General features: G+C 48.8%; 1 protein-coding gene and 1 non-coding gene across 2 annotated transcripts; one reads left to right on the forward strand and one right to left on the reverse strand.

Moving 5' to 3' along the window:
• Positions 1-4,010: 4,010 nt before the first annotated feature.
• On the reverse strand, positions 4,011-90,575 carry BMP7 (bone morphogenetic protein 7). Its single transcript, XM_003419910.3, has 7 exons — positions 90,158-90,575; positions 57,932-58,124; positions 26,571-26,719; positions 14,925-15,122; positions 7,752-7,828; positions 6,085-6,195; positions 4,011-4,160 (listed from the first exon to the last, which is right to left on the reverse strand). Exons 1-7 carry the CDS (start codon positions 90,573-90,575, stop codon positions 4,011-4,013), a joined length of 1,296 nt encoding a protein of 431 aa, XP_003419958.1.
• LOC111747634 (U6 spliceosomal RNA) lies at positions 14,285-14,391 on the forward strand. Its single transcript, XR_002783619.1, has one exon. It is a non-coding gene; the product is annotated as a U6 spliceosomal RNA (small nuclear RNA).
• Positions 90,576-144,179: the final 53,604 nt, after the last annotated feature.

A 144,179-nucleotide genomic window follows, 5' to 3' on the forward strand; every position in this document is an offset into this window, starting at 1 on the left:
TCCCTTTTAACAATGTACGGACACAGTGAAATTAGTCAGATGCAAAAGGACAAATATTGTGTAAGACCACTATTATAAGATCTTGAGAAATAGTTTAAACTGAGAAGAACACATTCTTTTGTGGTTACGAGAGGGGGGAGGGAGGGAGGGTGGGAAAGGGTTATTTACTGATTGGATAGTAGATAAGAACTACTTTAGGTGAAGGGAAGGACAACACTCAATACAGGGGAGGTCAGCACAACTGGACTGGACCAAAAGCAAAGAAGTTTCCTGAATAAACTGAATGCTTCGAAGGTCAGTGGAGCAGGGGCAGGGGTTTGGGGACTATGGCTTCAGGGGTCATCTAAGTCAATTGGCAAAATAAAATCTATTAAGAAAACATTCTGCATCGCACTTTGAAGTGTGGCGTCTGCGGTCTTCAATGCTAGCAAGTAGCCATCTAAGATGCATCAATGAGTCCCAACCCACCTGAACCAAAGGAGAATGAAGAACACCAAGGTCACAAGGTAATTATGAGCCCAAGAGACAGAAAGGGCTACATGAACTAGAGACTACATCATCCTGAGACCAGAAGAACTAGATGGTGGCCAGCTATAACCGATGACTGCCCTGACAGGGAACACAACAGAGAACCCCTGAGGGAGCAGGAGAGCAGTGGGATGCAGACCCCAAATTCTCATAAGAAGACCAGACTTAATGGCCTAAGACTAGAAGAATCCCAGCAGTCATGGTCCCCAAACCTTCTGTTGGCCCAGGACAGGAACCATTCCTGAAGCCAACTCATCAGACATGGATTGGACTGGACAATAGGTTGGGGAGAGATGCTGATGAGTGAGCTACTTGTATCAGGTGGACACTTGAGACTATGTTGGCATCTCCTGTCTGGAGGGGAGATGGGAGGGTAGAGGGGGTTAGAAACTGGCAAAACCGTCATGAAAGGAGAGACGAGAAGGAGGGAGTGGGCTGACTCATTAGGGGGAGAGTAAGTGGGAGTATGTAGTAAGGTGTATATAAGTTTATATGTGAGACGCTGACTTGATTTGTAAACTTTCACTTAAAGCACAATAAAAATTATTAAAAAAAAATGTACAGACACTATGCAAGGTGAATAAGACATAGCCTCTGCATCTGGCCCTCCAGTTTGAGGCTCTGGTCTTAGGCCTGGAAAAAAAAAAAAAATCTTGAATCAGGATGATGGCAGAAGGGTTTGGAAATTGCAGGGGCTGGAATTCGTTAGGAGTGGCAGCTTCATGGGTTGCGGGGGGACGGGGGGCACACACCGGCAGCCTGTCCAAGTCCTGGGCTGGGATTTTAACAACATCCATCAGGTGGCCTGAATGCACAATTCAAAGCGCACAGGGAGCCACATGCCCTCCCCAGCAAGTACTGCTCCAAGCACAGAGCCCAGGTGCCTCTTCCCGGGCCTGCGGTAGCCATCCCCGGTCAAGAGAATCCCAATCCTCATCTGTACTGGGCAATGTTGGCTCTGTGGCTCGGGCTGCTTCACAGTTTTGGGTGTGTATCTCCCCCCTCCTTTCTTTCTTTTCCTCTATTTTATTGGGATGACTAAATCTTTCAAGTATGTTAGCAGTAAACACTGCTAATTTACCCCCTGCCTCTTTGAAACAGCTGTTGACAGCTGCACCATGATTCTACCAAGGACCTTTGCAGAGCCTCTCAAATCCACGTCGGGTGCGTGGGTCACTTCCTAGCTGGAGCTCCACACAGCTGCAGTGAATATCGACAAGCGCCCATTTCTCTCCAGGGCCCAAGGATAAACAGCGTGTTAATAATGGCGGAGGCCAAGGCAGAATTCTTAGCAGGCAGAGAGAACTCCAACTTCTAGGAGGTGAAAGAAGACAATAACATACACAGAGACACAGGCCCAAGAACCAAATGTCTTCTTTTATTGCAAAGTCAAAACCTTTTTTTATTTTCTGTATTTAAACACAATTTTCGCTAATGACTGCCCTACGTAACAGCCATGGGCACATTGGTCTGGTCATTAATAAATAGTCTTAAATAAGAAAACAAACAGGTTGAAGGAAAGAGATCTTGTCATCCTGAACAAACACTAACAGGAGGATTTCAAAAAGACCTTCAGATGGAAATAAATACCTTTTTTTTTTTTGGTTTTGCAATAACTATTTACATGTCTCAATGTACAAAGGAAGCTTTGTACCCCATGGCTGGTCGAGGTGCAAATGGGGCGAGCTAGCACCCAGCAAGAGTCCCACAAAAAAGCCTCAATGCTGCCGAAAAACGAAACAAAACGCAGTGAAGAAAACCACTTCTCCCCATTGATGAGGCAGTGCACGACGGCTGCAGCCCAAGTTATGGCAGAAGAAAAAGGAAAAGAAAATATAAACAGGGCCCAGTTTTTCCAGGAATCAGCTTCATCACAAGAGAAATGGTTTCCAATAGACCAGATTCCATGTAGCCAAAGGTCTTGCCTGGGTAACCCTGCTTCTTTCAGATGCAGGAAAGGTTCCCAGAAACCAGGGTCCTCTCAGCTCCAAGCCAGCCGGGGTTGAGAGCCCAAGGCTTTGTGTGTGCAGCTAGAGAGGGGTGCGCACTATTCATGGCACCTGCCAGCCAAGGCAGGGGACGCTTAAGTCAAATGCTGTCAGAAATGGGTGCTTGGCTAGGATGGCACCCTCCAAACATCTTCTAGAACCTTCCATATGAGAGTTGCACACCCCGCACCTGGCAGACTTCCCACCACACCCCCTCTCCCTTCCTTCAAGGAAAAGGTCGCAGAGCTCTCTAACAGGGGTCTACAAGGGAGGAGAAGGGGCCATGAAGGCCCTCTCCAGAACCCGGACCTCAGAGCACGGAGGGGTCCCACTTGGGGGATGAACAGTGCACCTCCCCACCCAACCCTTTGGAGAATTAGGTTTCTGTAGTGCTTCTTAAAATAGGGCCCGTGCTGGCCAGAGTGCAGTACTGAGTCTCAGGTTCAGCCTCTCTGCTTCCTCCCCTGCTCTGCAATTCACATTGATTTCCTAGGCGGGGACAGTTGGAAAACCAATTCTCAGATGTCTGTCGGAGTTCCGCATGCCTGTTTTGATTTCTGCCACCACAAACCCCGCTGAACAATGGAACATACTTTCGAGGTCAACACACGCCCTCCTCCAGACAGAACTTGCTCCCTTTCCCCTTCCGGCCAATCTTCGAGTTGGGCAGTTGTGGGTAAACAGCGGGCCTCTGCAAGACTCAGAAAGAAACTGGAACGGAACGGAGGGGCCTCCCCTCTCCACACCGGCCAGGGCTTCTGTTTATGAAATTAGAGTAAACGAAGAAATGGGGATAAATTGTTTAGGAAAATCTCTTTGTAACATCCTAACCATTTTCATTCATTCGTTTTATTGCGACATTTATTACAGGAACTTCCGCGTCCATTTTCCTTTAGCACAAAAGAACGTGCCACCCCTTGGACCGCTCCCCAGTCCTCCCTCTGCTTGGCGGCCTGGCTCGGGGCGTCCTAATTATCTCTGAAGCGCGCCCATGCACAGCCAAGGCCTCCCAGCCAATGACCGCCTCAGCCGGTGACCGCCTCAGCCAATGACCGCCTCAGCCGGTGACCGCCTGAGCCAATGACCGCCTCAGCCAGTGACCGCCTCAGCCAGTGACCGCCTGAGCCAATGACTGCCTGAGCCAGTGACCTCCTCAGCCAATGACCGCCTGAGCCAGCGACCGCCTCAGCCAATGACTGCCTCAGCCAGTGACCGCCTCAGCCAATGACCGGCCACAATGTTCCTTGCTATGTACTCATTCCTTCCCGGATTTTGCCTGCAGCCGCTCGGAGCTTGTCCATAGGTTGCTCAAAAGCCACTTGCCTTTCAAATTCCCAAACACTCCTAACACCTTTGGGGTTGGGGGAGGGGAAGGGGCGGTCTCGGAAAAAGGTGGTTGGTCCGTTGGCTCCCTGCCAAGGCGGGCGGGTGGGTGGGTGACCAGGGATCCATTGGGAAGAACATGGCCCCAGAGGGTCCAGCTCCTGGAACAGGCTAGTGACAGCCACAGGCCCGGACCACCATGTTTCTGTACTTCTTCAGGATAACATTAGAGCTGTCGTCGAAGTAGAGGACCGAGATGGCGTTGAGCTGGGTCGGGGCGCAGCAGGGCTTGGGCACCGTTTCGGGGTTGATGAAGTGGACCTGGAACACACCAAACGTTGGCAGTGGTGAGAGGCGGGTGAGGCAGGTTTCCCCAGCCTCCATATTCCTATACAGAACGTACACTGCTCGGACAAAGGGATCCTAACCCATTACGGTCAAGTCAATCCTGACTCATAGCGACTCTATAGAACAGAATAAAACTGTCCCATAAGGTTTCCAAGGAGCTGCTGACCTTTTGCTTAGCAGCCAAGCTCTTAACCACTGTGCCACCAGGGCTCCAAAGTGATCCTAGGTGATGTTCACTGAGCACTCCCTGTTCTCAGCGGGTTCTGGGATTATCACTACTTTACAGATGAGGAAACTAGAACAGAGTGCACAGAGCAGATGGTTCCTTCAGTGGCCACAACAATGGCTGCACACATGCCAACGATAGTGAAGAAGGCCCTGGATGGGGCAGTATTGTGTTCTGTTGTACATGGGGTCACCACGAGTCGGGGCTGACACGACAGCAACCGGCAACAACACATCTAGTAAGTAGCCAGATCAGACACTTGGGGCTTCATCATTCTGTGTTGTGGGGCTATCCTGTGCATCGTAGAACGTTCGGCAGCATCCCTGTACCCACTAGATGCCAGGCGCACCCCTCAGCTGAGACAGGTGGAAACAAGTTAAATAAAATATTTTATTTTATGCAATATACCCACAATAATATTAGTTCAACATACAGTGTTATTTGTTAGGTGCCGACTCATAGCAACCCCCTGTGACAGAGTAGAACTGCCCTAGAGGGTTTCCTAGGCTAAAATCTTTTACAGAAGCAGATCTCCAGGTCTTTCTCCCAAGGAGGGGTCGGTTGGGTTCGAACTGCCAACCTTTCAGTTAGCTGCTCAGCATCACCAGGGCTCCTGGTATAAACATTATTATCAATGTTTTATAATAACGATATAAAAGTTATTTATGATATACTGTGCTTTTTTGGTGCTAAGTGTCTTCGTAAACCAGTGTGTATTTTACACTCACAGGACATCTCGATTCCAAGTGACCACGAGAGCCCTGTGTGGTTCGTGGCTGCATTAACTGAATTATTATTTCATAACTGAACTGTGGAGGTGCAGACTCCACCGCCTCTTGAGTAAGAAAATAAGCAGAGTTCTGGCGATGACTTGGTGTTGCTACTCAGTGAGTGACACTCGAGGCCATGCCTGCCACAGGATATGTCAAAGCAGATCTGAGTTGTTCCCCGAGGTGGCCCCAGCTCCCGGCACAGGGTCTCCACACAGGAGACACTCAGTAAACAACACTGAACAACTGCACCACAACAGTTCAAGGCTAGGAGGCAGAGACACGAGCTTGCAAAAGTCCCAGCAACTCTGGCAAGTCCTCAAGCCCACTAGGTCCAGGGAAAGCCCAGAGGAAGCAGAGGGACGAGGGGAGGCCTCTGGACACATCTGTCTAAACACGTAGCTGCCTGATGCTGATGCCAAGAACAAGGATCCCAAAAAAGCCAGGGCGACTTCTCCTTAGGCATGGTGTCCACAGCCCATGGAATTGTTTTAGTATCTTTTAAAATCAGAAGGGAACTTGAAGACCAAAGATTATATTTGTCTTTATACTAAATAGTTAGAAAATAGAAGTCCTTGGGTAACACCAATGGTTTACACTGGATTGCTAACTGGAAGGTTGATGGTTCAGACCTACCCAGGGTTCCCTTGGAAGTCAGGCCTGGTGATCTGCTTCTGAAAGATTGCAGCCTTGAAAACCCTATGGAGTGCAGCTGTACTCTGCACACAAGGGGTCACCATGAGTCAGAATTGACTTGAGGGCAACCGACAACAGTTGTACAATATAATTTTTAATGTTTTCTATGGAGGAATGCACCCACAAAGGCAAACGTGCCCTGGGCACATGAAAGTGACATGTTCACCATGGCCCCACGTAGAGGTGGCACTCGGGCAGCACCTACCAGTGTCTGCACGATGGCATGGTTGGTGGCGTTCATGTAGGAGTTCAGAGGAAAGGCACACTCCCCCTCGCAGTAGTAGGCGGCATAGCCTTCGGGAGCGATGATCCAGTCCTGCATAAAGAAAGTGTGGAGGGGCTGAGGGACCCAAGTTCCGGAACCACACAGGACATGTGAGCCACAGGGTGCTGTACACCATACCTGAGACCCCCCACATGTGGTCCAGATGCGGTACTGGGCTCTTGTCCAAGGTCAAAGAAGTGACCCACACATGCCCTCCTGAGCAATCCATTTGAGCCATTAACACATGGGCAGTAGCCCCTCACAGCTCCAGCAGAATGCAAAACGAGCCCAGAATAGAGACTATCTCCTGGGGTGGAAGGTAGTACAGCGAGGTGGGCTTTAGTGTCAGAGTGAAAGGCCTGACAGCTGACTTTAGACGTACCAGGGTATAATGCTTTGGGTAGTTTCTTTACTCAAAGCCTCTGTGCCTCAGTTCACCTTCCTGCAAATGGACTAATAACCCAACACGGCCTGGGGGAGAACTAAACGACAATGTGTGTAGCATGCCCAGCATGGGGCCTGTATGTCTGTGCTCCTCTAATAAAGCACAAGCGTTGCCACATTGGCCTTTGGTCAGATGCTTGTTCTAGCAGTAAGTAGACCCCTCATTGAAACTTCAGTCCATGGAATCTTCCAGCAGAGGCTCTGGAGTTTGGGATTCTGTTCCAGCACCAGACATGAGCACCGCCTGGCTCCTCAGACAGCAGGTGCTGTCCTGAGGATCGCATCACAGGAGGACACCAGGGGACTTTTGCACAAGTGCCGTGAGCATACATTTGAGCACAATCCTCAGGGAAGAGCCAGGGATCTCCCACTGAAATACACGCTCCCTGAGAGAAGAACAACAAAGCCAATCGCCCTGTGATCACATGGCAATGCCCTGTCCAGGGGGACATTTGAGCTCCATGAGGACAGGGACATTGCGATGCTCACTGCTGACCCTCCAGGACCAGAGCAGGGACCAGGATGTAGCAGATGCCAAATAAACAGTTACTGAATGAGTACTGTGTCAGAAGTCATCACAGAGACTTGCTGGATTGCCCAACCTTCACTCCTTCTCCAGGGTTGCTCCCCTGCTCTTTACCCTACTCCATCCAAACAGTTCCATAGGGAGCAGCCATGTCCCTATAACTTGGTCCCACCTCTCTTCACAGTGGATTGGTTCAGGAACAAGCACCTGACCAGGCTTGACCAATCAGCTCCTTCCCTGGGAATTTGAGTCATGGAAGGGGGAAGGGGCAGAGAGGACAGAGAAGGGCAACCCAGCTCTGTACGGAGCTGGACTGTACCTAACCCAGGCTCAGCTGTCTCCCCACCGCCAAGATGAGGGAGGCAGCCCGTCTGCATAAGGGGGATGAGGCTCACACAGAGAATGAGGTTCACAGTCCAGTGGTGTTAGGATTCCCAGTTCTGGTTTGAGTCTCTGGGGTTTCATGAGACATCTCTGTGTCCTTAACCTATGTGCTCCTCCACACATAGGCCCCTTGGTACTGGAGTCTTAGCTGACACAGATGAGAAACATGACATTGTTGCCTTGTGGGGAGTGGGGAGCACACACAGCCCAAACCAGAGGCATCCCCATTGGGAAAGACACCACCGCCCCTTACCTGCCAGCCCAGGTCACGGAAGCTGACGTACAGCTCGTGCTTCTTACAGGCCTGCCTCTGGTCACTGCTGCTGTTTTCTGCAGGGATGAGGATGCGAAGCAGCGGAGAAAGGGAGGAAAGAAAAATAAACACACACACATATGACACTGACCTCATATAAGGCAGCGGTGGTCACGTGATGCACAGAGCTGAAGGGTAGATTTTCAGGTGCTAAAGGTGGTGTGACGGCCTGGGGTCTTATACCTCCCATTTCTACCCTACCAAATGGCTCGAGTAAAGGAGGTGCCAAGGCCCCCATCCCTCTGCCAGAAGGGCATCTGGATCCTTCTGTGGCCAGTGGTTTCTTTCATATACCCAGTAAAAACTAAAATATACATGCATTTTTTAAATGCTGGTATCTGGCCTAGGCTCCATAATGGCACCCCATAATGCTGGCTATAGGACCCCTGTTTGGAGAAATCCAATTCTGAGCCACCTTGCCCTAGGGGCAATTCCCCCCGCCCAGGATGCCCACCTCTCTGGAGGAGGCACGAAAGGCCCAGGAAGCCAGGGCTGAGACCTTAGTCTCCCATCACCACCACCACAAAGAAGAAACTAGGGGGCAGAAGGTCAAATCCCAGTGACTTCCAGAAATACACACTACAGAGGCTTCTTTGAGGAGGAAGATGATGCACTGGGGTTTTCCAGAAGTTTGCATGGTTTGTAGGCATTTGGGTTAGGGAGGAAGCGCTTGTAAACATTGCAGATAGCTCCCTCTCTTTCTCACATACACATGCACGCACACACATGCAAACATCCACACACACACCTGTTGTCACCATGCAATCTGCCCTTCACCTTGCAGCTGCAGGGGCTTGTTTCTTCTTAACCACAACCCGTCTGTCTTCTACCTAGAACTTTCCAGTGGCGAGTTATGATCTGGGAGCAACATCCAACTCCTGCTCTTGGCCTGTAAGGCCCCAGGTGGCCTGGACTTCTGTCCCATTCACTACCAAACTCCACTACATCAGCCACGTTTCTGTGCCACAAATGTGCTCATTCCCACCTTGGGGCCTTGGCACGTGCTGTTTCCTCTACCTGGAATGGTGGTGAGGGCGGGAAGGAGGAAGAAAGGGAAAGAACCAGCTTAAGGAGAAGGAAGGACAGAGCAGCAGAACAGAACAGCATGGAGAGGACACAATGGTAACCGGACAATGGCCTCCAAGGAGTTTTCCAGAGAAGCTCACGTCAGGAATAAAGAGGGTTTGTCACTGGTGGGCTCAATCACGTGCCACTTTTATTTTCATCAGCTTTTCTGAATATTCACAATTTTTATCCATATCTATATAGCACACATGAGGAATGTGCTTCTTAGTTCAATCAAATATACAAGACCAAATGGGCAACTCCTGCCCAAAAGCAAGACGAGAAGGCAGGAAGGGACAGGAAAACTGGACAAATGGACACGGGAAACCCAGGGTGGAAAGGCAGAGAGTGCTGTCACATCGCAGGGAATGCAACTGAAGTCACAAAACATTAAGTATAAATTTTTGAGTGAGAAACTAACTTCAGCTGTAAACTTCCAGCGAAAGCACAATAAAATTATTTAAAAAAACAAAAACAAACGAAACCCTGTGGAGGACAGTTCTACACACATGCAGTCGCCAGCAACTGCTTATAGTTCACGAAAGCAATTTTTTTTTTTAAGATATACAAACTAATGAGAAAATTACATTTACTTAATTTTAACAGAATTGCCTCTGTTTTTACGAGGAACTTGGCACCAAGCAGACAATCATAACTCGCTGTGAAATGGCCTTGGTGACGGCTGAGAGAGGCACAGCCCCCTTCCTGCCACCGTGGGGGCAGGTGGCGTCTGCTTTTGTATGGCCTTCCCTCACTATTGTCTGTGCCTGGACCACTCAACCCATTCACTCACTCACTCATTCACGCAGGCACATTTTCACTGAGTGCCTGAGCTGCCCTAAGCACTGGAGACACAGACGGGACCAGAGCAAAGTTCCTGCCAGTGTGGGGTTATATTCTAGAGAAAAAAAAAAACACCAAACCTATTGCCTTTGAGTTGATTCCAACTCATAGTGACCCTATAGGACAGAGTAGAACTGCCCCATAGAGTTTCCAAGGAGCGCCTAGTGGATTCGAACTGCCAACCTTTTGGTTAGCAGCCATTCCACTTAACCACTACCACCACGGTTTCCATATTCTGGAGACAGGCAGATAATCAACACAAAAACAAGTGATATAAATGACACCCCGTAGAGATAAGTGCTGCAGAGAAAAATAAAGTAGGGAAGGAAGGCAGGCCGGGCGTGCTACCTGGGAGGCTATGTTACGTAGGTTGCTAACAGAAGGTGATCTTATCCACCACCGATCATGGGGAGGGCAAGGGATAGACAGGGCTTCATTTCCTTGTGCACAGAATCAGCACGACTTGGCCTGCCTCTACAGTGGTGAATAACAACGTCTAATAGGAGATGGCCCTGAGGAACTGACATTTGTGTAAAACAAAAAGGAAGCGAGAGGGCAAGCCAGGAGATACCCAGGGGAAGAACAATCCAGGATGGGGACATGGGGGGAATGGAGAGACCAGGAAAATGGGAGGATGTGCCTCACACCTGCTGGAATCATGAGTACACTTTACGGAGGGACAGGGACTAAAGTCTTCGAGGAATAAGGAGCGGTGAGCTCCAGGTCAACGAGGGGGCCGGACGGTTTCAAGGCTGGGGAGGGGTGGTTAGTGAGGATGGAAGGGCAATGGGCTGGAGGCAGCAATGGGGGGGGGTGGTCATGAGGTCCCCTCCCTCCCTTAAGAGCTGGTAGCACACAGGCTGAGAGAGAGAATAGTCACAGGGAAGCAGGGTCCTCTGGAGACTAGGCTGTTGTTAGTGTGTGATGGTCAAAGTCCAGGGAAACATCAGAGAAGATCCTAGGGCTCTGCTCGACCATCCATGCTTCAACCTGGAATGCTGAGTGGAAATCTAACATGGCGCCTGAGACAGAGGCAAGGCCCCAACAAGGCTTCAGGAAGCGCCATCTCCGCACTGCCTTCTTCTCCCACTTCCTGGTGCTGGAGCAGCAGTGGGAGCAAAAAGGAGGAGTGTTCCCCAGCCCAGAGCCGCTGTGTGAAGCCTTGGGGGCACTTAGCTTGGGCCGGGGATGGCGAACGGGTCCGTTGAATGCAAACACTGAGGGCTGCCATCCTGAGCTTCGTGGGCAATCAGTGGGAAGAGAGGCACAGTTGATTTGCAATGTCTGCCACCACCAGAGGAGGCCCAAAGCAATGATACTCGGCTGACTGTGGAAACCCAAGATCCAGAATGCCAAGGCCAAGAGCAGCTTGCCACGCTGGCTGTGGGTGTGGGACAGTGGGCCAGGCCCCGGCCCTGCTATCAGGGACCCCCGCCCCTCCACCACCCCTCCAGTCTCTGCGGACCTCGCCTGCCCTGGAGAACATCGTTGGAGCTCATGTTTAGCGATAGCCTTTTCTTATTAGCAGAAACACGCTTAAAACAAGAGAGAGAGCCTCAGGAAGTGGATCCCACCACCCCCGCCAGCCCCCCACCCGCCCCAGCAGCAGAGGGGGAGCAGGAGGCAGCTCCAGGGGCGACACAGCTGCTTCAACCACCTTCATAGGCTCCACCCTAGCAGCTAACAAGTTACAACTGGTGTTCAGATCCGGGTCCACCCCCTCCGGGTCATCTGGGAAGATGGCTAATTAGCAGGGAGTCGGGTCCAAACAGGGGTGTGGGGAGGAGGAAGTGCAAGGAGGCGAGGGACCCAGTTTCTCAACTCAAAACCACATCGTCTGAAGAGCGTGGAAGGCCCTCGGGGCGCAGAGCCTGCAGAAGGCACGCCAGAGCATGTGGGTGCTGAGCATGCGGCGTGCCAGGGGCTCCACTTGTGTGGCCCAGCAGGATTCCCGGTCCATCTCCTAGGAGGGTCCATGCACACACATGGACACACTGAAACACACGAACTGATAGACACAACACACACAGACAGACACATAACAACACATAGATACACACCAATAGTGGTGAGAGCTCTGAAAATGGGTACACGCACACACACGACTGACAAACACGTGCAGTAGCACACATACCGACAAACACAGACATGCACAGAGATGCAGACACATACTGACAGACACACACACACCCCACTCAGAGATTCTGGTTTACAGAGTCTGGGGTGGGACTAAAAACTCAGTGTTTTTACTAAACATTCAGCTAGGGCTAATAAGACTTAAAAACAAAAAACAAAAAAACACAGGAAGGAGGCAGATTTCAGGTGAGGTAGACCATGGCTGCCATGTGAGGTAGGGAGAGCCCTGTCCTGGAAGTCACGTAAACAGAAGTTTGGTGAAGATGCTGTGGGGGAAATCAGGCATGGATTTTGAGGCTTCAAGGCCTGGTGCCCCTGCCCGCATTACCAGGGTACGCCTGCTTGAGACACAGGGGACTTGGCTGGGACGGAGTTTGCCAGCACTTCCCACCTGGTTGCTGTGCAAAGCCCTCTAGCAAGCCTCCTGGGTCTCCCTCCCCAGGGCCCCATCCTGGCCTGCCCACCACCATTCTACCTTCCCACAGCAGCCACATAACCCAGGATAATCTCTCTATATTAAGGGCAGCTGATTAGCAACCTCAATTCCATCTGCAGCCTTGTTTCCCTTTGCCATGGAAGGTGACAGCTTCACAGGCCCCCAAAGACATCTCAGACGGAGATGTCTTTGGGGGCCATTATTATGCCCACAGCAAAGGTTTCCTGAGGGCTGGGGAAACAGTGCCCCTCAGACACTGGCAGAGCCAGCCAGGCTGATGGGATGATGGAGAGGGGCGGTCAGTTCTTTCAGCCCCTGGATCTGGCCGTTCACCTGCACAGGCCATCAGGAAAACCGCTATTGGTGAAATGGACTGACCAGAAGCCTACTTTCTGGTCTGGGGAAGTTTGAGATGCACCTTCCACTAGCAGTAAGGTGCAGGGGAGCAGAGAAATGGGCTAGTGGTATAAGCAGCCCAGCCCCCAAACCCAAAGACCAAAAACACACCATCGTGGGATCCCAGCAAGGCCAGCAAGTAAGATGCCACCGACATCTGCCTCTCCAGGCAGCCCTGGGAATAGGGAACGCGTCCCAATCCAATGCCCAAGACAAAGCCAGCAGCCCACAGAGGACCTGGCTCAGGCAAGGCCTGGTGAGCTGTCAGAAAACACTCAACAACATTGTTGGGGCCATCAAAGCTCATCTATTTCAGGTAGATATCACCCAGTAACGCCAAACATGGGCAAGTGTCTAGCATGATGATAGCCCAGATTCCCATGGTTCGAATCCCAGAGCGGCTAGTGACTTGCTGTTTCCTCTTGGGCATGTTACTTAACCTCTCTGAGCCCGTTTTCCCCTTTTGTAAAATGGGAGACCACCTGCCTCCAAGCTTCAAGAACTATAGCAGGGCATGCACAAAAGCCCTGTCTGCTCTACGGTGAGAACGTAAACGTTGCAGCTCCCAGAATTTTTCTTTGAGGAATGCGTTAACACCAGTATTTCTACGAATTTTTGAATGGCTCACAATGAAAATGTTACCTTCAGTTTTCATTTCTTCACTTACACTATTGAAACATTTCAAACAATCCTAAAAGTTTCCCAAATAATAGAGCAAAATACCTACCACCTGTATTTTTATTACTTATAATAATGAGACACTGAAATCAAACCTAAAAGTATTCCAAATACTTTGTGTATATATATATATACACACATAAAACCTACTGCCCATATTTAACAAGTATTGAAACTTTGCCACCTGTTTCAAATATTTTTCAGTTTGATAACATTAAAGCTACAGAGCGGCCATCTAAGATACAACTATTAGTCTCTACTCATCCAGAGCAAAAGGAGGAAACCAAAGACTCAAAGAAGAAACTAGTCCACAGAGCAGGGGGTCTATACAGATCATGGCCTCATCTACCCTGAGACGAGAAGAACTAGATGGTGCCCAGTTCCCACTACCAGCCGTTCCGATCAGGGCCACAATAAATGGACCCTGATAGAATGTGAGAAAAATGTGGAAAAGAACCTCAAATTCCTTTCATTAAAAAAGAAAAAAAAGCCAGACTTACTGAACCAGTTAAGACTAGTAGACTCCCCGGGACTATTGACCTGAGATACTCTTTAAATCTTAAAGTTTAAACCTTTCAACTCTGAAACTAAGCCCTGAGATCACCTTGTAGCTAGATAACAGATTGGCTCACAAAATAAAAATTATCACCTGTGAGTACTGTGTTCCTTTTAAAAAAAAAAAAAGGAATCACCTGAGACCAAATGGTCAAGAATTACTTTAAAACAAAGAATGTAAGGGGACAAGGACACTAGATTAATGGAAATGGAACAACCAGATGGAAATAATGAGATGTTCACACATTGCACAGAACGTTACCAATGTCAATGAACAATTTGTGTAGAAATTGTTGAACGGGGACCTAAACTACTGTGTAGGGCTTCACTGAAAACGATAAAATATAATTAAAAAAAAAAATTAGCGCTCACTTTGGCAGCACATATACTAAAATTGGAACAATACAGAGAAGATGAGCACGGCCCCTAAGCAAGGATGACATGCAAATTCGTGAAGCGTTCCATGTTAAATAAATAAATAAATAAATCTCCAGTAAAAGGCCTCCCCGCCCCCCATTATTTCTCCTTCTCTATGGAAGCTGATGTGACATCTTCCCACACAGGTTTTCATAGTTTTTCTGCATATAAGTATAGCCACTGTTTTGTCCACTGAAACATGATTTACGTGATTACTTCACTACTTGCATTTCTAAATTAATTTATTACTTCTACAAAATTAAGAGGAGTCCCTGGGTGGTGCAAACGGCTTACGTGCCCAGCTGCTCGCCGAAAGGCTGGAAGTTTGACTCTACACACAGGTGCTCTCAAAGAAAGCCCTGGCCATCTACTTCAGAAAACCCTGTGTAGCACAGTTCTACTCTGACACACGTGGGCTTGCCATGAGTCAGGCTCAACCTGAAGACAACAGGTCTTCGGTTAGATAATTAAGGTGCCCTGTGTGGGAAGGGACTTTGTCAGTTTTCCTTCTGTTGTATCAGAGCCATTTGGTGAACACACGGATGAATTTTGATGGCCCCCCCGGCTGGCCTCCCGCCCTGGTGTACCTGCCACATTGGCCATCCGCAGGGCCTCCTGATTCTTGGGTGTCTTAGAGCGGTTCTGGCTGCGCTGCTTGCCACCAGCGGAGCGGACGCTGCGAAGGTGGACTTCTGTGGCCTTGAAGAAGGCCACCATGAAGGGCTGCTTGTTCTGGGGCCCATGCCGCCCGATCAGACCCGCCAGCTTGGGGTTGACGCTCTGCCCTTGACGGAAACAGATGACAGGAGAGGGTTAGAGAGGGGTCGTTACAGGCTGCGGACACAGGCTCCCGATCCTTTTCTGCAGTCGTTATTTGCACGCCCAGCGAGTGTTTACTGAGCACTGACTACACCAGGCGCCGTGTGAGCAGCTCGGAGGATACTGGGAAAGAAACCCAGAAAATCCCTGCCCGCATGGCTTCCAGGCCGGTGGGATGGACAGCAGCAGTGGAGCTAAGGTAGAGACAATGAGCAGGGAGTGAAGGTCACAGGTTAGTGGACAGGTTAACTTCTATGCACATTAAATTGGCCAAAGCAGGCCATGTGATCTACCTAATTTAAACAGGGACAGGAAAGTGCAATCATTCTCTGGGCCAGACAGGGTGGAACAGTTGCCAACAGCCTTACTGGCTGCCACAGCCCCTCCGAGAGGGGCCCTTGGAGCAGAGACCTGGATAAGCAGGCGGGAGCCCTGCAGAGATCTGGGGAAAGACATTCCAGGCCTAGGGAACTGTGAAGGCAAATGCCCAGAGGTAGGACCGGTGGGTGTTGAAGAAGCAGACACTGGGGGTAGCTGGGGAGGGTCCCGGGGCCAGGCACCCTCCCTCCACTGTGGAGTAACCAGGGGGAAAGGTGGGAGACTGCACAGCAGGGCCCAGTGACAAAGGATCTGGAAGAAGTTTGGAAAGGAGGAAGTCCTAGACACTGAGGGAAGAGGGTGGAGGAAGCAGTCCTCACGCCCTGACCGCTGCTGATGGGTCAAGTGAGCCTGGGCTGAGAACAGACAGTGCATGGGGCAGTAATGATGTCTGCAGCTCATAGAGATTCCAACAAAAAATAAAGAGACGGGGACAAAGAATGGCTATTTCACTGATGACAACAGGCTCAGAGAGCTGTATAACCAACTGGCCCAGGATACCCAGCTTGTACACCACAGAGCAGAATTTGAACCCAGATCAGGTTGACCAAGAGATGAAGCCCAAGTTAGATGAACAGGGGGCCAGCAAAAGCGCTGGCTTCTGGTGGCCCTAGGCCAATCCCCGTCTGTGATTCACCTTGCCTGGAGTCCTCCAGATGGCCAAATAATCCAACAAACCCCACCAGATCAGCACCAGGGGGTTCACTATGGCTCTTTAACAACTAATGTTTAAAAGAACAAATTTCCCCCATCCGCCGTGATTTTCTTTTAACCTCTTTCAACGTTTGGTTTTCCTGCATTCTTGAGCAGGGTTTCCTCGAGTTCACCCATTTATAACTTGAACAATTCTATAAAAGGAACCATTAAAGCTGAGCCCCTAGGAATTACGTCCCCCACCTCCACCCCCAGGAAAAGGATTTTAGGGCAAAACAAAAGTGCCTCACCAGAAAACCTGATGCTATTCCAGATACATTAACCCAAGAGCTGAGACCAGTCTTGCCACACCTCCACGCGAGGGTGTGTGGCTGGCTCTTACAGCTGTCACAACAGGCGGACCCAGGGACCTCAGCTTCTGCTGAGCTGGGGCCCAGACAGACAGGAAAGAATATGGTCTCAAGAGGATCCAGACCCACTTCTGCCACTGACCATCAGCCTGTGTGGCCCAAGGGCGGTGAAGTTGCATGGGGAGCCCCAAGCTCCTCCTCTGTAAAGCAGGGATGAGGCCTATCGGGTCATCCAGGGTCCCTTTTCTTGGTACTCACCCAATTTTCATTTTGGCAGTTGTGCCTTCCGCTGACTACCCCCTGGCCACAGGGGTGGGCTTGTAGTTCAACAAACCAAACCAGTAGCCGGCAAGTCAATTCTGGCTCATGGCAACCCCATGTGTTCAAGTAGAACTGCTCCATAGGGCGTTCAAAGACGTGACCTTTCAGAAGTATGTCGCCAGGTCTTTCTTCTGAGGTGCCTCTGGGTGGGTTTGAGCACACAGTCTTTCAGCTAGTGGTCAAGCACTTAAACATTCATGCCACCCAAGGACTTCTGTGGTCCAATATATGGTAACTAAGGAGCCCTAAGGATGCAACAGCTAAGCACCCAGCTGCTAACAGAAAGGTTGGAGGTTCAAACTGACCCAGCGGCTCCAAGGAGAAAGACTTAATAATCTGTTCCAGTAAAGATTATAGCCTAAAAAACCCTGTAGGGCAGTCCTACTCTGTCACATGGGGTCTGCTTGGACAAAAGGAAGGAGCTGCAGTGACCAGAGGGGGAGCTTGTTTTCAAGTGAGGCTGAGCAGAAGGCAGAGCAGAGATAAGCAGTTAGACTGGGCTCTTTGGTGACCTCACTGAGCTACTGGATCAAACCAACCCTGAAGCCTGATTTCTTGCCATCTTGATAACATAGTCTCAGCTGTTGTCTTGGGGCTGTTCTTGCCCCTTTCTTGTGGATAGGGAACTGAGCTGTAAAGAATCTTGGGCTTGTCACAGAGCAGGCACCAGAGAGTAGGTGGGAATTACTCCTTTTATCACCAAGTTTGAGGAAAGATTCAAGTTTTCAACTCAATGCCGAGTAACACTACAACAAAAAAGAGGTAGGGAAAACATTTTGGCAATTCCTCAAAAAGTTAAACAGAGTTATCAACAATTCTAGGTAAATGCCACGAAACCAGAAAACATGTAGTCACACACCTGTTTGTCAGGGGGCTGTCCTGCGCACTGCAGGGTGTTTAGCAGCATCCCTGGCCTTGGCCCACCAGATGCTAGTAGCACGCTGCCCTCTACCTCCGGGACTGGGACAACTAAAAATGTCTCCAGACACTGCCACATGTCCCCTGGCGGGGCGGAGCAAGGGGGCAATTCATCCCCTATCAATGACCACGTTATAGACACACTCACTGAAGTAAGTCAAGACAGACTTATAAGTCCCTGTAGGAGAGTTTTAACTGCAAAACTCTGGAGACAATGCAGACAATTAACAAGGTGAGTTAATTAAATTATGGGGTACAGCACAAGTACTGAGGAGCTACTTAAACCTTCATTCGTCTATTGAACAAAAATCATGGAGCGCTGCTCTGTGCCAGAGGGCTGCACCAGAACAAGATAGATATGAAGGGGCAGAGCTGCGAAGGTGTGGGTATAAAGTCCTCTAACAGAACATGACACAACATGAATACACAGGGAGGAAAAGAAATTTAAAGCAGATACCAACGTATAGAAGTACAGGGGTGGGGGAGGGCGGGGAGGCCAGCACAAACAGTTAAACACTCAGCTACTAACCAAAAGGTTGGCAGTTCGAACACATCCAGAGGCACCTTGGAAGAAAGGTCTGGCAATCTACTTCCAAAAGGTTACAGGTGGTGTTATGGATTGAATTGTGTCCCCCAAAAATACGTGTCAACTTGGTTAGGTCATGATTCCCAGTATTGTGTGGCTGTCTTCTATTTTGTGATTGTAATTTTATGTTAAAGAGGATTAGGGTAGAATTGTAACACCCTTACTAAGGTCACATCCCTAATCCAATGTAAAGGCAGTTTCCCCAGGGTGTGGCATGCACTACCTTTTATCTTACAAGAAATAAAAGGAAAAGGAAGCAAGCGGAAAGTTGGGGACCTCATAAAACCCAAAAACCGAACCCACTGCTGTTGAATCGATTCCCACTCATAGCGACCCTATAGGACAGAGTAGAACTGCCCCGTAGAGTTTCCAAGGAGTGCCTGGCGGATTCGAACTGCCGACCTTTTTGGTTAGCAGCCATACCACTTAACCACTACACCGCCAGGGTTTCCGGGGACCTCATAAGAACAAGAAAAAAGCACCCGAAGCAGAGTGCATCCTTTGGACCTGGGGTTTCTGCACGGAGAAGCTCCTAGTCCAGGGGAGGATTGACGAGAAGGACCTTCCTCCAGAGCCGACATAGAGAAAGTGCCTTCCCCTGGAGCTGATGCCCTGAATTTGGACTTGTAGCCTATTAGAATGTGAGAGAATACATTTCTCCATGTTAAAGGCATCTACTCGTGGTATTTCTGTTGCAGCAGTACTAGATGACTAAGATAGGTGGGATCAAATGACCTGGTGCTTCCAAGTCTCAGGGTGTGTGCTGCAGGCAGGTGAAGACAGCATCCCTTACCCAGCCCATCTGCTTCCTTCCTCCAAGTCTGGGGGAAATGGTGGCAGCAGCCATTTTGCCAACAGTCATGGGATGAGGCTCAGAACAATGTCAGCACATTCAAGATGGTGGGGCCGAGGGAAAAGGCCGTGATTACTGTCGACACTCTAACCAGGGGCCAGCAAAGTACAGCCCACAGGCCAAATCTGGCTTGCCACCTGGTTTTGTAAATAAAGTTTTACTGGAACACAGCCATGCATAATTGTTTACATATTGCCTATGGCTATTTTCGTGCTGCAAGAGCAAAGTTGAGTAGTTATGACAGAGACTATGGGACCACATAGTTTAAAGTATTTACTATCTGGAACTTTACAGAAAAAGTTTACTGCACCCTGCTTTAACCAACCCACCATGAGTCAGAGACAACTGGTTAACTATCTCTAACCAGCCCTAGACCTAGTTCTAGACTTGTTAAGAAAACCATTAATGTCCTCATGGGATGACCTTATAGGACAGAATAGAACTGCCCCGTAGGGTTTCCAAGGCTATAATCTTAAGGAAGAAGACTGCCACATCTTTCTCCCTCTAAGAGGCTGTTGGGATGAACCCAGCTGAGAACTTCACCATGATGCTCCCTCCTCATAAGATAAGACAACTTTCTTTTCTACCATTTGCCAAGGAATGCATTGCTAACTGATAGGGTGGGTTCTACCCTGATTCTCAACAAAAATGAGAAACCACCATTGCTGGAGTGTTTGCTCTGCATTACCTCTCACTGGAGACTTTCCAGAAGGAGGTGTAGTCTCAGTATCACATAGGAGAAAAGTGGCAACACAGGAGCAAAGTCATCTACCCGGGCCATACTGTTGGAAGGGGCAGACATGGAACCCACAGACTGCTCCAGCAGACTTGAGTCTGAACAGTTAACACCATTGTCCATAAGTCTAGGGACATCTTAGGGTGAAAAAAAAAAAAAAATTAGGGTGAAGGATCCCACAAATTAAGGAAGGTGAAATCTTTAGTCATGAATATGGAGAAGCTGCAAGCCCTCCAAGGGTAGGAGGGGTTCACAGAGGCACAGAAAGGTAACGCTTTCCCGGGGCGGTGGGGCAGGTGGGCGGAGATGTGGAAGGAGGACCCTGGGAAGGTGAGTGGAGAACCGGGACTGGCCAGTGCACCACACTGCAGCAGGCACAGAGCACAGGAAAAAAAAAAAAAGGAGGGGATGTGACCAGTCAGAGAGGGTGGCATCCTTATTTTCTTCTGGTTGCTCTGTCCTGTGTTCTAGTCTTAGGTTGTCACCTGATGTTACTGATTATCTCACTAGAGGACTCCCTTTAGTATTTCTTGTAATTTTTGTTTGATTTTTAAGAATTCCCTAAACTTCTGTTTATCTGGAAATGCCCTAATTTTGTCATCATATTTAAGAGACACTTTTGCTGGATATATAGTTCTTGGCTGGTAATTTTTTTCCCTCAAGGCTATATATATGTCATCCCATTGCCTTCTTGCCTGCATGGTTTCTGCTGAGTAGTCTGAGCTTAGTCTTATTGACTCTCCTTTGTAGATGACTTTTCGTTTATTCCTAGCCGCTCTTTAAATTCTCTATCTTTGGTTTTGGCAAGTTTGATTATAATATGTCTTGGTGATATTCTTTTAAGATCTACCTTATGTGGAGTTCGATGAGCATCTTGGATAGATACCTTCTCATCTTTCACGATATCAGGGAAGTTTTCTGCCAATGTATCTTCAACAATTCTCTCTTTATTTTCTGTTATCCCTTCCTGTTCTGGTACTTCAATCACTCGTAGGTTATTCCTCTTGATAGAGTCCCACATAATTCTTAGGATTTCTTGATTTTTTATTAAAATTCTTTTATCTGATTTTTTTCCTCAAATACATTGGTGTCAAGACTTTATCTTCACTTTCACTAATTTTGACTTCCATTGCCTCAATTTTGCTCCTACGACTTTCTATTGAGTTGTCTAATTCTGAAATTTTATTGTTAATCTTCTGGATTTCTGTTTGCTGTCTCTCTATGAATTCTTGTAGCCTGTTAAATTTGTCATTATGCTCTTCTATAATCTTCTTAAGTTCCTCTATTGCTTTATCTGTGTGTTCCTTGGCTTGCTCTGCATTTTGCCTGATCTACTTCCTGATCTCTTGAAGAGTTCTGTATATTAATCTCTTGTATTCTACCTCTGGTAATTCCAGGAAGTTATCTTCCTCCAGAAGTTTTCTCAATTCTTTGTTTTGGGAGCTTGCTTAGACAACGTGGTCAGCCTCTTTATGTAATTTGATATTGACTGTTGTCTCTGAGCCATCAGTAAATTATTATATTTATTTTATGTTTGCTCACTGTGTCCTAGCTTCCTCTTTTGGTTTGTTTTGATATGCCCCAATAGGTTGCTTGTGTGAGCTAGTTTGCTTATTGGTGCCTTTGAAGCTTTAACAACCTGTCACCAGGTGGTTAGATCTGTTATTAGGTATGTGAGCCCAGGAGTCCATTTACTTTTCTTGTATGGATTCAACTCAGGTGTCCAGTCATGAAGTGCATGGTGTAGGCTCTCACCTACAGTCCTAGAGGGGCAGGGGCCATTGCTGTAGGCACACGTGTCCAGATGCAGTAGATGGCCACATGCTGAGCTGCCCCTAAGTATCTGGGAGGAAAGCGTGTCCCTGTTCCCTAGAGCGTGTAGGAGGGTGGGTTTTGCAGCCGGAATGGGCACCCAATGCTGTTGGATGTAAGCAATGGGAGGCACCACTTATTGTTGGACCCATGTCATGGGTGGCTAGGTGGTGTGGGTGGAGCCACCAGTCCTCAGGTCCCTGATGAGGACCCTGCTAAATAGGCAGAGCAGTGTCAAATGTCACAAACCTGCCACTCCACGATATAGCTGATACAGTGAAGTTAGGCTTCAGGTATATACCCTGTTGTACTGTGCTAACAAGGGTCTACACTGTTAAAATGGGCCCGCATAGGTCTATGGAGGGGTGAAAGGCATTTGAAGCCCTTGGACCCTTTATGCTTGTGCCTAGGCAAAGAAGCTGTGCCTGCCCAGCTTAGGGGAGCTGGCAGATTATTTCCTCCTGTTTGTTAATTTGTTCCCTCTCCAAGGCCAGGAAAATGGCTCAGGGTGCTTGATGGGTCCTACTTCCAGGCCAGAGGATGTGGCAATTGCTGAAATCAGCCCAGACTGGTATACAGTGGGGAGGGAGCAGCTAAATGGGAGAAAGCTTTTTCCCAAAGGGATGTTTTTTCAATCTGCACAGTAGGTTAGATGCGTGTACTTATCTTTTGCCCACTGAGTGCCACTTTTCACTGGTTCTGGATGCTGGAGTGGACTCTCCGTGGCTCAGTCTCTCCCAATGCAGAAAACGCAGCCTGAGCGCCTCTGCTTGCCTCGGTGCACTCATGCCAGCAGACCTGGCCTGCGGGGTGCCAGTTCCCGCCAGGTCAGGTCTGGCAACTCCTCACCGCTTCTGAACCGTCTCTCCCTCTCCCTGCCACTCGGTCCAATTCCTCAACTTTGCTTTGATGTTCAGGGCTCTTAGATTGTCATATATCATCGATTCACTTGTTTTTTCCGGTCTTTGTTGTAAGAAGGACCACAGGAAGCGTCTGACTACTCTGCCATGTGCCCCGCCTCGCATCCTTATTTTCTTGTGGCTTCTTTGTTTTCCAGCCCTGAGGCCACTGGCTGCCCCTCTGACACCCATGGGATTCAGCTATTGCTCGTTAATTCTGGACAACATATTCATTCTAGACACTTCTCTGGATTCATCAAGGCCCAGGTGTCAAGTGAGAATGCAATTAGCACTATGCTGTCTGTCCAACCCCAACGACCTAGTACCATCCCTGCCACCAATGCCTGCCCAGCCCCGGAAGGACACACCCCAGCCTCTGGGTTGTCAGGGCCTCTTCACTGCTCCCCTAATCGGGCTTGTGAACAGACAAGGAACCATGCACCTTGGAGCCAGCTGTGCTGCAGGGGGGTCTCCCCCAGTCTTGGCCTTGCGGGACTAAGTATCCACAGCCCTGCAGCCAGTGGCCCAGAGGCAGCGTGGGACATCACACTTGTTGGGTATATGCCCTCCAACCCTTTAAATGGCCCTTCTTATTGACTGAATTCTGTCTCCAAAATATGTGTTTTAAGTCCTGGCCCCTATACCTGTGGATGTGATCCTACTTGGGAATAGGGTGTTTTGTCATGGTAACAAGGCCCTGAATCTAGACAGCATCTGGCAGCCTCAAGGCGACACTGCCCATGAGTGGAGAGAGATTCCCAGGTGGGCTGCAGAATATGGGGCCCAAGGAGCCTCAGTTTCCTCAGCATACCATGTGGATCTTGGTGATAGTATCTATCTCACCAGGTAATGTGGGGATTAGGAGACAATGGCAGAAAGCTTCATACCGACCATCTGTTGAGCAATTAAGCTCTTCACCTGCATGAACACACCTAATCCCTCACAAGAAGCCTCAGAGGTGGAAACTATTAACCAGCAGGGGTGGGATTCGAACTTGAGGAGTCCAAGCTCTAACCATTAGACAGCTCTGTCTCAGTAAATGCCAAGCCTCACCCAGAGCCTCAGAGGGAGCAAGAGGTGGAAGCAAAGGGGGAAAAGACCCTGACCTTGTTTTGGGGTAAAAGATACTGGCAGCCCCAGTACTGAGAGGGACTGGCTATGGGGATTGAATGTTACTTAAGAAGAGGGAAAACCAAATCTGGGCCACCTCCAGCCAGCAGGGCAGGCAGAACAGAAAAAGCATGATCGTTGCATTGGGTAGAGTTGGGGAGGCTAACCAATAGCCACAGCCAGGGAAATGGTCACTGGGAAAAGGAGAATGGAACCCACCTTTACCTTGTTTCCTTCTTTACCCCATCCCCAATATGTCCCGCAAGAGGTTTTTAACAGAAAAAGAAGAGAATGATCCCATCACCAAAAAGTTTGCAATGCCTCTAAGCTCTATCTTCCAACAGGAGATTCACTACAGGCACCAGCAAAATCAAGGCTCTGATAAGTCCTGCAGAGAAGAATCCTGTTTAGCTTATTCAGTCTAGCATTTCTCACTTCATTGATCCTGAAACCCTGCCCTTTTCTCTGAGATACCTATTGACACGTATGGAACACAGTTTGAGAAATGCTAACACAGAGCAGGGGTTGGCAAAGGTTTTCTGAAAGGGACAGATAATAAATACTTGAGGTGTTGCAAGCCAAATGGGCGCTGTTACAGCTTCTCATCTCTGCCATTGTATGGCAAAAGCAGCCCTGGACAATATGTACATGCAGGAATGTGGCTGTGTTCCAACAAAACTCTATTTACAGACACTGAAATTTCAATTTCATCTGATTATATATGACATGAAATATTCTTCTTCTTTTGACTTTCTTCAACCACTTAAAAAAAAGTAAAAAAAAAAAAAATTCTTACCTTATAGTCCATACAAAAACAGACAGCAGACTGTATTTGACACCCAGGCCATAGTTTTCTGACCCTTAATATAGCGCAAAGGAAAACTCTAGCACTTTCAAGGGCCCCCTTCAAGCTTGAGGAGCATGGAAAGAGAAATTGTAATGGGGGAAGGGGGGGTCATCAGTGTGAAGGAAGGAAGGGGAGGTGAGGTGAGAGAAGGGGGAGGGTGGGAAGAGGGAGGGAGGGAGGGAGGGAGGGAGGGAGGGAGGGAGGGAGGAAGGAAGGAAGGAAGGAAGGAGGGAGGGAGGGGAAGGGAGGGGAGGGGAGGGGAGGGGAGGGGAGGGGAGGGGAGGGGAGGGGAGGGGAGGGGAGGGGAGGGGAGGGGAGGGGAGGGGAGAAGGGAAGTAGGAAGTGAGGAAGGGAGGGAGGGAGGAAGGGAAGGAGGAAGGGAGGGAGGGAGACGGGCCAGGAAATTAGGAGATGGGAGTGTGGTCCTAAAGTCTGTGGCCCCTGCCCACATGGTGGGCTGTCTTAGGTGAGAAATTTTGGTTTTCTTAAACTCAGGCATAGGGCGTGTTCTGGATGGTCTGGGCACCCTCCTTTCCAGATCAGACCTTCCACAGGCCTTTGAAATAAAGGCGAAGAACATCGTAGATACTATGCTAACACTTGTGGACATAAAGAAGGAAGCAGAATCTACATGTAATTGTTTAAATTACATACAGACCCTCGACAAGATGGATTGACACAGTGGCCGCAACAATGGGCTCAGACAAAGCAATGACTGTGAAGACGGCACAGGACCAGGCAGAATTTTGCTCTGTTTTCACTATGAGTCGGATTTGACTCAAAGGCACCTAACAACAGTCGCCTCTTCGGTGGAACTCAGCAGCTGGGGAAAGGAGGTAGGGGGGAAGTTATCCATAGTTACATATTTGTGTAGCTTTGATTGAGCCATGGTACGTATTACCTAAAACCAAAAAAACCAAACCCAGTGCCGTCGAGTCAATTCCGACTCATAGCAACCCTATAGGACAGAGTAGAACTACCCCATAGAGTTTCCAAGGAGCGCCTGGCGGATTCGAACTGCCGACCCTATGGTTAGCAGCCGTAGCACTTAACCACTAAGCCACCAGCGTTTCCAAGTATTACCTAGTCAAAATAAATGAATACATTTTTTTTTTCCTTAAAAATGGTTGATGGAAGAAGCCATACACCCAGAAAAAAACCCAACTTAATTAGAAATATATTTGGGGGGAAGGAGAAATTGACTTGGCCAGGCTCACTCCCAGCTCCCCCGCGCTCTGTGGGCGTCCTTCCTCCTTGCCCTTCTCATAGGAGGTGAATGACGTCATTTCCTAGAATGTGTGATGGGGGTGGGACGAGCTAAAGGGGAGGGACTTACAACAAGTCTCCAAGTATTTGGGATGTGGCAGAGTCGTGTTCATGGTCTCCTGGGAGAACCACCAGTGCTGTGGTTCTCAACCAGGAGCAAATTTGTCCCTCAGGGGACATCTGGCAATGTCTGGATACTTGTGGCTGTCACAACTGAGAGATGCTACTGGCATCTAGTGGGTAGAGGCCAGTGATGCTGCACAACATCCTACAGTGCACAGGACACAAGGTTAATGCTGCGGAGGAGAAGGCAACCCTTCTCGGACTGCTGGGTACACAGGTGTCACCCAGGCCTCTGGCTAAGGTGCAGGTTCTGATGCAGCAGGACTGGGGTGAGCTGATATTCTGTATTTCCAACAAGAGTGACACCACCCCTGCTGGTGGGGGAACCATAGTGAGTTAAAAGAGTCTCACTCAGACCTGCTGGGACCAAGCATGCATCTCTTCATGCAAGAGGAGAAAGAGAGGGCAGCTTTGGATTTGGGTTGACAGTGCAGACTAGGGAAGTGCGGGGCAGGCTGCGATGGCAGGAAACTAGCCTGAGCTGTGGTGAGATGCTCCCCAGGCTCATGAGTTCGGGCTGCTGGGGCAGTGGTGGACTAGGGTGGAGGCCAGGAGACTTACCATCCAGAGTCTCCACTGAGAGCTGCAGGCCCAGGTTGTGCCGCGGGTTGACCACCCAGTGGTTGCTGGTGGCGGTGATGTCAAATACCAGCCAGCCCTCCTCTGAAGCCCAGAGGGTACGGCTGTCCAGGAGGAACAGGTCGGACTCCCTGTGAGAGAAGAGAGACATGGGCTCTGGGTCAGTGGGGTCACAGTCAGCCACTGACAGAGGGGGGCCTTGTGCAGTGAGGGAGGCATGAAGAGGTCCAACCAGTTCCTGCCCGTGGGTTCATCAGACCCAGATCCAGGCATGAAGACCCTTCAGGAGAGAGTCGGAAGGAGAGACATGCGAGAAACAGGACACTGCTGAGAGACAAGTTCACTGCCTTAGTCATCTAGTGCTGCTGTAACCGAAATACAAGTGGATGTCTTTAGCAAAGAGAAATTTATTCTCTCACAGTGTAGGAGGCTAAAAGTCCAAATTCAAGGCATCAGCTCCAGGGGAAGGCTTTCTCAATCTCTGTTGGCTCTGGGGGGAAGGTCCTTGACATCAATCTTCCCTCGGTCTAGGAGCTTCTCAATCACAGGGGCCCTGGGTCCAAAAGACATGCTCTGCTTCTGGTGCTGTTTTTTCTGGTGGTATGAGGTCCCCCTGTCTCTCTGCTCGCTTCTCTCCTTTATACTTCAAAAGAAATTGGCTTAAGTGGTAGATTAATCATGTAGATTGAGTCTACGTAACTGCCAATAATCCTATCTCATTAACATCATAGAGGCAGGATTTACAACACTCAGGAAAATTGCATCAGATGACAAAATGGTGGACAATCACACAATACTGAGACTCATGGCCTAACTAGGCTGACAGATATTTTGGGGGGACACAATTCAATCCATAACACTTGCCCTACAACTTTGCTAGGGGGAATCCCAGTGGGACCATGTAGGGGAAGGCAGGAATGATATAGCCTCTGAGTTGCCGGAATAGTCTCAGGGAACCGAAGTTCAGTTACTGAGTCATTCACCATGTGTGAGGCATTTTAAATGCTTTAAGTTTCAAATATTTTAATGCAACACACATTATGTCATTTAATTCTCACAGCCCTAAGATGTAGGGATATGACTCATCTCCATTTGTTGTTGTTATTGTTAGGTTCCATCGAGTTGGTTCCGACTCATAGTGACCCCATGCACAACACAACGAAACACTGCCCGGTGCTGCACCATACTCTCAATTGTTGCTATACTTGAGTCCATTGTTGCAGCCAGTGTGTCAATCCATCTTGTTGAGAATCTTCCACTTTCTCTCTGATCCTCTATTTTACCGAGCATGATTTCCTTGTCCAGGGACTGATTCCTCCTACAAAGTGTCCAAAGTATGTGGGATGTAGTCTTGCCATCCTTGCTTCTAATTAGCATTCTGGTTGTACTTCCTCCAAGACAAATTTGCTCATTCTTTTGGCTGTCCATGGTATAGTCTACATTTGTTGCCAACACCACAACTCAAAGGCATCAATTCTTTGGTCTTCTTTATTCATTGACCACATTTAGCATGCATATAAGGTGACTGAAAACACCATGGCTTGGGTCAGGCGCACCTTAGCCCCCAAGGTAACATCTTTGCTTTTCAATACTTTAAAGAGTTCTTTTGCAGCTGATTTGCCCAATGCAATGCATCTTTTGATTTTGTGACTGTTGGCTTCCATGGGTGTTGATTGTGGATCCAAGTAGTAAGAAATCCTTGACAACCTCAATCTTTTCTCCATTTAACACATGGGAAACAATGACTTGCCCAAGGTCACCTCACCAAGAAGTGGTCAACCTGGGGTTAGAACAAAAGCAATAGAACACCAGCGTAGATACTCTTCATATCCACAATAGAGGTCTTCATGAGTTCACCAAGCATTAGCAGGTGACTGCTGATACTAACAGAGGCAGCCCTTTAATTCTCTCCTCCTCACCTTTTGCAGTAGTGAAATGGGTAAAACCACAATTGGCCATGTAGGGGATGGGGTAAGGATGGATAGATGAATGGATAGTTGCATGAGTAGGTAGATGGATAGATTTTTATATCCCTACATAGGATTATTTCATGCAAAGTTGTCATAAAATCAACTATGCACTTTTAAATTATAAGAATTTAAAGTTTCAATATTTTAAAACCCCTAATAGTCAACTAAAATATTTGAGCACCTACACTGTGCCAGGTACTGGGGTATATTAGTGAACAACATGGAGCAGCCCCAGTCTCTACAATAACTGGGACTACCTCATTTTCCTTAAGGTAAATTTTCTCTGCTCACAAACCATTCGTTCAGCGCTTACTCAGTGTCCGCCCGTGCTGAAACACCTGACCTGCACCGTTTCATGGAAACCATTGTGTGGACCACAGAACTAAGACTAAGAGGCTGAGTTGCTTGCCTGGGGTTACACCACAAGGACATGGTGGAAGCAGGGTTGGAACTCAGCCAAGTTAGCTTCACGCCTGAACTCACAATACACAAAGACAGTCTTCTAGACATTACCTTTGCTCAGAGCCTTGTTTCAGAGCCTTCAACAAATCAATCCCACAAAACCCTCAGCAGAGGGAGCAGAGCAGTAGATCCCCCTTTAGATAAGGCACACACCTCCTGTGGGCCCCTGTCCCCAACTCTCCCACCAATCCTACAGAAGCCAGCCATCCCATCAATCCTCCCAATTTGGCCCTGAGGATCGCTGAGTTTGTGAGGCCTGCTGACTTGTAATTCTTCTGATGCCATAGTACATGAGTGATGCACCAGGTATGTGAATATGTGCATGGCTCAGAGAAGGCAGGAAATAACATCTGCAAATGGAGCCAATACCTCAAATTTATTGGAACTCAGAAACCCACTAGACATTTGCTGGGAGATTAACAGGTGGCTCAAAGCAGCCAGGCCGGGGTGGCGAGCCAGGTTCAGAAACAGGAGCCCAGGCAGGTGTGAAGGCCAGGGCAGGCTCATCAAGTACAAGCGTAGAAGGAAGGAACTTGAGCTGGGTTTCCATCTTTGCATCTCTCCCTGCAGAGGATCTAATTGGCCCAGTCAAGTCACATGCAAAGTCCTTGGCCATGGAGGCCAGGACACTTCACTTTGATGGGCAGGACCGCTGTCTCAGTTCTCCAGTGCTGCTATAACAGAAATATCACAAGTGATGGTTTTAGCAAACAGAAATTTATTTATTTTCAGAGCACTGGCTGTAACCCGGAGCTGACAGAGAAAGAGAAAGCCTTCCCTGAGAGTAGAGGGATCCTTGTCTCTTCCCCTTTTATTTCCTGGTTCTTTGGAGATCCCCATCTCTGCTCACTAGCTTGGTGGTTTAATCTCTTTTATATCTCAAAGGAGATTGACTCAAGACACACCCTACAGTATCATTGTCTCATCAATGTAACAAAGAAAATCGATTCCCAAATGGGATCATAACCACAGGCATAGAGGTTAGGATTTATGACATATTTTGGGGGGACACAATTAAATCCATAATATTCTACCCTTTGCCCCCCTACCCACCCAAAAAATTCATTTCCATTGCAAATGGGAAAAATTGGAAGGAAAGAAGGTATAACAGGCACCACCAAGCACGTCCAAAACCCAACAGAACTAAGTACATTAGCTCTCAAGGCTTGACAATAATCCTTTCTTCTCTGAGCCCATCTGGGCGACGGCCCCACCCTCCAGACTCTGGGTGTTGGCCACACTCCTTGGATTCTGGGTGGAGACACCTTGGCCCTGGGCTTCTAGGCCCTCTGGGATGGCAACTCAGCTCCCTTGGCTCTAAGCAGGCCTGTTCTCCTAGTCCACCTGAGTGAAAGCTTAGAGGTTCAAGTCCACCCAGAGGTGCCTCAGAAGAAAGGCTTGGTGACCTACTTCTGAAAAATCAGTTACTGAAAACCCTGTGGAGCACAGCTCTGCTCTGACACACACGGGGACGCCATGAGTTGGGACTGACTCGAAGGCAACTGGTTTTTAAATTTGACTTTTGTGTCCAAACTGACTTAAAATACTGAGTCAGGTCTTTGCTGGAGTACTTGCTTCCGTTCCTCCCAGAGCCCTGTTAGAGATGGTTTCATACTGGCTCGGGGTTGAGCATATGGAACATAACTTACAAACACGAATCCCCTGCTGTTTCCATCGCCAACAGACTTGATGCCTTTCCTGGCTTCTGACACTACCAAGGTTGTCAACAAACCAGTTGGCCATTCTCTGCAATGAGCAGACAAACAGAAACACCAATCAGAATAAAATAAGTCTCCTGCTGAAGCAGGCTCCCAAGGTCCCTGCAGGAAACACACCACAGCGTAGGAGTCACAAACTTGGGTGGTGATTTTGCTATAAATTCGTCATTTATAGGAAAATGTGACTAGCTCTCTGGACAGGCCCTCATGAATAGTAAAACAATGAATGGTAACCTAGAGAACAGAACTAGGTCTTTAAACAGCAGACACCTTGCCAAACGATACTAAGCATCCTTTTTTTTTACAAGCCACAGCACTGAGGCCAGATGCTACAGGCCAGCGTTGACTCACGGTGAATCAACGTGAAGGCGTCCACTCCCCTCCCAAGTCCAAGTTTGCAGTTCTGGGCACCCTTGGGAGAGACGGAAACTTTGTTTTGGAGGCACTGGGAGGGGGAAGCACCATTAAGATGCTAAGACACTTTGCTTGAAGACTGCAGGCCTGGGCATGAGGGTGAGCTGCATGAGGACCACAGAGACAGTGGGCATGGCTAGGTACCACCCCTAGCATTTTAAAGAACCCAAAAACCAAACCAAATGCATAGCGGTCAGGGCAATTCCGACTCATAGTGACCCTACAGGACTGAATAAAACTGCCTCATAGGGGTTCCAAGTCTGTAATCTTTATGGAAGCAGACTGCCACATCTTTTTCCTGCGGAGCAGCTGGTGGGTTTGAACCAAAGCCGAGGAGCACTTCACCGCTGTGACAGGGCTCCGATTCTTAAAAGGACAGGTTCTTAAAAGCAGCAGGGGAGCGAATGAGCCATTTTTATTTAAATCGGAGCATCACAGGCCTCTGATGCAGGCCAGGTGAGAGCAGCTGGGGGCAAGGCTCAGGTGAAGGTCCCCCCAGGAATCTAAACGTATGAGTTCCTTACCTTTTCCATAACGGAAAGCCAGGGTTGCCCATGCATCAATTCTGACTCTCCCAGATGGCCCCACGTCATCCTAGGGTTACTGTTTCCACTTTATAGGCGAGGAAAGTGGGGTTCAGAGAGGTCAGACCTTGGAGTGACAGAACCAGGGCACAGGGAGGGAAAGTCTGACTTAAGAACTTGAGCCAGATGTTCACTGCAGCACTATTCAACAATAGCCAAAGATGGAAACAACCTAGTGTCCAAAGAGATGGATGGATGAACAAAATGTGGTCTGTTCATACAATGGAATACTACTCAGCCCTGAAGAGGAAAAGTTCAGACACATGCTATGATATGGATGAATCTTGAAAACATTATATTATGCTGAATGAAATCAGTCAGACACACAAATGAACAAATAATGTATGATCCCACTTACATGAAATTTCTAGAATCAGTAAATGCATAGACAAGAGTTTATCAGTGGTTACCAGGGGCTGGGGGTGGGGTGGGAGTTATTGCTGAAGGGTTGCTGTGTTTCTGAAGCGTTTTCCATTGTACCACCCTAGAACTGGGTTCTCATTCCTATTCAGCCCTCAGTGGGCATGTGGACAAGACTTAAATCTTTGGTCTTCTAAGCTTGGAACGATTTCCAAGGTCCTGATAAGCTCTGGGAAACCCTGGTGGCATAGCGGTTAAGTGCTATGGCTGCTAACCAAAATGTCGGCGGTTTGAATCCACCACATGCTCCTTGGAAACCGTATGGGGCAGTTCTATTCTGTCCTGTAGGGTCGCTATGAGTCGGAATCGATTCGATGGCAATGGGGCTTTTTTGGGGGTTTGGTGCTCTGAAGACCCAAGTGCTGGCAGCCAGCTGACGTGAGACAGACTGGAAGCATCTTCCCCACAGCCATGCAGGGTAGGTGAGACATTTGAAACAGGGCCCTAGAGTGGACGTGGAATGTCCAAGGTAACCAGGGCACGGGGTTTGGTAGCCAAGTGGGAATTGCCTCTCCAGTAGCCCCTACCAGTGTCCCAAGTGCCCTGGATCCAGAGAAATCCTCAGGCTTCCAAGCTGGGCTGTGTTCCCCGGAGCTATTTTGTGCAAACTGCTCATTTGGCCCACCCTACATCCCATGTGGGATCTTACTCCCCCCAGAATGGATCGTGGGCGAAGGCCCTTGAACATCACTGTCTTGAAATAGTCTCTAACTCACCAGAGGGTTAGGAAAAAGGCCTTTCAACCTACCCACGGCTGAGATTTTAAAATACCCATTTTTCCATCACGGTAAAACTTTCCAGTCCCCCTGCCTCTCCCTCCTGATTAGGTTTCAGCTGGGGGGCGTGGTATCCCCTGCCATGCTCTACCCAAGTGGGTAAACAGTAACATTCCCCAGCGCAAGGAGTCAGGGTTACTGGCAGACCTGCCTGTTAGAGAGCACGGCTTTGGGGGAGCCTGCATGTCAGGGAGGGAGAAGCTGACCTGCTGGGTCTTGCTGCTGTTCTTTAATTGGAAGGAACGCCAAGTGTGTAGTCAAAAGATACTTGACTTGAAGCCCAGCTCTGCTGCCATTCAGAGCTCGGAGGAGGGGGCTACACTGTCCTCACTCACAAAACAGGGCTCGAGAGCCAGAGCAACCACCTCGTCAGGATCAATAGAACACGGAAATATGCCCCCGTATGAGTGGGGTTTTATCAGAAGTAGAGCATATTTGTTAAATTGAGATATTCACATACATGTACTTGATTGTAAAAGCCTCAACACCTGTTGCTTGCGTGACCTGTTGCTGACACTCTGGGCTCTATGCATGCAGTCTTTAACACACAGATGGCACAGTGTATTATTTAATACAGACCCTTCCAGCCATAGTCTTTGTGACTCCCACATAATGATTGGGTGGGATTATGCAAATATAATGTCTGAACCCACAAAGGGACTGGACAAAGCTGCTAAGAATGCAAACTAAGGTACATGGAACCCTGCAGGGGTTGAACCCTGCCAATAAGGCGTATAGAACCCTAATGAAGGGACTGGTCAGTTTTACCATCCTGCTAGGCTTAAGAGAGAGCCGATTCTAGAGCAGAAGGGGACCTACTACTACTAAGAAGAACCAGGAGTGGAGGGCATCCTCTGGACCTGAGACGCCTGTGCTGAGACCCTCCTAGACCCCCGAGACGCAGAGAGAGCTGTAACGTAGTAGACATCAAGAAGCAGTAGCACAGAAACCGCATCAGCAGAACCAGGAGACTGGCAGGAGATGACGCAGTGGCCTCCCAGGCACAGAGTGAGAAAGCTGAGCGCCTTCGGGCTGAGACTTCCTGGTGGAGTAGGGTGCCTCCAAGTACTTACTAGAGGAGCTGAAGAGCTCTGTAATACTTGCTAAGGCAGGGAAGGCGAGGAAGGGCCAAGTGTCAGAGAGAGGCCTGACTGCAGGCATGGCTGAGATGCAGCTGTATCCTTAATTGTAATCTTTTACTTCCCTAATAAACCCCATTAACTGTGGGTATTGTCTGTGAGTTTGTATGGCCATTGCAAGGAATTATGAACCCTGATGTCTTAGTCATCTAGTACTGCTATAACAGAAATACCACAAGTAGATGGTTTTAACAAAGACAAGTTTATTGTCTCACAGTCTAGTAAGCTAGAAGTCCAAATACAGGGTACCAGCTCCAGAGGAAGGCTTTCTCTCTCTGTTGGCTCCAGAGGGAGATCCTTGTTATCAATCTTCCCTTGGTCTAGGAGCTTCTCCGTGCAGGAAACCAGGGCCCAAAGGATGCCCTCTGCTCCTGGTGCTGCTTTCTTGCTGGTATGAGGTCCTCAACTTTCTGCTCTGCTTCCCTTTCATCTCTTGTAAGATAAAAGGTGATTCAGGACACACCCCAGGGAAATATCCTTTACACTGGATCAGGGATGTGACCTGCGCAGGGGTGTTGCATCCTACCCTAACCCTCATGCGCATAATCTAACCTTGTCTCAATAACCACAGGCAGAGTTTAGGATTTACAGCACATAGGAAAATTACATCAACCACAAAATGGCAGGCAACCACACAAAACTGGGAATCGTGGCCTAACCAAGTCGAAACATATTTTTGGTAGACACGATTCAATCCATGACACCAGAGGGATATAGCATGTCGTAGGAGGGACGGTTGGTGTCAGCATTGGTAAAAAAAGGTTGGAGGGTGGAGGCATGTCTGACTTCTGCCTCATAGAAATCAGCCTTGGGCTGTTGGTGCTAATAATGATTTTCTCTCCCCCTTGAGGTCAGACGAGGTCCGATGAGGTCAGACAAGGTCAGATGACCCCACCACACCATTTTTAGAGTTCATAAACCTTCCAAAAAATTACTAGCTTAATGGCACCATACTCTGTATTTCAGGCTTATATTGGCCTTATCCATTAAAAAAAAAAAAAAAAGGGTGACTGAGATATAATTCATATACCATACAAGTAGCCCTTTAAAAGTGTACAATTCAAAGGTTTTTAGTAGAATCAGAGTCGTGCAACCATCTCCACCCATCCCAGCCCCTGATAACTACTAGTATACTTTCTGTCTCTATGGATTTGCCTATTCTAGATTTCACATAAACGGAATCATACAGTGTGATCTTTTGTGTCTGGCTTCTTTTACTCAGCATACTGTTGCCCAGGTTTATCCATGTTATAGCATGTATCAGGACATCATTTCCTTCTACAGCAGAATAACATCCCATTGTATGAAGGGTAGCGAGAACGGCTGCACCACTTGAAGAATGTAATCAGTGTTACTGAATTATACATGTACAATTTGCTGAGATGGTATATGTTCTAAGTATATTTTCACCACAATAAAATTAAAAAAAAAAAATGGTACTATATGGATGGACCACATTTTGTACATCCATTCATCATTGATGAGCATTTTGGTTTTTTCCACTTTTGGGCAATTATGAACGATTGTTGCTATGAACTTTTGTTTATGTTTTGTGAACATATAATTTCATTTCTCTTGAGTAGTGGTACTTTTGGGTCAGTAACTATATTTCAGCTTTTGAGAAACTACCAAATTGTTTTCCAAAGCAGGCTGTACCATTTTACCCACCCACCAGTAGTGTATGAGGGTTCCAACTTCCCCACATCTTTGTCAACACTTCCTATGGTCTGTGATTTTGATTATAGCCTTCCTAGCAAGTGTCAGGAGCCCTGGTGGCACAGTGGTTAAACGCTACCACTGCAGACCCAAAGGTAGGCAGTTGGAATCCACCAGCTGCTCCTTGGAAACTCTATGAGGCAGTTCTACTCTGTTCTCTAGGGTTGCTATGAGCGGAATTGACCTCAAGGGGTTTGATTTTTGTTTTGTTTAGTAAGTGTGAAGAGGCATCTCACTGTGGTTTTGATTTGCATTTCTATGACAGCTAATGATGCCCAGTATCCCTTCATGTGCTGACTGGCCATCTGTATATCGTCTTTGGAGAAATGTCTATTCAAATCAGCCTTTTCCATTTTTGGAAAGAACAGCATCTTAGTTTGTGAGTTTATACCTTCCCCACTTCCATCTTCTTGACCAACTTGTGTAAGAAGGAATTATCTGTTGATAATTTGGTAAAAATGCAGTATAAAGTCTTCTGGGGTGGGGTGTCAAAGGCCTTTTATTCCTGTTTCCATTTCTCTTATGAATATCGGGCAACTCAAATTTCTATTTCTTTTTGCATCGATTTTGGCATTTTGCATCTCCCCAGAAATTTACATGGTGCATGTTCTGCTTTATGACACCTTTTCACATAAAACCACACTTCCCCTTTATCAAAAAGTATAGTTACATGATCCTTTGAAGGAGCAGAGTAGCAGGATACAAGATAAACAAACAAAAATCAGTTGGAGTCCTATACACCAATAAAGAGAACTATGGAAAGGAAATCAGGAAAGCAATACCATTCGTAATAGTTCCTTAAAAAATATATACTTAGGAATAAATCTAATCAGGGACGTAAAAGGTCTATACAAAGAAAACTACAAAACACTACTGCAAGAAACCCAGACCTACATAAATGGAAAAACATACCATGCTCATGGATAGGTAGACAATATTGTGGAAATGTTAACTCTAACAAAGCAATCTACAAATACAATGCAATTCTGATCCAAATACCAACAGCATTTTTTTAATGAGATGGAAAAACTAGTCATTAACTTTATATGGAAAGGAAAGAGGCCCTAGATGAGTAAAGAATAATTGAAGAACAACAAAGTAGGAGGCCTTGCACTATCTGACCTCAGAACCTACTATACAGCTGCAGTAGTCAAAATAACCTGATACTGGTCCAATGACAAATGCATAGACCAATGGAACAGAATTAAGAAAGCAGATGTAAATCCATCTACCTACAGTCACCTGATCTTTGACAAAGCCCCAAAGTCCATTAAACGGGGGAAAGACAGTCTTTTTAACAAATGGTACTGGCAAATCTAAATGTCCATCTGTAAAAAAATGAAACAGGACCCATACCTCACACTATACACAAAAATTAATTCAAAATGGATCAAAGACCTAAATATAAAACCAAAAACTATAAAGATAATGGAAGAAAAAACAGGGTCAATGCTAGAGGTCCTAATATACAGCATAAATAGGATATAAACCATAACTGTCAATATACAAACAACAGAAGATAAGCTAAATAACTGGGATTTTCTAAAAATTAAACCCTTATGCTTATCAAAAGACTTCATCAAAAGAGTAAAAAGAGCACCCACAGACTGGGAAAGAAATTTTGGCTATAACGTGTGTTGTTTTACGCCATCTAGTTTGCAGTACTTTGTTACAGCAGCCACATATAACTCATACAGTTGCACTGCTGAAATCCACCCTGGAACACGACTTTGTCCTGACACTGCGATGGGGCCAAAGATACAGTGGCAGCCAGAGAGGTGAACACCCAGGTGGAGCACACAATCCAGGGGCCAGGGGCCCATGACACAGGTGAGGATTATCACAGATTTAGGGGGGGTAAAGGAGAGGAAAGGGTTCGCTGGGTTGAAGAGTGTAATCAACGCCACCGAGTTGTACCTGCAGAAGTTGGTGAACTGGTGTATGTTCTGCTGTGTATATTTTCAATGATAACAGAAAAGAATATATATCTAAAAAATAAAACTACTGTATCTCTTATGCAAATAACGCATGCATTATACCTTTTCTGCCAACTGCGCAACCCCCTTGCACTCTATTTTCCTAAGCACAATATTTACGTGGGCACACAACATAAAAAAAGAGTTCTCCAGGTCAAGCAAGACAAAGGAAAAGGACTGGACTTGGAGATGAGGTGGTCCAGAGAGGCCACACCTCAGGCAGTGTCTCCCGAGGGGGCGGGGGTCAGAGGGTCAGCAGGGCTAATGCACCAAGAGGGCAGGGAAGGGCATTTGCAGCAGTGGGAACGGAATGTGCAAAGCATTACATGCTGCTGAGAGAGACTAGTCAGAAGCGCATAGCGGTGGGCAGTGGCAGGAACCCGCGGGACCTCTAGCCAGAGGAAGGTTTGGGTCCTAAGGGAACAGGGAAGACAGGAGGGCTTCAAGCAGGGGTGGAGGTGAAATGACCAACACTTACCCCTACCCTGACCCTCACTCTGCACCCCTACCAGCTCTCTGCAAAACTGCAGGGCTGGACAGGCCCAAGCCCTGCGTGTTGTGAACTGCTGCTGGGCTGGAAGGCATTCCTGAGAGACAGCCGGGCTTTCGGGAGGTTATGGAGGTGGAGGAGAGCGGGCATGTTGCTGCTCAGGATGACTCAGGCTGAGAAGCCGGCAGCCAGCTGCACCTGGAGGCAGCCCATGTGCACACCGGCCCGAAAGGGGAAGCCCGGGCAGGAGATCAAAGGGGCCCAGGGGAGGCTCCTGAGCCCCAGGCTGGGGCGTAGACCAGGTCCTGGGCTCCCCACCTTGGGCTCAGGGATGCCGGGCAGATTCTCCCCCAGCAGTTCCAGCGTCCAGACCCGGAAGCATGAAGTCAGGGAGGTCTGGGCTGTTTTTAAACACACTTTAAGGCTGTGCATATTCAGGAAGACTAAAATTAAACCATTTGGAAAAAAGGTGGAAAAATACACAAAGAAGCACAATAACTTCCTGCCACAGGCAGGGTTGTGCAGCCAGCCCACGGCTTCCCCACCCCTGCCTGTCTGTTTCTCTCGGAAGGGCCAGCTGACGCCTAGAAAGCCATCCCTGGCACTGACAAGAGGACCCAGACCTTCCGGTCCAGGCCCAGGAGTCCCATGTTACCAACATCATGGGGCAAGTTGGCAGCCATTAGGTCTGGGCCTCAGTTTCCCTGTATGCAAGATGAAGGGTTTGCAGTTTATCGGGGGCTCAGAAACTGCATCCCCATTAATAGGAGATCCAAAAGAAGAAAATAAGAGGGTCAACAAAAAAGGCTCCATAGTGAAATACGGAGTCCCTGGCGAGTACAAATGGTTACATGCTTGGCTGCTAATCAAAACGTTTGAGTCCACCCAGAGGGTTCTTGGCGACCTACTTCTGAAAAAAATCAGCCACTGAAAACCCTACGGAGCACAGTTCCACCCTGATACATACGGGGGTTGCCAAGAGTCAGTCAAGCCCCACGGTGCAGTATTAAGCGAGGGAGTTAAAAGGCTGCGCTGGTCCTAACGGTGGCTGGGGAGCCAGTTCCCTGAAGGAGCCTGGGGGGGTCCTACTTCTACCCCCACCCTCCCCGCAGCAGGCTGCATGGACATTTAACAACTTCAAATCTGAACGGATGCCGCCCTGTCTTAACCTGTTTATGAGGACTTAGGGTAAACGGTGAAAATTCCCTAATCTATTCCATACTAAGGAGTCTGCGTCACTCATCCACCACCCTTCCGTCAGCGTGTTGTACTGTGGTGGCCTGCGTGTCGCTGGGATGCTGGAAGCTACGCCACCAGCTTCAAATACCAGCAGGGGCTGGAGGAGCATTTTGTTCTGTTATACATGGGGTCACCATGAGTCAGAGCTGACTTGACAGCAACTAACAACAACAACAACTATAATTTATGGTCCCAATCTGGAAACTTTTGGGTCAGGAAGGAGGCACAATTAACAATTCCAGATTACTCAGGACCGTCCCGGGCACACTGGGGGCGCTGAGTCACCCTATCATCTCTAGGGCTGCCTGGTCCAGCCCTGCCTGCCCCCGCACACACCTCCCACACAGCCTCCAGTGTGCCAGCACGTCAGCCGGTCACAGCCTCCCGCGCTGCTCCCGCTGCCTGCGATGCCGGTCCCTCTCCTCTCGCCTCCTCCATACCTACCGCTCCCGCTGCCTGCGACGCTGGTCCCTCTCCTCTTGCCTCCGCCACACCTACTGTTCCCCTTTGGCCCCCTGCTCAGCTCCAGGTTTACCGGGGAACTTCTGCGAATGTGCAGCGGGGCAAATCCTTGTCACCCGTGCTCAAAGTCAACATCCTTCCTTTGGCTCCCCCAGGCTGGAGTTTAAACTTGTTCGTGTGGCTCTTTCTGTACTTTCCCCACCAGATAGCCTCTTCCCAAGTGCTCCTGGTCAGCAAGGACCAGACCTACTGTGTAGCACCAACATCTAGCAATCAGCATAGCACGTGTTGTGGCCACTGCTGTTATCTGGCTCGGCCCATAGCTCATGGCGATCCCAGGCACAAGAGAATGAATGCTGCCCATTCTGGCACCGTCCCCCTGATCGGTTGTGGATCGGACCTTGTGATCCATAGGGTTCTCATTGGCTACTTTTCAGAGGTAGATCACCAGGCCTTTCTTCCTAATCTGTCTTAGTCTGAAAGCTCCACTGAAACCTGTTCAGCATCATAGCAACACACAAGCTTGCCGGACAGGTGGGTGGTGTCATAGCACTTAGTAGGCCACAAGTTTATGCTGAATGGGTGTGTTAGAATTCGCCAAGTATTCCTACCAGCCAAGCCTTTTTGTGGTTTCACTTTCTTAGTCTGTATTACTAAAACAGGAATAGTGAGTGTCCTTTCAAAACAAGTACCTGCAGAAATGGATTTGGCCCCCAGTTTCCTGGGGCCCAGCCCACCATGCCATTCCATGCCTCACTAGAAGGGCTCCCCCATCCATCATAGCACACCTGCTCTGGATTGAACTGTGTCCCCCAAAAATGTGTGTCAACTTGGCTATGCAATGATTCCCAGTATTGTATGATTGTCCACCATTTTGTCATCTGATGTGATTTTCCTATGTATTGTAAATCCTACCTCTATGATGTTAATGAGGCAGGACTCAATCTAAAATATTAGGTTGTGTCTTAAGTCAGAATCTTTTGAGACATAAAAGAGAGAAGTGAGCAGAGAGACATGGGGACCTCATACCACCGAGAACCGAGAGTCAGAAGAATAGCGCATCCTTTGGACCCAGGGTCCCTGTGCTGAGAAGCTCCTCGACCAGGAGAAGATTGATGACAAGGACCTTCTCTTCTCCCAGAGCTGACAGAGAGAGAAATCCTTCCCTGGAGCTGGCACCCTGAATTCGGACTTCTAGACTCCTGGACTGTGAGAGAATAAATTTCTCTTTGTTAAAGCTGTCCACTTGTGGTATTTCTGTTAGAGCAGCACTAGATGACCGAGATAGCACCAGACTGTTGGTCACCTGCACTGGTGGAAGGGTGGCCCTCTCCATCCCTGGGCTGCTTCACACACCCAATATCCCACAAGCCCAGGCTGTGTAATTGGGGGTTTGCCAAATTACCCTGAACCGACCCCCAATTGGAAATCACCTGTCTGTTAGGGCTTCCTGCTCACCTCCCTCCATGTTGCCCCCCCCCATCATTTCATCAGGGCCCACTCCTGTCCCCAAAGTGCCAGGAGGACTCAGGAGGCAGAGGACAGAGAGCAGCCACAGGGAAGAAAAAAACCAAACCAGACCCGATGCAGTCGAGTCGATTCCAACTCACAGCGACCCTATAGGACAGAAGAGAACTGCCCCATAGGGTTTCCAAAGAGTAGCTGGTGGATTCAAACTGCTGACCTTTTGGTTAGCAGCCGAAAGTAACTCTCAAATTTACTTTTGGTCCCAAGTCTTGTTGTCCCTTGCTTATGATGCCAGCGTTGGGCCCCAGAACTTCCGGAAGCTGGAGGTCTTATCACTACATTCAATCTCAGCTCGATCCACAAAAGCCCAATAATGAGAGAAGAGCTGCACTATTGATTTCGAGGCTCAAAGACATATTTGGGGTGAACTACAAAGGCTCCACGGAGCTCCCCAGAAGAACTTGGCCTCGAGGGCAGTGTCAGGAGCTTCCGAAATGGCTCCAGGACAATCTTGCGCCAGTGGGCAGGCTGCCTGCATCTGGCCTGGCAAGCAGGTGGGCAGCACGCCATGGGAGACAGGAGACTGGCCTATGAGACCTTCCCCTTTGTCCAGTTTCCTCCAGCCTCCAGCTCCGGACCAAAATAGAAGGAGGCCAGTTCAGCCTCTTTCCCGCTCTCAAGGAATAAACAAACCAACACAAACACAGCATACGTGCTGGGCCATCTTCCCTACCTTTTTTTTTTTTTTCCTTAAGAACCACAGGCTGTTTTAAGCTTCCAAACCCAGAGACAGAAACTTAAGTGACGCAGGCAGACGAGAAAGGAAATGAACTTAACTGTGGAGGATGCAGACAGAAGCAAGCCATGCGGTCACCAAGTTCAAGATTTTCAACAGCAAAGACCAGGTGGGAATACCTACACACAAGGGTGGGAGGGGGCTCTGAGTCTGGATTCCAACTGTGGCTTCCTAAAGCCAAAGACTGGTGTGCAAAGAAGAGGGAAGACAGAGGGTTATGGCTTGCATTCAGCAAGTACTTGTGGAGTGCCAGGAACTGGGCCAGGCGCTTCCAGAGTCTAATGTCTTTAATCCTCCTAACCGATACTCTTATCTTCTACCACAGTTTTGGAACCCCAAAATCCAATCCTGAGCCAAGGATTAGAGGTGGTTTTTAGGTGCCACCGAGTCGGCTCTGAATCATAGTGACCCCATGTACAACAGAAAGAAACACTGCCCTGTCTTTCGCCATCCTCACAATCATTGTTATGCTTGAGCCCATTGTTGCGACCACTGTGTCAATCCATCTCCTTGAGGGTCTTCCTCTCTTTCACTGACCCTGTATTTTACCAAGCATGATGTCCTTCTCCAGGGACTGATCCCTCCTGATTACGTGTCCAGAAGTAGTCTCATCATTTCTGCTTCTAAGGAACATTCTGGTTGTACTTCTTCCAAGACAGGTCTGTTCGCTCTTTTGGCAGTCCATGGTATAGTCAATATTCTTCGCCAGCACCACAATCCAAAGGTGTCACTTCTTCTTTGGTCTTTCTTATTCATTGTCCAGCTTTCGCATGCATACGAGGCAATTGAAAACACCATCTTTGCTTTTTAACAATTTAAAGAGGTCTTTTGCAGCAGATCTGCCTCATGCAACACATCTTTTGATTTCTTTTTTTTTTAAATAAATTTTATTGCGCTTTAAGTGAAAGTTTATAAATCAAGTCAGTCTCTTACACAAAAACCCATATACATCTTGCTACACACTCCCCATTACTCTCCCCCTAATGAGACAGCCCACACTCTCCCTCTACTCTCTCCTTCCGTGTCCATTTCACCAGCTTCTAACCCCCTCCACCCTCTCATCTCCCCTCCAGACAGGAGATGCCAACATAGTCTCAAGTGTCCGCCTCATCCAAGAAGCTTATTCCTCACCAGCATCCCTCTCCAACCCATTGTCCAATCCAATCCCAATCCATGTCTGAAGAGTTGGCTTCGGGAATGCTTCCTGTCCTGGGCCAACAGAAGGTCTGGGGGCCATGACCACCGGGGTCCTTCTAGTCTCGGTCAGACCATTAAGTCTGGTCTTATGAGAATTTGGGGTCTGCATCCCACTGCTCTCCTGCTCCCTCAGGGGTTCTCTGTTATGTTCCCTGTCAGGGCAGTCATCGGTTGTAGCCGGGCACCGTCTAGTTCTTCTGGTCTCAGGATGATGTAGTCTCTGGTTCATGTGGCCTTTCTGTCTCTTGGGCTCATCATTGCCTTGTGTGCTTGGTGTTCTTCATTCTCCTTTGATCCAGGTGGGTTGAGACCAATTGATGCATCTTAGATGGCTGCTTGCTAGCGTTTAAGACCCCAGATGCCACTCTTCAAAGTGGGATGCAGAATGTTTTCTTAATAGATTTTATTATGCCAATTGACTTAGATGTCCCCTGAAACCATGGTCTCCAGCCCCCTGCCCCTGCATGCTGGCCTTCGAAGCATTCAGTTTATTCAGGAAACTTCTTTGCTTTTGGTTTAGTCCAATTGTGCTGACCTCCCCTGTATTGTGTGCTGTCTTTCCCTTCACCTAAAGTTCTTATCTACTATCTAATTACTGAATGCCCCTCTCCCACTCCCCTCCCTCCCTGCTCTTGTAACCACAAAAGAATGTTTTCTTCTCAGTTTAAACTATTTCTCAAGCTCTTTCTTCTGATTTCTTGACTGCTGCTTCCATGGGTGTTGATTGTGTGTCCAAGTAAAATGAAATCCTTGACAACTTCCTTTCTCCATTTATCACGATGTTGCTTATTGGTCGAGCTGTGAGGGTATTCATTTTATGTTCAGGTGTAATCCATACTGAAGACTGTTGTCTTTGATCTTCATCAGTAAATGCTTCAAGTCCTCTTCACTTTCAGCAAGGAAGGTTGTGTCATCTGCATATCACAGGTTGCTAATGGGTCTTCCTCCAATCCTGATGCCCCGTTCTTCTTCATATAGTCCAGCTTCTCAAGATTATTTGCTCAGCATACAGATTGAATACAGCGCTGACACACACTTTCCTGACTTTAAACCATGTAGTATCCCCTTGTTCTGTTCGAACAACCACCTCTTGATCTATGTATATGTTCCTCATGAACACAATTAAGTGTTCGGAAATTCCCGTTCTTCATAACGTTATCCATAATTTGTTATGATCCACACAGTCGAACGCCTTTGCATAGTCAATAAAACACAGGTAAACATCTTTCTGGTATTCTCTGCTTTTAGCCAGGATCTATCTGACATCAGCAATGACATCCCTGGTTCCACGTCCTCTTCTGAATCCAGCTTGGATTTCTGGTAGTTCCGTGTCAATATACTGCTGCAGCCACTTTTGCATGAGCTTCAGCAAAATTTTACTTGCACGTGATATTAATGATATTGCTTGATAATTTACGCATTCAGTTGGATCACCTTTCTTCGAAATGGAGGACAAGTAGTTTATTTGAAAGGAGTCCTGGTGGTGCAATGGTTAAGCACTTGGCTGCTAACCAAAAAGTTGGTGGTTTGAATCTACCCAGTGGCTCCACAGGAGAAAGACCTGGCAATCTGCTCCGGTAAAGATTACATGGGGTCACCATGAGTGGTAATCAACTCCAAGATACCCAACAAGTTTATCTGAAAGGTGATCCCAAGAACCTCCTGTAGGGGGAGGCAGAGTGAGGCAGGGATAGAAAGAAGCCAAACCAGGAAGCAGGACATGGCTGTGGGCACATGGGGCTTGAACTCATTAGGGACCTCTCGGGGGCTCTGTAGGACACGCCTCAGCCTAGTCCTACCTAAGGGGTGAGGAAGCTGGGGTATTTTTCCACCTCAATGGAAGGCTGCCCCAGGAGTGGTGACTCCTCAACGGGCAGGTGCATGGTGAGAGACAGCCTCGTCACTGAAGAGAGATGAGACCCTGTCCATGGTCACATAGTTGGCAGGACTAACACATGGCAGAGTTGTCCATATGGGGAGGGAGGAGAAATGGCTTCCTGGACTCATGGCCCTGACCTCCCCTTCACCAGGTAGCACCAGCTTGACCTGTAGTGGTAGGTGCCCACCAAGAGAAAAGTCTCAAAGACCAGGGATCTCCCTTATCACCCAGGAATCTCTAACTCTGGCCCCTCCTGGAGCTCATGCCGCTGGGGACACCCCTGGGTCCAGCTGGTGTAACTCCTTATGGTAAACGGGTTCCGAGTCGGAAGTCAGGTTCCGTCAGGGAAAGCTTTCAAAGAGAAACTCACCTTATGTCCTCTGACAACGACTGTTTTCCCAGGAGGTTCCTAGTTCTCTGAACATCTCTTGCAAACCTGGCTCCACCCACCTCTGCCCACACTCCCCCACCTTCCACAGCCTGTGGCCCCAACCCCAGAGCAAAAGATAGAGTCCAAATCCTCACCCACAGCACGGAGGGCAAAATACAAGTCTGCCTTGGGGCCCTAAGTCTCATTTTTAGAGTCCTTCACTAGACCCTTTGGACCTTTGGACCAGTCCCTGGAGAAGGACATCATGCTTGGTCAAGTGGAGGGTCTACTGCACCAAGCGTGTTTCAGGGGGATGGATGGCAGGGAGCAATTAGACAGGATGGCCAGGGGGCCGGCAGCTCGTCAGGTCCTTGCACCTGGGCACCCACCACAGCCCCAGGAGGCATCACTCCTGGCATCACCACCCACTTCCCCTGAGAGCACACAGAGTGGATGTACCTGGGGGCCGGCACCTGTCTCCTCCATCCCCACACCCCTCAGTGTCCAGGACAACATCCTACAATGCCACCACAACAAGGAGTTATCCTAAAATGTCAGTAGTGCCAAGGTTGAGACACTCTGGCTTAGGCTGAGACTCAGAGTCCCTTCACCTTAGCCTGCAAAGCTCTGCATGCATGGCCCTCTGCCCACCTGCGCCCTCAGCACCCAGGCTGGCAAATACTGCCTTCACTGATGGTTGGGGGCCACGTGGATGGCGTGGAGGTGTGACTGCTCCAGCCGCTGGACCCCTGACTGGGGATGGTGGGAGTGGGGTGCAGTTCTGTCTCCAGAAGCTCCTGCAGGTGAACTGAGCCAAGGTCACCCTCCAGGGGACTCGCATGGCACCACCCCCTGCCTGAACGTGCGCCCACAGGCCTTTCTGGGGAGCGTTTTCCAATCTTTCACTTGCACATACACATGAACACTACTCTCAGGGTCGGCTTTGCAGGAATCTGAACTGAGACCAACGGCCACCGGGTTTCATCTCGATGGCAACACCACTCAACTAGCAATAGCTGCTCACTTAGTGGAGCTGAACTGAGGGCTCAGCAGGAAGGCATGCCGTGATCCATTAGCCATGCCTGCCTGGGTGTCGTGGATTGAATTATGTTCCCCCCAAAATGTGTGTATTAACTTGGTTAGGCCATGACTCCCAGTACTGTGTGGTTGTTCTCCATTTTGTGACTGTAATTTTATTTTAAAGAGGATTAGGGTGGGATTGTAACACCTTCGCCAGGTCACATCCCTGATACAATATAAAGGGAGTTTCCCTGGGGTGTGGCCTGCACCGCCTTTTATCTCTCAAGAGATAAAAGAAAAGGGAAGTAAGCAGAGATTTGGGACCTCTCACCACCAAGAAGGCATGGCCAGAAGCAGAGCATATCTTTTGGACCTGAGGTTCCTGCCCTGAGATGCTTCCAGTCAAAGGGAAGACTGATGACAAGGACCTTCCTCCAGACCCAACATAGAAAGCCTTCCCCTGGAGCTGACACCCTGAATTTGGTCTTGTATCCTACCAGACAGTGAGAGAATAAATTTCTCTTTGTTAAAGCCATCCACTTGTGATATTTCTGTTATAGCAGCACTAGATGACTAAGACACTGGGTTCCTGCAGGGGACTTGTGTGCTGAAATGCAAGCCACGTGTGGGCTTTCCTGCCTCCAGTCTTAGAGGGGCAAAGCAGAAACGCATGGGAATTGTCAAGGAAGAACAAGAAATGGCACCGAGAGGAATGGCAATAGGTATGACAAGTGTTTGAAAGACACAGCATTTACCGGATGCCTACTTCTCTAACCTGAACTCGAAATTTCGTTAACCATGGTGGACTCCTTGAAAACATCATCCTCCTGGTAAGCCTGTGGTGCACAGCCTTCCAGAGTTAATATCTGAGCAGGCCCTCTCTTCCCAACTACAGATAACCGCTTGTGACCAAACTGGAAAACATTAATTCTTTTCGTCTCCTGCCAAAAAGGCTGGAGCAATTACAGACCCTGATATGAAAGGCAGATGTTAAGACATTCAGAACAGCAGCCTCCAATGGGCAAGCAAGGGTCCATGTTTGAAATGCTTTGGAATTGATCAAGTTGTACAAACAGCCTCCATCACTGAAGCTCATTCTCCCAACATTTGTTTCAATGTAAAGAACCCAGGGCCATGGAACATGGGCTGATGTTTCTCCTATTTGCAAACGAGAACCAATCCACCCTTGAGAACCCCACTGCACACAGCTCTAAATAATATAATTACCATCATCACAGGGAAACTTCCATAGGATCGAAAAGTATTATAATTATGGGCAATTTTCACTTTTTGGAAATTGGGCTCAGATGCTGAAGGGAGATTGCAAACAAGCCATTCTCGGGTTTCAGTCCTGTAAGAGAGAATATGCTAGAAAGTTTGCTGGGAGGGAGCATGAGAGACAAGCATTCCTTGCTCAGCACTCACTCATCCACGTTATCTGCTGCATGTTCACTCGTGCCAGGATCCACACTGGGCACCCGAGACAGCCATAGTCTGTGAAGTTTGGGACACCCAGATCCTAAAGGTGAAGGCCAGGTCATTCTTTCTTCCATTCATGCGACAAATGTTTCATTGGCCGCTTGTATGTGCCACACACTGCTGCTGGCAGAAAGATGCAACAGCGAGCAAGGCAGACAAAGCCTGTCCTCATGGAGCACTGTCCCTGCCTCTGCCACTGGGCAACCATCACAGCCCCACTCAGATATTTGCTAAGAAGCCAGAGAGGCTCAGGAGGGGCGCGCGAAATGCCCAACTTAAGATACTTCCACGTGGTGGAACAAGAAGGCAGACCTCTCATCGCCCTGAACAAAGAGGTGTCCTCAAAAAGGGGAGGCACCTGACAACCTGGGCTCACAGGTGACATTCTGAATTTGTAAGATGTGGCCAAATCAGTTAGGACATAAAAGGAACCTCTTTTTCCCATCTCACAGGGGACTGACCGCCTCATGGAGGACTTGTGCTCAACTTGACCTTCCCAGGCATTACGTGTGAACCCACACGGAGTGGGCAGATGGGGAAGACACTTGGTGTCATTGTGGTCATTCTCCTCTTCATTCCCAACACCCACAAGGTGTCTAGACCCCCGTCCACTCACCTGGGGCCGGGGGGGCCTGCGTTTACCCTCACCAGCATTTCCACACCCCACCAGACACCCTGAGGGCAGAAGTCATCACCCTAGTGAGTGGACAAGGAGCCCGGCTGTGGAGGTGGCAAAAGAACTCAGTCACGGTCACTGAGAGCCTCAAGGGAGCAGGACAGACGCCAGGGCCTCCTCCAAATGAGGAGAGCGCCCTCCAAGTGAGGAGAGCGCCCTCCAAGTGAGGAGAGCACCCTCCAAGTGAGGAAAGCATCCACGGTCAGCACCCAGGCCTCACCAGGACCAATCACAGAATTTATGCATGGCCTGGTTTTGAATCCACCTCTCAGTTACAGAGTACCAGGGTGGCCCACTTAAGCACTTAGCTACTAACACCAAAAGGTTGGTGGTTCGATTCCACCCACAGGCACCTCAGAAGAAAGACCTGGCAATCAGCTTCTAAAAGGTCACAGCCTTGAAAAGCTTATAAAGTACACGTGGGGTCGCCATGAGTCAGAATTGCCTCACGGTTTTTTTTTTTTGTTTTTTTTTTTTCCTGTCAGTTACAGTGTGTGACCTTGGGCAGGTCATTTGACCATCCTACCTCAGTGACCTCAGTACAGACTCTGAGGTGAGGAAAGAGAGGATGCTTGCCGTCTGCCGTGCAGCAGACCTGCTCTGTCACAAACGCTCAGTAAATGCAGTCCATGACAGCTGATGTCTGTATTCTCCCTGCAAAACCAGGCACAAAGACCAAAAAAGCCTCCATGTATCTGGGGTCTTAGAAGCTAGCGTGGCCATTTAAGATGCATCAATTGGTCCCAACCCATCTGGAGCAAAGGAGAATGAAGAACACCAAAGACACAAGGAAAATATGAGCCCAAGAGACAGAAAGGGCCACATAAACCAGACTCCATCAGCCTAAGACCAGAAGAACTAGATGGTGCCTGCTACAACTGATGACTATCCTGACCGGATCCTCCAACAGAGAATCCCTGATGGAGCAGGAGAAAAGTGGGGTGCAGAACTCAAGTTCTAATAAAAAGACCAGACTTAAATGGTCTGACTGAGATTGGAGGGAGCCCAGAAGACACAGCCCCCAGACCCTCTGTTAGCCCAGAACTGAAACCATTCCCAAAGCCAACTCTTCAGACAAAGATTACACTGGACTGTAAGACATAAAATGATACTCGTGAAGAGAATGCTTCTTAGCTCAAGTAAATACACAAGACTAAATGGGCAGCTCTTGCCCAGAGGTAAGATGAGAAGGCGGAAAAGGACAGGGGCTGGTTGAATGGACACGGGAAATCCTGGGTGGAAAGGAGTGTGCTGTCACATTACAGGGAGAGCAACTAGGGTCACATAACAACGTGTGTATAAATTTTTGTATGAGAAGCTGACTTGAGCTCTAAATTTTCATTTAAAGCACAATTAAAAAAAAAAATGAGGCTCCAAAAAAAAAGTTGCCACGGCCCACCAGCTGATCGGGCAACAGGAGGCCAGCAAGGTGCCGAACAAGATGTACTGACCGGGTCCCGCCAACACGGAGTGGGCTGGACGAAGCAGTGCCAGCTCTGCCAGACTGAGATGAGTCCTTTCTGGAGTGATCCTTGCTGACATGGGAGCGGACCCCAAGGGGACCATGAGACAAGTGCCCTGAGCTGGGATTTGGAGTGTATCCAAGAGAAAGAGGCCAAAGGAACAGTGCCAAGGCACCACTGCTGCCGGACGTGCGTCCCTCTGGCATCCCTGGTGGTGCCTTAGCAGCCAGCCATCCCTCCTCACCCTCTGAAAAGGCTAATGGGGGAGCTGAACCAGCAAATCCTGAGAAGGCAGCTCAAATCCACAGCTCACGCCCTGGGGCTGCAGTGTAGTGGGGAGGGGTAGAAGCCAGGGGACATGAAACCAGGCACGTAGGCCTTCAGGAGCAGCAAGAAGCCTCTGGAAGCTTCCAGAAGCCTCCAGAGCCAGAGCCCAAAGGTAATTCCACCCTCAGCCAGCCCCTTCCCGGTGCCACGGAGACTGACAATCAGGACCTGGACTACACTTTGGGCTCAGTCCTGTGGGGAGAGAACAGTCTTTGAGAGGACCAGGCCAAAGGGGACATGGGGGCCTTTAATAGGAGAAATCTCTCCCCTTCTGTCTTTCAGGCATGTAAGACCACTCACAAAAGAGATCTTAGTCACCCCCTCACGACCCTGGCTACACAAGGATTCCCCTGGGGAGCTTTTAAAAATTATGGATGCCCAGGCCCCTCCCACAAAGACTCTGACGTGTCAGGGCTGGGGTGCAGCCAAGGCATCAGGATTTTTAAAAAGATCACAAGTACCCAAGACTATGGCCCTTGGGCACCCTGCGAACTCAGAACTGAAGCTGCTCCCAAAGCCCACCTTTCAGACAAAGATTAGACAGGCCTATAAAACAAACTAACACACATGAGGAACGTGCTTCTTAGTTCAATCAAGTATACGAGACCAAACAGGCAACTCCTGCCCAAAAGCAAGACGAGACAGCAGGAAGGGATAGGAAAACTGGACAAACGGACTTGGGGAGCCCGGTGTGGGAAGGGCAGAGTACTGACACATTTCGGGATTGCAACCAATGTCACAAAACAATCTGTGTATAAATTTTTGAATGAGGAACCAACTTGAGCTGTAATCTTTCACCTAAAGCACAATAAAATTATACATTAAAAAAAAAAAAAACCAGCATAGGAATTAACGTGTGAAGACTTTCAGCTGCTCCATCATTCATGTAACCAGCACTAATAATACTCATTTTGAACCACCACCGCCAAAATAAATATAACGGCTCCTTAAAAAAAAGCTGCAGGTGCAGTCAGAATCGGAACCACAGACTGGACTCTTGATTGGCCAGGTGAGGAAATCAGAAGCGCTGAGAGGCACCCATGCTGTGGCCAAGGATCAAAACGCTGCAGTCTAAGAACTGAGTTCAGTCCCAGCTCTACCGCTTTCTCGCTGTGTGATCTCAGGCAAGTTACTTCCCATCTCTGAGACAGTCTCTACACCTGTAAAATAGGGTGCCAGGCCTCTGAGAAGTGCCCGGCACCCAGGATGCATCAGTAGCAGGTCAAACGATTAGAAGCCTGGACTCCAGGAATGGAAGTTACTCCAGGATGATGCCACGTATCTTTGCCCAACTCGTTCACGTGATTAAAGTCAGTTAACAGCCACCTTGCTGCTATTGTTGTTAGCTGCTGTCAAGTCGGTCCCCGATTCATGGTGACCCCCGTACACGACAGAACAAAACGCTGCCTGGTTCTGCATCATCCTTATGATTGGTTGTGGTTCTCACTGTTAGGATCCACAGGGTTTTCACTGGCTGATTGTCAGAAGTAGATTGCCAGGCCTTTCCTCCTAGTCCATCTTAATCTGTAAGGTCCACTGAAGCCTGTTCCGGGTCACACCAACACACAAATCTCCAATGACACAGGGCAGTGGCTGCACACGAAGTGCACTGGCTGGGAATAGAACCTGGGTCTCCCTTACACCAAACTCTGCAGCCGGGCCCCCAACAGAGGACTTGGGGAGAATCCCGTGATGCTCCACCTGGGGTGGAGGCTAAATGCTGCCTCCCAGGAAAACGCCCTTCCTCCCCAGCACCAGGCACCTTTCAGTCCTTCTCTGTGGATGGAGATTCTCAGGTGCCGCCTGGGAGCTTGTGGGAAATGCAGAAACTCACCCCTCCCCGACTGCTGCATTGGAACCCACCTTTTCACCCGATCCCCAGGTCTGATGGGCACAGATCAGCAGGGAGTGCATGTGGCGGGGTGCTCTGCCAAAGAGGTGAGAACTGCAGAACTGTGCAGAGGTGTGTGTGCTCCTGGAGGTGACCAGGGAGCCCAGAGCCAGGGCCCAGGGCGGGGGTGGGGGGGCAGTTGGCAGGGCACAAGTTTCGTGTGCTCCCACCCTGAGCAGTGCGAGGCCCTGGAAGAACTAAGATGGGGAGCTGAGAGCTGGAAATGCCACCTCTGCTTCATCTGCAGGTGCACCATGGTGGCGGCGAATGCATAAAGAACCCCCTCCTCCTCCGGGACTCAACCTGTGGCTGTATCCTGAGGCCACGCTGGGCTCCCTGTCCTGGCATCCCAAGTCCCTGCAATGGACCGAAGGACCACTTTCAGCTGAACCCTGGCAGTTGGCTGGACCTGCCCCATCTCTTTCTCTGTCGACCCTGTCTGGTCTGACCTCCCAGCTGCAACAAAGACACGGGGAGGGGTTAGAAGGCAGATTTCAGAGGGCCAGAGCTGTGGGGAGCAAGCTTGGGACACGCTGGGGGAGGGGTGAAGGAGGTTGGGGATTGAAATGCCTAGTTGCCGTGTAAACAGGTAAACATTCTCACCCTCTGGAGTATATGGGTGGTGCAAACAGTTAACAGCCTTGGGTGTGTGTCCACCCAGAGGCACTACAGAAGAAAGGCCTGGAGGTCTACTTGCAAAAAACCAGCCATTGAAAACTCTGTAGAGCACAGTTCTACTCTGACAACATGGGGTGACCATAAGTCAGAGTCAACTTGACAGCAGTTTTTTTTTGTTTGTTTTTGCATCGAGAAGGAAGAAGATCCTAATATGTTATTCTGAGCAGGGAAAGCCCAGTGGCTAAGGGCGTGGATTTAAATTCTGGAGCCACAACAAACCAGTGTGGCTTTGGGAAGTGTAACCCCTCTGAGCCCTCAGTTTCCTCACCTATGAAATGGGTATAATAACTGAATCTCCCTCCCGGGGCTGTGTGAGGAAGAAGGAAGCTTAGAACAGAGTCTGGCACATATTCAGGGCTCAATAAAGGCTTACTAATATCAAGGAGCCCTGGCTGTGCAGTGGTTAAAGTAGTCGGCTGCTAAGCAAAAGCTGGATGCGGTCTGAGCCCGCCAGATACTCCGAGAGAGACAGATGTGGCAGTCGGCTTCTGTGAATATTAAAACCAAAACCACACCCATTGCTGTCCAGTCAATTCGGACTCATAGCGACCCTATAGGACAGAGTAGAACTGCCCCGTTGGGTTTCTAAGGAATGCCTGGTGGATTTGAACTGCTCACCTTTTGGTTAGCAGTCACAGCAGCTCTTAACAACCACACCACCAAGGTTTCCTTGGAAATGCTATGGGGCAGTTCTACTCTCTGTCCTGTGGGGTCGCTATGAGCCAGAATCAACTCAACAGCAGTGGTTTTGGTTTGGGGTTAATATCATCATCACCGTCAGAGCAGCGAGTGGAGAGAGCATCTCAGGCCCAGTGAGAACCAGCTCCAGGTCTGGGCTCGGACTGTCTTCCCTTCTGCTTCAGCTGGGCTAAAATCCCAGCAGTGGAAACAAGGGCCTGAGCTCGGACTCTCTGACGCTCTTAAGGCTTCCAAAGGGCTTACCTGTTCAGACAGGGGCCCCCATACCTCTTCAAGCAGAGGGCCACCTACAGATTCACCTCCCCCTGCAGCACAGCCCCCACCCCAGCAGCATGGCCCCCCACCCACAGTGTGGCCTCCCACCCCTGCAGTGCAGCGACCCACTCCCTGAGCAGAAGGAGCAAGAACCAGCAGTCCAGCTGTGCAGAGCAGGAACATCTGGCTCTCGGGCTCCAGGGAAGCCCCAGGGGTGCAGGGATTAGCAGTCTTGGGTCAACCCCAGCATCTCTCCCCTCGTGGGAGTCTCCTTCTGTCAAGTCCTCTTGATCTCCTGGAATCCAGATGAAATTCCAATACTGCGCCTGCTGGAGGCCTTCCACGCGGCCCTCGGGCTCTGCTTGAAGTGGGCCTCAGACAGTGGAATGAGGCAGAAAGATGTGGGGGAGCTGCCCTGGGCGCTGCAGACCAAAGCGGGGTGAGAGGCAGGCGGGGCCGGCAGCCCTGGCACTCAGGGGCCTGTCTGGGAGTGAAGCGCCAAGGAACCAGAGTCTGGTGCTGGTTTTAGAGGCTGGTGCTGGCCTCAGAACCAAGACCGTGACGGAGTAACTTGGAGCCTGGGCCCAGTAGCTGAACTTGCTCTGTCCTGGTTGGCACAAGCTCTGGGTCCAGTTGAGGTGAGACCAATATCAGTTGTTACCCAAGGAGCCGAAGACACCTCACCACCTGTCCCTCTGCTGACCACAGTGACTCATGCCTACTTCCCTCGCCTGCCCTGATCCACCAGGGATGGATCTCAGGCCAAACCGTCTTGGGAGCCCCAGAGACAGCAGACTGACACAGGCAGGAAGGCGAGGAGTTGCTGGGAGCTGGAGGAAACCTAGACAAGAGCCTGAAGCGTGGAGCTGCCTTCATGCCAAGCCAGGATGAAGTGGCTCGGCCCCCCAGTGCATCGGTGCATCAGCCTGCCTTCTGTCTTCCTACGATCCACACTTGTGCACTGACCTGCGACACTTCCCTCGCCCCCCTTTGCTGCTCCTTTCTGTCACTCAAATATATTCAACTCAACAAGGCCATTGATGACCACCCAATCGAAAATGCCGCCACCAATACTCACCTTATCGACCAGTCAGTATCTTAGTGTGTCCATCTGCTCACTTGTTTCCTGTCTGTTTCCCTCAGCCCCCAACAGAAATTCAGACAAGGTCCCTACTCTCCTGGGCCTGGCTTGTCTGATTGCATTGTGTGTTCCAAATCTGAGAATATTAGTGGTCACATAAGGGAGCCGCGAGGCTCCCATGTCGCTGCACAAACAGAGTACCCTAGGGTACCTGGTGATGCACACAGTTTGCACTCAGCCAGTAACCAAAAGGCTGGCAGTTTGAACACACCCAGCAGTTCGGCAGAAGGAACAGGTCTATTGATCTGCTTCCACAAAGATTACAGCCAACTTGAATGGGAACCTAAGCTGCTATGTAAACCTTCATTGAAAACACACAAAAAAAAATTATTAAAAAAAATTACAGCCCAAAAAACCCTAGAGAGCAGTTCTGCTCTGTAACACATGGAGTCACTGTAAGTTGCAAAACACCACCACCAAATGCAGTAGCTGAGCCCAGGAGGGCAGGTCCCAGCCTGTCCTGCCTGCTGCATGGCCCCCTGTGCTCATCCCAAGGCATGGGTGCCCCACTCCTGGCACCAAAGGGTGGAAGCACCCCTGCAGTCAGAGTGGCCCGAGGATGAGAATGGTCGAGACGTGATCACCTGGCACAGGATGCAGGAGCTGAGCTCACAGGCATCCAGAGGACACCACAGATGGAGCTGTGCAGGTGACCCAGGCCAACCATTTCAGTTGGGTTCAGCCAAACCCGCTTCAGGGCAGCTGCATTCCTGAGGCGAAGCCTCTCAATGGGGACTTCAGAGGTAGGTTTGGGGAGCCTGCAGGGAGGCCTAGGTGTGAGCAGGGCACGGGTTTTACACAACTGGACCAAAGCAGCACTAGTGATGCACAGCCCCTGGATAACTGGCTAGCCCCAATTAACCTACCTTCATGAGAAAAACCAAGCCTGCGGTCTCGTTCAAGAGTCCCAGGGCATTTGTCAAAGCGCAGGACAAACACCTATACCTCCTGAGAAGGAACCCATGACTCATCTTGTACTTGGGCTCATGCAGACATGTAATGGAAGCCCGGGAGCATTACCCCAGGGTGAACTGAGCAAGAAGTAACAGCCATCCTTGTCTGTCCCCCAGGGCCCTGTGCAATGTCCCAAAGCCTTGCCAAGTTCTATCTACTCCCTGAGGGTCAGCTGTTGGCTCTGCAGGAGAACAGTATAGTGTGGGCTTTGAAATGCAAATTTAAGCCGTGCTATAGCACTCTCGCCCATCAACTCAACAAAGATCCAGAAAAGTCTGATAACATGTTAGCAGGGTGAGCACATGGCTGGTGGGAGCATAAACCGAAACAAGCTTCAGGGAGAGCAGCCCAGCAAAGTCTACCCAAGTTACAACTGGATGTGTCCCTTGACATCACAGTCATGGTTCAGGATAGAATGAATTCTCACCTTCCATGCAGTAGACCGATATCCGATTCCTGGCCAATGCACCTCATGGGTACCACCACCCATCTGTCTGTGGAGGCTTAGCTGTTGCTATGAGGCAGGTTTCAGCGGAGCTCACAGACTAAGACAGGCTAGGAAGAAAGGACTGGCAATCTACTTCTGAAAAATCAGTCATTGAAAACCCTATGGAACGCAGTTCGACTCTGACACACATGGGGTCTCCGTGAGTCAGAATCAACTTGATGGCAGCTGGTCGATGGCAGCTGGGGGAGACAACAAGTCTAAATTCCCAGCCACTGGGTAACACAGGCTTGGTCATTTTCGCCTTGGGGACATGGAACGCACTTCTGAGACAGGCCATCCCTTTCTCTCAGCCTTCTCACCTCTCACAAGACCTTAAATTAGAGGCTGCCAATAAATGTAAGCATTCGAGAGCTGGACAATGAATAAGGAAAACCAAAGAAAAACTGGATGGCTTTGAATTATGGTGCTGGTGAAGGATACTGAATATACCACAGACCGCCAAAAGAACGAACAAATCTGCCTAGAAAGGACAACCAGAATGCTCCTTAGAAGCCAGGATGGTGAGGCTTCATCTTATGTACTTTGGGCACGTTATCAAGGAGGGATCAGGCCCTGCAGAAGGACATCATGCTTGGTAAAGCAGATGGTAAGATCCTCAATGGGATGGACTGACACAGTGGCTTCAGTGGGATGGTGCAGGACAGGGCAGTGTAGTGTTTTGTGGTGTTGTACACAGAGTCGCTATGAGTAGGAACTGACTTGACGACACCTAACAACTTAACAGGAAATTTAAGTCTTTTTAACACAAGCTTTCAGTTCTTGACCTAGTGATTCTTGGCAGGCTGGGAGTTCTCTGCTTAGTTTTATTTTTTGTTTGTTAGTTTGGGGATGTTTTTCATAACATTTTATTTAAAATGGCCACTTTGACTGGTTGCCTGATACGATGTGCTAGGTATCAGAGTGATGGATGGCAGAGATGCCGACCTGCGAACAATCGCATTCTTGCTCTTCTCGGTCCCATTCTGTCCAAGCCCCAGAGCACTGCCCAGACCCAGACGGTCCACAAGTACCACTCGCTGACGATGACAGTGTTAGGGAACAGCAGTGCAGACAATATACCTTCTTTAAGAAGATATTGGTCACTGCCATGGTCCCTTGCCTGGGTCTGGGCCCCCTCTGGCTGCTGCCCCACTTCTTCCCAGGAACTGAAGGAGGATCAAGCCCACAGAGCACCCACCTGGCCAAGTGCTCCTGCAGCACCTGGTAAACGCTGATCCGGAACGTCTCGTTATCAAAGCGCTCCCGGATGTAGTCCTTGTAGATCCGGAATTCGGCCGCGGTCACGGCTTCTCCGTCTGGGATCTTGGAAAGATCAAATCGGAACTCGCGATGGTGGTAGCGTGGTTGGAAGAACTCCTTGTCATGTTCCACTGGGAGGGGAGAAAACACACGCATATCAGAAGCCCATTGGTAACTGCCTGGCTCAGAAGCCAAGCACCCTGCCAAAACTAGATGGAGCTGGCCCATTTTCATGGATCCCTGGCCATAAGTGCCCATCCACATGGACATGCAAAAGGGATACAAGCACAGACCCCAGCTCATCGTGGACAACATGAGCAATAGCTCTGCTTCCAACCTGCTGGGCAAGGTCAGGAGCTGACCATGGCCACACCACAGGCCCTGGACAGACTCAGGTCCCTAGGAGCTCAGGCCTGGGTTCAAATCCAGCCTCAGGTATGAACTAGCTGTGTGGCCCTGGATGACTCACCAGCTAATCTACCTGGCCTCAATTTCCTCATCTACGAAATGGGATAGTAACCGTCTTTCAGGAGCCCTGATGGCACAGTGGTTAAGAGCTCAGCTGTTAACACAAAGGTTGGCAATTCAAACCTCCCAGCTGTTCCAAGGAAGAAAGATGTGGCAGTCTGCTTCAGTAAAGATTTACAGCCTTGGAAACCCTATGGGTGAGTTCTACTGTTTTATGGGATCCCTATGAGTCAGGATCACTTGAGAGCAAGGGGTATAATCCCCTTTCAGGGGTTGTGGTGGGGGTTGAGTGATCTAATTCACTACTAGGAGTCCCCAGGTGGTGCAAAGGGTGTTGCAAAGTGCTTGGCTGCTAACCATAGGTTGAGGTTCAAGTGCACCCAAAGCACCTCAGAAGAAGGGCTTGGTGATCTAATTCCAAAAAATCAGCCATTGAAAACCCCGTACAGTACAATGCAACCGGAAACACATGGGATTCCCATAAGTCAGGAAAGATCTGATGGCAACTGGCATTTTATTATCAGTGAACATAACCTTACTGCACCCATTATGTGGTAACTTCAGGCCCGTGGGTATCAGCCTTGGCTGTGCCTCTTGAGGATCACTGTGGGGACTTCTTCTTAAAAATACTGATGGCCTGGCCCAGTGGTGGGCTGGGAAATGTTTAATAACCAGCTCTTTGGGGCCTCGTTTGTAGTGTCCCATGGTGTCAGCACTGCCGTCTTGGCAGATGTCAAGCTGCTGAGCATGGAGTCGGGAAGAGAGGCGGTCCACGGTGGGCTCCACCTGAACGCTGTCCTGGCCCTATCCCGAACCAACTGGACCAGTATCTTTGGGGAGGGGCCCAGAAATCTTTACTTTTTAAAGTGCCCCCAGAAGTTTCTGGTGAGCAGCCAGGGTTGACAAGCACAGCCTAAGACTAAAAGCAGAAAAAGGGTGAGTGGTGAAACCTAGAAAGCTTTCGAAAGTGACTTCAAGACAAAATGAGGCAGCTCTTCTGCCTTATCGCAACAGGAACGTTAGGCTAAGGAATTCTGTCCAGTCCACAGAGGATACATCCCAGACAGACATAACCCAGGAGCAGCGTGGCTGGGAGCAGGTCTGTGTCCCGGGGATCACTCACCCTCTGAACAAAAATAGAGTGAGGGTGGGGCTGGGAGCCTTCAAGAGCTCACAGCAAGGGGCATGTAAGGGGCAGGTGTGCTGATGGAACCTCCTTTATCTTTCATCTCAGCTCAGCTCCTGGGAGATACACCCCATCCCTGCTTCCTGTCTGAGGGGGTGGGACAGAGAGATAGGGAGAGATAACGGAACCCGTTTGTCCAGGAGAGATCTGACCAGCATGGTTCAACATGAACAGCTCAGTCTGAGGCTGTGTTAGGGCAGCCAAGGTGCGGCTGCTGGGCAGAAAGTGGCCATGCTATGCTACAGAGGGAAGATGCCCAGACCACCTGGTAGCCCAAACACCTTTCCCAGAGGTGCCCATTTAAAAAAAAAAAAAAAAAAGCCATTTTAAACCTGAACAAGCATTCAAAATAAGGCAAGTGAGAAGGGTGGTCCCTACTAATGAGAAGAGGGACAGATGAAGTCGCTGTGGTCAGGGCACCCTGGCTGGCACAGGAGTGGCCCTGCCTTGGGAAGGACTTGGGGAGATGACCACTGAACTGCAGCTGCTGGAATCCTGAACCACATGTAGAAAGCTGCCAGCAGAAGGGCTCCCCAGACACCACTGTATCCCAGGGTGCCAGCAGAGGGGCTCCCCAGACACCACTGCATCCCAGGGTGCCAGCAGAAGGGCTCCCCAGACACCACTGCATCCCAGGGTGCCAGCAGAGGGGCTCCCCAGACACCACTGCAACCCAGGGTGCCAGCAGAGGGGCTCCCCAGACACCACTGCATCCCAGGGACTTCAGAAGATGCAACATTTGAGTGGGTGTACGTATTTCAGTTATGGTCACTTGACTTGAAAAAAAATTTTTTGCAATAGGCCAAACAATAAAGAAATGGTTGCATAAGCATACCTTAACACAGGAAATGAGTCCCTAGCTGGTATAAACGGTTAAAGGGTTCAGCTGCTAATTGAAAGATTGGCAGTTAAGTCCACCCAGGCACCTAGGACGATCTACTTCCAAAAAAAATCACAGCTCTGCTCTGACACACATGGAGGTGCCATACATTGGAGTCTACTCATCGGCTCCTACAAAGACTACAGCCAAGAATATGTTATAGGGCAGTACTGCTCTGTCACATGGGGTCGCTATTGGTCAGAATCAACTAACAACAACACACTCATTAAAGTCACCCCCAACTGAGAAAGAAAACATGGATATACAATCACAAATAGTTTATTCCAGCAGGTGTATGTGTAGCTTTTTTAAAATGCTTAAGACACAAATGTATCATGATTGTTAAGACAATTAAGATATCACAGTTAAAAAGCTTCTTTTAAGTAAGAAAATAAGGGTTACTTTACAATGACCAATCAAATCTCTTGCCAACTCTGTGGGATGACTCTTCGAATGACTTTCCTTCATTAAATTCATACTTTAACACAATCAGAGGTATAAACCATGGTACTGTTCATTCTGTTCTTCCTGGAAACCCCATCACCACATCCTCTGAAAGTAAGTCTGTGAATTTTCAGAGAAGGAAGTCATCAGTTTCGATGAGCAGTGAATAATTTAAAGTCCAACCCAAAATGCAAAGCCAGTCTGTTCAAGGTTTCTATTTTATGTGGAAGCTACTCCAAGCTGGACAATGAATTGAGGAATACCAAAAAATTGATGCCCTTGAGTTATGGTGTTGGCCAAGAATATTGAACATACCGTGGACTGCCAGAAGAACGAACAAATCTGTCTTGGAAGAAGACCAACAGGCATTTGATGGCCACCTTCCCACATGTCAGCCCTTCCTTCCGCCTATTAATTCTGAACTTCCACGATGCCAAGTTCTCTGGTGGGCCTGGGTAGCCCAGGTTCGGGGTAGAAGTTGTCCTGCTAGGTCACGTATCTACTCAATCATTAAATTCTTATGTATAGAGTATCAACGGTGCCCAGCACTCTGGCAAGCAGTGGGGACAGAGGGAACCAGTCACCATCTCTGCCATCACCGCGGTGACTTCCTGGGAAAGGATGCAGAGGGCAAGCAAAAGAAGTAAACAAACAAAGTTTGCATAATACTAAGGCTAAGAAGGACATAAGGATATTGAATATACTGTGGACTACCAGAAGAATGAACAAACCTGTCTTGGAAAAAGTACAGCCAGATTGCTTCTTGGAAGCAAGGTTGATGAGACTTCTCATGTACTTTGGACGCATTATCAGGAGGGCATCATGCTTGGTAGAGGGTTAGCAAAAAAGAGGAAGACCCTCAAGGAGAGGGATTGATACAGTGGCTGCAACAATGGGCTCAAACGTAGCAATGATTGTGAGGATGGCTCAGTATCGGGCGATGTTGCATGTAGGGTCACTATGAGTCTGAACCAACTTGCTGGCACCTATTAGCCTCAACACCCACAGTGTAGACTCTAAGCTATGTCTTCCAAGGATCTAGGAGATTTTAATCGCCACCACTAAAGCAGAGAGAAAAAAATCCTGGTGGTGCAACTGTTAAGTGAAAAATTGGTGGTTCAAACCTACCCAGGACTCCGAGGGAGAAAAGAACTGAAGATCTGCCCCACAAAGATTACAACCACGAAATCCCTATGCGGCCGTTCTACTCTGTCACATGGGGTCCTCACTGTGAGTCGGAATCGACTAGACCACATCTAACAACAACAACAAAACAGATTTAAAAAGTTCACATGCACTTTTAGGGAGAAAACACTTCTTTACATTTTCTTCTTAAGTTACCACATTTGACTTAAAACCCAGACCCGCGTTTTAAAATAAAATGTTTAGAGTCAATCTCTCTGTGCCCATAAACAAAACTTCATAAGGAAGCCAACCGCCTAAGAAGCCAACGTTTTCTCCCACGGCCTTTCACATTCCAGCACCCCACTGACTAGAAAGGCTCAGAGGCGTCAACAAAGGACTTTAATCTTCCAAAGATTAAAAGGCTAAACAATTAACTATATAAGACCAAACGGTCAACATTTACCCAAAAGCAAAGACATGAAGGCAAGGAGATGAAGGGAAGCTAGATCAATGGAAACAGAACCAACAGAATGGAAAAGATGAGAAAGCTGACACATTGTGAAAATTGTAACCCATGGCACAGAACAATCTGTATAAAACTTGTTAAATGGGAACCTAATTTGCTGTGCACACTTTCACCTAAAGCACAATATTATTTAAAAAAAAAAAAAAAGGGACAAATCCCTGAAACCAAAAGATAAGTCCAAAGAAAATGGATTCTGGGAAAGCACCATCCTGACAGCAATCAGGCCTGTAACTGACCACAAAGCCAGTTGTTGTGCCCTTTTACAAAAGCTTGAAATTAAGAACCCCCAAACTGGCCTTAGAGGGAAATTCTGAGCTGAAGGGGTCAACAAAGGGTTCGAGACAGGTGGGGATAGGAAACTGCCCACCTGGACGTCCCTTCCCTCTCATGACCCTCTGCCATGTTAGGGAAGACCACCAGCATCAAGCCAGGAGTGCCTCCTCTCAGTGTCTGGGGTTGCTCCTCCCAGGTTGAATTACACTGAGCGTTCGGGCATACCCTCCCGGTAGTGGAGTGCTCTGTAAAGGGGGTTATAATAATCCAAACAAACCTGCGACGTGACCTGGAGACTTATAAAGGGAGTTACATGTTTAAAGTGTACCTCTCATGTAAACATGGAGCCCCTGCGTGGTACAAATGGTTAAGGCACTTGGCTGCTAACCAATAGGTTGGAGATTCGAACCCACCCAGAGGCACCTCGAAAGAAAAGACCAGCCAGCCATCTACTTCTGAAAAATCAGCCATTGAAAATCCTGTGGAGCAGAGTTCTACTGTCCCAGTCAAGTCAAAAAGAGAGCGTGCCATCTTGTCTCATGACTGCCTCCTGCCAAGCTGAGGGATCAGGGTGGTGGGGGGACAAGCCCTAAACTGGGCCAAGCATGGGATTTCCTTTATCTTTACTGGAACCTGGTGAGAGAGAGCGCCTGTCTTCTCTGCCTTGATCTAAGGAAGTGGCCCAGCCAGACGCCACTGCAGCACAGAGGAAGCCGGTCTGTTAGAAAGAAGCATCCAGGCAGGGAGGATGGAGACCAGAATTAAGGAAGGGCGCCTGCCAGGCTCTATCCCCTGGTCTGGTGGTCCCCACCCTGTCTCACGTTTAGGGTTTCAGTTCTTCCAATCTATGAGCTATGCCAGGGCCCTTCAAACAAGCCCCCCTTTTCCTTAAGTTCTTTAGAGTCAGCCCACTGCCATTTGCAACCGGAGCAGCTCTGTGCAAAACAAACACCAGCCCAATTATCAACAGGCTCAGGAATGGACGGGAAGGAAACAGGCCCGCATAACAGTGGTCACCACTAGGTGACCACGCGCCTTGAAAGCTGTTTTCTTTAGACTCGGATGATTTCCAAATACAAGTGAGGCCTTCTCGGGCCTGAGCTCTGTAGGAAGGGGGACAACGTGTGTCTCACCCAATGCTGACCCCCCCAGGGCCCAGCACAGTCAGACACATAGTTGGACTCCATAAATCCATTGAAATGAAATCCTGTTCTCATCTTTAAGTCAACGATTTTATTGAATTATAACATATGTGCAGTAAAATACACAGATAAGAAGTGTTCAGGAAGCTTGATTAATTTTCACAGCATGAACACCCCTAAGCAGGGCACCTTCTTTACCAGCACCAATGAAATCCCCAGGGGGCCCTCTCCCAAGCACAGCCCCTCTTCCCAAAGGTAAGCACTATCCTGACACCAAACCCTATGGATTCATGTTGCCTGCTTTGCACTTGACCAATGGAGCCACACAAGTGTGTGCCCTCCCCAGCCTTTGCTTCTGTCACCCAACAGTCACTCAACATTCACCCAAGGGTCACCAGCATTCACCCATGTCCTTGCATGCCATGGTAAGTCATTCATTTCCACTGCTGTATAGGCCCCCATTGTATGAATAGACCACAGTTTGTTTTTTGATGGGCATATGGATAGTTCTAGTTTAGGGCTATTACCAACTGTGCTGCAGTGAACATTCTTGTCCGTGACTTAATGGTGGTCACATTTTACTGAGTCAACACCTTGGGTGGGATTGTCAGGTCAGAAGGTACAAAGATGTTCAGTTTCAGCCTCTCCTGCACAAGAGTTTTCAAAGGCGTTGTACTTTGGTGTACTTAATCTTTAAAATACATACGGTTTATGGATAAAGCTATGCAGGAAAAATGCATACACAAAAGGAAAGACAAGCATGGCCTTGACTCAACATTTGGGGGCTGCATGGGAAATGCAGAACCAAGGCTGCCAGGAATCAGCCAAGTGGGGCGGAGCACGGCCAGAAGACAGGCAGGTAAGGTGACCAGATGGCATCTAGATCCAGATAAAGGAGACAGGGGAGGAGGGCATTCACGGGACCTGGTCATCAGCTGCTCAGAGACTTCAGGACGCAGCTCTGGGGAACAACCACGCAGACACCTAGAACAAAAAAACGCTCTGGTTGTGGATGACACAGACAAATGGAAGGCAGAACTCTCAGCCCAAACAAAGGGGTCTTCATTTCCGCTTAAAGCTGCTCTCCTGGCCAGGCCTGGAAGAGCAGACAAATGGGCAGCAACCAAGCCAATCACCCAGCAGCTCCTTCCAAAACCGCATGGTTTTCAGAAGAAACGCAGGCAACCTGCCAGCCCCCTCTCACTGCCCCAAAGATGCCATTAAGTGATGAGTCGGGTACGTTTCATGGGCAATGAGACTCTTTCTGGGAAAAAACTGAGTCCAGCAGGACTGTTCTGTGCCTTTTTCTGAGTCTGGTTTCCACGACCTTGGACGGGCCCACGGACCTCCTCAGCTCCACTCTGGGGCGTGAAAAGAGTCCTGAGCTCCTTTAATGAGGACGAGACTCGGGAACCCATAGAACAAACCAAGCGCACAGCATAACTAGAAGCTGTCGTTGCTGTCGTGTAGATTCTGACTCCTGGCAACCCCATGCGTGCAGAGTAGAACTGCTCCATACGGTGTGCAAGGCCCTGACCTTTCAGAAGTAGCTTGCCAGGCCTTTATTCTGAGGTGTCTCTGGATGGGTGCAAACCTTTGACCTTTCAGCTAATGGTCAAGTGCATAACCATTTGTACCACCCAGGAGCATGTAACTAGAAGCCAGAGCTGAGTCTCAAGGACCCTTGACTGCTTCAGGCCCATGACCCAGAACCTCTCCCACCCCCAACTTCACATTTAACTCTGACTTCTAACCCAGGCACCTTCTTTTTCTACAGGGATACAGCTCATCCAGAAGGTTCTGGCACACAGGAGAACTCACTGGAGTGGATTGTTACCAAGGCTGCTGCTGGGAAGCGATTTATGGCCCTGCAGCTTCGGGGATGTGAAATTTGATGATGGCTCTGCATTCATTCGAAGATTTACATGGCCAGATTAAGGAGCTTGAAAAAGCCTCCAGAGGCATACAATAAACTGAGATTTCTGGAAAACAGAGCAGCCGCGCGGCACTGCTCTAAGAGGGAAAGGTTCTCTTAAGAATAGGACCACGCTGCGCCTGCTTGCGACATCTACTCACCCTGCTGCACAGCTATTAGAGGGAGGGGACTGCCCTCAGGCCAGAGAAAAAGGACCCAGCATCCATCTAAAAGGACATACCCTGTCATTGCTGCGTCTCCTCATACCCCACTGCGCTCATTCACCAATCATTTCTTGGCTGCCCAGCACGGGACGTGAGAGGCCTCAGCTGTCACACTCGGGGACAGTAGGTGATGGACACTCAGGGGGACTGCAGCTCTGCCACCTACAGAACTCTTAAGCTGGGTAAGAGCCACCATCTCAGACACCCTCCCACTGGCAAAGACGCCATGCCCTGCTAAGAGGCAGGCTTGTTCGTTCATCCATCAAGCCATTTTACAGATGAAGACACTGAAGCTCAGAGAGGTCGAGTCACTTGTCCAAGGCCACACAGCTGGTCTGAATCCCCAAATTCCCGAGCTCTTCACCACTTGACCAAAGAGGAGAGAACCACCACTGGCCTCACAGCTGTGGAGAGGATTAAATAAGGCTGCTTTACAGTATACCCAAGGGTCCCTGGTGGCACAATGGTTAAAGCGCTCAGCTGCTAATTGAAAGGTCGGCAGTTCATATACACCAGCAGCTCCATGGGAGAAAAGACCTAGCAATCCACTCCCATAAAGATTCAGAAAACAAAACAAAACCTGCTGCTGCCAAGTCAATTCTGACTCGTAGCGGCCCTATGGGACAGAGTAGAACTGCCCCATCGGGCTTCCTAGGCTGTAATCCTTATGGGAAGGAGTCCTGGTGGTGCAGTGGCTAAGCGCTCAGCTGGTAACCAAAAGGTTAGCAGTTAGAACCCACCAGCTGCTCTGCAAGGGAAAGATGCAGCAGTCTGCTTCCTAAAGATGCCAGCCTTGGAAACCCTATGGGGCAGCTCTACTCTGTTCTATAGAGTCGCTATGAGTCAAAATCGACTCAGTGGCACACAACAGTATACCCAGCTCTTACCACAAGCTGTGTGCTCACCCAACATTGTTTTCAGCTGTTGTTGAGTCTGCTCTGACTCATGGTGACTCCGTGTACAGCAGAAGGAAATGGTGCCCGGTCCTGCACCACTCTCACGTCACTGGTATGCTGAAGTCCACTGCTGCATCCACCGTGTATGCTGAGTGCCTTCCACCCTAGGGGTCTTGTCTTCCAGCATCGTACTGGACAATATTCTGTTACAACTTATAGGGTCTTCACTGGATGACTTTCTGATGTAAATCACCAGGCCTTTCTTCCTAGTCTATCTTAGCCTAGAAGATCTGCTGACACTCAACATTAACAACCTTAAAAGCCAAGCTGGGGTGGGTCTCTGTGTCCTTGTACAGGGAGGCTGACAGCTTGAAAGTTCTGTCACATTAACCCATCTCCCCTTTACCCCTCCCCAGCCCCCCAAATCGGGGCCAGGGCCCTGCCTGGTGGTGGGTACACAGCGGGGCATTGTCTCCCCATCCCCGAAATACTGCTTCAACTTTCGAACTTTCCACCAAATGCTTTGGCTGCCCGCTGGGCCACCTGGAGTCCCACGCACTGGTGCTCTCGAGAGGGTCTTGGGAGACACTGCCTTCCTTGTTAGATGCAGAGGCTGCGTCCGGAGACGCAGGACACAGGGCTAGGAGGGTGGGAAGTGAGCCGGGAGGGTACGGCGTCTTGCGTGGCTTTTTTTTTTTTTTAGTCATGAGCCATCCAGCCGGCACAGATGTTTGGGGCGGGGGTGGGGCCCAGTGAATTACTGGGCCACAAGATTAAACACTCCAGTGTCAACATGTGTGCAGCATTGCTCGAACAATGTTATCATTGTGAATTGAAGGAACCAATGGGTTTAGGGATGGGGCGGAGAGAGGCAGAGAAAGATGGGTTTAATTATCTCTGGAGCTGAGGCAAGTTGTTTGCTTAAAAAGACCCAGACGCTGGTGACGCTGAAAAGAAAACCAGGCTGTGAGCTCACGACAATCTCTCCACCATAAACCAAGGGGGCCCTCCTGTACCCTGCACCCCAGGGACCTCTAGGACACAACCCCATCCTCGGCTCATTGGAAATGAGGAAAAAGAATGGAAACTAGTTAATATCTTCAGCTAAACCAGTGGTTATCAACTGGGGAGTGATTTTGCCCCCCGGCGAATACTGAGCCGTGTCTGCAGACATTTCTGGTTGTCACTGGGGAGAGGGGCTGCTACTGGAACCTAGTGGGTAGAGGGCAGGGACGCTGCTAAACATTCTACAGCCCCCACAACAGAGAACCTCTGGTCCCACATGTTACTAGGTTAACAAATCCTGAGCTAGACAGAGCTCCAAAGGGTCAGAAAATGTCAGTTTTGCCCCATCTGGGCTCTTGCTGAGTTCCTGGGTGGTACAAATGGTTAACACCTTGGCTGCTAACTGAAAGGCCAGAGATTCAAGTCCACTCAAAGGCACCTCGTAAGAAAGGCCTGGCGATCTACTTCCAAAAACTCAGTCACTGAAAACCCTACGGAACACAGTTCTAGTGTGAAACACATGGGGTCGCCACGAGTTAGAGCTGACTTGATGGCAAATGGTTTGGTTCTGGGCTGTTACAGCTAGTTGGATTTGTCCCCAGGTTCACTGGGGCTCAGGATATAAAAGAAGAATGCATCTAATTGGTGAGAAATCTCCTTTCCCTTCTACTGGTCGTGGAATATAAAGTTGCAGACATTCTCCCAAGTTTGACCTATACGTGTCCAACCTAATACCCCTAAACTGCTAGACTAGCCCTGCACTGTCAATGTCAAATACAGCAGCCGTGAACCAAATTAAGCTCTTGAAACGTGACTAGTGTGGCTGAGGAGATGGATTTGTAATTTTACTTCATTTTAGTTAATTTAAATCTAAACAGTTCCCTGTGGCTCAGCAGCTAAGGAACTGGACAGCACGACTACAAAGCACTTCATCATCGCAGAAGTCTGATGGGATGGCACTGCTCGTCTCACAGCCACAGGACACTAAGTGAAGAGCTCACTGCAAACCAGGGTCTGGGTTCACCTTGTAGAAATACATGAGAACACTGTTCCTCAAAAGGACACCCTGAGTGTAAGGAGACCTGCGCAAGTAAGAATTTCAAGAAGCCCTGGTGACTTAATGGTTAAGGCCTTGGCTGCTAACCAAAAAGTCAGTGGGTTCAGACCCACCCAGCAGCTCCACGGAAGAAAGCCCTGGCAATCTGCTGCTATAAAGATTACAGCCCAGTAAACCCTATGGGGCAGTTCTACCCTGTTCTTTAGGGTCACTAAGTTGGAATCAACTTGACAGCACCCAGCAACAGGGAAAATTTCATTCTGGAGTTGTGGATTTGAGGCCTCACTCTATAAAAGAGGCTGTGGACAGAAGGAGAAACAATGCAGGCTCAGTGGCTCTGATTCTGTCTGTAAACCGGGTGACAATCCCTGATCCAGCCACATGGCCATCTGGGAGTGGACATTTACCACCAAGCACATGGTGAACAGCGGGACACTAGATAATCCACCCCAAGTGCAGGAACTTGGAGGAAGAGGCTTGGCACCCACCCACCCAGCACAGCAGACCCCTCCCCTCGTCTGAGCTGGTCTCAGCTCTGATGCCATGGCTACCCTCCCTGAACACCCGCTTCCCTTTCAGCCCCCTTCCTTTCCCACCTAGGACTTCAATATTGTGATTATTTTATTGACTGGCCTGATGATCTTTATACCAACTGCCCTTTCCTCTAGATTTAACTGCAAAAGAAGAGCTGAGAGAGGGCCTGGAACACAGAGGGTCTGACAGTGGATGCTGAAGCTAGACAGTGAGTCCTTGCTCTACCACTCACTGGTGCGCTTGGGAAGTTAGCCTCATCTATAAAGTGGGGACAGAGGAATACTACTGGCCTCACAGTGCTAACAGTAAATGCACTCAGACTTGGAGGTTCAAGTCTCCCAGAAGTGCCTTGGAAGAAAGGCCTGGCAATCTACTGCTGAAAAACCATCCCCTGAAAACGCCACGGAGCACAGGTCTACTCGGAGACACCTGAGGTCGCCAGGCGTCGGAGCTGACCAGACAGAATCACGGGGGCGCCTGTGGAAACAGAGGTTGCTGGGCCCACCTTCAGGATTTCCAATGCCATAGGTGGACCAGGGGCTGAGAACATGTCTTTCTCACCTGTTCTCAGGTGATGCTGATGCTGCTGGTCCAGGGACCTCACTTTGAGAACCGCTAGCACAGAGAATGTCTGCAGAGCGCTCGGCACACATTAAAGTCTTGAGGGATGCCAGTTCTTGTTATTTTGTTGTTCACCACTGTTCCATCTACCTCGTGGCCTGGTGCTCAAGGATCGTCATGAACAGTCTTTGGAAATGTTCCCCAGGAGCTCCATCAGGAGGATGGAAACCACCCTCTCCAGCTTGCTCAGCTCAAGAAGCAACAGAACTGGGGTTGAGCGTGGGCCACACGCGGTGGCCTGGGTTTGAACGTGGGCTCTGCCACTTGCCAGCAAGGACTCAAGATGAGTTAACCACTTCCTGGTCTGCAAAAAGGGGATAAGAAAAGGACCTCCACCACAGGGCTGCTGTGAAAATTGAGGGGACACATGCTGTAATCACGGGGCATGGCAGGACTGGTGCCCGGCCCTACTCCCAGCCAGACCTAAGCAGGCCCCGGAACAGCCGGTCCTGAGAAGCACTGAGCCCCCCCGCTCCTCCTTCCCCCCAGCCCAGGATGCCTGCCCAGACTTTCTCCCAAAGCAGCAGAGAGCCTGGGTCAGAGGGGCAGGCACAGCTGGTTTAAGGTATTTTAGAAGCAAATCAAATCAAATGGGAATTTATAATCCTTCCTGAGGTCTGGGTTCCATCAACCTAAACTCATTAGGCCCGGGTGGTGCAGGTGCAGTCCAGGAAGGACTGTTTGGTCTTCCCTGCATGCCCCAGCTCCCGTCTCCCTTTCAAAATAAGAGTTCTCTTTAAAGCCCGGTCCCTGGACTGCAAAACTTCATTCTTGTCTGTCACTAGGACGGTGCTAAGATGTGTAAAAGCCACCCCAGGGGCTGGCAGGGAGAGGTTTAGTTGAAACTGAAAATCTTCAGGCACCTCATTCATTTAATTTTCCTGTTTTGACAAATGACACTGGGATTCCCAAGCTGAGCTGCCAAAACACCCTGCAACCTGCAGCATTCTCCTGTGAACATATTTTGGGTGAGGGGAGGAGGAGAATCTGAGATCAAACCAAAGAACCGCTTTTCCCATTAAGTTTTGTATCCTATGTTGAATATAGCCAGCGGAGTTGTAGGCAGACTTCAGAAGCCGGTCTAGGGTCTACATGAAGCAATTCTAATGAGGTTGTCTTTGCTAGTCAATGCTCCTTTGATTAGGTATTTAAAGAGTATTGTTGACCAGTTAGATCCGTATGAAGAGTAAGCAAAGTCGAGACAGCGGTCACCCTTGGGTGCTGGCACAAGAAGGGGGCTTTGGGGGCCAGTGAGGTTATGTTTCTGAGCTGGGTGGGGCTACCCAGATGTTGGCTTGGCGAGAATCCACAAGTGATCTTGATTTGTGCTACCTTCTATATATGTTACACTTCAATAAACGCTTTCATTAGAAATAGAAGCTGACCGGCCTTATATTCCGCCAGTTCTACTCAGTATTTGTCACTTATTTCCTCTCCTGAAAGAGGCACAGTCAATTTAATGACAGTTCTTTGGGCCAAAGAATCAATATTAAGACATTCTAATTTCAGAAACATCAAGAATCAAAAAAAAAAGGAATATCACGTCTAAAGCATGTAACTGTAAACACTTTCGTGGCTCCCTATTGCCCTCAAAGAGTTCCTGAATGGTGTAAACAGGTAAGAGTTACTAGCCATAAGGTTAGTGGTCCAAATCCATCCAGAGGCAACTAGGAAGAAAGGCCTGGCAATCTACTTGGAAAAATCAGCCACTGAAAACCCTACAGAGTATAGCTCTACCCTGACACACATGGAGTTGTCATAAGTTGGAAATGACTTGACAGCAACTGGGTTACTGCCCTCAAATACAACCCCCTCCTTTTAGCAAGGCCGTTTACTCATTGGCTCCAAACCTATCCTTCTAGCGTGAGAAGCAGTTCAGGATCGAGCTTAAGTGGGAGGGCTCCAAAACTGGACTGCCAAATCCAAACATACTGCATCTGTATCCTTCAGCCAGTTACTTGTCTGTGCTCAGGTTTTCTTTTTTTGGTCTTTAAAATAGGGATAATAACAGCCGCCATCTGAAATGGCTGTTATGAAATTAAACAAGTCAATATAGGTAATATAGGTAAAGACTATAAAAGGTGTTTGGCACATAGTAAGCCCTCGACAAATGTCAGCACTAAGATTACTACTATCATAATAGCTAGCATGCGATGATTTGGCTGCAGACACATCCCCACGCCCCTGCCCTAGCCACCAGGGGCCAGAGGTTGCCTCCCAGCAACGGTGTTTCTGTACGTGATCCACCTGTGGACCTCCATGATTCGGGGCTAAATGTGTGGTTCGAGCTGTGTGAGAGCCTCTCTCCCCAGGAGTTTCAGCGGGGGAAGCAGCCCAAGCACATCATCAAGAAATCAAGTGTCTTCCGCCATTTGCTTTGCCATCATCCGCATGTTGACTTTTTTTTTTTTAATAATATTTTATCGTGTTTTTGGCAGAGGTTTACACAGCAAATTAGGTTCCCATTCAAAAATGTCTACACAAGTTGTTCAGTGACATTGGTTCCGTTATTCACCATGCGTGAACGTTCTCACTGTTTCCCTTCCGGTTCTTCCATTTCCATCAATCTAGTTTCCTTGCCCCCTTACATTCTCATCTTTATTTTAAAGTCATGGGTGATTAACCATTTGGCCTCATATAGGTGATTTTTCTAAAGGAACACAGTACTTACAGGTGATACTCATTATTTTTTTAAGCCAATGTGTTATTATTTAGCTTCAAGGTAACCTCAGGTGTTAGTTCCAATTCAAGGTCTGCAGAGTATCTCAGGGCAATAGTCTCAAGGAGTCCTCTAGTCTCAACTAGCCCAAAGTCTATCTCTGTTTTGCTTTGTTTTTGTTTTATTTAAAAAATGAGCTCTGTTCCACATTTTTCTCTATCAGGATCCATCTATTGTTGCCCTGATCAGAAGAGTCAGTAGCAGTAACTGGGTATCATCTAGTTCGACTATCTGTCCTGTAGACTAGTTTCTTCTTTGAGTCTTTGGTTTCCTGCTTTCTCTTTTGTTCCAGATGAGTAGAGACCAATAATTTTATTAGCACACTGACTTCTAATTCTTAGGCACATTTGATTCATGGTCACAAGGCAGCTGCCACAGCTCCAAGCATCACGTTTTCCTAGAACCACATTCAAGACAAGAGAAAGTGGGGGGAAGGACAGAGATTTCTGTTTGCTCAGCTGTCACTCATAGGAAGCAAAATCTTTCTCAGAAATACCTCCCATCCCACTCTACCCTCAGCAGACTTCCCTTGTGTTTCATTGGTTAGAACAACATCCCATGGCCAGTCCAAGTCGCAAAGGAAGCTGGGAATGCAAGCACATGGCTGGCCAGATATTTGCAACCCCAAGTTACTGTGGGTTTCCATATCTCCAACAATAGAGGAATCTAGTGAGCCAATGAGATAAGAGGTAAGTGATTCAGTGAGAGAGATGAGAAACAAGGACAGAATCATCTCTGGATTCCCTAGGACCTTCTAGTTTTTAATGCAGTCCTTTTCCAGGGCTTGGAGATATACTTTTTCTGGATTCCATGAGCTGCCCTTAATTCCTTACAATTAATTCTGCCCCCCCTCCTCCTTTTCCCTTAAGCCAGTTTGAATAGATTTCCGTTGCCTGCAACCAGGGAGTTCTGTTAAATGTACTTCTAGTCACAGCACATGCACACTTCCCAGAAATAACCCCTGAAAATATCTCTCCTTCCTTCCACCTGGCCATCTCTTCCAATCAATGTCCCCAAGGATACACCCAGGTCCCATGGTGCTGGTCTTCCAGTCCCCCATGGAAACATGCAGAAGCAACACAGGTGCCCAGTATCCATTTACTGGACAGAGTTCTACACAGCTCTCAGCATGAGCACCAAGTCCACCAGGATGGGCAGCCCCTTCCTTCAGCAGCTCTCCACCCTTGGCTAACAATGAATGGATTCTTAAAATGCCTTGAGTGTCTGGATCTGTCTATCCTTCTACCCAGAGGGAGACAGGAGCCACCTGTCCTACAAGCAGGACTCAGACTGAGCCCCGTCCCCGGCCTCCAGGATTTTTCCCAGGGGAGGACCTTCCCCGCAGCCATTTTCAAGAACTTCTGCCCCTGTCCAAGGAGACTGTGAGGCTTAGGTTGATAAAACAAACTTTACTTTCATTAAGTGGCTGTTGGTTAGTTATAGTTCCATACAGTGTCAAAAAAACAAATCAAACCCGTTGTTGTCAAGTCAATTCCAACTCATAATGACCCTCTAGGACAGAGTAGAACTGCCCTATAGGGTTTCCAAGGAGTGGCTGGTGGATTTGAACTGCTGATCTTTTGATTAGCAAGCAGCCAAGCTCTTAACCGCTACACCACCAGAACTCCACAGTGTCAAAAGTTAGGGCTGAAGTTATACCTACTTGTAAGTTCGAGTATGACAAGGAATTAAAGTCTCTCTATGGCCTGAAGGGGAGCCGGCTAAGTTAATGTCAGCACGCACAACCACCTGCATATATTCACAGTGGTACATATTACTTGGGTAACTACCTCGGGGCCTATTCTTACCAGGCACGTATAGTGAAGCCACATGACATGTGCACACAACTTATCCAACTATGCACAAAATAGACAACAGCAGCAACAAAGAGGAAGAGAGAAACAATTTAAATAATTTTGATGTAGCAACCCATTAACCATTTCCAACCCACCCTTTCCTTCCCACCTCCCACTGTGTTGGCCAGAGAGGCCAGTTTCACACCTTCCCACCCTCCCTTGCAGCAGCAAGACATGACCTTGTGACCCAGTCTGGCCAATGAGACTTAAGGGAAAGTCTTTTGGGAGCTTTCAGAAAACCAAGAGACAGGTGATAAATGAGAGCCCTTTGGATTCTTCCCCTTCCTTTTGCCTTGAATACAAGATTGTATGAGGATGCAGTGGCTGGGGCTGTTGGAGCTATTTTGTGGCCTCGAGGTAATAAGCCTGAGGTGATGCTGAGGGTGCTGGAAGAGGTGGTGGAGGGCAAGTTAGAAAGATCATGGATCCTGGATGGTATCACTAAGCTACTGCCCCAAACCTGCAATCACCCGTTCATGAAGACTTGTTATTGAAGACAGTGACATGCTTTTATTGCTGAAGCCACTCTTAGATGCTTTGTGACATCAATCCTCCCTACAGAAACAGGAGGCAGGCAACAAGAGGTATAAATCTCACAGCATCTCCTGTCCCTGAGGGTGGCTCTGATGTTTAAATTTAAGTATTCTGATACAACCAAACAAACCAATCCCGTTGCCGTTGAGTCATAGAGATCAATCCCGACTCATAGAGACCTACACGACAGAGTAGAACTGCTGCATAGGGTTTCCAAAGAGCACCTGGTGGATTTAAACTGCCAAACTTTCGGTTAGCTGAGTAACTCCTCACCACTATGCAACCAGTGTTTCCACTACTCTGATACAACATGAGCCCTAAACTTAAGGCAATTATTTTGTCTTGCGTCCAAGACACCGAAAAAAACACCTGTGGTGGTGGTGGGCTTATCCTGCGGAGACACAGCCTCCGATGCAGCAGTTTCCCCAGGGGGCTCCAGGGTAGTCTTCCTACTCTGCCCAATTTTTGTCCTACCCACTGCCTTTAATCAAACCCCTGTGGGAGGGATGACGACGGCATCACCGGAAAAGTAAACACTGAAAACAAAAGTGCTGTGCCAGAGGAAGTAATTGAATGGAAAAACTCGGGATGATGGCAAATCAACCTACAGTAGTCCCCTCTTATCCTCGGTTTCACTTTCCAAGGTTTCTGTTACCTGCTGACCGCAGTGCTTCTGTTCAAGTAACCCTTGTGTGGCTTAATAATGGCCCCAAAGCTCAACAGTAGTGATGCCGGCAACTGGCATATGCCAAAGAGAAGCCGTAAAGAGTTTCTATTTTATTACTAGTTATTGTTGTTAATCTCTTACTGTGTCTAATATATAAATTAAACTTCATCATATGTACACATGTATTCTGTACCACTACAGAGTCGCTATAGAGTAGCTATGAGTCGGAATCGACTCGACGGCACTGGGTTTGGTTTTTTGGTTTTTGGTACTATCCACGGTTTCAGGCATCCACTGGGGGTCTTGGACCGTATCCCTCGCGGATAAGGGGGAACCACTGTATGAGATGTGTTTCAATCCCATTTCCATCAGTCTGTTCTTCAACGGTGACGCATCTATTAATCTCGGGGCGATGGACCAACAACATGGCGAACATGACTATTTGTGCCACTGAACTGTACCTGTGAACGACTGGTGAAATGGCAAATGTTTTGTTACCTATATACTCAGCACAATGAAGAGAGAAACTATATTTCAGGGCCTCAGCTGGATTTGCAGAGGAACTGACAGCATCCTGCATTGAGTTACAGCGTCCGGACTACAACACCAGCAGGTGATAGCTAGGGGCCTAGAGAAGCCCCTAAGTTGGTGCAAATGGGTTAATGTGCTCAGCTGCTAACCAAAAAGTTGGGGATTCAAGTCCACCCAGAGACACCTTGAAAGAAAGGTCTACAGATCTACTTCTAAAGAAACCTGCCACTGAAACCCCTGTGGAGCACATTTCTACGCTGATGCACACGGGGTTGCCATGAGTTGGGGATCAACTCAGTGGCAATTAGAGGGGCCTAGAAGAGCCTCTGCGGACAGTGCTAGGCACCCATGGCAGCCCCAGGAGCAGTCCCCGTTGACCAAGCTCCCTGCGGCGGGGGCTGAGTCCCTTGCTGACATGATGTCATTTAATCCCAGGAGCCCTGAGCTCTGCACCACCAGCATTAGAGGAAACTGAGGCCCAAGCACTTCAGTCACTTCAATAACTTGCCTGAGATCACAGACCAGTGACCCAGATGCAAGGCCACAAAGACCTGCCATCCCCAACGCCAGGCAAGAGACTTCATCACTGAGTACCAGTTTCCTCACAACGTAGCAATAACTGCGGGAATGGTCGCTATGTGATGAGGGGCTGGCGTGGGTGGGTCCTCAAATAGATTAAGAAGTGTTAGTTGTCCATATCAAAAACGCTGTGAGAAAAGCCACCCCAACTAAGTTGGACACAAAGTCAAAGTTTAGGAGGAAAAAACGGCCACTAGTACAGTTTTACTGTGAAATTTCTACTTACGTGATTTCTTTCAAAGATTAGGCCAGCCCACAGTCTGTTTCTGACCCCGACTGAGTTGCTTTGGCCCTGAGCTGGCAGGTACATGTAGTTTCCCACAGATTCTGCGTTTGCTTAAAACCCTGCACCGATAAACACACATTTCAACCAGCAAGCAGCAACTTTCTAGTATAGCAGGACTCGATATAATATAGTCAGCTTCCTTTCTTTGCCTCCTGCCCCTGTCAGCGCAGACAACCATCCCCTTTCAGCATGGGACACACCTGCTGAGAAAAGGCTGCCCTCTCCCAAACCCCACAGAGACAGGGCTCAGACCCCATGCCCACGTGGAGGACGTGGGCACACTGGGCTCTGGTGCTGCCCCCAATGCCAACAGAAGCCACCCCTTGGGACAGACAGGCCAGCTTCACGATCTGGGCCAACATCTACACTCCTACTTTTGAGCAAGCAATTTTCATGGCAGCCCATGAGGTGAGCACCAAGATCGACCCCAGTTGAGGAAACGGGGACAGAGCATTTAATAACCTGCCCCAGGCCGCAGAGCTAACGAGTAGCAGAGGTGAGAGGCGAACTCAAGAGGTCTGACCCCAGAGCCCAAGTCTTACTACCACCTGAGCTGCTTTAGAGGACTTAAAAAAACAAAAGAAAACAAACAGAATAAGGAGGAGGGGGTGCTGTGACCAAACAAATCTAGGAGAAGCCACACATGTCCCTGTGGGGATTCACAAGACACGTCTCCATAAAAGACACTGGAAGTCCTTCAGGGAGCAACTTTATCTAAGTCACTGTCCTCAGACTCAGAACACCACCCAAGGACATCCAAGAAAAGGTAGGTGTCTGTGGTCACCAGGCAGCTGTAGAGGAGCAAAATGAGAAGGCAGCTAGGAAGCAGGTTGGTTGGTTTGTTTTATCATTTGTTTACTTTCCCAAGTAGAGGATACAGTGTCTAAAGCAGGGGTCAGCAAGCTTTTGTGAAGGGCCAGGCAGCAAATACTCCAGCTTTTGAAACCACGTAGATTCTGCCCAAAAGCAGCCATAGACAATATCAAAATGAATGAGCGTGTTCCAATAAAACTTTACTGGTAGACGCTGAAATCTGAACTTCACATAAATTTCAAGTGGCATGAAGTTTTATTCTTCTTTTATTTTTCACCCATTTAAAAAAAAATGTAAAACTATTCTGAGTTTGCAGGCTGTATAAAAACAGGCCCAGGGCCAGATCTGGCCCCTGGGTTGTAGTTTACAGACTCCTGGTCTAAAGCAAGCCCAACTCATGGTGACCCCATATGTGTCAGTCAAATTGTGCTCCACAGAGTTTTCAGTTGCTGAAACTTAAGCAAGCATTTCCCTTCGAAGGCTACTGTGACACACGAGGGGAAAAATGCAGCTTCTCCGCTCACCCCCAGAATGAATTATTGAATAAGTTACCTTTCAGAGAAGGGGGACAAGCTAAGAGAAGTTTGCCCTGTTTCCTCTAAGGGGAAGTTGTGGGGGAGAAACACACAAAAGGTGCCATGTGAGTTTAGTAATTTTCCAGTATCAGCAGGCAAAGCCACGGTAAAAATATATGGGTTCTGGAGATGATCTGGCTGCTGTCTAGAGATCTGCCCTCTGGGTCCCTTCTGATTTTTACCATCACCGGCAGTTTAGTCCCCACAGTGCTTCAAACCCAGGCAGAGCCCAGTTCCCAGGAGAGATTGAAATCTGTGTTCCTTTCAACCAGAAAATAACCCATCAGCCTAGAATTGCTGCTTTCTCCACTCACCACACGCACCAGTGGGTTTGAGGCCAAGGCTCCCAACTAATTCCTGAGTTTGAGGAACATTACCCAAAACCTGTGGTTCTCAGCTGGGGTGATTTAGCTCTGGTGGCACAATGGTTAAAGTGTTCAGCTGCTAACTGAAAGTTCGGTGATTTGAACCCATCCAAAAGGGAAAAAGACCTGGCAATCTGCTCTCTTGAAGATTTGCTGTTGAGTCAATTCCAACTTCTAGTGACCCTAGGGGCCAGTAGAACTGTCCCATAGGGTTTCCAAGGCTGTAATCTTTACTGAAGACTGCCACATCTCTCTCCTGCGGAGGAGCTGGTGGGTTTGAGCTCCAACCACCAATCTCTAGGTTAACAGCTGAGTGCTTAACCACTGAGCCACCAAGGCTCGTCCTGTGAAGATTACAGCCCAGAAAATCTATGGGGCAGTTCTCTGTCGCATGGACTATGAGTTGGAATAGACTAAATGTCACCCAACGATCAGCAACAACCATCAGGGGACATGTGGCAGTGTCTGGAAACATCGATGGTTGTCACAACTGGAGGGGGGATGTTACCGGCATCTAGTGGGTAGAGGCCAGGGAAGCTGCTAAACACCCTGCAATGCACAGGACAGTCCCCTGCTACAAAGTTCTTGGCCCCAAATGTCTGTAAGTCCCAAGGTTGGCAAGCCCTGCCCTAAACCTACCCAAAAAGGATACTTCCAAGTCCCAAGAGTGTTTGAGCCACCAGAGGGCCAGAAATTGCAGGACCCCCTCCCCCACCTGTCTCCCACCCCCAGCCAGTATCTTAAGACAATTAGGAGCTCAGGGTTTGAGTAGGTACAACGCAAGTAGCTTCATTTATTGTTTCCTCCTAAAGGAAATCGAGCAAGCGCCCCAACCCCATAAACGTTTACTAGCCCTGGAAGATTCTGAGGCCCCGCTGCCATTTTTAAGGGCTTCTCTTTCAACAAATGTGAGGTCAAGTCAGTCAGAAAATGAAACCTGAGGAGGGGGAGGTAGTGGGCATTTCACGAAGTTCAGGACCAAGAGGGAAACTGAAAGACCAAAAAGAGCACCCCCGCCCACTTTCTGGCCCCATAAATAAATGGCTGTTTTGTATACGGAGGCAGGGCGTTTTAAAGGTCTCCGGGTACTGTGCACGAGGTTTTCATTTGCTCTGGAGTTCCCATCGAGTTAACGGACCTGTAGATCGATTAGTGATTGGCCTTCGGGGCGTGATGTCCCAAACACAAGGAGCCCTGGTAGCACACAGTGGTTAGAGCGCTCGGCTGTGAACCAATGGTCAGTGACTCGAACACACCAGCCGCTCCGCGGGAGAAAACTGTGGAAGCCTGCTGCAGTAAAGATGACAGCCTTGGAAACCCTACGGGACAGTTCTACTCTTTCACATGGTATCACTATGAGTCAGAATCAACTCTGACCCTGACAGCACAACCACCGCCTGAGCTTCCGAAACAGCCACGCCACAAAGAGCCCATCTCCAAGGCACGTTCCTTCCAGACTCTCCTTGTTTCAGTCAGAGTTTTCTGGTTGGTTGGGGTTTGGAAAACAATAATTTAATCACAATGAAGAACACAAGAGGTTATGTCCTGTCTTTTTTATTAAATAAACTTTTGATTTTGAGGTAACTTTAGATTGACAGAAAACTTGCAAAGAGTTCCCACATACCCATCACCCAGTTCCCTCGATGTGAAACACAGGAACTGCCTCTAAGGCCCAGGAAGAAAAGGCAGTTCTTCCAGGCAGGGTGAAACGTCACCACAAAGCTATAACCTGCACAGCTCGGACAGATGCCAGCAGTCGCCTGGTTAGCAGACCCGAGAGTCAGTCTCCTCAAATGTGTGTAGTGAACCAGACAGGCTAAAGCTGAAGCCTGCCTTCGCTGAAAGACAAGTTCTAAAGAGGCGACTCATTTTACAAGTGGGAACCGAAAGAAGTGGTTATTCTCGTTGAACCACGAGAATACCTCAGGGATATGGAAGCTTCTAGAAACACTGGCTTCCCAAACAGGGTGCCAGCCCTTGGGGGAGGCCTGGGAGATGCACTTGATGCAGAAAGAAAATGTTATGATTACATTTGTGAAGGAAATTTCTGGAATTTATTGGCATTGGGGAAGACAGCAATTGGCAATTTTCAGCAAAAATTTCTGAATAATTGGTAGACAAGATTAAAAAGGAGCCCTGATGTCATAACGCTGAAGGACTCAGCTAACCAAAAGGTGGGCGGTTTGAACCCACCCACAGCTCCACAGGTGAAAAAACCTGGCAATCTGCTTCTGTAAAGATTACAGCCTTGGAAACCCTATGAGGCAGTTCTATCCTGCCCTACAGGGTCGCTCTGAGTTGGAATTGACTCGACAACACCTAAAAACAACATCTTTGTATCTCGTGAGAAATTCTTCACCTATGACCATGTGGTTAGTCAGTGCTCTCTCTCAAATTAGGCGATGCTCACCACTTCCCAAGCATGTGACACATTGATGGTACTCCTTCCTCACCTTGGTTAGATCTGGCCATGTGACAAGCTCTGACCAATGAAACGTGAGCAGAAGAGCTGCATCACTTCCTGGTGGAAATTTTAAAAGCCAATATGAAATTCACATTATCTTTCTCTCTGATAAGGAGCCTTCGTGGCACAGTGGTTAAAACACTCAGCTGCTAACTGAAAGGTCAACAGTTGGAACCTGCTAGCCACTTGCTCCATTGGAGAAAGATGTGGCAGTCTGCTTCCATAAAGATTACAGCCTTGGAAACCCTATGGGGCAGTTCTACTCTGTCCTACAGGGTAGTTATGAGTTGAAATCAACTCAACGGCAACAGGGTTGATTTTGTTCTCTCTGGCACAGTACCCTGTGACATTGGGGACAGTGGGGGTGCCATCAGCCTGGGACCTGCAACCCTCCCCGACCAAAGTGCAGATCCCTCTCCCAACCCCTTCAGGAACCCACACGGCAAGCGAAGACATATCTTTATGCTTTTTAAACACTGGGGTTGTGGGCTTGTTTGTTACTCCCCGACAACTTAGTTTATGCTGACTAGACGAAGCAGCAAAACACTGGAAATTTAGAACCAGCTCACTGATACCCAAACAGCTGAACACAATTTTGAAAAAAAAAAAAAGAACATCCCCATGCCTTTGCAAATTTTTAGTGATGCAAACTCGCTTTTCTTTGTTCATTAAAAGTACGTGTTGCTTTTAATCTTTAGTGCCTCCCATTTAAATTTCCACTGGAGTCTATGTTTTCTCAAGCACGAGCTTGCCTAACACAGAAGGAATGATGTAATTTATTTATATTTAGGGTGCGCACTCAGAAATTTACTATTGGAAATGCAAGATCAAAAACATTTAGGGAACGCTTGGCTGCGTCATGCATACGAATACGCCAATATTTCAGCACTTTCTGGGCCAGGAGGGTTCTGCCAGGCAGTCCAAAAACAGGATAACAAGGATGTCTGGGGAAAAAAAAAAAAACAGTCCAGAAGAAGAGTCCTTCATCAAAGGCCAAAAGACAAGCCACTGAAACCACAACATGACTCGACAGCCTGTGTGTGTGTGCACGTTGGAAGTGTCCGGGCAGATGAGCACTTGGACCTGTCCATGCCGACTGTCCTGCTAAATGCTTAGATTTTTATTTTTATTTTTCCCAACTGCATGAAAGCAGGAGAGACGCTGGCATTACAAGACCATGCAGGCCCAGGTCCCATGCTGAAAAACATGCCAGTCCTCAAGTTTGGAAACAGTGCAAGTTTTTATTCACAGCCAAATTTAATTAAGCCAGCAACAAAAGATTGAAACTTGAAAGCTACTTGGGGAGACAAAGATGTGAAAGAGTCACACGTGACCTCAAGGATGCAGGGGAACTTAATACTAGCTAAGACAGATTTTTCAGATGGTATAGAAAGAGCTGAAGGGGATTTACGGGAAGCTTTGAGTGATAAAGCCCACCCCTCAGTCTCAGGCCCTGGCTCTCTCCTCTTCGGGTCTCCAGAGACTTCTAAACACCCTGAGTGCACAGGGCTTTGTTATTGTAGCCTAACCCTGGCTGGGGGACGCGGGGGGATGGCCCGGGGCGGTGGGCGGCCTTGCACCTGCTCCAGTAAAAAGCGGGAGAGTTGTGGCATTCTGGTAATGAAAGCTCTGGGCTTGTCACTCCCTTGAAGGAAGACCTAATTTGTACTTTGACCATCTTCCAGAAAGGGGTGGGAATAAAGGTTTCAGTAATGTGATTCTTTTTCTAATTAAGCTTTCTATTTTGGAGTAAGTTTTGATTTAGAGAGAAGTTGCAAAGCTAGGACACAAAGTTCCCGTCTGCCCCTCACTCAGCTTCAGTTTCCCTAGTAATGCAATTTTTAAACAGCAGCAGCCCTGGTGGTGCTATGGTTAAGCACTCGGCTGGTAACCAAAAGATCAACAGTTCCAACCCACCCAGAGGCTCTGCAAGAGAAAGACCTAGCAACCTGCTCCCTTAACGATTACAACCTAGAAAATCCATGGGGCAGTTCTGTCACACCGGGTCACTGAGTCAAAGCAGGCTCAATGGCACCCAACATGAAGATGCTAAAAGCAAGAGAAAGAAGACTCAGCACGGCGCTTTGGTGCTCTGAAGCAAGTCTGGTGTCTTCGCTCAAATTCCATCGATCTCCAAAGGAGGAAAAACGCACATACTCACACGCACCTGTGGGGCCGTTTTCTTGATATCTTTAAAATAACGTGTGGCTCAAGCCCAGTATTTTAAGATTAAGTAATTAAAAACTAAGTTTGGACCAATATATCAAAGTGGCTATTGATCTGGCTACCACAATAAACACAAGAGCTAACGTTTATTATGCACCTACTGTGTGCCAGGCTCTGCACAGTCATAGATGATTTCATCTTCATGAGAACCTGTCAAGGGGGGCCGATTAACAACCCTCTAAAAAAGGAGGAAATAAATTCAGAGATGTTAAGTAACTTGCCCAAGGTCACACAGCCAATATACAACCACAGTGCAAATGACACATGGGTTTAGGCTGTATCTAAAGAGAAGCACTACGGTTGCCGTTCCACTGTCCCTTGCCAAGTCACACCCACTGCTGTCACCGAGAACTTCCGTTACACGGCAGTGGAGTCCCCCAGCCCCCCACTCCATATATCATCCAGAATTAGCTGCAAAGTGCCAGGAAACTTGGCCAGGCAGCCGCGAGCATCAGCAAGGGCTGGAAGCCTTCACTGTGAAGCCCTTTATATAAAGCCGCGGTTGGCAGCCCCTGCTCCCGCATGGGAACAAATTAACATTGGCATTTCAAACACAGGAAAGGGAGGAAATTGGAAACACAGTTTAAACTTGGCCAGTCCTTTGAAATACTGTACCATGCTACCGACATCAATTAATGAAAAGCAGGGTTGTGCTGAGAGGCTCTGGTTTGGTAATGCATTAACACACGTTAAACATGTTTGTACAGGAACCAGATTAAAAGCACCCTGGCTCCAAAACAATAAAGCAATTACCCCAAAACGAGAGCTCTCAGAGTTGTCATTAATTCAATCCACTCCACGCGGATCAGCAGAGGCTTTGCGCAGCTCCCACAATGCCTTCCGACGCGCAGCTGAAAGGCCGGCATCGAAAATGCTGTTCTGAATTTCACGTCAGTTAAGTGTCAAACTTCATGCACCCTGAGATCCCCCCAATCATAAACACTCTGCTTTGGGGAGGCAGAGTAGGAGCCCTGGTCTTCACCTGCACTGCCATTTCCCTTCGAGGTTGAGCGAGTTTTCGCCGGGGAAGGTGAACTCTGAGATATCTGTTCCATATTAAGGAATACCAAGGCGCATTTTTGTCAAATATTATTTGTCAAATGCCATTTGCTGCAGAACCTGGAATTCAATCGCAGCTGAACACACAGCTAATACTGGGCAGCTCTGCATAATAGCCGTGGTCGGACCCGGGATCATTTGCAGTTAAAGAGCACCCCCCTCCCCCTGTAAACCGTTTCAGGAATTGGAAAGAAAAGCTCTGTAATAAATAAAGCACTGTGCCTGAGCCGCCCAGTGCACAGGACCCAGCATGCCAGGAGGACGGACTCAGAAACAACCAAAAGGGCAAGTTCTTGCTTCACAATATTTTAGGGATGCTTTGAGAAGGGATCTTAGGTGACACGTGGGTGAATCTCAGTGTTTCTGACTTGCAATGGAAAGACTTGGGCAAGTTCTCAAAAAAGGAGCATCCTCAGGTACTCAGCCTGCAGACAGACCCACCTGTGTCCTAGCAGTTCAGGTTCCCGAAACAGACATCGCCACCCATGTCACCTCTCTGCTCCCTCTCCCTGGTGAGATCACCCCCCAAAGCCATGTTGATCTGGGACCCATCACGTTGGAGCGGTTTGGGTGTGTGAAGCTCAATGTGTTATCATTTTTGCCACAAATGAACAGTTCCTATGTAAATACTGGAGTTTCCTCACCCCACGAAGGCCAGAAGAGGAGAAACGGCACCGGCACATTTGATTTAAACTAATTAAAAGCAGAGGGTCGTGCAACTCAATATATTGATTTTACCAGTGGGACTTAAATCTTCTGGAATAAGTGTACACAGCTGCAGGCTCTCCCACCACCCCTCTTCAAGGGCTGATGCTCGCTGACAATAACGTGACAGGTTCCACACCTCCCTGCCTTCACCGCCCTCACCCCAGTGACACTACCAGAGCAGACAAGGGCTGCCAAAAATGAGTGCGTCGACAGCCCCCACCCAAGGCCTAAAGAAAGAGCAGGGAAAAATGAATGTGGCCAGCAGCGCGGTGCAAAGGGTGATCCATTCAGAACATCCAGCTGGTGAAATGGGTGGGCAGGCTGGGAAGGGTGGGGACAGGGGGTGTGCTAGGACACTCCGATTCTTGTAATGAGCCAAATATGACCTTACCCAAAAGGGGGGAAAAAAACAGAAAGATATTAAAGCGATAGGGGTGATCAATCAATTTCGTTGGGACTCTCCCTGGAATGAAGTCACCACTTGCCTGAGATCAGGGACATGTGATATTCACTCATATTGCAGGCATTCTGGTGATGGGGCTTGCGTACCAGCTGTGTGTCTCACCGCAGAGGTTTGCCAGCCTACTACGCCTTCCACGGGGTCAATTCCGCCACTGAGTGGCAATCCCTGGACCGGAAACCAAAAAGAGCCACCCAAGATGGCATCCAGGGCTCAGCTGTAACCTGCTTCGACGCCAGAAGAGAAATACATGGAGGATCAAAAAAGTTCAAATCTGGGTCACACATCCTTGCGGAAAGGGGGGGAAATCTTTGATTTATATAAGCAGGAAAATGAGGTTTAAAAGAAGTGATGGCGAAAGGGTTACTAAAAACACAGCTGTTGGTGTACTCCTATAGAGAAGGCACTCTGCAGAAAGGCAGAAAGAAAGAGAAAGAAGGGGGAGCCTGTGTGACATCTATATTAACCTTTGGCTGCTTACCAGGGAGGGCCGGCGCTCCAGCGCTGGAATGTGGAACGGCCCTTCCAAATTTTAACACAAGCCAGGTTACAGCTGCAAACGCCTGCAGCCCCGGCTCCCTCCGCGAAGCACTCCCTGAAGGAAATTTTTAAACTGTAACAGAATCTTTTTCTAATACTCTACAGTGGTAGGGCCTGTTCTTAAGGGGCAAAAGGAGCGATCTTAATGCCAAACACTTGTCAACAAAAAGGATAGCCAGATGGTATAAAGTCAAACTCAAACAGCACGGCCTTCTCCCCACGCTCAGGCTTACAGAAACAAAAGCCACTTTTATCCGCTGCCTCCAATAAGGAGGGATTTCCAACTTTCTCTTTTTTTTAATTTTGATTCAAAGATTAAACAGATTTGGTCCCTTCATAACTTGGGCCAGAGAGATAGGCACTAACTGCACACCTGCACTGCCAGTGACTTCTAGAGAAGATTCCCAGCTGAGCGGCCAGATTTTTCCAAGAAGTGTGGTGAGGGGTCACGGATGGATTCGCTGGGAAGAATCGCCATTGCCCAGGGAGTACTCAAGAGGCGGTGGCCGGCTCTGAATTCCAAAATTAAGTCTGCACAGAGGAGTTGGGGGCTTGTTAATCCAAACAAGTTTACAAACCTCGCCATTGAACTTCAGGGGCACTCAGGCTGCTAAGCTAGCACGCAGGCTTTACAGTACAGGCTGGTCTTTGTCATAAGGTGCCGTCTGAAGACCTCATTTCCAGCACCTGGTTTTGTCGTAAATTCCCCTTTCCTTTAGATTCCCGCTCAGCCTGGCAAAAAGCTTGGATTCCGAGGAGAACAACTTATAGGAACAAAAACCAGTTAAGGAAGAATAATCGCACAGGTCTGCAAAAGCCTTCAGCATCCCGGCAGCGTCTCCATGCACAGCAGCGGCATTTTCTGGAGGGACAAGGAGGCCAGACCCCCCAAGACCGCCATCCTCGCTCCCCAACTCTTTCCAAATGATAACAAGTAATGAACATGTGACGTTTTCTCACTCTTGGGTAAAGTGTGAAAAAAGGTGCCTATAGAAAACCTGACATGATGACTCACAATCCCAGGAGAAATTGTGTGCTTTCTCAGCAAGCCAAGCTTCAGGACACGTCCTCTACCTCACCCCATCTCCCCCACCCCCCACCCCCCAGGCCCTCTCCAGCCCCACTGCCACCCCAAGCCCCTCCGAGGAGAGATTCCGGAGCTAGGACTGAACAGACAGCCCGGACGTTTTATTCATGTGCTGTTGCTGAGCAGAAATTAAAGGCCAAGCTTAGAAGGGTCCTGACAAACTTGAGTCCAGGCCTTCACCTAACTAATTACCCTCAGTAGAGAGAGAGAGAAAACACTCCTAGAGCGCCCTGTTAAAGCCACTCCACCATCTAATTTGGAGCAATGTTCCAGAAAGCTAGACCTGAGAAATTTAGGCAAGGCTGTCCCACAAAGCCCAAAGCCAGCCCAGCTGATTGAGAGGCTCAGACAAGCCGGTCTTTGTCCTTTCAAGATGAAAGAAATGGGACTAGCGGGGTTGAAAGGTGTGTGCACAGCCAGAAGGAAAACCACCCAGCTGTGGCCTTCCCAGGCGAGTCCTGGCTTGCTCCCACCACCCACGGGAGCAAACAGCCCTGCCCCCAGTTCCCAAAGGCATCCAGTGAGCAAACCGCTCCTCCCCTGGGGTGGGGGGGCCCCAGGATCTGGCCGAGTTGCCAGTCACTAAGCATTAGAGCTTTTTGCATGGGTTTGCAGAGCCCTCTACAGAAGCCAGGGCTCCCAAATGCCTTTGTAATGACCCCGGCTGATCTCTGAAGGCGGCAGCTGGGACCTGCAGCATTGGGAGTCCCGGATACCCAACCCAACAGCAGATGCCATAAATCCCAGCCAGAGAGAAGGCCCTGGTTAACCCGGGAATCAGTACTGCTATAGAGTGCCACTTCTGTTTATTCTTATTTTTAGAATTGTTTTTTAGTTTTTGGTACAGACAATAAACACACACGGCAAGAAAAAAGTCACAGGCAAAAGTGAGGACATTGAAAAACCCGACTCCCCCCCTTATGTCCCAGCCCCAGTTCTGCCCCTCCCCTCCCCCCCCCCCCGTAAAATTTATTTCCAGTTCACGGAGTCTTCTGCTAGAACATGGACGATATACAAACATGTATGTAGGCTCACTGATCTGGACCTGGCTTGTTTCCACCCCGTACATCTTAGAGATTGTTCCAATCAGGGCATAAGGAGCTGCCTCGTTCTCAACAGGCTGCCTCGTATAACTTCAACTTTTTAAATGTTGTTTTGCCATCTAAACCTCCCACTCCTTGCTCGCTGAAGCGCATTTCGCTATGTGAGTTGGGCTATCATTTAGGGTGGACAATGGCGTCCCCTGGACTCCGCCGACCTTATCAGAGGCGGGAAGCCCTCACGCGGATCCCCACTTCCCCGCCCCCGTCCACTCCCCAGGTGGCCGGCGTGGGGATTTAGGGTCATTATTTCCAAGTTGACACTGCGCCCGTGGGCGGAAGTTTGCTGTCTTGACTCCGCTCGGATTTTCCCTGCAAGTTACACAGGTAGAATGAAAGCGGCTCAGGAAACAGCGCTATCGGGCTGTGTTATCTCGGAAACCAAATATTTGATCATCGGCCCTACAGCGCGCGGCCCGGGATTAGTCTGAGCGAGTTTGGTAATCATGCGGGGATGCCATGGAGGGCGCCGCGGGGCACCGCCGCAGCCCCACCTCGTTCCCCGGACAGGAGAGGCTTCATCGGGAGCCCTGTCCCCCCGCCGCCCCCAGCGGCGTCTGTTCCGAGATCCCGCGCCGCCCAATCGCCAAAACCGGTGGTTTGAGCGCCACACGTGATAAACGCTGAAAATGGATTCTGCCTGCCCGGGACCTATCATTAAATATTTAAAATAGAAAGTTCGCAATGGCAACGTTTCTTCCCTGGCTCCGGCAGGAAGACCAAGAGAGGGGGGCGCCGGCGGCGGGGAGAGGCCCCCAGGCTCCCCAGGCGCGCGGCACGCGAAGGCGGGCGCACCGCGAGGGGACAGGTAGGGCTTGCCAGAGCGGGGAACGGGTCGCGCTGCACCGGAGGCCAGGGCCAGGCAGGGTGCGTGGGGCCGAGGGCGGGCGGGAAGGCAGCTCCTCCAAGAAGGGCCCTTTAAATCCAGGTAGCGAGCGCCGAGCCGGCCAGGGACAGCTCACATGACCGAGCCCCGCGCTTTGAACTCAGCCGCGACCAGGGCCGGCGCCTGCTGCCCCAGAGGTGCGTCCGGCGGCGTAACCAGAAGGGGGCTTCGGGCGGGTCTCTACACTTTCAATAACATCCACAGGCCAGCTGAGCCTGCCTCGCACTACCTGGGGGCGAGCACAGTTTGGGCTCCACTAGGGCCGGAGGTGGAAGACTCTCAGCCAGGCACTGACCGCTATGAAACCCGCCGAGCGGAAAGGTGGGAGGCTAGATGTAAAAAGTCACCCCCCTCCCTGTTGCAAGGCGCCCCCCAGCCGAGGCGTGCTCCCCCTTCCTCCTGCCCGCACTCACCGAGGTTGACGAAGCTCATGACCATGTCGGCGTCAGTGAGGAAGTGGCTATCTTGCAGGCTGGCCAGAGGGGGGCCCTGGGTGCTGAAGACTGCCTTGTAGGGGTAGGAGAAACCCTGGCTGTCGGACCCGCCGCCCTCCTCCACCGCCATGGCATTGTACAGGTCCAACATGAACATGGGCGCCGAGTTGTGCTTGCCCTGGAGGTGGGGGCGCGGGCGGTGGGGCAAGCCCAAGATGGAGAGGATCTCGCGCTGCATCTCCCGCCGCTCCTGGCTGCGGAGGCGCCGGTGTATGAAGCTCGAGTGCACCTCGTTGTCCAGGCTGAAGTCGGCCAGGGCGGCGCGCAGCAGGAGCAGGGGCACCCAGAGCGCCACGAAGCTGGAGGGCGCCGCGGCGCGCAGCGAGCGCACGTGCATCGCGCCGGCTCTCCGCGCGGCCAGGGCACTGGGCTCCGGGCACCTGGGCCCGCGCCGCCCCAGGTGGCGAAGGGGGGCAGCGGCGTCCACGACGCTCAGTCACTTGCTGCAGATGGGCCCCGCTGCACCCGCGCCGGACATGGCCCCTCCCCGGCCGGCTGTGCGCTGCCCGGACCCCCACCCCGACTCGGGCTGGCCCCGGGGCCCCTAGCCCTGCACTCGCTTGGGCGCACGGCGGGGCTTGGAGACCCGCTCCAGCGAGCGAGGAGCCTGGCGCGGGTGGGAGGAGCAGCCGCAAACCTCCGAGCCTGGAGAGCGAGCGCTGGGGAGGCGGCGGGCGGGCGCTCCTTCCTCCCACTCCTTTCGAGAGCGCTCTCCAATCCGGCGGCAGCGACCCACCCGCTTTCGACCTCCGGCGCCGAGAGCAGGGCCCCAGGATCTCTCTCCCCGCCCTGCGCGCCCCTGATCGCACGAGAAGACGCCTCGGGAGCCCCAGAGTGAACGCGCTGGGGCCTGGGAGGAGGAGGAGGAGGAGGAGGAGGGCGGGCTTCCAGGGGCCCCTCCCGCGCCGGCGGCCTCCCACCTGCCTCGGCCCCGCCCTCCCCCCTGCTGCGCCCAATGGATTCATTCAACCCTTCCAGCGCGCTCGACAAATATTGACCAAGTGCCCACAGGGTGCCCAGCGCCAGGCCAGACGCCGCCGGCCTGGGGAGGAAAGACGCCCACCCGGCCCTGCCCTCTCGGGGCTCGTAGTCCGAACAGGGAAGGAGACCTCAGCCGGACCCAAGGATCTGGGCAGCGGGGGCAGAAGCTGAGCGGCGGGAGGGGCGTGGAGGAAGCGCGGGAATCGGAGAGGACTTCTCAGAGGAGGTGCCCCTGAGCCCGACTCGTCCGTTTGCCCCCTCCGACACACTCGCTGGCTTTCCTCACTCCAACCACGCGGACCCGCCGCACCCCCCCAGACTTGTCCACAGCTTTACTTTGGCCACCTGAAACGCCCCCTGACCCTCGCCCCCGCCCTCTGTAAGGACAAATAAATACAAACTGAAAATAGGAGGTTTTCATTCTCTGCAGAAGACAGGGGACCAGGCTCCCCTGTTCTTGCAGAATTCACTTTAGATAACTCGTAATGGTTGGATCTTTGTCTTTCCGAAAAGTATGTAAATCAAATAAGTTTCTCCAGGGGGAGAGCAATTAGGAGTACATAGCAAGGTGTATATAAATTTTTGTATGAGAGACTGACTTGATTTGTAAACTTTCACTTAAAGCACAATTAAAAATTAAAAAAAAAAATGTTTCTCAAGGACCTGGGAGACATCTTTTGAAATGTAATCATCAAGGAAGTTCACACCCCTCCCTCCCAGTTTCCTGGAAGGAGATTAACATAACTTTAGGTGTCCTGCCACGAAGACACTGGAAAATTAGCAATTTTATCTTTAACGTGAATGTAATGGGCTGTATCCACTCAGTTCTCTAAAGCCTCGGATTCCTTTGTCTTGGCAATTTCTCTCGTGGACTGATTGCCTGTGATGCATCCCATTTGGGTTCAGTGCTTATTCAAGAATAAAACTCTTCTGTCTCTTCCATTGTTGTGCAGAGGCTTTCTAAGTTGAGAGCAGGTTTTGTTTTTAGAAACTCTTCCCCAACACCAATGCCCTCAGTCCCTCGCCAGGTAGAAGACTCTCCACCACCAGGTCCCTATTCAGCGGCCACTGCCTCCCAGAGACCTTCCCAAGCCAGCAAAGCTAAGGCTGCCTCCCTCCTCACCCCCACGCACTCGTGTTATTTTCTTGAGCTCTCTGGCTGTCTGGAATTACTGTTGCAGTTTACCTCACCCGCCCGCTACTCTGCCTCTGTCCTTCTCCTGCCTCTCACTCTTCCTTCCACAAATATTACTAAGCTGCCCATGCTGTGCCCGGCTGACCGCTGCCCCCAGACCACTACAGCCTACGGGTCCCCTCTGCCAGCTGAGGGAACTTCAGTGATCACTACACTTTGGAGCCTCGGTTTCCTTATCTTTAAAATGGGTGCAAAATAACCCCTTACTCAGAGTGGCAGTAAGGACCATGCCCCCCGCCAGGGGCTGTCCCAGTGGCAGTGAGGACCATGCCCCCCCGCCAAGGGCTGTCCCAAGGAGGCCAACAAACAAACCACTGATTCCCATACAAGGGTAGGTGGAGGGTCACCAGAGAACCCAGACAAAGTTTAGGCTGAGTTTGGGGAAGGAGGCTTCTGCTAGGGGCCTAGCTGACCCCCCTGAAGGGCTGGAGAAAGCCACCAGGCTGGTCCTTCCTGAGGCAGGAGGGCTGGTGAGAGACACTCCCAGGAGCCAGGTTTTCTCCAGTTCTCCTGAGCAGAGCAGATCTGCCATGCAGCCCTCTGGGTCTCTGGGGGCTTTTGGACAAGATGGCAGCCTAAGGGGTCACATGGGTGGAGAGAGGAGAGGCCCAGCCATGAGAAGAGATATGCAAGCCTGCAGATCTGTGGGACAAAGAACTTCATTTGGCTTTTTGCCTCTGGTTTTTTAAAATAACCTGAGTAACAAAGGTGCCCTTTGTCCTTCTGAAACAGCCAGGCCAAACTTAAATAAGTATATATAAATAGGGGGCTACACAGGTCACCCCTTGACCGCAAGTGTATTCATGGATTGGCTCTACCCTAACTCTGCATTAAGACTCCTTAGAAACTAGAATGGCAGGGTCTGATTGGTCTCACTTACTTCGGATGTGTTATCAGGAGGGACCACAACCACGAGGAGGACCTCATGCTTGGTGTTTCATTTTACTTGGATCCACAGTCAACGCCCACGGAAGCAGCAGTCAAGAAATCAAATGACATATTGCATTGGGCAAATCTGCTGCAAAAGGCCTCTTCAAAGTGTTAAAAAAGCAAAGATGTCACTTTGAGGACTAAGGTGCGTCTGACCCAAGCCATGATATTTTCAATCGCCTCATACGCATGCAAAAGCTGAACAATGAATAAGGAAGACGGAAGAAGAACGGAAGCCTTTGAATTATGATGTTGGCAAAGAATATTGAATACACCATGGACTGCGAAAAGAACAAACAAGTCTGTCTTGGAAGAAGTATAGCCAAAGTGCTCTTAGAAGTGAAGATGGCAAGACTTCACCTCACATACTTTGAACATGTTATCAGGAGGGACCAGTCCCTGGAGAAGGACATGGTGCTTGGTAAAGTCAGTGAAAAGAAGGAAGACCCTCCAGGAGATGGGTTGACACAGTGGCTACAACGGTGGGCTCAAACAGAACGATTATGAGGACAGTGCAGGACCAGGCAGCATTTCGCTCTGTGGTACATGGGGTCACTGTGAGTCAGAACCAACTTGACGGGACCTACAACACATCAAGGCTCCAGTCATGCATATTCACTGAGATCCCAATGACTAGAGGACTCTGGTCCTTCCAGTGCTCTCTTTGGGGCTTTGGGATTGGTAAGAGCATCCCCACAGGGGAGAGGGCACAGCACGTCCATGGGGACAATAGAGCCTCCAGCCCACGCCTCGCCCAGACCTTGCCTGATACATCGCAACGCTTTGTAGCCTTTCTCACTATGATAAAGGGGTAACTGTAAGTACAGGTAATAGTTTCTTCGAGTCATTCTAGGGAATTATCAAACCCACTGCGGACAGCGAGAGCCAGCAGAGAGGCTGGCGTTTGCCTATTTGGCAAGGGCTGGATGGACAGAGTTCTAACTTGTGGAGACCCCCTTCTGGGTGGTTACAGTCTGAAAGTGCCATGTGGGTGGCTGGTGGCCAAAGAATGAAGTGGGAGGTGGAGATATGAGTTATCTCCACATCTTGGAAATTTGCCTTAGATCGGCTATTATTCACCAAAGGTCCTAGTCATTCATGTGGACACCAGCCGGCCAGACGGCCACTACCACAGCCAGGTCCTGGGCCCCTCCCCGGGCTGGGCCTCTGCCCACTGGCCAGTATCCACTCACTCCTTCAGTGTGTGTTGGGTGCTTCCTGAGTGTCAGGTGGGGGCGGCTCCACAGGGTGGCCACCTGTGAACCATACAATTAGTTTAATGCTGTTGCGTGACATTCCTGATCATCTATGAACAAGGGGTCCCTCATTTTCATTTTGCATGAACCCCTCAAATTATGTGGCCACCCTGGTGTCAGGGACAGCATTGGACCCAGGCATAGAGCCGTGAGTGGGCCAGGAAGTGGTCCCCATCAAGAAGATGGCTTTCAGGTGAGGGGACAGACCAGGAACCTTCATTAAGGCTTGGAGTGAGAGGAGAGGCAGACAGGCCCTACGAGGAAGTCAGAGGAGTACTGATGGCGGAAAAAACTAAATGACCCAGATGTCATTGACCTGAGTGAGGGACAGGCATTCCAGGCAGAGGGACCAGCAAGTGCACAGGGCCTGTGGAGCAGGGAGCAAAAACATGGCTCCATCCCCCAGGTCCTACCCAAGCTCCCAGTGCTGCAGAGTCGCTGCAACTGCTCTGCTGACTCAGATCCCAGCGGAGATGAATGGGGTCTCTTTCTTCCAGCATCAAGATGCTACTCCCCTGCAGCAGCCTCTGCTTCTTAATCCCCTCTCTAACCTTTTGGGGGGATCTTCACACACTAGTGAGGCTGGGGGAGAGGGGAGCAGGTTGGTGCCACAATTTACATACGAAAGCCACTGAGAATCTGTCGGTCCGCTGAACTGTCAGTGTCCACTCATCTTCCAGGGAGGTCCTCCAAGGAAGCATTACAGTTTATCTTCCGTGCTTCTCAGCTGAGCCCACCTTGAGCCTGGGACACAGCAGGTGCTCAATAAAATACCTGTTGAATGAACAGGAAGAAGCACAGCCAACACATAGGGAGCCTGTTGACCCAGGGCTCCAAAGTGGCCCTTCCTCTGGGTGCCATCTTTTCTCCTGCGAGATGAAGACACAACCAAAACCTGTTGCCGTCAAGTCAACTCCGATTCATAGCAAAGAGACAACAGAGTGTTCCGTAGCCAGACCTGGGAAGAGATAAGATCTCCTCTGGACTCCCACAACCCTCCTATTGAACCTTATCTTTCCTACGATACCTACGGAAGAAGGAGTAGACTATTTTCCCTGCTTCTTCCCCCAAAAGAGTCCCCAAGACCACCTCAGTTATGGCTTACTGAGTGAATGAATGAACAAATGAGTGAATGCAAACACGCAGAAACAGCGGTCTGGGAGCGCATTGGATGCGGGTTTGGGAGCTGAGGTCACCATCAAGTCTTCAAGATTGTTTAGAGTCCCATGGGTGGTTCACACCCTGGGGCTTCACCCCTTTGAGCCTCAGTTTCCCTGTCCTAATAGTGCCTGCCTCCTTGGGTTCCCCTGAGGACTCATGAAAAGGGCTTTGAATAGCGCATGGGAAACAGAGAAAGCACTCAACAAACGTCCGTCTCCATCTGTATGGAAAGAAGAGGATGGTAACACGGACGCTCCCTCAATTTAAAAACAACAAATCTTTCCTGGATGATCTGCCCTTGGGACAAGCAGAGAAAAGCCGATTGATCCTAGGGGAGACGGACGGCCAGTGGGAGAGTTGTGTTAGAGATGAAAGGATAATCCCTGCATTCCATCCTCCTTCTTGTCCCTGGCCCCCCTGCCACCCAGGGCCCAGGAAGTTCCCAGGGGCCTCTCTCTGGTCTCCCAGCAGCCAGGGGCCGCCCACCCCTGCAGCATGGTTCCCCAGGCCAGGGCACCCAGCGTGGACTCGGGGCCGTAATCCCATCTGCCAGTCTGCCCCATACCTGGGGCAGCCTAGCCAGGATGAAAATGGCCTGGAAATGTGAGGAGCTTATTGTGTCTGCTGCCCAGCTGGGGGTCCTCACCCCTCACCCACCAGCCCCCCAGTGCTGGGCAAGGAGCTTTCATTTCATACATCATCAGTCACATCTTGCCAAAGTGGTTTTGACCAAGTCAGCATATGTCTCGGGGGCAATAAAAGGAAGAAAAGAATTCTGCTGACGAGCACACTGTTCAGCCGGTGCAGACCCCGTCTTCATCAGTGGAACTCTTAGACCATCTGCCCTGGAAGCTCAGCTGGCCAGGGGGCTCCTTGGGGGCTACTCTCTCTGACCACCCCGCGGCCTGGACCTCAGGCCCCAGCCAGGAACAGGGGCCAAGTGTCACCTTGCAGCAGCTGTATGATCCTTGCCTGCAAAGCCATTTACCCTGGAGAGGCCATTAGGTTAGCACACCTGTAATGTGATTTCCTTTCCATGCGTATCTCGTCCCACTGGAGGTACAGATTCTTTGTGCTTGCTCACCCTAGGGTTTTCTTTGTACTTTTAAAAAAAAAAACAGAGTAAGAGACTGAACATCTTCTGTCAGCCTGAAGTATGTGTGGCTGTGGCTGTGTTCCAAACGAAAAACACACTCAGACACACACACATGCACAAACACCCCCCACACATATATACACACCACACACATACATACCACACACATGCGCATATACACACCACGCACACGCATGCACACAACCACCACCTCAAAGAAAACTTATACCCAAGGCATGACATGCAGCCAGGTCCTCACAGACAGCAAGGGGGAAGCTGCGTTATTGCTTACTGTTGTCATGGCCGTTATTTCTTCAACTTCTTCAACACAGGAGGACGTCTGGTCTGGCTCCGAGGATTCGCTAGCCTTGGTCCAGCTTTAAAAAGGGGGCTTCCTCCTTCCAAGACTTGAGGTAGAAGGGCCAGCATGGAGGATGCATTCATCCTTGCCCAACACCTGCTAAGCCAACACAGCCTTAGCCCAAGGAGCCCTCTGACAGAGAGGGCCCTGCTCCACCTCCGAGCTCCCGGACAAGGAGACCAAGATTCTGGGAGGGCGAGTCTGTGATGGACCAGGATCCAGCTCCACTTCTGAAGATACAGCCTCCTGTGGTACTTGTTTGGTGATCTTGATGCAAACTCTTGCTCCCTGGCTGGATCCTAAAGCAGTGCTTCTCAAATGAAGCTTCCTACACAAATTCCCTGGAGAGCCTGTCAAAATGCAGATTCCCTTTCCACCGGGCTGAGGGGGGCCTGAGCCTCTGCATTCCTAGTCAGTTCCCAGGGGGTTCTTCTGCTGCTGCTCCTTGAGGCCTGTATGTTGGGCGGTGAGGAGCTGAACAACTACAGTTACAACTAACTAAAGTAAGGTAGTGACTAAATACTAAGAGTAAGTAGTAACTAAGTTACTAACTAAAATAGTTGAAAGCTTAAAACTGAAACTTAAATATCTTCCAGCTGCTGTTCGAGGAGCTTTTTCATTAACAGGTTATTCCTCACAACCACTCTATAAGATATTCATTATCATCCCCACTTCACGGATGAGAAAACTGAGGAGCCAATACTTGAGAGAAACTCACTGTTATAGATTGAATTGTGTCCCCCCAAATATTTGTTGTAAATCCTAAACCCCTATGCCTGTGGGTGTAATCCCATTTGGGAATACAGTTTTTTCTTCATTATGTTAAGGACACTTTGGCAGCATAGGGTATGTCTTAAACCAATCACCTTTGACATATAAAAAGAGCAGATTAGGCAAAGCGAAGGAAACACAAACCGAGGAGAAGATACAAGCCACATGAGGATCCCAAGGAACCCGGGAACAGAAGATGAAAAGAGACAGGAACTTTCCTCCAGAGCCAACAGAAAGAGGAAGGCTTCCCCTAGAACCACCACCTTGAATTTGAACTTCTAGCCTCCTAAACTGTGAGAAAATAAATTTCTGTTTGTTAAAGCCACCCACTTGCAGTATTTATTATAGCAGCACTAGGTAACTAAGACACTACCCAAAGCCACACCTAGGGTCACAGTGAGTGGGGGAATCAGAATTCTAACACAGGCTGTCTTCTTCCAGGACCTGAGTCTTTAAACACTGGGTACCCCGAGATGGGGTGGCCTCAGTCCTGCCTGTACCTCCCGGCGCCAGATGAGGCACAGCACATAGTAGGTTTCCCATCAGTAATGGATGAATGGCCAGAACACCTCATAGCTTCGCTTCAAGTCCTCCTTAACAGCAGAAGTCTTGCACTTCAATGCCTGCGAGGACCAGCCAGGCAACCTCAACCCAGGTATGCAGGGCCCAGGATGCAGCCCAACTTGATTCACTTCCCACAAGGGAAACCATGAGCACAGACTGGAAGAGAAGTGTCCACCCAGAGACAATAGGGAGGGGTGGGGACCTGAGTGAACTGGAAACTGCGTTCTTGAGGTGCTGCCAACCAGGAATTTGATTCCCGTATTACCAGACAGTCCCATTTTTCTGCAGAAACTGGACATCTGGGTTTTATGTGACAACTCTCAATGTTGGCAACTAATTCAGTTTTTGCTGTTGTGTGCTGTCCAGTGGAACTGCCCCATAGGGTTCCTAGGTTGTATTCTTTATGGGACCAGCTTGTCAGGTCTTTTCTCTCGTGTAGCCACTGATGGGTTCAAACTACTGATCTTTCGGTTAGCAGCCAAGGGCTTAACCATTGCACCACCAGGGCTCCATATAGGGTCGCTGTGAGTCTGAATTGACTTGATGGTACACAACAACAATTAAATTTTTTCCGTCATTGAACCAAAGAAGACAGGTCATCCAGTCAAATTTGGGAAATCCAGCTTGTCCATTATAAAGGGCTCTGCTGGGATTGGAGGATGTCTTAAGCCTCTCCCCCCCCAAAAGTGGAAGGTCCACCAAGTTGATGCGTTTCAAAACAGCACCAGTGAGCCCCTCAACCTGATTCACTCTTCAAGGAGTACAGCGTGTGCTGCGTGGCTGGGAAGGCTGACTGCCCACCCCCTGAGGCAAAGCCTGAACTGATCCTCACCAGAGTCCCCTTCCCACTGGTCCTGCAGCACCCAGACCCTGTTAACCGATCTGCTGATAACTCACCGTCCCTGCCCCCCTTCAGAAACAAATCACACAGAAATCAAGTTGTCGAAGATTCAACTCTTTGAAATCTAGAAGGCTGTGGCCCCACCCTCTGAGATCCAGGAGACCATTACCTAGTGCTGCTAGAACAGAAATACCACAAATGGGTGGTTTTAACATACAGAAGTTACTTTCTCACAGTTAAGAGGCTGGAAATTCAAATTCAGGGAGCCAGCTCTAGGGGAAGGCTTTCTCTCTCTGCCATCTCTGATGGAAGATCCTTGTCTCTTCTGAGCTTCTGCTCCTGGGCCATCTTCATGTAGCTTGGCATCTCTCTTCCCCCATCTTTGCTTCTTAGCTTGCCTGTTTTAATCTCTTTTATATTTCAAAAGAGATTAACTCAAAATACGCCCTACACTAATCCTGCCCCATTAATATAACAAAGACAACCCATTCTCAAATGGGATTATAACTATAGGCTTAAAAAAAATCATTGCCGTCAAGTAGATTTGGACTCATAGTGACCCTATAGGACCGAGTAGAACCACGTCACAGAGTTTCCAAGGAGCGCCTGGTGGATTCGAACTGCAGACCTTTTGGTTAACAGTCAAAGCACTTAACCACTACGCCACCAGGGTTTCCAAAAATTGACTCAAGGACAATGAGTTTTAATTATAGGCTTAGATGTTAGGAATTGCAACACATATTTTTGAAGAATACAATTCAATCCACAACAAACATCAAAAGCCAGAATTCCTTCTTTAGAAGCCAGGAAGGGAGGATGTTCATTGCTCCTGCTTTTCAGGGCCCCCAGAGCCCTGGTGGTGCAATGGTTAAGCACTCAGCTGCAAGCCAAAAGGTTGACAGGTCGAACCCACCCTGCAGCTCCACAGGAAAAAGACTTGGCCTTCTGCTCCTGTAAAGATTACAACCTAGGAAACTCGATGGGGCAGGTCTGCTCTGTCACATGGCGTCGCCATAAACTGAAATCGACTCAACAGCACCCAACAACAACAACTACAACTGAGGCCTCTCTCCTGTTGGGGGAATTCCCCATTTCCCAAGCAAAGCCCTCCGCCCACAAGATGCATTGTCCCAGCATGCTCTGCAGCCTGGGAACTGGCATGTGACTTAGTCTCAGCCAATCAGAGGCATCCACCCAGAATCTGCTAGTGTGTGCCTGGATCATTCTGCAATGGGGTCCCCAAGCCTGGCTCTCTGGGCTTCCTGGGGGTTCTGTAAGCTCCCCTGTCATCTGTGCCCTGTCACCAGGGTGCCGAGTTTACCAAGGTGCTCTCCTTTGGTAAACTCCTTTTCGGCAGCAGTCAGTATAAGATGGTTTCTGTTGCTTGCAGTTGAGAACCTGCAGAACAGCGCACTGGGAACCATGGCAATCACGTTGATCAGAAGTTTACAGACCTTTTCTTTTTCAGCAGCTGAAATCTCTGGTCAAGGAAGCCTTGCACAGACGCCTAGTACAGGAGACACACAGAGACAGAGCTTCTCTCTCCTTTTTTTAATTTTTATTGTGCTTTAAGTGAAAGTTTACTAATCAAGCCAGTCTCTCATACAAAAATTTATACACACCTTGCTATCGGAGCTTCTCTCTTTGAATATAGCAGGCAAGGGGCTAAGGTTGCCACCTTCAGCAAATAAAAATTTAGGATGCCCACTTAAATCCTAATTTCAGATAAACAATGAATAATCTCCAGTATAAGTATGTCCTACACACTATTTGGGATACAACCAGTTGCCGCCAAGTTGACTCCGACACATGGTGATCCCCGTGTGTGTCAGAATAGAACTGTGCTCCACAGGGTTTTCAGTAGCAGATGATTCGGATGTAGATCACCAGGCCTGTCCTCTGAGGTGCCTCTGGGTGGACTTGAAAAGCCAGCCTTTTGGTTAGCAGCCAAGTCCGTTAACCGCTTTTATGACCCAGGGACTCCTATTTGGGATACACTTACACCAAAAAATCATTCCATGTTTACCTGAAATTCAAACTGAACTGGGCGTCCTACACTTTATCTGGTGACTCGGGCAGGGGTGCAGAGCAGAGCCCCCACGTGGGCTCTCCTTCCTCATCTCCCTCCCCTGCTCCCAGGGTTTCATGAAATGCACTTTGGGAAGGACCCATCTAGTTGGAGGCCTCTACTTCCCATCTTCTTCTGATAAGAGTATCTTTGTTGTCCTCAGTGGAAACTCCCCTTCCTCACTCCAGTCCATACGGTTCCCTCCTCCCAAATGCATGACTGGGCACATGACCAGGCCTGGCCAATCAGAGCAGCACATGTGATTGGCAGAGCAAAGGGCGTGTGACTCAATCCAGGCCAATGTGACTCAACTTTAGGACTTCTGTTGAAATTACTGGCAAAGAGAGCCTCTTCTCCCACTGGCAATGCTAGGTCAGAGCTGCAGGCAGCCGTCTTGTCTCCCTTCAAGGAACACACTGCCTGAGGGAGAGACCACATGGAGTACAGGTAAGCAAGAGAAAGTGGGAGACTGGGAGCTTCATGAGCCTCTGGATCGTGCTATCCCTGAAGCTAGCCCCACCCAGGATTTTTCAGTTATATGAGATGAAAAAGATGTTTCAGAGTTTATCATGGTGTACTGAGTTTTCAGTCAGTTACAACCAAGGTCCTGCAAATGTGTAGTTCATTTCTTCATCTTGAAAATAAAGATATTGAGACCCAGATAGAAACTGCTGGGGTTCAAGGTCTTACAGTGAGACAGGGCAGAGCTCGATTAGAACTCAGGCCCCCAGCTCCCTGGGTTCCGGTTTGAGCTTTCATCTCCCACACAGTGCCTTCCTTCCGTCCCTGGCTTTCTTCTTTCACCTGCCTCACTGCATGTCTGCTCATTTTTTTTTAAATATACTTCTTCCACTTCGGGTCTTACCTTTTTTGCCTCCCTATTGGCAAACCCTCTCTCTCTTTTTCTAAATAGGTTAGTCTTAACTCATATGAAAAAGATAATTTGAGAAGATTAACAGATTTGAGCTCTCATCTTAAATGATGCAAATAATTGTTACAGTAAGCATTAATGATGCACCTATCTGTTGTCAAGTGCTTTATAGATTGTCTCTAATCTTTTAACAGCTCTGAAACTAGGTGCTATGACTCCATTTCACAGATGGAGATATGGAGGCACAGAGGCCAAAGAACTTGGCCAAGGCCATGTGGCTTGTGAATGGCAAAGCCAGCATTCAAACCCAGGGCGACCTGATTCCAACTCCCTGATTTTCTCCCAGCCAAGCCCCTCCCATAAAGCCAGCTCACGACTATTATTTTCATAGCTTCCAAGGTGACTGGCCCCCCAGTTGGGTTGCCAGAATTAGCAAAAAAAAAAAAAAAATACAGGAAGCCTAGTTAAATTTGAATTTCAAATCAATAATGAATTTTTTTTTTTTTTTTAGTTTAAATACATCCCAAATTGTGTGGGACATATTATGTGCCATTGAGTCGATTCCAACTTATAAACCAAAAAAACTCAAACCCACAGGGCTTCAAGGAGCACCTGGCAGATTCAAACTGCTGACCTTTCAGCTAGCAGCAGTTGTTCTTAACCATTATGCCACCAGGGTTTCCCTCCAACTCATAGTGACACTATATGACATAGTAGAACTTCCCCATGGGATTTCCTAGGCTGTAATCCCGTGGGAGCAGACTGCCAGGTCTTTCTCCTATGGATTTGAACTGCCAACCTTTTGGTTAGCAGCCTAGTATTTTAACTATTGACCACCAAGGCTACTGCATGGGACATAATTATACTAAAATCTATTTATTGTTGATCTGAAATCGAGATTGAACTGGGTATCCTGTATTTTATCTGGCAATTTGACACTAAGGGGCTCCTCTGGATGAAATAAGAAGCATCAGCTGTGTCCACATTCTGCCTTATAGCAAAATGCCCACCTCAGGGCCTTTGCACCTGCTGTTCCACCTGCCTGGAAGGTTCACACAATATTCACATGGCTCCCTCCTTCGCATCTTTCAAGTCTCTGCCAAAATGTCACCTCACCAATCAAGCCTACCCTGACCACCCTAGTTAAACTCACATCTCCTCACCTCTCGCCTTCCCTGCCCCCCCCCACCATGTTTCCTTTTTCTCCATAACACTTAGCACTACCTGAAATATCATATATTCAAATGCTTATCTGTTTGGTGTCCGTCTACCCACCTAGTGTGCGGGCAGGGGTTTTTGTCTCACTGCTGTCTCCCCGGAGCTCAGAAGAGTGGCTTGTGTGTAGCAGATGCTGAATGAATGAATGAACTCCCCCAAAAGCATGCCTTGGTTTCAGCCTGGAATACCCCCTGACTTAGCATCAGGAGCTGAAATTGTCATTCATGCCCAGTCACTGGGTGCTGAGTGACCTTGGGCATGCAGCGAGCTTTCCACTCATTGGGCAGGATAGTTGTACACTGCTCAACTCATGGATCCCCATTCACAGCCTGGTCCTTGAGAATGGTAACTTCAGAGTTGTGCAGTACACACCCTGAATGACTGTACCTGGTAGGCCTGGGATTTGATTCACTCATTATATATATACATTTTTGGATATTTGGTGGCACAGTTGGTTAAGAGATCAGGCTGCTCACCAAAAGGTCAGCATTTGGAACCCACCAGATGCTCCTTGGAAACCCAATGGGGCAGTTCTACTCTGTCCTGTAGGGTCGCTGTGAGTCGGAATTGACTCGATGGCAACGAGTATTCAGCCCAAGGCCTCAGCAGTAGAAGGACATTCAAGATCCCTTATATTCTAGCTGGGGTTGTTGCTGTTGTTGAGCCGGTCATGACTCATAGCAACCCTATGTACACCAGAATGAAATGCTGCCCGGTTCTGCTCCATCCTCACAATCATTGTTATGCTTAAGCCTACTGTTGCAGCCACTGCATCAACCCATCTTGTCGAGGGTCTTCCTCTTTATCACTGGCCTTCTACTTGGGGTAAGAAAATGAAAAACAAGTGACAAATGCCATGGAGAAAAAGAAAGCCAAGTGAGAAGACTCAGAACAAAGGGTGGTGGGCTGTTTATACAGGTGGTCAGAGAAGGCCTTTCTGAGGAGGTGACATCTGAGAAGAAGCCAGAATACAGCCAACGGAGAAAAGGGTGTGCTGGTGGAGATGCCAGCGAGTGCAAAGGCCCTGAGTTGAAACACAACAGCATCTGGCTACTTGAATCCATGTCCTAGGCTGGGTTCTCTAGAGAACCAGTAAAGAGTATAAATATACATAGCCTGTAACCCATTGCCGTCGAGTCGATTCCAACTCAAAGTGACCCTATAGGACAGAGTAGAACTGTCCCATAGAGTTTCCAAGGAGTGCCTGGTGGATTCAAACTGCCAGCCTTTTGGTTAGCAGCCATAGCACTTAATCACTAGGCCACCAGAGTTTCCATAAATATATAGAGAGAGAGATTTATATGAATGAAATGGCTGGACAGGTTGTAGAGGCTGGAATGTCCCCAGTCCGTGGGTCAAGATAGAGGCTTCTCCTGATTCACATAGCCACAGGGGCTGGCAAAACTAAGATGGACAAGGCAGAGAGCAGGGCTCTTGCTCACGGGCTGCGAAGACCAACGAATTCCAAGATCGGCAGGCAAGGCCACAGGTAAGCTGCTAACTCAAGTCCCGAGAACCGGAGGTCAGGCGAACAGGAGCCAGCTGCAGGATCCACAGACAGCAAAAGCCCGCAAGCCTTGCCAGAGAGCCCACTTATATTCGATGCAGGCCACACCCCCAAGGAAACTCCCTTTCAACAGATTGGCTACTCAAAGCAGATCCCATCATGGAGGTGATCACCTTATGCAGAATCTCATCATGGAAGTGATCACAACATCATACGACTGCCAAACTACATCGTAACGGCCAAACAACTGAGAATCATGACCTAGCCAAGTTGACATACAATCTTAACAATCACAGTCCAGAACCACCTTCTAACGCCAGCTTTTCCTGGGGTCTTATGCCTGTCTTTACAATGTTACCACATTCTTTGGGGTGGCTTGAGTACGTGCCTAGTTTTTACACACAGCCAGAAGGACTCAGCCCAAACCCACTGCCTAGACCCCTCGGCCCCAGCAGTGTCCGGACGCCTGAAGCTCAGTGTCTTTATCAGTGGGACCCTTCCCCGCCGCCTCTAAGGAGCTTGCTCCCAGGTGAGCTATCTGTGGTTGCAGAACCTCAAGTGGATGTTCCCAGACATCAAAGAGGTTGCAAAGATCTGCAGTCCCCACAGACTCAGGCCTTTTCCTGCCATTTGTTAGATGTTAAGTCCAGGGCTTTTTCTCCAGGGCTCCAATGAAGAACAGAAGCTCCCAATATCTCAAGATACCCCCTCCCCCTGCCATAATCCATAGCTCCCCACTTCCCACAGAGTCTCTGGTCCTATGGCCCCAATTTTGTTTTTATGGGGTAATATTCTTTGATTTCCAAATGCCTTGTGGGAATTTGCTGGGGGTGGGGTGGGAACCAGAGAAACAAAAGGATGATTTAAGGGGGTTCAAAAGCCTCATTATAATCAGGAAATTTAATTTACAGACATTTGGGTCTTTCATTCCCATTTATGAAGAAGGGGAAAAAAATCAATTGAGTGTGACCATGCTGAGTTCCCCTCACTTGGAGGCTTGTTCAAGGCATCTTTTTTTTTTTAAGTGGTTTCTTTCTCTCTCTTTTTTTTTTTTTTTTAATTTTTATTGTACTTAAGTGAAAGTTTACAAATTAAGTCAGTGTTTCATACAAAAACTTATATACACCTTGCTGTGTACTCCTAGTTGCTCTCCCCCTAATGAGACAGCACACTCCTTGCCACCATGTATTTTCGTGTCCTTTCAGCCAGCTTCTGACCCACTCTGCCTTCTCATCTCCCCTCCAGACAGGTGCTGCCCACATAGTCTCATGTGTCTACTTAAGCCAAGAAGCTCACTCCTCACCAGTATCATTTTCTGTCTTAGAGTCCAGTCCAAGCCCTGTCGGAAGAGTTCCTTGGGGAATGGTTCCTGCCTTAGGCTAACAGAAGGTCTGGGGACCATGACCTCCGGAGTCCTCAAGGCATCTTTTGACTTCAGAAAACCTTCTTGGCAGTAAGCAGCAAACAGGCTGAGCAGATATCATCCTGCATTTAAAAACAGGGTCTATCTCCATGGCAGAACTCTGACAGTAAAACAGCGGACCATGACGCAGAGAAGTTGTGGTGCTCTGGGAATGGTCTGCTGTGGACATGCAAAACCTCTCGCTCCAGCTGAGCTCTTCGATGGCACAGGAAGGTTTGAGGGATCTAGAAGGTTCTGTATGCCTGTCTTCAGGCAGCCACCTTGAAGCCCCATTTTCCAGGTAAATTTCATGTAAATACCACCTATTTTATGTGAAAGGAGGTGTTTGTTGTTTTATCATCTAGGATGCTGTCTCTCTTTCTCTCTGCCAGTCAAAATGTCCACACATACTACGTGGAGAAGGAGCTTTATGGGCAAGTAAGTTCAAGGAGGCCTGGTTGCACAATGGTTAAGCACTCAGCTGCTAACCCAAAGGTTGGTGGTTCAAACAACCAGTGGCTCTACTGGAGAAAGACCTAGAAATCTGCTTCCTTAGAGACTGAAACCAAACCAAACCCCTTGCCACTGAGTCCATTCTGACTCATAGTGACCATATGGAAGAGCAGAACTGCCCCATAGGGTTTTCAAGGCTGTAAATCTTTACAGAAGCAGACTGCCAGATCTTTCTCCCATGGTGTGGCTGGTGGGTTCAAGCCACTGACCTCTTGGTTAGCAGCTGAGCACTTAACCACTGTGCCACCAAGGCTCCGTCCTTAAAGGTTACAGCCTAGAAAACCCTGTAGGGCAGTTCTACTCTGTCACATGGGGTTACTATGAGTCAGAGTCGACTCAAGGGCAACTATCAACAACAAGAAGTTTAAGAAATGATGAGTTAAAGGACAGTAACCAGGTTTCTTTACTAAAGGACTTCTCAGAGCCTTTAATGAAGCAAATCTCTAAGAAGAGAGGAGTGGGCACCGTGTCCCTGCATTGCTACATTAAGCCAGGAGTGTTTCAGGGACACAAGGCACAAACGCAAATGAAAACAACTTAAAGACCCAAATCAGCGCGGCGTCCCTAACAGTCCTGCTCAGGCAGTGCTGCGTCCCGGGGCTCGTGTGACCCAGTAAGGCAGGGCAGGTGCAGGTGCAGAGAGGGGCAGAGAGCTGCTTTGGGGACAGTCATCAGGCAAAGTGTCTCTGAGCAGCGTGTCTGAGAAGAGTCCTGAAAGCAGCGGAGAGGGAGGCTCAAACGGCTTGGTGTGTTCAAGTAACAGACATGCTTGGTGTGTTCAAGGAACACTCAAAAGGCCCCTGTGGCTGAAGCATCGGTGAACAAGGTGGGAGTCGGAAGCCTACGTGGTGACTTTGAACGTCACTGTGGCAGGCCAACTCTAATGTGGCCTTCCATTAGCCCCACCTCCTGTTTGCTCACACCTGTGTAAACCCTTCCCCTTGAGCGTGGGTAGGACCTGTGACTTGCCTCTAAACAAAACACAGCAAAGGTGTGATGTGGCTACATCACATAACATTGTAACTTCTGGACTGCGACCTAGGTCACAAAACAATATGTGTATAAATTTTTGAGTGAACTTGACCTGTAAACTTTCACCGAAAGCACAATTAAAAAAAAAAAGATTGTAGCTTCTGTTTTGCTAGCAATCTCTCTTCCCTGCTGGCTTTGAAGCCATCTGCCATGTTGTGGGCTGTCCCACCGAGAGGCCATCTGAGAAGGAGCTGAGGGCAGCTTCTGGCCAATGGTCGGCAAGGTCTGTGTCCTGCCAACAACCACGTGAACTCGGAAGCAGATCCTTCCCAAGTTGAGCCTTCAGATGAGACCCTGGCTCTGGCCCACTCCTGACTGCAGCCTTACAAAGGACCTGGCTGAGCCAACGGCCAGGCTTCTGACCCAGACACTGAGATCGTAAACGTATGTTGTTTGAAGTCGCTAAGCTTTTGGTAATATTGCTACACAGCCATAGATGACTAAGGCAGATAAGGACTTTTAACGTGGGGGAACTAGGGGAGGGTTCAGAGCAGGGGAGTGGCAAGACCAGAGCTACATTTAAAGGCTCACTCAGGTTGCTAAGTGGAGACTAGGTCTTAGGTAGCAAGAGCGACAGCAGGGATCAGTTGGAAGGCTAATGGGGGCATTCAGGGTGGAAATGCTGGCATCTTAGACCTGGGTAGGGCTGTGGAAGTGGTGAGAAGAGGTTAGATTCTGGATCCTTATTTAAGATAGGTCAACAGGATTTTTGGATGGATTGGATGTGGGTTGTGGGAGAAAGAGTCAGGGATGATGGCAAGGTTTTTGGCCTGAGCAGCTGGGTGAAGGGTAGTGTAGGGTGGAGAGACAGGAGAGAGTGGAGGCTTGCAAGGTGGGAAGCACTGTGAAGAGTTACGCTTAAAAAAACCCGAACCGGTTGCCGTCGAGAGTTATGCTTACCAGATTTAAAAACTCTCTATACAAGGTGATACCAGTTAGGGTGTATTTGGCTGTGAGTAAAACCTAATTGGGTATCTTAAACCATAAAGACATTTAATAAAAAAACCAGCTGCCCTCGAGTCAACTTTGACTCATGGCAACCCCATGTGTGTCAAAGTAGAACTATGCTCCATCGGGTGTTTCAGGGACTGATTTTTCAGAGGTAAATTGCCAGGCCTTTCTTCTGAGGCACCTCTGGGTGAACTTGAACCTCTAACCTCTTGGTTAGCAGCAGATCACATTAACCCTTTGCACCCCCACCCAGGAACTCCGCTTGGGCCTTAGTGGGCACGTTTTTTCTCCAAGTTGAGTGTCCTGAACAGTAAGACTTGTTCTTTTGTCAAAAACCAAAATGTGCAAAGAAACATCAAAAATCCGTGTCACAGAATATATTTATTGTGAGTAGATAGGATTCAAATTGGCCAGCACTCTGATGAAAGGAAGAGCGGACAGAGAAAGCAAGTTGTATTGATCATTGTCAAACTAATTTCTCAGGCCACAGCATCAGAACACATGCAGCGTTCCAAGGTCCCCCAGGTGTAGAAACAGAGTCACTAAGGACAGGCCGTACACTGTCCAGTCAGACCGTGGCTTCCTGCTCCTCCAAACTGGAGATAATTTTCCAAAAGAGCCCAATGCCTGAGTCAAAACGCTGTCCTCTAAGCTGCTTACTAGGCTATCCATTGACTTGAAGGTGACTTTAGAAAAACAAGGACACCTGAGGGCATCAGACTTACGTGGTGGGTCACCCCAACTCCATGAACCCGGGAATCTGGATTCTAAGAGAATCAAAGCGATTTTGTCACCTTGGATACCTTTTTGTTTAGACTGACTCACGAGCTTGGACAGAAATAGGTGTGAGCAGTAGTGGGTCCTGCACCGTGAACTCCCTGGCAGCCGTGTGGGCCGACCACTCTGGAAGTCTGGACAACGAACCCAGGGGTCAAACAAGACAAGCTTCCGAACCTAATCATCCTTAGAAAGTTCACTTTTGCCAGCACAGAAAAAATAAAATTTAAATTTAAAAATAATTTTAAAAAGCAAATAAAAATTTAAAAATAACTTCTTTAAGGCAGTCCAGTCCAAAGAACAGGTGGCACTTGCCTCATGTGATGTTCCCAAATGCTGACCACAAAATCCTCTCCCCACGACACCCAAACAGCTCCACTTGGGGGCAATTCTTCCAGTTTTGGGAAGGTTCTGGAGGTTTACTGCAAATGCCCCTGCCTCTCTGGAGCCTCTCGGCAGCAGAAAATCACTAGCCACCAAGCTTCCAGGGCAGGCATTTAAAATCCCCTTCCACGTCTTCAGCCTCCATGTACTTTTTGATCTTTTCATTCCACACTGTTCCCTGCAGACAGGATCAGCATCCAAACCAGGGATTCTTTAAGGGATTCTGTGTGCATAAACGTGATCACCTTGAGTTTTTGTAGGGAGAGGAGGGCTCCAGTTACCAGGCACTTCTGAGGGCTTTTAATAGGAAACATTTGCGCCAAATAAAAAGGCCTCTCCTTGTGTCTTGCTTTCGTTGTAAATTATCTGCCCCGCGGATCCATCCAGAAATCTCTGTGAAGGACGAACTCCGTGGCCTGGCTGAATCCAGGTTTGTTGCTCAGTCCAGATAGATTTCCAACCACGGCCTCCAAACTGCAGCCTGGCGGACACTAAGAACAGAACTCCTTTTGTTCAGAGTAAACTTTTTAATGGTCCCTTCTAGCGAGGCCTCATAGAAGCCTCAACAAGAGCCGCCCTTGAAAGGGCCAAGTGGAGCAGAGCGCTGAGGGGACCCCGGGAGGGGCTGGCAGGCTTTTGCTCAGCCTTGGTGGTCCTGCCGCAAACGGGAATTGGGTTATTTTATTGTTGTTTAGGATGGAAGGGGGGGTGGTGAGAAAAGGGCTGTGTTACAAATTTTCATAATTAGTGCCTGGAAAGTGTTAGGAACTCACAACGCACACATGCATGTGCACACACCCACACACGCGTACATGCATGCGTGCACACAGGCACAAACCACACACACGTACACACATATACACACATGCACACACTGTGCCATCAAATGTCATCCTGGAGGGACAGGGGCTCCCAAAAGCTGAAACCCCAGAAGCCAGTAGAGCAAATACACTAAATGGAAAAAGATGTGCCCCCTGGCCTGAGAACTCTGCGTGCTGACCACTGCTTTCATCTGGGGGCCTCACGGGGCCCTTTGGCGCCCGAAGAACCTGGATACTGAGGGCAGGAAGCAAACTGAAATATACTAACCGCTCACTGGCCAAGGTGCTCAACAACCCGGTTCACAGCCCCATGTGCCAGGTGTCAGACCTCTGAGCATCTCTTGGCGCACCTGAAGGCTGTTGTCTGAGTGGCAACAGGGACAAAAGGAGAAAGGAAATGAGAGCTGTGACTTACTCCTTGGAGAAAGTCTCCCCACTTTTCGTTGTACATGGGGAGAAGAGATTTTAAATTTGCTTCTTTGTACTTTTTTGAAGAACAGACTGGCTCTCCACTCTCAAACTAGTTGCCAACAAGTCGACTCTGACTCCTGGCGACCCCATGTGTGTCAGAGTGGAACTGCACTCCACAGGGTTTTCAGTGGCTGGCTTTTCAGAAGTAGATCACCAGGCCTTTCTTCCGAGGCACCTCTGGGTGGACTCAAACCTCCAAGCTCCGATTAGCAGCCAAGCATGTTAGCTGTTCGCACCACCCAGGGACTCCAAGTTCAGCAAAGTCTAAATCAGTGGTTCTCTACCTACCAGGGCAGTTTTCCCCCCAGGGGACATCTGGCAGTGTCTGGGAACATTTTTAATTGTCACAGCTGGGAGGGGTGCTAAGATACCTAGTGGGTAGAGGCCAGAGATGCTACTGAACATCTCACACTGCACAGCACAGTGCTTCCATAGAGAATTATTCAGTCCCAAATGTCAACAGAAAGGAGCCCTGGTGGCACAGTAGCTAAGTGCCCAGCTGCTAAGGGAAAAGTTAGGAGGCTCAAACCCACTAGCCACTCCATGGGAGAAAGATGTGGCAGTCTGCTTCCATAAAGATTACAGCTTGGAAACCCTGTGGGGCAGTTCTACTCTGTCCTATAGGGTCGGTGAGTTGGATTCAATGCTACAGCAGTGGGTGTGTGTGTGTGGGTGTGTGTGTGTGTTTAATGTCAACAGTGCCACGGTTGAGAAATTTTGGGCTAGAAAACGGTAACCCAGACCCCATCAAGGCCCCCACCCCACCCCAGGATGGGAAGGGTGCAGGTCCTTACTGAGTTGAAGGTTAGGAAGGATGGAATTGCTTTGTAACTGGTTGAGGCATAATTTCTTCCTTTCCAATTCACTGGGACAACGAGGGAGAGGGGGCTCTTTGAAGAAGGGTTTGGGGGCTAGTCTTTATCTGGTTCTCCATCATCTTAAATTGAGTGGGGAATCGGAGTACAACTCAAGTGGTATTGCTAATCAGTCTTTGAATGGAATAAATCACGTGGAATGATATCCTATTAAATCTGCAAGTAATTAAAGGCCATGGGGACTTTGTGGGGAGAATTCTGAACTTGATCAAGTTTCTGTCATGTTCACTCCCCACTTCCCAGGGGGAGGGGAACACCTGCTTCTGTCACACGGGGACTGTCTGAAGGTGGAGCCTGCTTATTATTTGACATATTGATTTATTAATCACGTCTCTTTTTCCCCCAGGAAGCAATGAGCAGGGGCTGATGTCAGAGATCTTTGAACAGAGAGGGAGGGAGGAAACCCTAGCATCCCAGTCCCCAGGTTTGAGTCTGGACTCCTCTAGCTGGGCGACCTTGGGCAAGCTGCCTCCTCTCTCTGAACCTGGGGTTTTCTCATCTGTAAAAGGGGACTGACAAGAGCTCCTTCCTCCCAGGGTTCTGACAAAGGTGAAAATGAGATCATGGCCCTAAACTGCTCCGCTCTCTCTGGGCTCCCAGGAAGTGGGCAGAAGATGCTGCTCTCTTCCTCTTCCAACCCTGTCCCACCACAGGCTCCCAGGAGCCTGGAGTAACCAGGTCCTTTACCTGTCTCGTAATCTCGGGGCACCCCGCTTCTCTACACCCTCATGATTATATTGCCACCCATGACATTTGTAGTTTGCAATCTGTCTCCGCGTCAAGAATGTCAGCTCCAGGTGTACAGAGCCACACCCTTTGCCGTCGAGTTATTTCCCACCCATAGCGACCCTATAGGACAAAGTAGAACTGCCCTGTAAGGTTTCCACAAGCAGCTGGGGGATCCGAACTGCGGACTTTTGGTTAGCAGCCTTAGCTCTTAACCACAGGGCCACCAGCAGCGCCTCTGTCAATAAATGCTTGGGAAATGAATGAGTAAGAAAGAGAACATTGGACTGGCGGCAAGAACCTGGGCTTCTAGTCCCTTCTCTCCAGCCTCCTACCTATGAACATAGAGTCAAGAAGACAGCAACTGTCTCTCTCCATCACGTCTAAACCAACCAAACCAAACGCGTTGCGGCCGAGTAGATTCCGACTCAGCCATCCTATAGGACTGAGTAGACCTGCCCCATAGAGTTTCCAAGGAGCGCCTGGGGGATTTGAACTGTCCACCTTTTGGTTAGCGGCCGTATCTCTTAACCACTATGCCACCAGGGTTTTCCCTCACCTCTAATCCATCAGCAATTCCTACAGCCTGGACCTCTGAGGTAGACACTGGCTCCACCCACCTCTCCCACCTCCATACCGCACTGGGGTCTAGGCCACGACCCCTCTCCCACCATCGCAGTGACCTCCTGGCTGGCCTCCCCGAGCAGTTGGCTCCCCCCTGACCTCTTGTTTGGACAGAACCCTGTCACCTCACTCCTCTTCCTAAAACCCTCCAGTGGCCTCTGATGGCTCTTGGAATAAAACCCACAGTCTCTGTCACAGTCCCTGAAGTCTGACCCCCTCCCTTCCCACTCATGCCCCATTTCGGGATGTTCCAGCCACTCTGGTCTCCTCAGATGTCCACGCAGACCACCCTATCAAAATACCTGACACGGCCCCCAACTTCATCTTCCTTCCCGTCACTGCCATTACCCGTAATGCTTGTTACTCCATTGTCTGCTTTCTCTGTGGTGTCTTTCTCTCTCTACGGAAGCTGGACTTTATCTTCCCTATTACTGTTACTGTGTTTTTAATGCCTAGAACAGTTTCTGGTCCATTTAAAAAAAAAAACTCAATAAATGAGTGAACTGATTTAAATAATTAGTTGATTAACCCAGGCTCCAGGTCCAGAGTGCCTGGGTCAGATCCTGGCTGGGTGTTTAGCGGCACACACTGGCCTCAGTTTTTTCATGCACAGAACGGGGGGAGAGTCATAGCCATCCTTGGGGTTGCTGCAATAATTAGGTGGCGTCCACAGTAAGTGCCTCCTTGGCCCAGCGTTGGCATTTTAGAGGCGCGCGCTGACTGTGGAATGCATTGAAGCCTTAGATCAGCACCGTTTTCAAAGCACTCTCAAGCTCCTCCCTTTCAACCGTTCAACCAATTTAGGTTGAAACCTATGAAATGACAGGTACACAACCATTTCTGATCTACATGAATGGCAATTTCGCAGGATTCAATCTAAATAGGTAAGCAGGACAAATCATTGATCCTGTTTTGTAGGTGAGTAAAAACACGATAAGGCAAAGGTCACCAACCTCTCCCCAGGCCACATAACTAGAATATGCTGCGGTCAGCCTTGAATTCACAGCTTCCGCTCAGGGTTCTGGAGCCCTGGTGGCGCAGTGGTTAAAACTAGGGCTCCTACCCCAAAAGTTGGCAGTTCAAATCCACTACCTGCTCCTTGGAAACCCTATGGGGCAATTCCACTCTGTCTGTAGGGTCAGTATGAGCCAGAACCGGCTCCACAGCCACAGACTGGCTCAGGGTTCTAACCAGGACACACTGGGATCTGACGGCAAGAGGACTTCACAGTCAGTTTGTTCTCCCCTGGTTGTAGGAAGGGGGCGAATGCCAAGACAGGAGGACCAACAAGGGGTAGGGGCACAGGGGAGGGCGATGGCAGGACCCCCTACCAGCAGAGCAGGAGAACAAAGGCCCCTACCTAGCCTCCAAGAGAGACCTGTCCTTTAAGACTATCCTTCCCCTCTTCCTTCCTTCCTTCCCCTATTCTTCCCTTTCTCTCTCCCATGCTTCTTTCCGTCCTTCTTCTCTACCCTCTTCCTCTTCCTTTTCCTTCCTTCCTTCTTTTCTTCTCCCCTCCCACTCTCTTCCTCCTCCTACTCCTTCTATCTTTCCTTTCTTTTCTTCATTTTTTAATTAAATAATGAGTGGATTCCTTTCTGGCAGTTTCACAGGGGGTAAAATCACTTAGCAACCTTAATTATTTTCAACTTAATGCCTTCCCGGGGGCGGGGGAGGCCGAGCCCCAGTGGGTAAAATACCTTGCTGGTTAAGCTGCTCAGAGGCAGCTCTGGGGCAGATGAAGCGTCTGACCAAATACTTCTCATATTTTCCCTCTCCCTGGTAAGGGCTTTTGTTGGGAGCGAACCTTTTCCCCCTGATAAACACGAGCAACTGCAGTTGACTGAGATTTTTTTCTGCTGGCTGTAGCTTCAAAGGTTTTTGGGTTTTGAATTCCAGTCTTTTAAATTACTTTTTTTTTTTGGACACACCTACAGTAGATAGTAGAAATATGAGTTTCATCTTCAAATAACAGAGAAGTAGGGAGGTGTGTTGTTGGGAGTAGTTATCAGATCGGCAAGGACAGTTCCAGTGGTGCAAACCCCGTAGATCACTGGGAGTCACCGAGCTATGACAGGGAGACCAGTGCTGCCACACAGAGTCCAGCCACCATTGCCAAAGAGGCACAGGAAGCAGGGACTGAACGCTGACCCTAGGCAGGCACCGGGCTGAGCCCTGCAGAGATTAGCGGCACAAGCCTCAGGCCACCCTAGGAGGTGAGTGCTAGCATCACGATGGAGCAGGTGAGGCCCAGAGAGGCTAAGAAGTTTTCCCTGGGTCACACAGCTCAACAGGTTTGCCTCCAAAGCCCACCTGCACTGTCCTGCCCCACCCATCCACCCACCGAGTCAGCTCCTTATACCAAAGGGCTAACACTCTCTGAGCAAGCAGCTAAAAATCAGGACTAAAAAAATATCTTCTTTGAAGTGCTGGGTGGTGATTCTGCGAGATCAAGTGTGAAAGGTCCTGGTACAGAGCTCCTCAAAAAACATTTGCCCATTTCCCACTTCTCCCAGTTGGCAATGAACACTGGTAGATATCATTTACAAAGGTTCAGGCAGACTAGGGTTCCAGCTGGACACTCACTACTTATGGGCCGTGTGACCTTGGGTAAGCCACTTAACCCCCTCTGAGCCTCAATTTTCCTCATCTGGAAAATGGGCTAATGGCAGTACCTGCTTCATGGAGATGTGAGAACTGAGGGAGAGAGGAGGGAATACTGATAAATCAAGAACCTAAACGCTTAGAGAAACACCAAAAATTAGTGTAACAATATATTTATGGTGAGTAGATCTGATTCGAATTGGGCAGTGGTGTGGGAACATGTCAGGAAGGTGCTGCCAAGAGGGGACAGTGAAAGCAGGCTATATAGGTCCTTTTATGTTAATTTCTCTGAAGATAACATCAAAGCACAGGGCAGGCTACCAAAACAGTCACCCACTGAGGAAAAGCCACACATCCTAAAAGAGCCTTTAGTCAGACCTTGGAGTTCCTGCTTCTCCAAGCTGGCTGCACAGAGATAACCCTCCAAAAGAGCCCAATGCCTAAGGCAAAACACCCTCTGCTAAACTGCTTACTAAGCTATTGTTTGACCTGAAGGTGACTCCAGGGAACCAATTCCTTCAAGATTCAAAAGGACAACTAAGGGTGTGTGGCCTGTGTGGGTTACTCAACTTCCTTGAAAGTCAGAAATCTGGATTTCAGGAAAATCCAAACTCTTTTATCAAAAACTAGTCACAAGCTGGCAGGACTGCACCGGGTGGCTGAGACTGGCAAGCACAGGCAATGGGCGAGACGGGGTCTTTGCTGACATGGGAATTCTGTGACATGGCCTGAAGATAGCTCCCAGATTACTGAGTGTTTACTATGTATGGGTCACGGTGCTAAGCTCCACCCATGGGCCGACCCGAGACCTTTACCACCCTTCTCTCAAATAACCCTCCCAACAGCCCGGGGAACTAGGCCCAGGTATGAGCTCAGTTTTACAGATGAGGAAACCAAGGCTCAGAGAAGAGAAGCCACTTGCTCCAGGTCACACAGCAAGGATGTGTCAGTGAGAATTTGAATCCAGGATAGTCCAAACTATTTCTATGCACTTTCCGATCCCAGCTGTCCATCACTCCACAACAGTCACTTCCCACTGTATTTATACTCATGAAGGACAAGGTTAGTACAGGTACCTGAGCAATTTAACGCTGAAACTGGACAACACAGCCCTGACACCCTTGTCTGTGTGGTTAAGGTTGTATATCAGCTTGGCCGGGCCACAATTCTCAATGGTTTCGCCGTCATGATGTAGTTTGGCAGCTATGTAGTGATGTAAGCACCTCCATAATGAGATCTGATATCATGTAATCACCTCCATGATGAGATCTGCTATGAGCAGCCAATCAGCTGGAACGGAGTTTTCCTGAGGTTGTGGCTTGCACCAATATATGTGGACTTTCTGGCAAAACACACTCTTGGGCTTTTGCTTGCTCTAAATTCTGCATCTGACCTGCAGTTCTTGGGACTTGAGTTAGCAGCTTACCTGCCAATCTTGGGATTTGTCAGCCTCTGCAGCCTGCGAGCCAGAGGCCTGCTGTCTGACCTGCCAGTCGTGGGTTCACCAGCCGCTGCAGCTATGTAAATTTGCGAAGCCTCCAGCCTGACCCGTGGACTTGGGACTTTCCAGCCTCTACAATCGTGTGAGCCAGTTCCTTGATATAAGGCTCTCTCTCTGTCTCTCTCTCCCTCTCTATATATACATATACACACATGCTTCACTGGTTTTGCTTCTTTAGAGAACCCAGCCCTAAGACATTACCTGACACCTATAACACAATGGTTAAGCTCTCAGCTGCTAACCAAAAGGTCAGAGGTTCAAACCTACCCAGCTTGATGCTCAGAAAAGACCTGGCAATCTTCTCCCATAAAGATTACAGCCTAAGAAACACTATTGGGCAGTTCTACTCTGTAACATGTGGTCGCCATGAGTTGGAACCGACTCAATGGCACCCAACAACACGCCATTTAGAAGGAACAGGAGAGCAACTGTTCAACAAGGAGCAGACTATGGGGATTCTTTTTGAGCTCCTCGCTTAGCAGTACAGCTTGCAGCCTTGCTGTTGAGGTGAACACAGGTCAGTGTTCTTAAAAAACCCAATCCCACCAAGAGGCAGTGCTGCGATCTATGCAGATGCACCCCCCACCCCAAACGGACAGGCAGCAAATCCCCAATGCCCAGAGCCCCCCAAGAGCGCTTGTCTGGTAAGGTCTTCCATCTCCCTGGCAATTCTTCGTCATGTTAGTGAATCATTTTAATAGGGGGTTTTAACAGAAACATTCATCACCTTTTGTGCAATCAGGATTTTTTTTTTGTTCTACTTAAACAGTTAAGTACGTAATAAACGCCCATCAGCCCCACTGGGCAGTTTGGGTAATCCTCCAAACCGTAAATCATCACGGTGGTTATTGTCCTGATAGATTTGCACTGGGAGGAGCCTGTGGGCCGGGGGCTGGGGCTGCCAGTCCAATCAAACAGGGAAAGGGAAGCTGAGTTTTCTCAGGACCCGCTGAACTGCTGATCTTCGCCCCATTCGGTTGGGGAAGGGCCCACTCCCACCTTCACATCACTTGTCCTCTTCCCAGAACACCCCCTCGCCCTGCCGGGGAGCAATGCCAATAAGCACGGGAGTCTCTCAAAAGGCCTACTGTGTGCCAACCACTTAGCTAGGCCCTGAGGCCACCGAGGGGTGAAAAGCAGATGGCATGCTGATCCTGGGGGAGCCTGCGTCAGATGACCAGTGACCCCACACTCAGGCTAGGGAACAGCCACTGTGATGAGTGCCAGGAAGAGCCACAGAGGCCTGGCCTGGCAGGGGCTCAGGGGTGCCATGACTGGTAACATTCATCTAAGGGTCTTCTGTGGCTCTGATGTGTGTGTCTTGGGTGGGGGAGGTGACCTCCATTTCCCAGAGCCCCCTTTTCTACAAGCACATGCTCCTCAAGGGTGACTTGGAGGGTGCGAGGGGGCCACAGTGCTTCTGTAGCACATACACGTGGGTGCAAGACGGTGGCCGGGCCTGCTTCTGACCACCTTCCCTTGGGTCCTCCTTCAGCAACTCCAACTCCTCCGCCAGGTGTGTGTGCTAAGCTCTGTGAGGAGGAGCTTGGCTTCTGCAGGACACTTGTCACTCGGTCACAGGCTGCAAGAACAGTCCCAGGTTCCTGTCCCCCTGGGCTGCAGCTTGGGCTTTGCGCTCCAGCTTGCACCTGCTCTCAACTAAGCCACCTCCCCCTGCCCCACCCCAAATACTTGCCCTGTAGACATTAAGCCCAGCATCTGCCCAGATCTCCTGGGACCCCCTTCTGCTTCCCTGCTCCCATGCCAGCATCCTGAGGCCCCTGCACCTGCCGCTGTCTTCAGAGGACTGCGCCTGGGCCCCCAGCTGCTCTGCCTGCACCTGCAGGCTGGGAAGTACCTGGGGGCCTACTTGCAGGCAGCCCAAGCCAGTGATGGGGCAGGAGGCAGGAGACTGCAGGCCCAGCCCGCGGGGAGCCCAGCTCTGAGGTCCATTTCCACTCCAGAGACCTCATGGGATGGGACTGAGGCTGGAGTTGGGTATGCATCACACCCTTCTGCCTGGCTTCTTCCCTTCCCTGCCCTCACAACCTAAGTGGTTTCTCCTGGGTTATCAGTTGCCCTTGGGTCCACTTCAACTCATGGCACCCCAAGTGTGTCAGGGTAGAACTGTGCTCTGTAGGGTTTTCAACGGCTGCAGTTAGGGTTGGGCACCTGGGTGGACTCAAACCTCCAACCTTTCGATTAGCAGCCAGGTGCACTGCACTACCCGGGGCTCTTTCTGCTGGGTGCGTATGCGCCGTCCTCTCAGAGTTTACTCCAAGGGAACTTGACCTCATGCAGACGCATTCAGCAAAGCGGTTTGAAACAGCAGCCTAGCAGAATCTCTTCGTTTTTGAAAGCAGTGAGTCACCCTGGGTATAGACTGAGTAGCTTCCACTTCAGACCCAGGCTTTAAATCAGTGGAGATCAGACAGAGACTGGAGGACTCAGCAGGAGAGCCCTTACCCCACAGGACCAGTAGGTTTAGTCCCACAGGCTGCCCTGCCCATGAGATAATTAGGGGCTGACATACATACAGCCCAAGACTTCCGGAGGAGCCCTGGTGAGGCAGTGGTTAAGCACTCAGCTGCTAACCAAAGGGTCAGTGGTTTGAACCCAGCAGCCTCTCTGTGATAGCAAGATGTGGCAGTCTGCTTCCGTGAAGGTTCCCATTGCCACTGAGTTGATTCTGACTCATAGCGACCCTATAGAACAGAGTACAGCCTTGGCAACCATATGGGGCCGTTCTACTCTGTCCTATAGGGCTGCTATGAATTGGAATTGACTCAACAGCAACTGGTAAGACTTCTGGAAGGGTTGGGTACTATTTCTTTCAAATTTTTATTTTGGAAATAATGTTAGACTTGCAGCAAAGTTGCAAAAATTGTTTAGAGAGTACCCGTATTCCCTTCACCAAGCTTCGCTTGGTGTTAACCACGGTGGTGCCTAACCACGGTGGTAGTTGTTAGCTGCTGTCAAGTCAGCCCCCAACTCATGGTGACCCATGCATAACAGGTTAGGACATTGCAATCCAGGGGGTTTTCACTGGCTGATTGTCCAAAGTAGGTTGCCAGGCCTTTCCTTCTAGTCTGCCTTAGTCTGGAAGCTCCTGCTGAAACTGTTTAGCAACATAGCAACATGCAAGCCTCCACTGACAGATGGGTGGTGGCTGTGTGTGAGGTACAGTGGCCAGAATCAAACCCAGCGTGAAAGGCAAGAATTCTGCCACTGAACCGCCATCGCCCTTGGCCCACCCTTACCTCCTCGTTAAAGTGTCCACAAAGCTGCCCCTCCCTCTTCCTGGCCCCTCACCTCCTCTTGGTGTCCAGAGGCAGCTATCCCTCCTTCCTCACTTGGTTACTCCCACTTGGTCTTGCTCTCTCTTTCCTTAGCAACAAGTCTGTCTCCATCCTGATTAGCCCTGGGGGGCAGGGGGTCTCCTGCCTCTTCCTGGCTTCAAGCCCACACCTGAACATCTCCTGGCACTTAGCAAAGGGTAGTAAGGTGCTAATCTAATTAGCTGAGGAAAGCAATTGACACCATGGTGTGAGTGGCTGATGGCTTAGCCCTGGGGGTGGGTGCTAAATAAATAAATAAATAAACCAAACTCTTTGCCACACCGTGGTATTCCACCCAGTGGATTCCAACTCATGGAGACCCTATAGGACAGAGTAGAACTGCCCCATTCTGACTCATAGCAACCCTATAGGACAGGGTAGAACAGCCCCATTCTGACTCATAGCAACACTATAGGACAGAGTAGAACTGCCCCATACAATTTCCAAGGAATGCCTGGTGGATTTGAACTGCCAACATTTTGGTTAGCAGCTGTACCTCTTAACCACTACGCCACCAGGGTTTCCTGGGGTGGATGCTTGCAGGCTACAAATGGAAGCTAATGAACCCAACCAGAGGAGGGAGGAGCTGCTCCAGCAGAGTTACAAACTCCCAGCAGGGGACTCATCTTGTTTGTTATCTTGGAGGGAAGGAAAGCTCACTCCCATCTTGCTTCTTCACCTTTTCAGGGAGTTTCTGGCCCCACCTCCTTCCGGCTGGAGGATATTAAAGAGTCACCCTGGCATGACCTTGACCCTTCCATTGGTGGGATTCTGCCTGGCTCTGTCATCTGTACCCCTCGGTCCCCTTATACCTTCATGGCCAGCACTGCCATCCATCAAAAAGCCAAAACAAAACCACTGCGTCAAGTCGATTCCCACTCATAGAGAGCCCAAACCCACTAACAATATACCGACAGGATGGCTGGGGGAGAGCTCACCAAGGGGTTCAGGAAATCTTGGTGGCATGGGCTTCTTAAAGCCACTTTCATGTGAATTGCCTTTAATTTGAAAATTAAACAGATGTCAAAACACCAGTCCCTTTTTTACTAGCTGGGTGGCCTTCAGTAAGCATTTGACCTCTGTGCCTTGGTTTCCCTAACAGTAAAGTAGGTTAATAATAGTTCCTGCTTCATGGGGTGGTTGGCGAAGACTTCAGTGTGCAAAGGAAAAAAAAAAAAATGAGGCGCCCCTAAATGTGAGCCATGGGGGTCAAGGCCTCGCTTTGGTCCATGCGTGGGGAGAAAGGTCCTGTTGGTGGGAGTACCCAGAGACATCAGCTTTCTAGAGTGTAATTTTGGAATATAGGTCAAAGTATAAAAGGCAGCTGTGATCTCAACCACTTAATCTTGCTGCGACTCTGATTCTGCCCCTATAAAAGGGGCAGATAGTGCCTGTTTCGTAGGTTGCTATAAGGATTAAATTAATTAATAAACTAAAGCACTTTTAACGATGACTGGGACCTAGCAAGTGCTTGATTAATATTATGACCAATATTTGACCCAATAATTCTACTTCGCTAATTCTAATTTTCCATCTTATGATTTCTTACGTGTCTTATAATACATGTAGAAAACTGTCTAATGCAGCAGTGTTTGTAATAGCAAAGAATTGGAAACAAACTATCCATCCATAGAAAAAACCTGTTGCCGTTGAGTGGATTCTGACTCATAGCGACCGTATAGGACAGGGTAGAACCGCCCCACAGGGTTTCCAATGAGCGGCTGGTAGATTTGAACTGCTGACCTTTTGGTTAGCACGTGAATGCTTAATTACTGGGCCACCAGGGCTCCGCCTACCCATAGGGGAGGGCCTAAATATACTATAGATCATTCATACAACGGAATTGTTTGCAGCTGATAAAAAATGAATACTTTGGAATGATTTCCAAGACTTGTCTAAAGTTAAAAACAAAAACCAAACCCAATGCTGAGCGAAATTAGTCAGAGGCAAAAGGACAAATATTGTATAAGACCACTACTATAAGATCTTGAGAAATAGTATAAACTGAGAACACATACTTTTGTGGTTACGAGGTGGGGAGGGAAGGAGGGTGGGAGAGGGTTTTTTACTGATTAATTAGTAGATAAGAACTGCTTTAGGTGAAAGGAAGGACAATACTCAATACATGGAAGGTCAGCTCAACTGGACTGGACTGGACCAAAAGCAAAGAAGTTTCCGGGATAAACTGAATACTTCAAAGGTCAGCGGAGCAAGGGCAGGGGTTTGGGGACTATGGCTTAAGGGGACTTCTAAGTCAATTGGCAAAATAATTCTATCATGAAAACATTCCGCATCCCACTTTGAAATGTGGCATCTGGGGTCTTAAATGCTAACAAGCGGCCATCTAAGATGCATCAATTGGTCCCAACCCACCTGGATCAAAGGAGAATGAAGAACACCAAGGTCACACGATAACTAAGAGCCCAAGAGACAGAAAGGGCCACATGAACTAGAGACTTACATCATCCTGAGACCAGAAGAACTAGATGGTGCCCGGCTACAACCGATGACTGCCCTGGCAGGGAGCACATCAGAGAACCCCTGAGGGAGCAGGAGATCAGTGAGATGCAGACCCCAAATTCTCACAAAAAAAAACATACTTAATGGTCTGACTGAGACTAGAGGAATCCTGGCGGTCATGGTCCCCAAACCTTCTGTTGGCCCAGGACAGGAACCATTCCCAAAGACAACTCAGCAGACATGAAAGGGACTGGACAGTGGGTAGGAGAGAGATGCTGATGAAGAGAGAGCTAACTATATCAGGTGGACACTTGAGACTGTGTTGGCATCTCCTGTCTGGAGGGGGGATGGGAGGATAGAGAGAGTTGGAAGCTGGCAAAATTGTCACGAAAGGAGAGACTGGAAGGGCTGACTCATTAGGGGGAAAGCAAGTGGGAGAACAGAGTAAGGTGTATATAAACTTATATGTGACAGTCTGAGTTGATTTGTAAACGTTCACTTGAGGCTCAATAAAAGTTAATTAAAAAAAAAAAAACCAAAACCAAACCCACTGAGTTGATTCCGACTCATAGCGACCCTGTAGTTACAAATAAGTAAATAAATAAAATGGTAACTAACAAAAACTAACCCACTGCTGTCAAATCAATTCTGACTCATAGCGACCCTATTGCACAGAGTAGAACTGTCCCATAGAGTTTCCAAGGAGCACGTGGTGGATTTGAATTGCTGACCTTTTGGTTAGCAGCTATAGCTCTTAACCACTATGCAACCAGGGTTTACAAAGAAAATGGAGGTGACTAAAAAATATTCATGTCCCTGGGTGGTACAATGGTTAACACACTTGGCTGCTAACCAAAGATTGGAATTTTGAGTCCACCCAGAGATGCCTTGGAAGAAAGCCTTGGCAATCTACTTCTCAAAAATCAGCCACTGAAAACCTAATGGAGCACAGATCTGCTCTGACACACGTGGGGTCACCATGAGTCAAAAGTTGACTCAACGGCAACTGTTTGTTTGTTTTAAGCAATATTCACAGCGTAATTCCATATTTGTTTTTTAGAATATTGTCAAGATACATAAAAAAGAAAATCTTTAAAAGAATTTTCACAAACTGTTCACTTCTGGGGAAAGAAATTTACCTTCTAAATTTGTGTTTTAGTATTTCTTAAATGAGAACATACGGCTTTTGTAATCTAAAAAAATAATAATGGTAAGAATGTTGAAATGCAAATGGCTATGCCTGTGCCTCACAAGAAGCAGAGCCACCTACGTGGAAATGAACTTGGAACACTCTGAAGAGAACTGTGGAACACCCTGGAATATACCTGGAACACCCTGTAAGGGACCTGGGATACCTGTAAGGAACTGTGGAGCGCCCTGGAAGGAACCTGGAACACCTTGCAGGGAACCTGGAACACCCTCTAGGGAACCTGGAATTTTCTGACACTGGAGAGGGAGAGCACCTGGCTCAGAGGTCAAATTCCACCGCAGTGACCTGCAAAGGGCCTTCTGGACTTTTCCAGAGCAATCGCAGGGCATCAGGTGTGACTGTATCTTCAGAGACTGAGTGATCTCTAAGGTGGGCTTGCAGAGATGGGCTACTCAGAGGGAACGGGGAGGTCAAGGACTGAGATCTGCAGTGCCCTGTGTCAGCCCACCCTGGCCACCTCTACAGACCTCCTGGCTGCTCAGGCAGAGAGTCTCTGGGGAAGTTCAGATGGGGTTCCTCAGCCTTGGGGTATGGCTGCTTCCAGGTGGGAGAGAGAAAGTTGCCGGAGGGCCAGAGGCCACATGGGTACAATCCTCTTCCCTTTGTATTTCTCTCAGACACGTCTGCCCTCTCAATCATTCAGAGTTCAAGAGATGACATCAAGGTGTTCAGGTCATAAGCGTAATTGTTGCTGTTAGTTACCAGGAGTTGGCTCCAATTCATGGTGACCACTTGCACAACAGAACAAAAAGTTGCCCTTCCTGCGCCATCTTTATGATTGATGGTATGTTTGAGCCCGTTGTTGCAGCCATTGTGTCTCCCTTGCCTTCGCTGGCCCTCCACTTCACCAAACCTGATGTCTACCTCCAGTGATTGGTCCCTCCTGATGACGTATTCCAAGTAAGTGAGTAGATAAGTCTCAGATAATATTCTAGGATCCGTAGGGTTTTCACTGGCTATTTTTCAGAGGTAGATTGCCAAATCTCTCTTCCTAGTCTGTCTTGGTCTGGAAACTATTCTGAAACTTGTCCACCATGGGTGACCCTGCTGGTATCTTCGGGAGGCATAGCTTCCAGCATCATAGCAAAATGAAAGCTACCACAGTAAAACACACTGACAGACGGGCAGTAGAAGCATGTTTAGAGCTAGCAAATCTTATGGAGGACTTTCTTCAGGCAGGCACTGTGCTAAACCTCACTTCATTTCCTGCTCCCAGCATGCCTGTGGACTATATTATTATCCCCTTTGTAGAGTCAAGAAGGAAACTTTGGTGCGGTAGTGGTTAAGAGCTACAGCTGCTAACCAGAATGTCAGCAGTTGGAATCCACCAGGCGCTTCTTGGAAACCCTACGGGGCAGTTCTACTCTGTCCTTTAGGGTCGCTATGAGTCGGCATCAACTCGACGGCAACGGGTCTGGACAGTCAAGAAAGCCGAGGCTCAGAGATTTAAACAATTTATCCCAAACCACACAAATTGCAAATGGTTATGCTGGAATTTCAACTCATTACATGTTGAAACCATCACCAACAATCCTACTTTTCCAGTCCTAACAATCAGTCCAACAATAAGAATGGCATTGCTGGAAATCTCTTCGGAATTGCACTGGCCAACAGATATTTACTGATCAGTTTCAACTGTGCTAGGCCCTGACATGCCTGTTAGTACTTCAGACAGTGCCTGACACCTACAAGTGACTCAGCTACTACTTCTGAATGAATGAGTCAAGGAATGAGTGGATGATAATCTGTTATTCACTGAAAACCAAAAAAACCAAACCTGTGGATGTTGAGGCTATTCTGACTCATAGTGACCCTACAGGACAGAGTAGAACTGCCCCATAGAGTTTCCAAGGAGCAGCTGGTGGATTTGAACTGCCAACCTTTTGGTTAGCAGCCATAGCTCTTTAGTACTGTGCCACCAGGGTTCCGTCAACACTGAAGAACCATCCCAAAAACCAGGGTAAAAAAAAAAAACCTGGTACACATGCACCCTTTCAATGAACTGGAAAAGAGGGCAGATGTGTCGAAGGAGACAAGGACAGCAGTATTTTTAAAAGATTTCAGTGGGTGAATAAAAATAACTCTTATCCTAGTCCTATAAAGCCTCAGTATATTGAATTTTAGAGTTTATCTAAACTTTTTTGCAATCATTTTGAAAGCTGCATTTCCTTATACTAATGTCTGCAGACGCAATAAGATGGGATGATGGGTAGAGGGAGGAATGGCTAGATGAGTATGAGATCAAGCTGGTTTAGCAAAATGTTAATTATAGAAGCTGCGTTCACTGTACAGTTTTCTCTACTTTCTACATCTTTGAAATTTTTCATAATAAAATATTGGAAAAAATTTAGACTTTCACATGTGGGGTAGCAATGAGTCGGAATCAACTTGATGGCAACTGGTTATTTTTTTTTTTTTTAAGTAGGGCATCAAAGAGAGAGATGACTGTCTCTTAATAAGCTAACTGGTCATAAAATCTATCACTTTGGGACTCGAAAGAGCACGTGAAATGAAAACGAAGAAAACCCATCTAGCAGGATTTTCTTCCAGAGTCGAACTCCATGTGAAGACAATCCGTTGTTCTGCTGTGCAGCCTTGGTACGTTCCTCGCATTTCACTAGGGCTGGGGGCGGCAGGGGGGTCACTGGTGGAGATGCTGGCATAGGTTGGCTCTCTTGCCCCGGAGCTGTATTGGCCGAGAACTGTCCATTTGGGACCTCAGGGCTGGGGAAGACCTCAAAGGACTGTCAGCAACAGCCCGTTCCTGGACTAGTCTCCAGAGCAAGAGCGCACATAAAAGACTTCCCTGTCTGTAAAACTCCTCCTCTGAAGGACCCTGGACCTCTCAGCCTAAGGTCCATCCTTCTGCCTGCTGTCGTTGTGTGCCTTCGAGTAGCGACCCCATGTACAGAGTACAACTACCCTATAGGGTTTCCTAGGCTGTAATCTTTACAGGGGAACCCTGGTAGTGCAGTGGTGAAGCACTCAGGCTGCTAATGGAAAGGTCAGCAGTTCTGAATCCTCCATCCATTCCACGGGAGAAAGATGTGGCAGTGTGCTCCCGTAAAGATTACAGCCTTCAAAACCCTATGAGGCAGTTCTAGTCCGTCCTGTAGGATCACTACGAGCCATAATCAAAAGAACAGCAATGGTTTTTTACTGTAATTTTCGGAGTCCCTGAGTGGTGTAAATGGTTAACATCCTCAGCTGCTAATCAAAAAGTTGGCAATTCGAGTCCACCCAGAGGCACCTCAGAAGAAGGGCCTGGTGATCTATTCCGTAAAATCAGCCATTGAAAACCCAACGGACACAGTTCTACTGTGACACACATGAAGTCGTTATGAGTTGGAATCAATTCAAGGACAGTTTTTTTTTTTTTTTTCCTTAGATCCATTGCACTTAAAGAAAAAAGTCAAATCCCAACAATGTTCTTTCTTTGTTTCCATTATTCAGATTCCTTTCCTCACAGAAAGACTGGCTCCAAACCCTACACCCAGGTCACACTGCCTGCCAATGCCTTGAATCAACTTTTGTGTTATTCCAAGGGAATTCCCAGTTATGCATGGGCATGGGCTAGAGTGTGACCCAGTGTCGCGGGGGTGTAAAGCATTTTACACAAACAGCAGGTGTTTGCAGAATACTCTGTGAGTGGAAGAAGCACCATGTAAAATACAACTGTATCGCAGCATAATAGCATCCCTAGGGACGGGTGAGGCGGTGTGCTGTTCAATTCCAGTCTGTGGTAAAATGAGTTCCTGTATGTGGCCTTTTGTCTTGGTTTTTTTGAAAAACAGCTTGAGATTTTCTCCCTAAACCCTGAGGAGTTAGTTACCTTTGCCCTAGTTTTCTACCTCAGGGGGTTTGTTATTTTTGTCCAGGTTGATTGACGTTTCCTGAGTAAGCTGTACACAGTTTGTGGTTTGATATTGTTTGTCTGGCCCTGGGCTGCAGCCTGCCCTGTGATTGGTCTATTTCACAAACCTTGCAGGGAGTGGTCAATATTTATGCAAATGAAGTTACTATAGCCTACTATGCAAATGAAGTGTCTGTAGCCTACCAAGAGGGGATCGGTCAGTCATTGCCCTGGTGGGAGGGCCGTGCCTTGAAATTGACCAGGAGTTTTCTTGTATATGCAGCCAGCCCCACAGAGGTTGGCAGAGAGAAGCAGAGAGAGGAGGCAAAGGACCGCCTAAAAAAGTGGTAATATAGGTTGAGGGCTGTAGCACTGAAGACAGCGAGAGGCTCAGAAGGGGCCCAGCAGCAGTCAGTGGTAACAGATGGTAGGACCAAGAAGCTTGTCCTCAGAGGCCTGTTCTCAGGGGGCCTGAAAGGAGCTAAGAAAGCTGTCCTACACTGAAAAATAGAAGGATGTGCTCTCCTTTTCCGCAAAGCCTTCCAGACTTTGCCTACATGTTTCCTGATCCTGACTCGTATCCTGTTGATCCTGATCCCAGGTTGTACTCTTTTCCTTAATAAACCACTTAACTGTGAATATGGCCTGTGAGTTCCGTGTGGCCACTGCAACAAATTATTGAACGCAGAGAAGTAGAGAGTGCTGTGGGAGGAACAGCAGGTGTCATAATTGGTAGAAAGTTTGGAGAGTGGAGGTATGTCTGACCTCCACCTCTTAGGGATCAGCCTTGGGCTGATCTTTATTCTTCCTGAAGTTAGACGGGTTCTGACGCTACTGCTATTCCCATTTTACACAGCCCCCGGCTAAATTCGTGCTGCAGAGTGCTGGCATCTCTAGCAAATATCCCTGCATTTACTGTGCTCTGTTTCTGCCAAACTGCTTTAAGAGTGCTGATCACAGAGACCAAGAACACAGACAGCCTGGGTCACACACACCACCTATGCCTTAAAAACCAGTCGCCCTCGAGTCAGTTCTGAGTCACAGTGACCCCATGTATGTCAGAGCAGAACTGTGCTCCATAGGGTTTTCAATGGCTGGTTTTTCAGAGGAAGATTGCCAGGCCTTTCTTCCCAGGTGCCTCTGAGTAGACTTGAACCTCCAGCCTTTTGGTGAGCAGCTGAGCGTGTCTTATGCCTTGAGCCAAGATGAAATGCTCCTGCAACGTGAGCCTGTTTATGGCAGCTCATCTAAGAGAAGCTCCACTCCCCGATGGTGGTATCTATATTCTCAAAACCTGGCTGAGCAGGCAGGCATTTCATCGGGGTGGGCCTCACGGGAGGAGTTAAGTCATCAGCTAGCAGTGCCTACAGATGGCTTCATGGAGAGTGTATGGAGGTGGCCAAGGGTTAAAATTGTCTTTGGCCTTAAAGGTCCCCAACTCTGTACTGGGAAAGGAGGTAAAGGTTAGTAATAATTGTCAACATCGTTGAGTCCAAACCAAACCAAACCACACCAAATCAAACCAAACAATCTTTTAGTAAGCAGCCAAGCACTTAAGCACTTCACCAACCAGGGCTCCTTTGTCTGTAATTAAACCCACTGCTGTCGGACTGGTCCGACTCATAGCGACACTATGGGACAGAGTAGAACTGCCCTGTAGGGTTTCCAAAGGGTGGCTGGTATATTCAAACTGCTGACCTTTTGGTTAGCAGTTGAGCTTTTAACCACTGCACCACCAAGACTCCTCCTGTGGACCAGGAGTCCTAAATAAGGATACCTTATGAAGAGGAATTACTATCCTCATTTTCCAAAAAAGGAAGATAGAGAGGTTAAGTAATCTGCCCAGGTCACACAGCTGGGGTGCACTCTAACTCCACATCCCATGCTGAGCCTTAGCTGGCCCATGATTCTCCTTCTTAGGAAAATAGGAACAAAGACACCGCCAAGAGGAGAAGAGAAGAACACGAGGCGAGAGGAGGAATGGTGGACGAGTGAGCTGTAGATGTTAGGGAGCGCGGTCAGGTGGCCTTGATGAGTTAAATAGGGCTTCCCAGAGGAGCCCGAGCCTGTTGGGCAGGAGTGTCAGCTTAAGGCCAGCTATAGGCTCCAAGGGCAAATCAAGAAGGGGCAGCAACTACATGTATTCTGCCTTGGGTATCAGCAAGACTCTTTGTTGCAAGTGACAGAAAACCTATTCAAACGAGGTCAACAGAAAAATAAACATTGGCTTATGTAACTGAAAGTTGCAGAGTAGATGGCTTCAGGCGTGGCTGTGTCCAGGTGCTCAAACAATGTTTTTCTCCGTGTTGGCTTCTTAGGCAGCCAGCAGCTCCAGGCTTGTGTTCAACTCCAGTGGAAAGAAATGGTTCTCTCTCAAGAGTTCCAAGAGAAGTTTTGGAATTGAGTTGTATTGGCTCTGTCTAACCTAGGTTGAGTCATGTGCCCATCCTCGAACAAGGAATTGGCCGGGGGGATGAAATACTCTGACTGGCCAGGCCTGGATCACGAGCTTGTCCATACATGCAGCCAGGGTCAGCCCCACCCAAACTACGTGGGCTAAGAAGTGGGGGAGGGTAAAGTGTGGCTCTCCAAGAGAAACTTCTAGAAGAAAGTGGTATGCATACTGAGAAGACAGAAACATCAAATGTCCTCTACAAAGATTTTCCACTAAATGAGAATCTCTCATATTGTCCACTCTTTCCTGTTTTAGCAATCCTCACACTAGCTATTATAATTCTGGAACTAGCCCCTAAACGGGCTCGTTTGCTTTCAATCCCTCAGAAACCTATAGGCAACAGGATCTTCCAGAAGGCCTTCTCAGGTGTTTTTCCGCTTTTAACAATGTTTCCTTCTCTGATTTTAAAGTGATAAATGAGCATATTGGGAAATACAAAGAAAAAAAAAAAAACTTGCCCATAATCCCACACATACAGGGAGCCGTATTTCCGTCAGTCTTTTTTGTATGCGTGATAGGTGCTTTTTAGATACCGTCTCAGTTTTCCAGCGCTGCTGTAACACGAATATCACAAGTGGTGGCTTTAAAGAACAGACGTTCATTTTCTTACAGTTCTGAAGGCTAAAAGTTTCAATCAGGGTCTTGGCCATGTAGATTCCTTCTTTGCTGGTACCCTCAGGCGTTCCTTGGTTCCTTGGCGATTTTCACATGGTGTCTCTCATCCCAGTGTGTGGTATCTTTGTGCCTAATCTGCTCTTTTTAAACTCAGAAGTGATTAGGTTTAGAACCCACCCACTCAGGTATGATTTAAGCAATACAATAAAGAAAATACTACTTCCAAACAGGGTTATATTCACAGGTATAGGGGTTAAGATTCCAACATATATTTTGGGGGGACACAATCCATAACAGAGAAGTAAGCTCATTATATGTGTACAATTGTGTATGCTGTCTTTTCACTTCAGTAAAATCTGCTTGTAACCACCACTGTGACCCAAGAGGGTGGGGGCAGTGGGCCATGTCCCCAGCCCGTGGCCAAGAGCTATGGGTGCTATGGGTTTAGGGATGGCAGCCCCCAACAGGACTACAATCGATAAACCCACAACCAAACCCACTGCCATCGAGGGTTTCCAAGGCTGTGATCTTTACAGGAGCAGGCTGCCACATCTTTCTCCCACAGAGCAGCAAGTGGGTTCCAACAGCTGACCTTTTGGTTAGCAGCCAAGCACTTAGCCACCATATCAGGAAGGCTTCTTCCAAGATGGATAAGGTGGGAAAAAGTAGTTCCCCAGGTGAAAGGTGACTGCATTTTATGCAGACAGAAGAATAAATGGCAGGTGTTGTTTTTAGTTGCCATCGCAAGAGCAAATACAAATTAAAGTGTTGTTGTTGGTAGGTGCCAAGGAGTCGGTTCCAACTCAACATCGACCAAGAGAACACTACCTGGTCCTGCATCATCCTCACACTTTTTGTTGTGCTTGAGCCCATATTTGCAGCCACTGTGCCAATCCGTCTCCCTGAGGGTCTTCCTCTTTCTTCCTGACCCTGGGGCCCTGCTGGCGAAGTGGTTAAAAGCTGGGCTGCTAACCAAAAAGTCAGTAGTTCGAATACACCAGCCACTCCTTGGAAACCCTATGAGACAGTTTTACTCTGTCCTCTGGGGTCGCTATGAGTTGGAATCAACTCAAAGGCAACTGGTTTGGGTTTTTTTTTTTAACTGAAAATAAGAGGTTTTAATTCTCCCTGTTGAAAATAGAAGAGGCTCCCCTTCCCACTGCTCTTTCAGGACTCACTTTAGATAACCTGTAGAATCTTTATCATTCTGAGAAGTACGTAAATCAAGGGTGTTTCCTCAAAGACCTGGGAACCCTCTCTTTTGAAATGTAATCACCCGAGGAACCTCACGTTCCTACCTCCCAGTATCCAGGAAGGAAATTAACATAACTTTAGGTATCCTGCCATGAAGATACTGGAAATTTAGCAATTTTATCTTCAACACGAATGTAATGGTTGTATCCACTCAGCTCCATAAAGAAGATTTCTTTGTCTTTGCAATCTCTTTAGAGGGTTGCTTGCTTGTCGTGCATCCCATTCTGGTTCAGTGCTTATTCAAGGATAAAACTCCCCTCTCTTCTATTGTCGTGCCGAGGTTTTTTGGGTGGGGAATAAGCTCTTTGCATGTATTAACTCACAGGTACCTTACCACCCCATTTTATAAATCCAGAAACTGAGGCCCAGAGAGATTGATGACTTGCTCAAGGTCACACAGCTAGCAAGTGGCAGAAATGGGATGGGAACCCAGGTACGCTGACTGCAGAGCCTATGCTGTGAACCACTTCAAGAAAGTTTAAGAAAACCAAAGTGAATTGTGTCTGAAGCTGGGAAGTCGGGCAAATGTCAGGGAGTTTTTCTTTCTTCTGGTCGTGACTGTTGAGCCTTGAATCAACCGTTTGAGCAAGATGCCAAGCCAACTCCCCTTCAGACATGTAGAAACAGAAGTGATTGATCATGGAAGCCTCTCGATTGTAGCATGACTACCTGTGAGCTTCTCAAACCAGAGGTGTGGCGGCTGCTCCCCTCTGCCACCTCCCTGCTCTTTTCTTTACTGAGTTCATCCTGTCTGGACAACATGCTAATGAGCTAACCAAAAGGTCAGAACTGCTGATAGAGTTTTTTAATGAAACCCATGCACTCAATAGGAGAGCTGAGACTGGCAAATAAACCCGACAGCAGGAGTCGTGCAGGTTTGCCAAGTGGTGTTGGGGTAATTTAGTTCTGGGTGTTGTCCAGCCAACATTACCACCTGCACAAGTAGAACTAATAAAACAATTGCAAAGCACTTATATTTTTTCATGAGGTACTGACGGTTCAGCGGTAGAATTCTCGCCTTCCATGTGGAGACCCTGGTTAGATTCCAGGGGAATGTACCTCATGTGCAGTCACCACCCGTCTGTCATGCTGCTATGATGCTTAACAAGTCTCAGCAGAGCTTCCAGAATAAGAGAGAATACAGAGAAAGGCCTGGCGATCTACTTCCAAAAATCAACCAGTGAAAACCCTACAGATCACAGTGCTTTGATCCTCAACGCATCACGGGGACAGCCCAGGACCAGGCAGGGTGTCATTCCATTGTTCATGGGGTCACCACGAGTCAGGGACCAACTCGATGGCAGTTAACAACCACCACAACGTATTTTTCAAGGTATTCAGAAGAAAGCAGCAGTATTAGAGGTAGAGAAGACACTGCTCCAAACCCTGGCTACCTCCATAGGGGAGGATGAGGGGATGGTTCCCATTTATGGTGCTGAATATGGCAACACTTAGCCTCGTTTAAAGACAGGTCCACTGAGCACATGCATTGGGCAAATGGAAAGAAATTAACAATGCCGCCACAGCAAGACCACGATTCAAACCTACAAGACCCGTTTATTTATTTACTTATTTATATTGTGCTTAAACCCTGGTGGTGTAGTGGTTAATTGCTATGGCTGCTAACCAAAAGGTCAGCAGTTCAAACCCACCAGGCGCTCCTTGGAAACTCTATGGGGCAGTTCTACTTTGTCCTATAGGATCGCTATAACTGGGAATCGACTTGATGGCAGTAGCAGTGGGTTTTAGATGAAGGTTTACAGAGCAAATTAGTTTCTCATTAAATAATTAATACACGTATTGTTCTGTGACATTTGCTGCCAGTCCCATGACATGTCAACACTATCCCCTTCTCGACCTTGGGTTCCCCATTATCAGCTGTCCTGTCCCCTCCTGCCTTCTCGTCCTGGCCCCCGGGGCCAATGTGCCCAGCTAGTCTTCATTTACTCTATTTTTAATTCAGCAGCAAATCAAGAGCTGCAAACAAACTAGCTAAGTGAAGACTTCAGCTTTAACAACTACAAAACTCTCCTAAAGCCAGGTCAGGGAAGACAGGGAAACAAAGTCACAGAGATACATGGCTCCTTGTTGACGTCCATGACATGAAATTCATATCCCTTTTACTTTTTTCTGATCACGGGTACGTCCCGTGTGTGACAGAAAAACCTTTGCTGTGTCCCAGCTCGGAGAGTTTGGGGTTGTTTGTTACTGCAGCATAACTGAGTCCGATTCAAAAGTCTTGTCTTTGAAGGGTCTTCTGAATGGAAACCCAAAGGAAATGGGGGAGCAAGCCATGGGAGTATCTGCAGGCAGAGGGAACAGCTCAGCTGGTGCAAAGGCCCTGAGGCAGGAGCCTGCCTGGTGTATTTGAGGAACAGCCAGGAGGCCAATGTGGCTGGAGCAGTATGAAGAGGAGGAGGGTGTTAGGAGGCACATGTGGTGGCAAGGGAGGACAGGAATGTCCTTGTAGGCCACTGTAAGGCCAACAGTATTGATTATTGGCATTTTGGCAGGTGGGGTGGTCTACAAGCCTATCAACACACCTCCCCTTCTGGACCTGTTTGCAATGCTACCTTTAAAAGATATTAAGGAAGAGGCACAATGGTTGGTGCCCACCTCCCAATTCAGACAACGGGCTAGAGCATCCTGTGTGACCCTCCCCCAATACATCAGGACCCTACCCTTTCTGCTTGCCTCCCCCACCCCACCCCCCAGTCTACCTGGGGCCCAGGGAGGCTCTCCTTTCTGCTGGGGGGCAGGGGGAAGGCTCTAGCCGGCTTCCTGTTTTGTCGCCAAGTCCTCATTTGTTGCCCACCCCCCCCAACTGATTCCAATCCGCCCCCCTCGCATCTGTCAGTTGCATGTGCCTCCCGGGGCTGTTCCATTTGTGGGAGCATCTGTTCAGCTGATTTTCTTTCTCTATTTATTTCTCCAATAAACAGCCAGGGCAAAGGCAGGGTTTGGTTGTATTTTCACAACTCCTGCTGCCTGTGCCAAGATCTAATGGGATACAGAGATAACAGTGGTGAAACACAGGCCCCAGGATCTGAGTGGAACATAGTGTGAGGCTCTGGAATCTCCACATAGAAGTCCGCATCCGTGTTGGAGGCACTGGGCACCAGAGGCCTGGGCCGAGCTGACCATGCCAGGGGATATCTGCTGCTTTGCCTGCTTGGCATCTGGTCCTTCTGCTGCTAACAGCACCCAGTGGCCTTTGGGACTGTTCCCTTTTCTCGACCCAGGGGTTTCAAGGTAGACCTGAAGCCCTTCCCTGTGCCTCCAGGAATAGCTATAGTGCCCAGGCCTGGCCACTGGACTTATTCTATGCCCTGGCCTTTGTGATTAGGTTTATGGTGGTCATGAGACCCAGAACGCTGCAGGACATGGACCTGGCCATTTAACTCATTCTATGCCCTGGCTGTTTTGATTGGTTCCACAGTGGTCATGAGACCCAAGCTGGGCCAATGCCAGTCACTCCAGGACTTGGAGGGAAACTGTTACCAAAAAAAGTGGGCTCTCGTTGCTTGGATTGCTACAATGGTACTTTGTAAGCACAGAGCTGCTGGTAACCATGTAGGCCACCCTGTGAAAAGAACCTGCCTAAGATGAAGACACCACAGAAAAAAGCACAGTGGATGGATGGGAAGATAGAGCTGTCTGAAAATTATATTTAAGCTACTAGATCAAGCTCAGCCTGAAGTCCCCGGATTCGGGGATTAAGTGCTTTACAGACTGATTCACATACATACAGCTACAGATATTGCAAATGGTTAATGCACTGACTGAGCTGCTAACTGAAAGGCTGGAAGTTCAAGTGCATCCAGGGGTACCTCGGAAGAAAGGCTTGGCAATCTACTCTGAAAAGTTAGCCCTTGAAAACCCTAGGTAGCACAGTTCTACTCCGACACACGTGAGATCCCCATGAGTCGGAATCGACTCGACTGGCAACTGGTTTAGGGCTTGGGGGGAGATGAGGACAGGGGCGTGATCACTAAGCAGTATAGGTTTCTTCGTTGAAAGAAGAGGGTTGGGGACCACGGAGCCGCAGTAGGCATTTGTTAGGTGAACCACGAATCTGCCAGGATGTAAATGGGGAGGCCCTTTGCTATATGCCCCTGCACAGGAAACTCGGGAACAGGAAGGGAAAACACCTTGGGAGTTCCAGCACGCTGGCTTCCGACACCAAGCATGCCTTCTGGTCTTTTGCAGAAGAGTGGCTTTCTATCAAAACCAGTTGCCAAGAAGTCTTAAAAAATCAAAAACAAACAATAAAAGGAGAAAAGGAAGAGGCCAAGGGGGAGGAGGAGAATTATTTTAGAACTTTAAAAGTCTCTTTAAATCAAAGCAAGTCTCTGTTTAGTGTTGACTGATTTTCAAAGCCGAAGACGAACAAGACTTCGGTGCCTTTTGAAAATAGTTGTAGTGGAGTGTCTCAAGGTCATGGCCCAGCAGTTCTGACAAAGGGCAGCGGGTGGGGAGAGTCATTAGCAGCCCAGTTAGGGTGTGAGGGAGAAAGACATAAAAAGCAGAGGGGATGAGTCAGGCTGGGCTTACGCCAAGCAGCCACCCTGCATGCTCCGGGAACCAGGTCAGGAACCCTCCCTGCAGATCCACAGGACAGCTCAGCATGTGGAGGGAAACCTGCCTCTTCTCACTGTCCTCTGATTTCCTGGTCCGGCTGTAGTGGGTCTGTGGGTCCTCTGTGTAGGACCATGCGCATAAGCCAGTCTGCAGGGATTGTGCTGAGCGTGCTTCTGTTAAGGAGAGGTTCTGGCTAGCTCAGGGCTTCTCAACCTGGAGGCTGTAGCCATTGAAGTCCTGGGGGATTATAATGGAGGAACTAAACATTTCCAACTACCTATGAAAAATTTCCACACACCCCCCAAAAGATCGAACCTTAATCAATCAAGCCTCTAAATCTAATCCTCAATTTACAGGAAATGCCGGGGACTGAGAAATGTGTTAAATGACACTATGGGGACACAGTCTATGAACTCTTAATTATAAAACTCTCTGGAAGAAATGACTCAGAAAGAAAAGAGCCCATAGAGTGGTTAAAGCGATGGACTGCTAACTGAAAGTTCGGCGGTTTGAAACCACCAGCAGCTCTGAGGCAGAAAGATGCAGCAGTCTGTTTCTGTACAGATTTACAGCCTTGGAAACCCTATGGGGTTGCTACGAGTCAGAATCTACTCAACGACAGTGGGTTTGGTTTATGGTTTTAGGGACCCAGACAGGAAGCCCTGGTGGCGTAGTGGTTAAGAGCTACAGCTGCTAACCAAAAGGTCGGCAGTTCGAATACACCAGGCGCTCCTTGGAAACTATGCAGCAGTTCTACTTTGTCCTATAAGGTCGACATGAGTCGGAATCGATTCAGTGGCAACGGGCTTGGTTCGGTTTGGTGGACCCAAACATACTGATGATCGTGAAGATGGCGCAGGACCGAGCAATGTTTCTTTCTGTTATACATAAAAAAAAAAAAAAAACATAAGTTCACCACAAATCAGAGCCAACTCAACTGCAACTAACAACAAGAGACATATCAACCAACGGCCATCTATGGATGGACCTTATTTACAAATGAGGTGCTAACATGAACAAACTATTTAAAAAATCATAAAAAAATAATGGAAATTTCAATAGTGACTAGAGAGTTGGTGATATTAAAGACTAATTGTTGGCAGTTTTACTATGACAATGGGATTATGGTTATTTTATTTTAGTCTTTATTTTTAGAGGAGTCCCTAGGTGGTGCAGTTAAGGGCTCAGCTACTAGCCCAAAGTTTGGCAGTGTGAATCCACCCAGAGGCGCCTTGGAAGACAGGCCTGGCATTCTGCTTCCAAAAGGTCACAGCCCTGAAAACCCTATGGAGCAATTCTACTCTGCACACACGGGGTCGCCATGAGTTGACAGCAACTAACAACAACACTTTTAGAGATGAATTTTGGAATATTTATGGACGAAATAATATGATACCTGAGATTTGCTTGAATGAGGAATGTAGATGAAACAAGATTGGCCATGAGTTGACAGCTAGGGAAGCTGGTGATGGGGACATGGCAGGAACTGCGCATCTTTAAAAGCAAGCAAACTTGCTCAGATGTAACAAGTAGGACATCCTCTTCAACCAGCTTGTTTCCAGGGTGTCTTAGTCACCTAGTGTTGCTATAACTGAAATACCACAAGCAGATGGCTTTAACAAAGAGAAATTTATTACCTCACAGTTTAGGAAGCTAAAAGCCCAAATTCAGGGTGCCAGCTCTAGGGGGAGGCTCACTCTCTCTCTCTGTCAGCTATGGGGAAAAGTCCTTGTCATTAATCTTCCCCTGGTCTAGGAGCTTCTCAGTGCAGGAACTTCGGGTCCAAAGGATACACTCTGCTTCTGGCATTGCTGTCTTGGTGGTATGAGGTCCCCATGTCTCTCTGCTCGCGTCTCTCTTTTATATCTCAAAAGAGACTGACTCAAGGCACAACTAATCTTGTAGATTGAATCCAGCCTCATTAACATAGAAGAAAAGAATTTTTTTACATAGCTGCCTCTAATCCTGCCTCGTTAACATCATTGAAGTAGGATTTACAACACACAGGAAAATCACATCAGAAGACAAAATGGTGAACAATCACACAATACTGGAAATCACAGCCTAGCCAAGTTGACACACATTTTTTTTGCGGGGGGGACACAATTCAATACATAACATTCCACCTTTTGGCGCCCCAAAATTCATGTCCTTGCCATGTGTAAAACACACTCATTCCATCATATCAGAGCAAAATTATTAATTCAACTCCAAATCCAAAATCTAAAAACTCCTCTTCATCTGTGAAATCTAAAATACAAATTACCTGCTTTCAAAGTACAGCAGTGGAACAGGCACAAGGTAGACATTTCCATTACAAATGGGAGAAACTGGAGGGAAAGAAGGTATAACAGGCACCAAGCAAGTCAGCAGAATAAATTACATTAGCTCTCTAGGCTTGAAAATAATCCTCTGTTCTCTAATACCACTTAGTCAATGGCCTTGTCCACCTGACTCTGGGTATTGGCCACACTGTCCTGATTCTGGGTGGAGGCCCCTTGGTCTTGGGCTTCAGCTTTGCCTTCCAACTCTGCTCCTTAGCAATTTGGGCAGTCCCATTCTCCTAGTCCATTTGAGTAGTGACTCCATCCTTTGAGACCCCAGACATCGTGACCATACCTTTTGAGAGTGAGGCAGCTGTGCTTCCTGTGTTCCTTGTCTCTTCAGCTTCTGCTTCTTGGTTCCTTGGCCTCTGGGGCAAGTGTTCCAAAGCTCTGTAGCTCCACTGATAAGTGCCTGGAGGCACCCCATGCAGCCACTAAACTTCAGCTGGAAGGCATTCAGCTCTCTTGCTGATAAGTGCCCTGAGGCACCCCACTCTACCAGGAAGCCTCCTGCACAAAGTCACTCAGCTCTCTCACTGTCTCACACAGGTCTCCTGGTTCTGCCGCTGCTGGTTCTCTGCTGCTGCTTCGCACTATCTGTTTTGTCTCCAGTGTAACATTTCTCCTTATTTCCTTCTGAGTCCTCACCAGAACTGTCTTCGAAGTCCATAATTGCACTAACAGTCTCTTCAAGGCAATCTAGGCTTTAACTATTACGCACTTTAAAACTCTTCTGGCCTCTATCCATTCAGTTTCAAAACAGCTTCCATATTTTGGGCATCTGTCAGAGCAGCACCTCACTCTAGGTACCAAATTCTGTCTTAGTTAACTAGTGCTGCTATAAAAAAAATACCACAGTGGATGACCTTAACAAACAAATTTATTCTCTCACAGTTTAGGAGGCCAGAAGACCAAATTCAGGGTGCCAGCTCTAGGGGAAGATTTTCTGTCGATTCTGTGGGAAGGTCCTTGTCATCAATCTTCCCCTGGTCTAGGAGTTCTCAGCACAGGAACCTTGGGTTCAAAAGACGTGCTCTGCTCCCGGCATTGCTTTATTGGTAGTATGCGATCCCCCTCTCTGCTTGCTTCTCTCTTTATATCTCAGAATAGATTGACTTAAAATATGACCTAACTTGTAGATTGAGTCCTGCCTCATTAACATAATTGCCTCTAATTTTGCCTGATCAACATCACAAGGGCTCCTCACTCTTCCCTCCCTCCTGCCATTATCTTTTCAGGTCTGTTAGGGCTGGATGAGGATCACTGAAAAAGAGGAAGATGCTCAATGAGATGGACTGACACAGTAGCTGCGACAACAGGCTCAAACATAGCAGTGGTTGTGAGGATGTTGCAGGATCGGGCAGTGTTCCCTTCTGTTGCACTTATGGTCACTATGAGTTGGAACCAACTCTATGGCAGTGGGTACGTAGGGTCACTGTGAGTTGGAATTGACTAAATGGCAACGGGTTTGGTTTTGATTTTTGGAACTGGAAGCAGTAATTGTACCTAATTTAAATGACACTCTTTTCCAACCTGCACAGAGGTTTGGACCTCAGACAAGTTTCTGGGTGTCAGGTTGTCTTCTGAGGAAAGACCCAATGGTGGGATTGGGGGGAAAACCTTTTACTTCCCCAAGTGAGTACAGGTGGAGTGCAGCTTGGAATGGCGTGAGGGAAAGAGAAACTCAGTGGCAGGACTGGCCTGTCATCTGGCCTCTGCCTGTCTCATTTGCAGTCTGTTGCTAGGGGCGGAATATGTCTTCCTGGTTCCTTCTCACAGCCTGGGGCTGGGGCCCACTTCTTTGATGTGGGGGTGGTGTAAGCCGCTGCAGGGGGTATGCAAGCCAGGTGCCTGCATGGAGGCGAGGCCCCAGGCAGAGGAGCATCTGCATAGAAAGGACTTGCTAGGACTGTCTGCTTTTGTCTGCCCAGGTGGGAGCCCTATGGAGACCTTTCAAGTCAGCCCCTCAAGCTCCTCTCCGCAGGAATACCAGGTTTATTACAAGCTCGCTCACTTCTTGGTTTTGATCCCTTATCTTCCCTGTTGGATCTAGTAAGCCCGTTGGCTTCTGGCTGATTCCAGGACGAAGTGGTACACAAGGGTCCTTTCACCCCAGTTCAGCGATTTATCTCCAAGAGCCAGTGGCAAGACACAGAAAGAAGCAAGCCCAGAAGGTCCTCCTCACAGGTGAGAGGCACCTCCCAGCAGACAAGCCTCGATGACGTCATGGACTTGCCCACTGGCTTCATGGGCTTTTTAGTTGTTTGCTCCTCACTGAGGAGAATAAAGGAGAGCCCGCCGTGCCAGCTCCCAGCTGCAGGGGTAATTCCACCAGCAAAAAAGCCCCCAGAAAATTCTGACACTCCTAACCAGACCCCAGGATACTTCATATACTTTAGTTATGCATGTGAGTTTGGAGTCGAGGTGTGCCCCCAGCTCTGTCCAAAAAAAAAAAAATCATTGCTGTTGAGTCTATGCTGACTCATAGCAGCCCTACAGCACAGAGTAGAACTACCCCATAGGGTTTCCAAGACTGTAATCTTTAGTGGAAACCCTGGTGGTATAGTCGTTAAGTGCTACGGCTGCTGACCAAAGGGTCGGCAGTTCAAATCTGCCAGGCGCTCCTTGGAAACTCTATGGGGCAGTTATACTCTGTCCTTTAGGGTCACTATGAGTCAGAATCGACTCGACGGCACTGGGTTTGGTTGTGTTTTGAAATCTTTATGGAAGCAGAAGACTACTACATCTTTCTCCCACGGAGTGGCTGGTGGGTTCTAAATGCTGACCTTTTTGTTAGCAGCCAAGCACTTAACCACTGTACCACCAGGCCTCCTTTCTCTGTACCTTTTTTTGGGGGGGGATGCAATCTTGCTTGAATTGGTCAACGTCTCCAAGCCTCAGTGCCTTCTCCTGTGAAGTGGAGGTGATCACTTTTGCCTCTGAAGGCTGTGGATTATTTTAAATGCATTTCTCGGTGTGTCAACTGAATTATTTAAGTGGTCATCTGTTTCTCCTCAGCTTCCCCCTCCCCTGAGACTGTGATCCATTATTTATGATGGGGAACCAGTTATTTTCAGAACTATCAAGTAACTGGGAGCTGAGGGAAGAAAACAGTTCTCAGGAGTGGGACTGGAGACCGGTGGCTCTTCTGGGGCATAGTTCCAGGTCCCCATCCATCCACCTAGGACCAGGCCTCCACAGGCCATGATGTCACTCAGCCCAGAGATGAGCTTGCTCCAGTCTCTCCCCACTCTTCTCCCTCAATAACATCGCCCCCCCGCCCCAGGGCCAGGACTCCCTTCCTGGGCCTTCAAAGTTCCTACCTTCTGCCCTTCTGCTTTACAAGGCTTGAAGAAAGTGGGGGTTCATGGCGCAGCTCCTCAAGCCTGCAGTGGGAGGACAGGGTGCAGTGTCAGGGGTGCTAAATTAATAATAATTTTAAAAAAATACCCCAGTTAAACAAGAATTTCTGATAATTACTATTTTTAGTAAAAGTATGTCCCCAAGTATTTGTTGTTTCTCTAAAATTCCAGTTTAACAGGATGTCCTGTATTTAGTCTGCTAAATCTGGGAGTCCTACAAAGTGGTCAAGCTGGGATTTTAACTCAGGTCTGCCTAATTTGCGTGGACCTCACTTTTTCCTCTCCTACAAAATCAGGGTGATAACATTAGGAACTCCCTGGGGTTGCTATGACAACTGGAAGAGATCTGTTGTGTGAAATGGATTTTGCAAGCCTTCAACTACTGTGTAAACGTTAATGTCGAACCTAGCGCCTAGTTGTTGTTGCTGTTAGGTGCCGTTGAGTCGGTTCCTACTCAGAGAGACCCTGTATACAACAGAATAAAACACTGCCCGGTCCTGCACCATCCTCACAACTGTTGGTATGTTTGCATCCAGTGATGCAACCACTAGGTCAATCCATCTCCTTGAGGGTGTTTCTCTCTTTCGCTCACCCTGTACTTTACTAAGCATGATGTTCTTCTCCTGGGACTGGTCTCTCCTGAAAACATGTCCAAAGTATGTGAGACGAAGTCTCCCCAGACTTGCTTCTAAGGAGCATTCTGGCTGTACTTCTTCCGAGACAGATTTATTAGTCTTCTGGCAGTCCATGGTATATTCAATATTCTTCACCAACACAACAGTTCAAAAACATCAATTTCTTCTGCCTCCCTTAGTCATTGTCCGGCTTTCCCATGCATATGAAAACCCAAAAACCCAAACCCACTGCCATCAAGTCGATTCCGACCTACCTTGGGTCAGGCACGCCTTAGTCACCAAAGTGGCATCTCTCCTTAATACTTTAAAGAGGTCTTTTGCAGCAGATTCGTCCAATGCCTAATTCTCTGTTT

This window comes from Loxodonta africana, chromosome 24, assembly GCF_030014295.1.
Source record: "Loxodonta africana isolate mLoxAfr1 chromosome 24, mLoxAfr1.hap2, whole genome shotgun sequence".
NCBI lineage: Eukaryota > Metazoa > Chordata > Mammalia > Proboscidea > Elephantidae > Loxodonta > Loxodonta africana.

Excerpts from the sequence above, each read along its gene's own strand:
- BMP7 (XM_003419910.3), bottom strand. The coding sequence starts at position 90,575 with ATGCACGTGCGCTCGCTGCGCGCCGCGGCGCCCTCCAGCTTCGTGGCG. Across the intron at positions 58,125-90,157 it reads CATGAGCTTCGTCAACCTCG|TGGAACATGACAAGGAGTTC; the intron begins GTGAGTGCGGGC and ends CTCCCCTCCCAG. Across the intron at positions 26,720-57,931 it reads CTGCAGGAGCACTTGGCCAG|GGAGTCCGACCTGTTCCTCC; the intron begins GTGGGTGCTCTG and ends CTTCTCTCACAG.